Source organism: Neltuma alba, unplaced genomic scaffold, assembly GCF_004799145.2.
Source record: "Neltuma alba isolate B1F8T4 unplaced genomic scaffold, ASM479914v2 tig00012505_pilon, whole genome shotgun sequence".
Taxonomy (NCBI): Eukaryota; Viridiplantae; Streptophyta; class Magnoliopsida; order Fabales; family Fabaceae; genus Neltuma; species Neltuma alba.
The window spans coordinates 604,174-748,352 of NW_021636973.1; the positions used below are offsets into that span (position 1 = coordinate 604,174).

The 144,179-nt window shown below is 31.7% G+C and overlaps 9 protein-coding genes across 12 annotated transcripts; 4 read left to right on the forward strand and 5 right to left on the reverse strand.

The window, feature by feature from the left end:
• Positions 1 to 9,522: 9,522 nt before the first annotated feature.
• Positions 9,523 to 11,206, reverse strand: LOC114727715 (1-aminocyclopropane-1-carboxylate synthase 7-like). The gene is made up of 3 exons (XM_028914427.1): positions 11,036 to 11,206; positions 10,658 to 10,938; positions 9,523 to 10,557 (listed from the first exon to the last, which is right to left on the reverse strand). The coding sequence occupies exons 1-3, from the start codon at positions 11,204 to 11,206 to the stop codon at positions 9,687 to 9,689; spliced, it is 1,323 nt and encodes a 440-aa protein (XP_028770260.1). The 3' UTR covers positions 9,523 to 9,686.
• Positions 11,207 to 31,773: 20,567 nt separating this feature from the next.
• On the forward strand, positions 31,774 to 42,886 carry LOC114727711 (xaa-Pro dipeptidase). The gene is made up of 16 exons (XM_028914424.1): positions 31,774 to 31,973; positions 32,076 to 32,125; positions 32,530 to 32,590; positions 33,676 to 33,771; positions 33,861 to 34,010; positions 34,240 to 34,371; positions 35,394 to 35,521; positions 35,968 to 36,010; positions 36,966 to 37,049; positions 39,425 to 39,466; positions 39,733 to 39,803; positions 40,232 to 40,285; positions 40,393 to 40,498; positions 40,636 to 40,704; positions 41,349 to 41,492; positions 42,585 to 42,886. The coding sequence occupies exons 1-16, from the start codon at positions 31,836 to 31,838 to the stop codon at positions 42,717 to 42,719; spliced, it is 1,503 nt and encodes a 500-aa protein (XP_028770257.1). The 5' UTR covers positions 31,774 to 31,835; the 3' UTR covers positions 42,720 to 42,886.
• A 1,980-nt stretch (positions 42,887 to 44,866) lies between these two features.
• Positions 44,867 to 50,011, reverse strand: LOC114727662 (uncharacterized). Its single transcript, XM_028914350.1, is given in 9 exon segments — positions 44,867 to 45,055; positions 45,126 to 45,251; positions 47,127 to 47,205; positions 47,466 to 47,605; positions 47,772 to 47,849; positions 48,116 to 48,228; positions 48,766 to 48,803; positions 49,496 to 49,593; positions 49,931 to 50,011. Coding segments are annotated over 9 exon segments (942 nt in total).
• Positions 50,012 to 50,794: 783 nt separating this feature from the next.
• Positions 50,795 to 55,582, reverse strand: LOC114727633 (protein NDL1). The gene is made up of 11 exons (XM_028914321.1): positions 55,363 to 55,582; positions 53,680 to 53,779; positions 53,481 to 53,578; positions 53,291 to 53,379; positions 52,935 to 52,995; positions 52,752 to 52,838; positions 52,585 to 52,662; positions 52,423 to 52,479; positions 52,230 to 52,285; positions 51,975 to 52,110; positions 50,795 to 51,404 (listed from the first exon to the last, which is right to left on the reverse strand). Exons 1-11 carry the CDS (start codon positions 55,420 to 55,422, stop codon positions 51,183 to 51,185), a joined length of 1,044 nt encoding a protein of 347 aa, XP_028770154.1. The 5' UTR covers positions 55,423 to 55,582; the 3' UTR covers positions 50,795 to 51,182.
• A 10,811-nt stretch (positions 55,583 to 66,393) lies between these two features.
• Positions 66,394 to 72,652, forward strand: LOC114727701 (beta-glucosidase 12-like). Its single transcript, XM_028914408.1, has 13 exons — positions 66,394 to 66,480; positions 67,322 to 67,391; positions 68,003 to 68,061; positions 68,474 to 68,549; positions 68,643 to 68,720; positions 68,884 to 68,971; positions 69,171 to 69,426; positions 69,895 to 70,010; positions 70,432 to 70,649; positions 71,315 to 71,346; positions 71,440 to 71,542; positions 71,633 to 71,741; positions 72,487 to 72,652. Exons 4-13 carry the CDS (start codon positions 68,489 to 68,491, stop codon positions 72,650 to 72,652), a joined length of 1,227 nt encoding a protein of 408 aa, XP_028770241.1. The 5' UTR covers positions 66,394 to 66,480; positions 67,322 to 67,391; positions 68,003 to 68,061; positions 68,474 to 68,488.
• Positions 72,653 to 88,598: 15,946 nt separating this feature from the next.
• LOC114727646 (protein EFFECTOR OF TRANSCRIPTION 2-like) lies at positions 88,599 to 93,560 on the reverse strand. 3 transcript variants are annotated; one of them, XM_028914336.1, is made up of 5 exons: positions 93,425 to 93,560; positions 92,378 to 92,746; positions 90,372 to 91,483; positions 89,819 to 90,199; positions 88,599 to 88,962 (listed from the first exon to the last, which is right to left on the reverse strand). In XM_028914336.1, the coding sequence occupies exons 1-3, from the start codon at positions 93,515 to 93,517 to the stop codon at positions 90,548 to 90,550; spliced, it is 1,398 nt and encodes a 465-aa protein (XP_028770169.1). In that variant the 5' UTR covers positions 93,518 to 93,560; the 3' UTR covers positions 88,599 to 88,962; positions 89,819 to 90,199; positions 90,372 to 90,547. The 3 variants fall into 3 exon arrangements, with proteins under 3 accessions (XP_028770169.1, XP_028770171.1, XP_028770168.1); XM_028914338.1 differs by lacking the exon at positions 88,599 to 88,962 and having other exon boundaries at positions 89,625 to 90,180; XM_028914335.1 differs by lacking the exon at positions 88,599 to 88,962 and having other exon boundaries at positions 89,625 to 90,199.
• Positions 93,561 to 100,778: 7,218 nt separating this feature from the next.
• LOC114727636 (probable acyl-[acyl-carrier-protein]--UDP-N-acetylglucosamine O-acyltransferase, mitochondrial) lies at positions 100,779 to 104,423 on the forward strand. Its single transcript, XM_028914324.1, has 10 exons — positions 100,779 to 101,190; positions 101,296 to 101,393; positions 101,948 to 102,072; positions 102,183 to 102,291; positions 102,986 to 103,078; positions 103,153 to 103,269; positions 103,376 to 103,459; positions 103,742 to 103,846; positions 103,935 to 104,021; positions 104,117 to 104,423. Exons 1-10 carry the CDS (start codon positions 101,109 to 101,111, stop codon positions 104,234 to 104,236), a joined length of 1,020 nt encoding a protein of 339 aa, XP_028770157.1. The 5' UTR covers positions 100,779 to 101,108; the 3' UTR covers positions 104,237 to 104,423.
• A 9,016-nt stretch (positions 104,424 to 113,439) lies between these two features.
• LOC114727638 (transcription factor MYBS3) lies at positions 113,440 to 114,822 on the forward strand. The gene is made up of 3 exons (XM_028914325.1): positions 113,440 to 113,824; positions 113,911 to 114,107; positions 114,387 to 114,822. Exons 1-3 carry the CDS (start codon positions 113,500 to 113,502, stop codon positions 114,675 to 114,677), a joined length of 813 nt encoding a protein of 270 aa, XP_028770158.1. The 5' UTR covers positions 113,440 to 113,499; the 3' UTR covers positions 114,678 to 114,822.
• Positions 114,823 to 125,173: 10,351 nt separating this feature from the next.
• LOC114727707 (K(+) efflux antiporter 4) lies at positions 125,174 to 138,701 on the reverse strand. Of its 2 annotated transcripts, XM_028914419.1 has the most exons (20): positions 138,207 to 138,701; positions 137,662 to 137,705; positions 137,099 to 137,157; positions 136,850 to 136,928; positions 136,613 to 136,674; positions 136,420 to 136,495; positions 136,252 to 136,326; positions 132,275 to 132,346; positions 132,092 to 132,175; positions 131,124 to 131,192; positions 130,451 to 130,528; positions 130,196 to 130,284; positions 130,001 to 130,097; positions 129,868 to 129,921; positions 129,472 to 129,567; positions 127,420 to 127,608; positions 127,246 to 127,323; positions 126,857 to 126,901; positions 126,458 to 126,547; positions 125,174 to 125,766 (listed from the first exon to the last, which is right to left on the reverse strand). In XM_028914419.1, exons 1-20 carry the CDS (start codon positions 138,445 to 138,447, stop codon positions 125,686 to 125,688), a joined length of 1,758 nt encoding a protein of 585 aa, XP_028770252.1. In that variant the 5' UTR covers positions 138,448 to 138,701; the 3' UTR covers positions 125,174 to 125,685. The 2 variants fall into 2 exon arrangements, with proteins under 2 accessions (XP_028770252.1, XP_028770253.1); XM_028914420.1 differs by lacking the exons at positions 125,174 to 125,766; positions 126,458 to 126,547; positions 126,857 to 126,901 and having other exon boundaries at positions 127,259 to 127,341.
• Positions 138,702 to 144,179: the final 5,478 nt, after the last annotated feature.

Consider the following 144,179-nt stretch of genomic DNA (forward strand, 5'->3'; position numbering starts at 1 on the left):
TCTATATGAAACAGCTGAGAGCTTCATACAGAAAGGGAACGAACAAATGGTTTGTAAACTCTTGAGATCCATTTATGGACCTAAGCAACCATCTAGGTAGTGGTACTTAAGGTTTCACAAAGCTATAAGCTCCTATGACTTCGAAATGATTGAGGAAGATCACTGTATTTATATCAAGCAGTTTGGAGACAACTTTATTATTTTACCCCTCTATATCGATGACATACTCCTAGCTGGTACCAATCTTAAACTAATAAAGATGATCAAAGAGTGGTTATCCTTGAACTTTGAGATGAAAGACATATGTGAAGCAGAATATAACTTAGGCGTTAAGATAAGAAGAGATCATTCTAGAAAATTGCTGTCATTGTCACAAGAGGCATACATAGCAAAGATTCTTAAGTATTTCAATATGAAAGACTGTAAGCCTATAGATACCCCTGTGGTTAAGGGACATAACCTAAGCGAGGAAATGCGTACTATAAAACAATACGATATAGAACGCATGAAGAGAGTCCTATACTCGGCTACTATTGGCAGCTTAATATATGCTATGTTGTGTACCAGGTTGGACATATGCTTCACAGTTGGACTTGTGAGCAGATTCCAATCCGATCCAGGAGTAAAACACTGAGAAGTCATAAAGAGGATAATGAAATGTCTCCAGGGAACCATGGACTATGAGTTCTGCTATCAAGAAAACAGCCTTTGTGCGGAGGGTTATTCTGATGCTAGACGAGCGACACTCAATGTCAGGTTATGTTTTCCTACTAAACAATAGAGCAATCTCCTGGAGCAGTAAGAAACAAACCTGTGTGTCTCTTTCATCCATGGAAGTAGAATACATAGCATGTTCTATAGCTGTCCAAAAAGCTGTATGGCTCGAAAGATTTTTAGTACGATTGGGAATCCATGGTGGTAGTGTGGGACCCACTCTATTTCACTGTGATAGTCAAGCAGCAATAGCCTATGCAAAAGACCCTAAGTACCATAATCGTACTAAGCATATAGACATAAAATATCACTTTGTAAGGGATATGATCACTAAGAAAGAAGTGATAATTCAATACTTGTCTACTTATAAGATGTTGGCAGATCCCCTAACCAAGCCTATAGCTAGAGATCCTTTTGTCAAGCATGTAAAGGCTTTAGGCATGCGTAAAGCATGATGTATTGAACTCTTTTTTTCTTTTTGATCATTTTCTTGTTCAAATGCATAAGCACAAGGCATGTTGTATTGAACTTTCTTTTTCCTTTTACTTAGTAATTAAATGCATTTTATCCAGTTAAAAAGAAATTTCTTGTATATACATTTGTGTATTTATGCATGCATAGGCACGAGGTATGCAACACCAATATGTTGTACAAGTCAGAAGGTTGGCTCACTCACACGGGCAATTGCCTCACTATGTTCTTATGGGACATGGAAGATTTGACAGCAGATGATTACCATGAGATGGTAGAAAAGAATCATTGCACAGGTGTCGCCTCAGCTAGACTGAGATGAGACCCATAAAAGTCTGGACCGAATCATGGATGATGTGTAATCCATGAGATTTGTATCCAGACAAAGAACTCTTTACTTATAAGACGTCATATATAATTGTGATAGAAGAGATCCTAGTTCAAATGTTGAAGTGCATTTGAAACTTAAGTCTGTATGGTGCTACTAAAACCAAAAGCGACATACTCCACTTAGTGGATCGAGCATCGTAGCATGCAATTCATACTGCATGAGCTTACTCAAATCCACAACATGGGATGTAGATGGAAGATCAATGATCCATTACGGTGTGAGTCCCAAAAAGGAAATAAGCCTTTCATAATGCTGTTAAGACTTAGACAGCATCACAAGAGTTTGGTTTTGTGACAGCTACTCTGGCCTAAACCCCAGAGTCAAGAATGATACGATCTAACGGGTCAAGACTGAGAAAGCAACTAAGCCAAATCTAAATGATGAATAGTCAAAAGGAAGATTTATCTTGAAGTACACATCTACATTGGTATCTGTGACTTATCCTTTACAGGTTAAACAGAATAACTAAGTAAGTGTGGATACCATATGTATGGGAAGGCAATCTGAGTAAACAAAATAACTTGAGAGGGGTTAGAAATGTCATAAGTAAAGTATATGGATAAAACTAGAGCATTCGAGGCAACAAGCATACACTTTGCAGGTACACCCAATGGTGGCCTTGTGTGCTGATCTTGTATAAAAAATTCCTAGTGCACAAGCACCAAATCAATGATGTCATGCTCATGTGGTCACGGCAGACGCCTAGTATGAAGCAATGAAAGATGTAGTTATTGCACGATGGACAACCCATTAAGTACGAGTGAGAGATGTTGGATTTTGGGCTTGGATATGTCCTTGATGGGCCAAACTATTTGACTAGATATTAAGAGAATATAATGGTCAAATATCCAAGCAAGATTATGATATGTTTGACTTGGTCAAACATCCTGAATCAAATCCAATCGATTACGATATAAATTTAATTAATTTATATTGTATAGATTAAATATATATTAAGTATATATGTTTAGAATTAATTGTGATTGATTCTGGATTTGAATTCAAATATCATGATATTATGAGATAAAGATGTATTTATATATCCTAACTTAGATTTAATCTAATGGGCTCAATGAATATTTTGGCTTCCCAAAATACCCCTAACAAAAACTATAAATAGAGGCCTTCACCCATCAGTCCAACTCACTTTAGTAGTTGAGCTTTCCTACTATCTCTCTCTCTTATTCTTTCTTGCAAAGAGATGCTCTGCTATGCACTCAAAGCTAAGATTTTTATAGTCTAGCTTATAGCATGAGTTTAAAGGATCTGACCGACCTGACTCGAGGTCCAACCCGGTATGTTTCCTTGTCAATTCTCTATTTATTTTGACAGGGACAATACATATATCAATTATAATTAAAAATTAGGAAAGTACATGAAAATATTATATTTATATATCTCGATCCATTTAAGACGAGGTGTTAATATATCGATTATTTATTTTTTAATAAAATCTGAAAGTCTATCCAAATTTCTTGTTCAAATTATTAATATACAATAACATTTGAGAATATGAAAACATTTATATCTTCTTTATAATTTTTCTTAAAACTGATAGGTCAGATATATTGTTTCGATCACTTCATACTTTTTAAATTATATATAATTTCTGCTCTAATAATTTTTAACGTTGCAAAGTTTTTCATAAAAATCAATTATGACAAGCATTCAAACATCTAAATTAACAATATATTTTGCATGTATATATTTCATTTTCTAAAAATTTGGTTTCCCCACAGTTTTCCACTAGGCTCCGCCCCCGGCATCAATCAACACTGGCCATTTAAATCAAAGCAGTGGTTGGGATCTTCTCATGGGATACACGGAGTGTTGAATATATAATTATAACTAATAAGAGTTGGTTTAATTATTAAACAATCATCTCATAACACGAAGTTTTGAAGTCAAATCTTGCTACTGATATGAAAATTTTGCTGATGGGCTGTAAATACCTATCTAAGGGCTTTTTTAGTCTAGAGATACAGTCTTGGTGAGTTTTTAGGACCAGCTTAAACTTTTTCGTGTCAAAAAAATAAAAACATAATTCCATGCACATGCCTCCTCATGGTGGCTGATCTGGACGGCTCTGATTGGTTGTTTGTCGTGTGGTATGATGCCGTCAGGAAGTATGTCATCTGTATGACCCCTGACTTTTTCCACATCAAGATGCTTCTGGTCAAAACTTAGTGCTACTGCTAAACGTGTTGTCTTTCAACAAACAATAAATCCTTTTTTTTTTCCTATTCTTTTAGCTAATAATAAATCCTAGGTATTGAGAGGGAAAAATAATTTAGTGCCCTCGCTGGGTGGAGAAAAAATGGAAAGAAAATAAGGGATAATGTAATGAACAACAACTTTTAAATATAATAAAAAATTTCAACATTATATTCCCACCTCAAGTGAGTTAGCTCGGTTTAGATTGATTTTAAATATAAAAACTTAATCCTTTTTTTTCCCTCACATTTATATCTTTTTTAAACTTATTTATTTATTTTTTAATCTACCCAAATCAATTAAGGTTCGTTTGGAATGACCAAATGAGGAAAATGAAGAGAAGGAGGGAGGGAGAAAATTTTAATGAGCTTAGTTTTATAATGTGAATAAATAGGATTTTAAAATTTTAATAGAAAGAAGATGTAAGACAAAAGAGTAATAAAAATTAATTTAAAATTTTTAACCTTATTTTTTTAATTTGTTAAATCGAGCTTATTAAAATGTCCTCTCCATAGTCCTCTCCTTTTTTCTTATTTCCATTTTCCTTGTACCAAAAATGTGGGGTTAAAGTAGCTCTTGTATTCCGAGCTATGAGAGTACTATTTGTTTCTCCCAATTTTGTTTCTTCTCTAATTTTTTTTTTCCAATCTACAAACTAAGGAATAGGGTTAGTTTTCAAAAAATACTTCATATGATCCCATCATTTTTTAAAAGAATCTTTTGTGACAATTTTTTCCTATATATAGGAAATAATAACTCCTTATTGGCTATATTTATTGAATTATTTTTTATATTCTCATTTATGACATATATTAGATTAGTATTATTAAATACTAAGTAAATAGCAGATCAAACGTTTATGAATGTAGCACTTAATTAAAAAAAAAAAAGAAAATTAAATCTACAACATATTTATAAATCATAACTAATTTTAACTATACTTAATTACTTGTTGATTTTAATGAATTGATTATTATCTTTTTTTAAGAAATCGAATGAAGCTTTTTTTTTAAAAATAAAATGATCAGTTTTATAAAATGAAGAAAATAATACAATTAAAGTTGGAATAGCAGAGGGAAGCGTTGAGACAACATCAATTTTAAAAAGGGAGTGTGGCTAGAAAAAACTTAAAGCAGTGAATTTCACACCTGAAATTTGAATGGATGAGTAGACAATGAAACAAATTTTTTTGCATGTGCAGTCTAAGGATATCAAAAAAGTTGACACAACTTGAGTAACTCAATGTAATAGGAAAAGCCAAACAGATTAGTAAAGCTTCAATTTAAAGTCTTTTTTTCTTAAGTTTACTTCTGGGTCTGTTGTAGGATCGTTTTATCCATCCACGGAAATATAACTTTGACTTTCAGTCAAAAACTTTTTGAAATTTTATTGGACATTTTCTTGTTGACGCTATTTTGCCTGGTAATATAACTTTTTGAAAGTGTTAAAATGGAGTAATTTTGCCCATTATCATTACAAATGTTAACGGTTGACGTCAATTTTTAATATCAATTTTTTAACAAGGCAGGGTTATATTGCTTTATTTTAAACCTTTCATATCGACATTAAATCCAAAATATTTTTCAGGACAACATTGTTTTTGACTAAAAATTTTCAACAAATTTATATCTTAGAAAAGATACTCCTCTGGTCCTATTTATGGGGCAGAGAGAGAAGATATTTTTTAATCCTATTTACAGTGTATTGACAGAAATTTTTTGTATGGATGTACAATTTTACCCCTCATTTATTATTTGTTAATTTTGTTTACATGAGGTATAATGTATATTAAATAGGAATAAAGTTGAAAAGTTATTAAATTTTAAATGAGAGTTAATAAAGTTTAAGATTTTTTTTTTATGAAACATGCTGCAAGTGCCTTATAAATAAGATGAGAGAAGTATAAACTGCTGACTTGGGTCCAAAACACCTCATTTCTTTGTTTTAGCCTTTTAGGGATCCCACCCCATTCGGGACCGGACGTTTTGCCACTATTAACATTTTGATAGATGATCATTCTTTGTTGGAATGATATTTTATTGTGTGTGTACTTTCTAAAATTTGATGTTCACCCGTATGTTATACAAAATTTGAGAACAGTATTGTTCATAATTTATGATAATACAGTTATTTAGTAATTTAATACTGTCTACAATTCTAATTATAAGACGTTATTTATAGTTTATAAATGATGTTTTATAATTAGGACATGAGATAGTATTATCCTGATAATATTGATTTATATTTATAATTTTTGCTATTTGGGAGATAACATCCACTAGCTCACATGATAATAATGAGGTAGGTGTAAGATATGGGCAACACATTAAGGTCCCATTTGGAACAAAACATTAAGAATGAGAGGTAAAGATTTAAATTGGGATTGAGAAAAATTATTCAAGAGTATTTAATATGAATAATTTCTTGTTAAATGAGATTAGGCAATCCTATATAAATGGGATTGGGGAATACCGCATCTCCCTGGTATTTCCTAATATCACATATATGAGTTTTTCCAATCTCAAATAATAAACAATTATTTATACTAAATGTTTTTTTAACATATTTTTTCAATCTCAGTTACGATTCTTATCCTTCATTTTCAATGAAACTAAGAGTTTAATTTCTTCTAATGTAGTATAACAAAACACTTGAATGGTATTCAAAAATGATTTTTCGGCGAAAGAATACATTTGCGTTTGATTGGATGTCATGCGATCTTTATTTATAAAACATGTGCAATTATGAGAAGTTTAATTGATTGATAAATTAAATCTAAGGGGATAAAAACCAGTGTATACTCCCTAAGTACGACTTGTTAAATGGGATATATTTAGTTGAAAATTGATTATATATTATCAAAGCCAATTAAGGGTATTCATGAGACAGCACAGAATTTTCAGTCAAGACAAGATTGGGACAACTCTCAAATATGGTTCTTCATGAGACAGAATGAGATCGGGATAATTTAGTCCTGATAACTGGGATAGAATGAGATGGGATGACCTTTTCATCCTATGTCCTGCCCTCTCCCAATAATGTCCCGTCTCATTCAAAAGGGGACACACAGAATGGGGGCGCCTTTTTTTAAAAATATATATTTTTTAATTTCAAAACTAAGTGTACTTAATTGGAGCATAAGAATTCATGATTAAAATTATATAAAAGTATATAAAAATTGTCCAAAAAATTGGCCATAATAAAAAATTGACAGACAAAAGTTTGTTTTGAAAGGTAAAAAACATATAAATTTATAATATCTACTAAAAAAAATCATTTAGCCCATATGAAAAAACTTGTTAACAACAATACAACATAATCATAAAATTTTAACAATAAGAGTATAATTTTAAGTAAAATAAATTTATAAAATTAAAAAATTAGAGGTAATATCCAGTCCCATGCAAAGACATTTTTGTCTCATCCCAAACACAACTGAAGACCCGCAAAGCCAATCATGCTGACTTAATTTAAATATTAAAACAATTAATAACGATGATATACATCCTTAAATATTCAGAGGAATCATTGAACAAGTAAACAGAACCAGTGAGTTATGAGCTGTATAGTTATATGAATACATATACTTCTTCTTTTTTTTATTAAATTTCACAAATTCATGTGGCTAACATTTATTGATTTAATATATCTACGTGTCTTAAGTTTAACTCAATTGCGTTTGGTTTTAGTTAATCACTTTTTATTTAAAAAAAGGAAAAGAATCTTGCTGTCCAGCATATACATACATACAGTCGGACACACATATTAATAATTATGTATAAATAATTAAGACCAAAATAATAATTAAAACCAAAATAACTTTTCTCTAATAACGTATAGTAATGACGACAATTAAGACGCATTTAAAATTAAAATATCTCTACCGTAGTTCTTTTAAGTACATGTCCTAATGCTTGTTTGGAACAGTTTATAAGTAGTTTTTCAGTCATGATTTACAGAATACGAGATAAGTAAATAAGAAGAATTTTATCCAACTTACGTGAAATGTTCTAATAAGGGATTTTTACCACTATGCCAAATAGGCTGTTAAGCTTAACTCAATTCCGTTTGGTTTTAGTTCATCCCTTTTTAATATAAAAATGGTTCTGATTGCACGTCTTGCATACACACACGTGCACCGATAATAATGGACCCCCCCGTCCCTATTATTACAAGACACTTTCTATAAAATGCTTTTAGTTATTTTATAATAAGGAGAGCTCATTTAAATGTAGCTAATAATAATAATATTGAAAAATCACTTAAATTTTATGATAAATTTGATACTTGTAATTATTTTTATTGACATACCTGAATTAATTAGAAATGACTGATATTGCAGAATATACTCCTCCCATCTACAGGGTTAAATTATTAATTTTAATTTGTCTAAAAATAAAATAAAATTTTGATTCCGCCCGTATTTAAATAGAAACTTTTCATATTTGTATTAAATTTTTACTTATAACTAAAACTTCTTCCTGTACGACGTACAGGGTGGTGTGTAATTACGTATGATTAGATGTGAAATAAATGAAACATCTTTATAAGGTGTATTACATATTTAACTCAATTAGAATGTGTTATTCTATTTGTATTCTTCACCACTTCTTATTGAAGCAATTAGGATGTGTTTTTCTTGAAAATTCATACTTTTCTATGTATTTTTAAAAATATAACGTTTCTTTTATAAAATAAAATAATAATAAAAAGATATATATATATATATATATATATATGGATTGTATTCATGACCCTTTTTATTCCAAGAAATTCTCATTTCTCTCCACCCCAAAATATTCTTCTTTTGCTTTGTATTTTTAAAAAATATGACTTTTTATATAAAATAAAATAATAACAATGAGGCACATATAGATGGAGAGAGAGCATATATACATACAAATTTAGGTTATTCAGCCATAAAAAATATTAGATCTGTATAAAGTTAAATGGATTGAATTGTTATTGATAACCCGCTGTAATAACGTGAGAAAATAATGCAAGAAACGAAGGGAGGTATGAAGCTAAAATAAATTTAGATAACAAGCAAAGTATGGATCTCCAAACCAACCCATTTTAGCATTAGTGGATATTAGGAGATTATATTAGAAGATTAATGACTTTAAATCAGGGTAATATTAAAAAACTCAATTGATGATACTCCATCAAATCAAATTATTTATAACAAGTATAAGCCATATCTCTTAGAAAGTGTCTATGAGGAAGTAATTATGTAGAGTATGTATTGATATAAGACCGTAAGTAACAAAGACTTTGATTATTTCACTAATATTGCTATATCTTCGAGTAGGTATCACGTGTTGACCAATTTAATACGTATCATCATGCGCGCTCAACAAACACACGTAGAAAGCTAATTAATGATACTAAATCTAATTAATTATGGTTTAATGAAGTCAAATATCCATAAATGGAACGAAAAAGACCGTGACACTGACATCCACTGCGGAATGCAAGTCAAGTAAGAAAGCTGTTTCATTTATTTGTTTTGATTCCAACGTATATAGAATAATATATTCCAATTCATAAATTATTTAAACTAGCTAGTTACTCCTCCGGTCCTCAATGTAAGACCCTTATACTAGTGTGTATAAGAGTCTTACATTTATAAGGGTCTTACATTTAGGACCAGAGGAGTATTAATTATAATACAACAGGGAATTTCTAGTAATAAACTTGCCCTATATTCCAAGCAAGCAAACAGCCCAACTCTTGAACACAGAATCTACTTCACAGCATCTTCTTCCTATTTCCTTAAAGGATGTTGAATCTTATGGTCACACCCATTTAAGTATTTATTCACCAAAATGGCAAGAACCATTTGAAAAAATATATAATAATTTAAAACAAATTGTATACTTATTGGGGTTTCTCTCTATATCCTCTGCGAGCTAGGTTTCTCTCTTTGATCCATGAAGCTACGTATTCTCTTCAGTGCCACTTCCAACGTTTGCTCGCTCATATTTGCGAAACAAACTCTGAACCAACCCGGTTCAGAACAATGGCAGGACGAACCAGGTGATATATTCAGCTTCACTTCATGCACAATTGAATTCCAGAGTTCTAACTCGGCTTGTTTCGTAGGTTTCTGCAACATCGGACTCAGATCCATCCAACAAAACAACCCTGCGTTTCCTTTCAAACACTCAATCCCAGAACTTCTCAGACCTTCGATGATCATTTCGTACCTCTTTCTGAGTCTGTCCCTGTTGGTTTTAATGTAGTTCTTCGTGAACTTCTTGTCGGATAAAATGGAAGCCAACATTTGCTGTGTCTGAGAAGATATAAGTGTGAAGCTGGACATCCTTCTTGCAGTCGTCACGACCTTGTCGTTGTAAGAATAAATGGTTCCGACTCTGAAGCCAGGAAGGCCGAGGTCTTTGGAGAGACTATAAACGACATGAACTCTTTCTGCGTTTTTGTATCCTCGAGATTCCAGGATTTCTGCTACGCTTACGAACTCCGAGGAAGAGAAGACGGAGCCGGAGTAGATTTCGTCGGAGACCAGGTGGATGTTCTTACGACTCACGAAGTCCAAAAGATGTTCTAGAACTTCTCGTTGAATTGCTGCACCTAATGGGTTTGATGGGTTTGTGATTAGAACAGCTCTCACTTTAGTGTTCATGGACCTTGCTTCTTCATATGCAGCCTCTAATGCTTGAGGAGTAATCTGGAAATTGTTTGAGCTATCACAATGAATTGGAACTATCTTCACCCCAGTTCTCCACCTCAAGTCCCTATCGAATCTGTAAACAAAAGTACTAATTAGTACGATTCATTCGTACTTTACACACTACTTGAATCTAACTTGAATCTTAAAGTTTTGAGTTAAGATGTGGTGCTCACCCAGGATAGTAGGGGGTGGGAACAAGAAGAGCGTCTCCTGGGTTAGCGAGGATGAAGGTTAAGAGCTCATTGGCAGCAGTGGCGCCTGCAGTGAGGACAATTCTGCGAGGGTCGAATTTGGCTCTGCCTCCTCGTATTTCTTCCATGAAACTAGCCATTGCAGTTCTGAAAGATTGAAGGCCATGATAGTCTTGAAACAAAGCATTCTCTCTAAACCCTGAAACTGTAATTCCTTTCTCCCGCTGGGACTCCAGGTACTTCTCCAACATATCAAAAGAAACCTGTTTGAAACGCAATAATAAATATCAGACATATACACGTATATATTACTGATATTGAAGTTATGTGTCTTCTTTTAATGAAGCTCTATATACTTACTTGATTCTCAGCTAAACCCATTTGTATAACACCAGAGGGGTTAGTGAGTTCGTCATAGGGGTTCTCGTCATAAGCTTTCCACCCTGCAAAATATGGAGAGTCTTCCCCATGAGCATCAGAAATGGCGATATTTGAAAGCTCAACATCACATTGATGTGTCTCGATCCCCATAATATGCAATTTGCAGAAAGCTTGGGGGAGAGAGAGAGAGAGAGAAAGAGACAGAGACAGAAAGTAAGGGGAATTAGCGTGTTAGGTAGAGAGAGCTGAACTGTGTTGAATGAGAAATTTAGCTGCAACCCGAGGTATATTTATAGGAGGGTTTAGGCAGAGAAGAGTCTTCTTCAACTCGTCTCTGGCTCTCTGCTAAAGAAAAATAAATAAATATATCAATGATTGATTCTGTAGTGTACGTAAGGAAGATATTGGGTCCAGTTCGTGCCTTGTGTTGAAATATTAATTATAATATAGTTAATTTATATGTGGTGATTGACAACTGTACAGGTAAGCTTTCTATCATATCCACACGAAAAATACAGAAAAGATTTTCCATTAATTCATTTAGTCTTGATGGTGTGTAGAAGGTTTATAACTAATAAATATGGTACTTGCCATTGTTTATAATCGGGAGGGCGGTTGGTTGAGATGCGCCAATATTTCAACTTCTGAACTTATGACTAATCAAATCCTCATTATAATTACCCACTAAACCCTAAAATTCCCTTAATTCATCAAACCTAATCGTGCATTAAAATCTTCATGCTGGTTTTCCATATTAAGCCCAAATTAATTTTATCTAGCTGGGTGAGAGTGAGACCACATAAGTGAGAAGGCATCTACCCAGAAGAATTTTTTTCATACATACGATTGGAACTTAATTAAAAGCTTTGCTTGAAAAGTAAAAGCAATTAAACCCCTCAAATTAATTGTCATTAATTTCATCACATAATAGGTAGTATTAAGTGTTCACGATCTGACAAAGATACCCACTGCCCCAGGATCGATTAAGATTCTGATTTTGAACAAAAAGATAGCTTTTGGAAGATCTTAATTAGGACCCACATATGCGCTCCGGCACCTAATCAACAGAAGTTATGTGCAAGGCAGCAAGGCTTTTAGATTTCAAAAAATTTACAGTGTGCTTGCATATTACAACATTGTTTCGGCTCACAGTAACAAGAGGTTATGTCCCAAGAAATTGGAGTCCATTTTGATTTTGGATTTTCAAATTTTAAATCAGTGATTTTAGTTTATAAAATTTAGTTCATCATAAAATATTAGTTTCTTAAGCTGCAAAGATGTCAAAATCTGTTGAAATATGTCATAAATTACATTAAAATGGTGATCTAGGCTTATTAGGTGACACTTAGCTAGATCTTTTATAGATAATAAGAGGGGGAAAAAAAAGAACATGCATGTCTTCAAAACGCAACGCAGAGAATGTTTTTACAGAGAGGGATGAATTTTCAAAACATGACGTAGTAAATGATTCCTCAAATAAACAGCAAGAAATAAAAAAGAGGCTAAACAGCTGTAATTTAAGAATCTGTTCCTTCTTTTCCTTTCTTTAAGATCTAACTAGATGCTACTTGATGAGTCAGAATTGCTAACATTTTTTATAACATTATTTCAGTAAATTTTAATACTGTTACACTTGAAGAACTAAATTCTAGGAACTAAAACTGAGTTCAAAATTTGAAAAATTAAAATCAGAATAAGTTCAAATTTGAGCAATAAAAAGCATATTAACCCAAAAAAGTATTGTCACGGTAAAAAATTGTTGCCTATGCCTATACAATTAATAATTAGTAATTACTGTATACGAATCATGAAATTCACGTTGCTCATTAGTGATTTATGATTTATAAGCTAAGCCAAGACATCAATTATATTTTTACATCAATCCCAATTATATTCATTTATATTTCCATTAAATCAATTCTAGCATACCCTAATGCATGGCAATGATGAAGAAAAAGTAATTAGATTAAATGATTTGATAGTTTCTTTAAATAATATTAATTTGTCTATTGACTTTTTCATTTTATTGATTGGTTTCTTGTATATTTTTAAAATTTTACAGATAAAATTACTTCTAATAAATTAAAAATTACAATAAGGCTCCAAATTAAATGGGATCTTTGAAGTGACAGCTTAACCAACTGTTGTATTTATCGAAAGTTAGGGTATGTGACTTGCACATTCCCATTTTTATTTTTGCCAAAATTCAGATTTACTTTTCAAACCAAAGGAAAAAGTCAATTTTATCAGTATTTTTTTATTAGGAAAATTGACATTTAAATCATATGTAAGATAATCAATGTTCCAGTAAGCAACCGTCGCGAACGCCGGTGACTAATATTAAAATATTATCATTTTAATAATATTTTTGTTATTAAATTTTAATACACTCAATTTGCAATTTATGTGATCAACATGTGCGACAAATTACATAAATTTTACATACTCAGTCATCTAAAATTTTCGCCCACTTCTAAAAGTTATTGTATGAAATTTTACAATTTTTTATTCTCCATTTTTCAGCTAAAAACTGAATTGTGCAAAGTTTCACAATTCTTTAAAACACATGGGTAGTCAAATTGTGAAATTTGTACCTCATCTATCTTATGTTTTTGTTTTCAATAGACGTTCCAAAGTTAGCAGCTAAGCATGCAGAGAGATAGTATACTTTACACACATTTTTATTTGTTTTACTATTTTTCTAAATACAGATGAGCACATGACATTGTACAAAACATCTACTTTAAATAATGGTTGAATATAATATAAATCATCAAAATCGTACTGCCTCAATGCCTCTTATCCATGATACAAGAGATTGATTAAAAGAAAATTGTGGTTGAAAATATAAGATATTGTTAAGATAATTAATGTGATTTTTTTACCTTTGCTCCTGTTAAATATAGGAGAGAGATAAGAGATAATAAAAGTATAATATTAAAAACAATTTTATTATTTTTTAGGGGTAAAATGGAAAATTTATCATTTTGACGCCGGACTGAGTAGCTATATGTATAAATGGGTGTGTATATATGACAGTTATTAATTGGTTCATGCATGTTTCCTCTGAATAAGGTCTTGAAATTGAGCATTGTCCATATGAATAAAAGGCATAACCCTGAAAAAGCTCTACATTACTCGTCCGACCATATTGGATCCGGATTCTTCCAATGGAGATTCTGGAAGACGCCAAAATAAAGATAAGGTAGGTAAGTGTAAATTTCAAAAAGTATCTATATAATATCTGGCACGAGATGTATTTGGAGAAGTGATTTTGCCAAAAAAAAATATATGTGTGTGTAGACACACACACACACACGGGCACCAACATTTAGGAGTTAGGAATTTAAGATATTTGTCCAGATTGAGTTGCTGTGGAGATCTTCAACTACCTCACTAGGTAGGTCAATGATTGAGGATAATAAATCTAGAGATACAGGAAAAATTACAAAAGGGATGATAAATTATCGTTGATATCATATTTATAAGCTTTAAATTTAGTTAGAGACATAGTTCATTTTATAAGATTTAAATCAAATTAATTTAAATATTTAATGAGTTTCTTTTTAATTTTGTCTTTAATCGTTTCTTTTTCTCTCCTCTACCCTATGCTCCTATAATCCTCTTTAGAGGGTACTTCTAACATATTTTATGCATATAAAAAAAACTTTAAATTGTATTAACTTTATTTTATAATATAATAACTTTCAAATTTTACTCCTATTTAATATATACACTTTTTAAAAAAATAACCACAATAAATAAAGGACAAAATAATATATTCACACAAAAAATTTAACGATAACCAACATAAACCTTCTATCAGAGGGTATTTTCTTATTACATCTTTATACATCTTCTTTTGTTTTTGCCTACTTATTATAAGAGCATATATATATATATATGTATGTATATATAGGAATAGATGTATACTTTTGACTCATCCTTCTTAACTATTTTTATCTAATTCTTTTATATGCAAATAATCAGTTGTTTGAAGCATATAATAAAGAGAGAGTAATTAATAAGATAAGATAAACAATCAATGATGAGAGGAACATATGAGATGATGGGCATGATATCTATGTGGTACAGAAGATCAGGTTTAGATTTGGAGTTAATATGATGAATGAAGTTGATGAACGTGGTAGATGTGATCGAAGAGATATCGTATGACGACTGTGCGGCGACTTCAGCCTGTAGGCAGCAGACAAGTATCAATCACCAGACCTGTTCATTTTTTAATATTCTCGGTCTTATAAATATGATCAATGGAGTATTCTAATCGTAGCTATACGTGGACAAATATTCTGACACATACAAATACATACATGTGTTTATTTGTTTTTTGTTCTTCGAAGTATTCAGTACTCACTCCACTCCCATACATATATAATAATATGGTCGTATATTCTAGAAGGCACCATTGATTTGTTTTAATGAGGTGTTATACTTTCCTTTTATCCTATTTGCAACTTCCTTTTCAATATATCTTATTGGAATCAACCGGAAAACCTTAAATTTCATCAACCTTGTCTAAAATTTAACAATTTTTTAATTTTATTTCCATTTAACATATATACTTTTTAAGAAGATAACACTATAGACAATAATAAATAAATAAATAAATAAATAATAAAACAGTACTCATCTGATCCTATTCATAGGGTATTTTAAGCATACTTCACAGGAATTAAAAAAAAAATCTTAGACTGTATTAACTTTGTCTTAAAATATAAAAATTTTCAATTTGACCCTTATTTAAAAATACCTCCTGTCCTAATTATAAGAACTCGTTTGTACTCCATAAATGAGGTCTTATAATTAGGATTTGAGGCAGTATATACTGAAGTTTGTTCCTATTTACATGCAAGTCATATGTAAGTAAAAAGTTTATTCTTAAATATAAGTCACTTATAAGATAGTTAATGAGCTTTTTTTCAATTTTATCTCTTTTGACTTAATAAATACATAGAGATAAAATAAATAGGTGAGAGAAAATATAAAATATATTTTTAATGCCCTTTATTTAATAAGAGAAAATGTGAGAAAAAAATCATCAATTTAATGTATTTCTTGGTTTGTGGGCTTAAAACATAAGTGATTTATAAATAGAAACAAAATGGTACACTATAATAAACAAAAGACAAGTTAGTAGATTCATGCTAAAAATTTAATGATTGACTTATATAGGATATGATTGGAACAAAAAGAACCTCTATTTACCACATAAATAGCACCAAAAGAGTATATTCATGTTAAAAATTTAATAATGTGACTGTAAATAGGAAACAAAATCTTCTTCTTCTTCCCCCCCCCCTATAAATAGATCCAATTGAGTATATATGTAGTAGTTTAATTTAAAGGAATAAGGAGTTAAGGACTATTAAATTGTTTTTTTCCACATATGCCTATGGTGGTGAAAGAGAAAATAGAAATTAATATGATGTTAGAGTTTAATGTAATTAAAAATAATAATATTAAAAATTACTTAAATTTTATGACAAATTTAATATTTTTAAATGTTTTATTAATACATTTGAATTAATTAGAATAATTGACTTGTATTTAGAATGAGAGAGTTAGAATAGTGTAATTTTTCAAGATGGGAAGAGGGAGGGAGAATTAAGTAGAGAGATCCTCATAAAAAGATGATTATTTTAGGTTAAAAATGTGTTTGGTATAGGTTGGAAGAAATTATGACTCTTTTTTTGGCATGAGAAGTATACATGGAGCAATACTAAGAAGGCAATGAAGGATTCAAAATACCATCATTAAAATGCCTTAATTGAGTCTTTAAAAAACGATATTTAAATATTTATATGAAATAAATTATTTTTGAAAATTAAAAAATTAAAAATATTTATAGATTAAGAAGGGACAAAATAATTATATAAAGCTCAATCATGGACCAATATTAATAATTGAATTCAAAATAAAAGGAACATGCCAAGTAATAATACATTCCTTTTCTATCCTCCTCATGGAAAACCTACATGATTGGTTTTTAAAGCGTGCAAAATGATTACTTTGTTGGATATTCCTACAGGGCTACATGTGCATTCAGAGAACTCCCTCAATGTCTTCCTGAAAGTAGTTTTATAAAATCCTTGATTAGTAAATGTATATTTTCTAACATACTCTTAATTTATTTTAGTAATTAATGTTGCATTAGAACTTCTAAAGCTAGTGAAGATAAATATTGGAAAAAAATAATTTAAATGATCTTCAAATTTTGAAACAACATATAAATAAAAATATTTTTTTAATCAAAATATCAAAAATCTAAATGACAGATGAAAGAGTACAAAATAATTAAACATATTTCTCTGCATAAATTAAAACAAGGCAATGCAACGAGAGCTGAATATCATTCAAGCATCGTTATCCATGAGAAAAAAAAAAAGTCATCTGTCTTCAAAAAATACTAAATGATTATTTTTTAGTAAACTCGTGCTCAATTATTATATAAATCGAAACAACATTTTATTTAACTAAGTCAAATGAATGCTACGTACATCGTCTGGGGCCGCAAAATTATTCTAAATAATTACGTATATATGAAAATTGAAGCTCATTGCTGAGAAAGTGCATAGGACATTGGATTACAACTCAGATCTTAGCACGCAAGAATGGAACTAAGGAAGCAACCCAGAAATATATATCAAGGAGAGATTGAAACAAATAAAGGACGTACGTGTTCTGAAAATGACTAGGGCTTCATATTATACGTGCAAAAGGACGACTATGTTTGATTTTGGTTTCTTAGTGTCTTCCCTCCGACATTATGAATTAAGACTTGCATTAAATTATAAAACCAGAACATATATATAACGTATCAATCATTACGTAAGAATATTGGTGGGGTGTTCTTTAATTCTCATGCTTACAGCTTATAACCTAATTGAGTGCCACTGATGACATAGTCAAAAGAGTCAATATTATATTGTAAATCTCAATTTGTTGTTTAATACTGTACAAGAAATTGCATCAAGATTATTTGGCCTCACAATTGCGATTCGTTGATGGATCTTCTAGATTTTTGACAATTTTAAATTATATACTGCTGATTTGGATTTAAAATTTGTGAAAATTATTGTTCTCTTGAAAATCAAACTAGACTGATCGGTTTCAAGGTGAAACCAGAAACTCGGGTGTAACTTCCCTTCCTATGTGAAAAAATGCCCAATATTTAAAGCATATTTATGTTTCATTAGCTAAAGTGGAGAGGGTCCAATAAGGATAAGAATGTGAGGTTTTATTAAAGGTGAAAGAGTAGCCAATTGAGAGAAAAGGAGAGAAAATACTATTTTCTCATAGTCGCATAAGGGTCTCAGTAATTAGTGTTTGCACATTGACTGTTGGGTCAAATTAACACTTGGTAACGAGTTCAGACCACCTTATTTGTCATTTCCAATGGTTAGACGATTATTACTCATTGCCTCCTGCGGGAATTATTTAATTCGTCTTATAACCTAGTTAAGACCCTCTTATATCTTATTTTGATCATAATGGAGTTAGTTTTCATTGATCTGGATAACTTATGGTGTTTACCTTTTACATTGAATAATCTTTCACATGTTAATAATTTTGGCGTAGATTGTGCTATTTAATTTATACTCTATATTTGTTTGATTATTTTTAAAAGATTCTCGCAAGTGATGATAATTTATTTCCATTCGTATAAACCATTAGATTCTCACAAGTTTTAGAATTATAATTAATGTATACATTTGTGCTAGAATTGTCAAAAATAAAAGAAAACATTGTACTACAATGGATGATAAAAAATGAATATTACTAACATTGAGTACTTAAATCAACTCATAGGAGTTGTTCTAGTTTAACTAAAGGTCACGGGTTCAATCTATTGAAAATGCAGCAATGTAGAGTCGCCAATCATATGAGTCCCACAATGACTTGATCTGGATTAGTCTGATTTATAATTCCTTGAGAGGTTAGTTAGGATGCCGAGTACTTATAGGGGGAAAAAACCAATTATTACATTGTACTATAGATATTGCATATTGTCCAACTTGTAAGTCTGTTTTCCCCCACTTGTATATTTTTATCATACATATAGAGACATTTGTATAAATGGAGAAGTATATTACGCATTCACTCAATCAAATTAGCTTCATAGAGGGGTGGGTATGGCACCTTCTTGTCTTTCTTCCATCAGCCATTGGTACAATGGGGAATCGGAGTTAAGCCTAAGAAGATGAATTTGGTGATATTTAGATGTAACATTTTGAATAAACATAAGTTACAGATATTTATCTAAATGGTTATGAATGCGAGTCTTAGTTGTATACAAAATTTATTCCTAAAGTAATCTTTTATCTAATAAATTCATCTCCTTCTTCTTCTTCTTTTTACTGTAAATTCATCTCTTTCTTAAAGTGTGAATTTATTACTAAAGTAATTTTAATTTTCAAAAACACTAGTCCCTTATCATAAATTTAAGGACCTTAATTGGTATTAATTTTTTTTTAAGACACTCATTTGTGATTTTCACAAAACTTATTTAGAATTTCTCCTGTCTAGTTTAATTTCTTCAAAGGTGATATTGCATCACCTTCCACTTTATCATGACTAGTGCGTTTGAAAAAAAAAAAATTTAAAGGCAAATTCTCATAACCTTCTTTTAATGCAAACTCTTCAAAAGCATATCACAGTTAAAACTCTGAAAAGAAATTCAAATATAACACTATTAACCGTTCTTTGACAAGTCAATGTTGATTAGAATTTGGCATTTGCACACACACGTATATAAAATGTTAGACAAGCCAAGGCCATGATCATGTATTCAATTAGTGAAGCATGAATATCTTGTCATAATATATTCTAATGTTGCTCTAAGCAGGTTAAATGAGAACACGCCACGTGGGAATCTTTTGGCTAAATTTCTAATCTTGCTCGAATATAATGTTTGAGAGATACTCCATTACTTAATATATAAACTAGATAACTAATTTAGTTGAAAGAACTAAAAAATTAGTTAAATTAGTTAATTATAACAAATATATGTTGATTTTCTTAAACTACTATATCTGATCATGTGCTTTGAAACTACCCATTGATAACAATTAAAAAATAATATTTTAAAGAAAAAAACCATAAATTTAGGAGATAAAATTAATTAAAGTCTTATATCTATGATCAAACCCCACTTTCCAACTAGTTCTTATATTAAGAATAAAATGTAGTAATTATTAAGTTTAAAATATAAATGAGATGGTAGAATTAATGTTATATATATGTATACGTATAGAGCCGACTGTGCAAGCTAGCATAAACACAAATATTAATTAATATTCCAACTTTGTGTTTTATTCTCCGTCCTGATCCCCTCCCTTAATTTATCAACTTCTTTATTTAAGTGTTGGAAGTGGCAATGATACACACACATATATATTTATATATATGATCCCAATTCCGTGTTCGTACATAGACATTTTTTTTAAAATAATATAATAATTTGAGTTTGAATAGCCATTTAAACGGTCCAAGTAGCATTCCAATTCTCTGCCCAAACACGCCAACACCGATGTCTCTGACTTTCTAGGTATGCATGTAGTAATTTAATTAGGAAGGAATCTTTTTATCGATTAATTTTCTGTGACTATTATTTAACTATATGTTATAGAAGTAGAAATAGGTTAGGCAGCCTGTCGGCAACCTATGGTCTAGCCTGTAAATAACCTGGCTATTTAAATATAAGAGCAGCCTTAGGTTTGTAAAAAGACCTATTTATCTTACCAAGTTAAGCTCAAGCCTGATAATAAACCTATTAGACCTGTCAGGGGCTTGGGCCTGTTATTTTTTTTGGGGGTTAAAATTGTAAATTTATAAGTGCTAAAATTTAACCTAGGTCAATTAAGCTGTTGCCATTCAGCTATTCCTATTCCTAATTATTTCATATTTTTTGTTTGTATTTTGGATAATTTGGATTGAGTTATTGTAATTTTAAATTGATTTATATATGTTTAAAATTTGTTAAAAATATAGGTTTTTTAACAAGCTACAAGCCAGATCAGGCTTAAGCCAAAAAAAAAAAAAACCATTTCACAGGTTGCAAGCTAGGCTTAGGCCAACAGGCCTTACCACAAACCTAGCCTATTATGGGTGAGACCCGACACAGTCTGACCTGTTTCCATCCCTGTATGTTACGCAATTAAAGAGGTATGGATACAACAATATATAATAGATATAAAATTATGGATAGAGGCAGACCCGAGTCGATTCACTTTTCTCCCTTACTTCATTCTCCTCTTAATTTTCTATATTTCTCTACTTGGTTATGTTATACACAATCAATCTTGACTACAGAATATTCAAATTTATAGTTTGAATTATAGACATCCTTCCTTTGGGCGAGGGAATTGATAGTTTCTAGTCAAAACCCTTTAAACCTTTTTTCAAAAAATAACATGGATCAAAATTGTTCAAGAGAAAATGGAAATACTCCCTGTAGACCACAATGTAAGTCACTTTTGCAAAAATTCTCTAATCCACAATATAAGTCATTTGGAGAGTAACTAACATTTATGTGTTAATTTTGTCCCTACAATTAATGCTTAACTCTATGTTTGATATGAGGGAATTGGAGGAAAGGAGAGGGGAGGAGAGAAAATATTTTAACGAGTTCAATTTAAAAAATTGAAAAAACGGGGTTATGAAATTTTGATCAAGATAAAATGTAAGATAAATAGTAAGAAAAATTAATGAAAAGTTTTTAACTCCACTTTTTAAAATTTTTAAATTTAACTTATTAAAATTTTTCTTCCTCTCCCTTTCACTTTCCTCATCAAGTAGACCCTAAATGTGACTCCTAATATTTTTCTCTCTTCTTCACAATATTATTTACGAGTAAAGTTGGAAAAAAATTTTAATTTGAGACATATTTAATGAGTTAAATTAGTTAAAGTAGCTTATAGTGTAAATCAGAGGAAGTATGTAAAAAAGAAAGTTAAAAAAAAAAAAAGGATCCCTATGCTTTAATGTGGACTGTTAAGAATTTTAATATCTAGACTATCATGGTTTACTTGATGAACAAGCTAATACTGCTTACATTTATTTGCTTTTTTTGAAAGTGCGATCAAGAGAGACAAGCTAATACGACGTGATAAGATTCCTAAATATTCTTTTGATAGAATTGATAAGATTGATAGCTTCAAAAGAATTGCAGTAAATGTTGACTTGGGAGAACTTTTCATCCTAACATAAATTTAAGGCCTTTTAAAATACCCAAAAATTCTGCCTATTGTTGACTTGCTCCCAGTTTAAGATTGTTAACTATATATATACACACACACTACTTCCGATGGACCGATTCTTAAAATAAAACCTAATTAACTAATTTAGAGAAATTAAAAAATGTACTAAATTATTTTAAGCTATTTATATTTATCATTTTTTCTTTAAACTAATTTGTCTTATTTATAAATTTATATATAATCTAATGATCTACGTAAGTATTTTAGAGAGATTATGTTATAATTAAGTAATTTAATAATTTTTTTTAATCTTTCTAAATTAGCTAACTAGGTCTTATCATAGGTAGTATTAAGTTCTAATGAAATTGATAACTTCTTCAAGGAATCCTCGTCAAAATATAAATTTCTGCACTTAGTTTACTATATGTTCTAGCAAACTTTTGCATATCCTAAGCCATTTCAATCACCGTTGGAAATGATCAAGACCACATTTTGTTATAAGAAACCTAAATGCTGCTTCTACCAGAACACATGGTTTAATAGTTTTGCTGGTTTCTAGCAAAAAACCAAACACACGTGATCTGTAGCCAAATTTTCACCATCAGGTTTATAATCCAAATTAGTCAATTAGTTGGCAATCCACTAATAATTTTTTTTTAAAAAAGTTGTTTTATGCCCTAGAATGATAATAGTCAACCAGTATATTGTACCGGTGTCATTTCCTCAATTGTCTCTAGATCAAAGAAAGTGCGTCGATTCTTTCTCGTAGCATTCAATTAATCTTTTTTTCACTTAGCTTAGAATTAGTGGGCAATTGTAATACTCCCTCCCATTTAAAATATAAGTATCAAATATCTAAATTATGCAGCTCAAAAAGTTGATTAACATTGGTTAAAAACAATAAATATGTAAAAATTTCCAAAGAAGGTAAGCGAGAGAGAATAAGTGTAAAAAGAGATTACAAAGAATAAGTGAAAAAATGAGAGAGATATAAAACTAATTAGAAGTTAAAATAAAAAAATGCATTAAATTATCAGACAAATTCAAATTGCATCTTATAAAAATCAGGCCTCTTTAGAAATTTGATGTTTATATTTTGAAATGGAGGGTGTACCATATGATTTTTTTGGGTTAAGCACATGTATTTTCTTATTGTAGGCAATTTTATTTAAAACATTGTCAGGTACTAAATATGGATACCTCTCCTAATAGAGATTCAAATCTTTGGTTTATTACATTAGGTGGACTAATCCCTTTTATTACACCCAACTTGTTGGTAGTGTACCATATAATTTTAAACTATGGTTCTAGCATGATATGAGCCAAGATGGTATAATGTAAAGGTGGCATACAAGTCGTCACCCTGTAGGGTTGAATTGGGTCAAATAGAACCTAACTATAGAGGCAACTGTGTATACACAACAAAATTCAATGGTTGGTCCTCTTTGGCTATATATGTTGAAATATCTGAGTTTCTCGGTGTAATGAACTTTTTGATCCTAGAGTAGCTGGTAATGTGGTCAATGCGCACGACAGCTTATTTCGTGCTTATCAAGATAGAGACTTAATGACTAACTACAACTTCTATTCCAACACTTATTGCGGAAAAGATTACACCAACCAACTTCAACATGACTTTATCAAATTGGAAGTGGATGGAACCAGTCTTACCAAATGGTAGAAGTAGTTGTGGTGGTGTTGCTTGGAACAATCATGGCCAATGGATGGGGGGTTTCAGCTATAAGCTTATCTTCATATGGCCAATTGTTGTAGAGTTTATTGGCATGATTCATGGATTGCAACTCTATTGGAGCAGAGGCTATAGGAAGATAGTGATATATACTGACTGTGTAGAGGCTATGTCTCTATTTTGTAGAGGCTATGATGAAAATGACCTATTTAAAAATATTATTGATGATACCAGATTATTATTTCATAGGAATTGGACTGTTATCCCGGTACATGCTACTAGGGAACATATCCCTACACCTGATCATTTAGCCAAACTCTCATTTCATAAAGAGCAATTGTTTTATCATAGATCAACCACTTTCTACGAGTGAGGGGAAGGTTGGGCGATAAAACTAGGTTTTGTTAAACCTTATTGTAATGTTTGGACTTCCAGTATTGATGGGAAAAAAAAAAAAGCTGGCGTCCAAGTTGGTTAGCCAAATCCTATATGGGTGGTTGCTAGGTCCTCCAAGATGCCTAAACATTCCCTTGATCCATTACAATGAAGAAAGGCCGATGGAAATTCAAGGTCTATTTGGAGGCCTAGTTCGATGAGGGTAATCTCTAGGCTTCCATAAGGGGGTTTGGAGGTTTGGTGGTTTGGGGGCGTGAAGACTCATTGGAAGAGGTTAAGAGGCTTTTCTCAAGTGGGCTAGGCGGCACCAGGATCAATTACTACTGGATGAAGATGACGCTAGGGAAGCTCTTAATAGGCTTTTAGAAGACTAAGGGGTAAGGCTTTTAGATCTTAAAAAAGAAAAAAAGTTCAGATGTAATATCTTATAAAATATTATTAAAAGATAGATAAATAAATTTAAATTATTAAACCTTAATCTGGACGATTTATGTGGATAGTACAAAAAAAATAATTCATAAAATATTTTAATAATAGTTTTATAAAATATTACATCTACAGCATCTATTATTTTGATCTAAGGGCGGAAAAAGGTTTTTGAAAAGAAAAGGAGAAAGAATCTAAATCCTATAAAATTGGAGAGCTATAGGCGGATAATCTAACTGAAGCGGATGACTTCCTAGTATCTAACACCTTACTTAAGTATTTTTATCAAATATCCTAGTGGTAAAATCGTTTGGGGTCTCAAATCAATTTAAAACCACACCAGTTAATGGGCTTAGGCACCTTAAAACCCAAGACAACAATTCGGCCGTGTGTTTTTTCAGTGTATCTCCATGCTCTTTTTCCCCCTCTTCTCATTTAATTGAAGATAAGGGGATGGGTGAAAATATGTCCATATAGATGAAACGAAAGAGGAATAGAAGAAGCCCAGGTACCATTAAACAATCATTTAATCAGTGTTTATATAGTGACCATGACAAGCTCATTACTATCAGAACTCCATTTAGAAACTTGGAAGATAAAGTACCATAGAGTTGTTGGCTAAAAAAGGCATCATGTGACATCTTTCATCCAAATTTTAATGAAAATAATTAACGAATAATGTTTGAATAATGTAACTTTAATTGTAAAATGTTTGTTTTATTCATAGATTGAATCATTGAATTTTTTTTTGGATTGCCCACCCAGTTTACCGGAGCTTTGCTCCAACTACATCTGGATCCGACCTGCATCGTGCACCTGGCTATGATGGGTGAATCTCCCAACGGGAATTTCTGCATACGCTGAGGCTCAAACTCGAGACCTCACTTAAACGATACCAAACCGCTTACCACTTGGACCAACTCCCGTTGGTGAATCATTGAATATTTTAAATTTATTTTACATGATACTCAGACTTATTTTGCCCTAGTGGATCAAATTCTTCGCTTCATGAGTGGAAAATTGTTTTGTTAAAAGGTGTTTGGCCGATATTTTATGTGTACCTCCAATTTTTTGAAATATGAAATCTTTTGTGTAAGCACATGTATCTTTTTATTGAAGACAATCTTATTAGAGGTACTGTCATATATTAAATATGAACACCTCTCTCAATAGGGATTTGAACTTGATTCATCACGTTGTGAAAGGCTAACTGTTTTTGCTAGATTCAACTTTGTTGATTTGTGAAATATGTAATTGAGTGTAAAGAATGGGTTATATATATATATATATATATATATATATATTCTGCCAACAAAATAATGGGACACGTGTATAAAGGTAGATTTGGGAAAGGCCCAAAACAACTTTTTTATAATATAAAAGGACCTTTTTTTAGTTTTGTCAAGGACAATACTTACATCAAGTTTGTTACATCTATCATGTTTAGTTTTCTAATTACATGTAATTATAAGTTCTACTTTTTAAAATATTAGCATTTAATTAGAAAATCCATATGAAATAAAAAAGGACACGTGATCATATGTGATTGGAGAATTTTATATAATAGATACAACAAACTTGACTTAAGTTCTTGTTTTCGTTTTGTTAATTTATAATATGCACTCACTTATGCCAAGAACTCAAACCACCTCGCATGAGCAACGCTTTTCCAGAGTGTCATGTAGTTCTGCAAAGTTGTTTATTGTTGGGTTAATGGTTATTATTTTCGCTTCATCATAATTATAATTGATATACTCTGAATTGTAAAGACTAGAAAATTTATAACCACAAATAAAATACAAGAATTTACAACTAAAATAAATTGATTCATAAAAAAATAATGCCATTTATAATTGGAGTAAGTCAATAATATTTTTTTTCACCTATCGTGAGGGTACAGGGTTCAATAATAGGTCCGTTTGGATTAGCGATCAGAAAAGTAGCTTATTGTCAATTTGATTTTTGAATAAGTGAAGTTGGATAAATTTTAAATTAGATGATGTGAATTGTGTTTGGATTGAATTTTGTAAAAGTTAATTTATAAAAGTTAGATTGGATAAAAAGTTGTTTAGATTATGATTGAATAAAAGTAAGTTTAGTTTGTATAATTACCAAACTAAGTATGAGTTTTATTAGATAATGAAAAATAATTAAAAAAATGAATTTTACATAATACAATAAATTTAAATTAGTAAGTTTGATTTGTACAATTACCCAAATTAGTATGAGTGTTATAAAATAATGATAAATTATTAAAAAAATGAATTTACATAATACAATAAACTAAATTATTTAAATATGAAGAAATGAAATTTCATAACTAAAATATATTTTAAAACATTAGATATATCATAAAAAATTATTACAAATATAAACTGAAACATAATTTGAATGGATAAAATAAATTAAAATTAAAATTCATGGTATTGTAACAAAGTTAAACAAAATAATATTACATAATTAATTAATTGATAAGTTATGGACAATCTGGTCCCTAATTGTGTCATGAACGCAATTCATATGTGATGAAGATTGTGATGTTACATTTGAAGATTATGCTTGACTAGCTTCAGTGTGATCATCTTCCCCAATTATAGTATCATTTTCAGCTTCTCGGAAATAGTTGTCAGATCTAGAATGTCTCTTGATAAGGTTATGAATGGTCATTGTTGCACAAACCAAATACACTTGTGTTTGGAAGTTGTAACTATGCATATTTCGCAAGATTTGAAATTTATTCTTCTAAACCCCAAATGTTCTTTCTATTGTGCACCTCAGATTGAAATGATGATAATTGAAGGCTTTATTACTATTTCGAAACCCTACTTGTCGACGGAAGTCTTGGAGGTGGTAGCGGTCGGATATGTATGAATCAAGATATCCATTTGGTGATCCTGCATCAACCAATTAATATTTCCCTAACGATACATGAAACTATGGTGATGTTGTGAAATAAATAAAATATAAAATAATTAAAACTAGCTTAATTGAAGGTTATATATATGTACTTGGAGGTGGATGATGGAAATTGAGAGATAGAGCTCTAATAGCGATATCAAATAGACGAGTATCATGTGCAGATCCCTCCCATCTTGTAAAAGTGAAACACATATCCTAGTCACATACAGCCATACCATTTTGTGTTGGAATTCTGTTTCTACCAATGAATTTGTCTCACTTTGCAACTGAGACCACACATTGTATAAGTGTACCATCAATTGCTCCTATTGCATCTTTAAAAAATGGATAATACCCTGAATCTTGCATAATCTTTCTATGTTATTCACGAAATATAAGATCTCTAGGTCGAATAATTTCCCTTGATGGATTTAGGGAAGCTTGTAATGCATTGTGAAACTGCCTACTTACAGTTTCCCCTGAATGTTGAAATCGTTTTTAGATCATCCCATTGCATTGTCCATGTGCAACTGTGTTTAAAAACATAGTGACTATTTCTTCAATGCCTACGTATTTAGACTTGTATAGCCATGTTCAACCAATTTAGCACATAAGCGGTTGAAAACATGTTTATTTACTCTGAATATTTCATGACACCAGTGATCATTTAGAGTCGCCAAAATGCCTTGCACCCATAAATTCTCTGTCTGCTCACTAGTTCTATAGGGCTATCTGCACGTGTATATTTGATAATAATGACCCGCCAATGCACCTATTGCTTCATACAGTGTTAATTCATTATTTATAAGGGACAACCATGTAGAATGATCATTTTGATCTCCTTCATTCCACCATGAATCATTATTCTAATTGACTAATGTATTTTCATTCCACGGTGACTCATCATTCCAATTGGCCGTTGTATGATGTTTCTTGTGATTAGAGTGAGAAGAAAATATAAGCATTGTAAGGAGCATATAAATATATTTCCATACTATAAACAAAGAAACAAAACACATAAATTATAAATCGAAATTATTATATTCATATTACATATTCTTTACTTAAGTTCCTAGAACATATTCAGTAATTAAGTTCCTACAATATACAACATTAGTCCTTGTTAAAAAAGTACAATAGCAAAGATGAATTGATCAAGTCCCAAACTGCGGGTTCCTTGCGTATGTCTAGATCTTGCGCTGCCGATATCAACCACCTCAACAACTTGCGTTTATCATTCATAAATGATATATAAGCATCCCTAGCCCACTTCAACTTGGTAAGCATTTTAGCATATGCATAATATAGTTGATTGTCATCATTGGGCTCCTCAAGATCAGCCAGGTGTGTCAAAACCTTGTTTATGGAATGGGAATTGTCGTTCAATATTGCTACTTGCTACTCAAAAACAGATGCTATAACACTAAGGCTATTAGCAATTTGTCGAGAGGGAGCAACTTTTTTATTCTTGTTCCTATCAGAAGTTTCACCCCTCTTCTTCTTTCCATAGCTTCCTAAGCTACTTGGTTTACTTGTTGTGGGGCTGTTTAAGTTACAACCAGCCAAGTGATCTGTTAGTCCGGGATTGGTTGTTGGCCTAACACCAAAATTTTTGTCTTCGCTGTCCCCTAACCCTTCCTCTTTGGTCTACCATGACTCTATAAACATGATCATCATCATCATCTATGTCATGGGTGGTGTAGGTGTCGGCTCAAGCTGTGAGGTTGATGGTGCATGCATCTAATCCTCGAAGCCAAAACATCCTTAAATATTTTCATTAAGTCGGATGCAAACATCAAGCCCTAATGTCTAAACTTTTTGAAATTTGGGTTGACCTATATTATAGAATTAGCCACAATCAAGCTATGTCTGAACTAATATTTCAAATTAAAACTTAAGAAACACAAATAGTTACTAGTAATTTTCGCTGCCACCACTCATCAAAGGCCAACACAGTATTTGTGGTTGCATCATACCCTATGCCACTCTCTTTGGACATTAATGATTCCCATAATTTTCAATCTTTCTTTAACATATCAAATCTATTCTTTAGCTGTTTCTTGTCATAAGATTTCCCATCCTTTTATTAAATATCTTTACAATGTTATTCTACCCAGGCTTTGTGAATGATGTGCCTTATTGTTCTTTTTTCAATATTTGGTCAACACAAGCATTGATAAAAAATTTTGTGGTATAAGCATCCCATGTAGCCTTTCTTTTATCATGATCCATTTTTCTATCGAAAGTAATAAAGATAAGACTACCTTAAGCAACCAAACAACAAAAAATATTCACAAAAAATTTACACATCAAAGCACAAGCGGTCAAACATGATATTGCAAGAAATCAGAGGAAATTTGATCCAAATATATAAACTAGCAAGCAGTATTCATCTCAGTATTGAAAGATGATAAGCATACATCTTTCTACTTGCTAGAATTACAATCACTTAATAGTAACATTCACAAAAAGGCATATACTCACATTTGCGCATGCCCAAATTTAACCAACTTCATTCTATGATTTCTTTAACTTCCACAACCATTGACAAAGAAAGACAGAGGTCTTTATAATATAAATGAAAGATTTGCCTTCCCTATCACAATTTATGAAATTAACTCATATTATAATATCAATTAAATAATAGAGTTTAGTGATAGCAGATAGCTAGATATATAGGTGGTTGTATGATATATATATTTTCATGGATAGATGGATCAAACTGTGAAGGGAATGGTTCATGCATATACAAAAGTACTTGGGAGTGATGAGAACAAAAATACAAACAAGAACAGACAGCCAAACAGATTTGGAGCAAAATAAGATAACAAAAGTTACTGATGATTGTGATCGAATCATGCCAAAATATGTGTTTATATATATATATATTAGTTAGGCCGAATCAATACATACTGATTTTAAGGTTGAGAATTTATCAATAAAAAAACTTCAGCTATTGCCCTCTCATGCTCGTTGCTCTCAGTCAGCCTCATACACTCCTCCTATCATTTAGTTCTTTTTTTTTTAAAAAAAAAAATTCCTCTTCTCATGTATTCTGGCCAAAATAGGCTATAGAAGAAAAAAGACAGGGGAGAACACATAGCTGTTTAGAGACAAAACCAACCTTAAATAAAATCCCAACAAGTACAGTTTCTAACAAGAAAATCATACTTAAACCGATTACATGCAATCAGATTAACTAGCTTAACCATACAAAACCAAGCTCGGATGAAATCCCAACAAGTACATCAGCTCAACTCCACATAACCAATAAAAATCAACAGCCAAATCGACCATTACGTGCAATCAACAATAGAGCCTAAGAAAGGTAGATCGGAGAGTGTATTGTACTAGGAGGCCAAGATATACACGGACAACTCACGTGCATTGCACAGACGCCGGCCACCACTGCTTCCAAGGGGAGACTGCAGATTCGATGTGCAAAGAGGTTTGGACAAGCGATGAAGGAGGCAGAGATGCTTGACTCACCAAACCCCACACAAGACTCACCTCATGCCAGCAAACAGACAGAAACGATGGTAGAGGAGCGATGGAGCTACAACGGTAGAGCTAACGGCACAAGCTTTGTCCAGCGGCGAAGTTTGAGCGTATGGGGAATGAGTGAAGTATGTGAAGGAGTGAGGAGGATACAACAGGAATAAATGAGGAGGAGTGAGGAAAAACTAATAATCTGACATGTAATTATTTTTCTAACGGTCCATGAGCACGATTTTGATTTGAAAAAACTCTCTCTCTTCAACTTATCAAAACGCACGATTTAATCTGGCTTTTGGTCTTGAAATGAAATGGCCCAAAAGCTCTCCCAAAGAGAATCTCATTGTCCAAACGGGCTTATGCTCAAATTAAGTTACTTTTGGCCCCATAAACACTGATCCAAACAGGCAGAATGTTACTTGTGTGATGAAATTCTCCCTTTTAAGAAGATCAAATTTTTTTCATTTAATTTTGTTTTCCAGAAATTAATTGATTTGCCAGCCACGACAAAAATAAGCTGAGGTGTTGTGTTTTTGATTGGGTAAACACTATTTTATTTTTCTCCCTAGCTGCTTTTGAAGCTTCAGGCTGCACTGCTGCCGCTCCAATCCGATATCTTATCACAGGGCGAGCTAAAAGGCATCGGAAGCCAAATATGGCGCCGTCTTCCGGCCTGTCGCCACCTCAAGTCCCGATGGAGCTCCACGTCAATAATCGAGATAAGCTCCTGAAATCACTTCGGCAGCACCTTTCTGAGTCTTCCCGTCCTCTTCATGGCTTCGTCCTTCTTCAGGTTTCTTCTTTCCTTAAGTGCATTTGTGGTAAACAGAAATGTCTAGTGCATACTCTCATATAGATGTAATTCTCTAACAAGTTCTATATATTTTTCGGCCAGGGTGGCGATGAGCAAACACGTTACGATACGGATCACCTCGAACTCTTCAGGTAGCTGATATATGATTTGGATTATGATTTTTCTCCTTGGAATTTTTAATTTCAAAGATAAATATTTAAATTCTAAGTTGAAGAGAATCGTCCGTGTTGTTCGATGCTATGTGCGTTAATTTAGTTATCTACTTAAATTTAATCTAAATCAAGTCAAAGCTTCGTTTTTTTGCCTATCTACTCTGTCGTGATCCATCTATATTTTCATTTACCCGGGGGAGACTGGAGCTGCCTGTAACAATGATAGGACCGGCAATTATACCATTATAATAAATCACCTTTAAACTTGTATATTTTTCTCGTGATCTTCTGCTACTGTTGTATGCATACCTCTTTCAGAATTATTGTGAGAAGTGCATAACTCTGTTTTAATAACCGTAAATTGATGGCTGCTTGGTTTGCAGGCAGGAGAGTTACTTTGCCTACTTGTTTGGAGTAAAGGAACCGGGGTTTTATGGAGCTATTGTTCGTTCCTTTCATTTCAATGATTGAGTTGTCTTTTAAATTGTTTCTCATCTTTCTCTTTCATGCATGCTTTCTTTTCTTTATTATGTCCTATATCATTTGAAGTTATCCTAAAATTTGTTCTTAGGTAACCCTACCTTGATCAATTTGCATTGAATACTTCACTTCACTTGTTTAGAAGCCGAAACTGCTCTTATGATTTAATATTCAATGGCATTTTCTTTGATAGGTTTATATCATGAGCACATGAATAGAGCAAAACTATGTTCCTAAACAATTCATGATTGTTTTATGTTAGCCCTTTTACAGATTTGGCAATTCAGTTGTTTCATATATGTTTACTGGCTAAAATCCAGGCTATATAATGTTTGGTGAGTTGTGGTCCACTGACTAAATGCTAAAAACATTAATGTGGAGGCAACGATTTCTTAAAGGCTATTCTAGCAGGTTGCTTGCTCTTCAAGTAGTACTGCTACCACCCTACTTAGACAACATACAAAATTAATTATATGATTCCATATTAGCTTCTAAAATCTGCTTTATTATCGTGTAACTAACTAAAATTTTGTTTGCGTGGGACCGAATTATTAAACTTGAATCTGGGTATAACTAAAAGTGGAATGGTAGAAATGGCCTCAGTTAAATTAGATAGTCAATTTAGTATCTCTGCTTGGGTCCTTGATTCCTTTCCAATTTTATAGGGGACGAAATCAATTCGCAACTTTCTGGTGAATCTTTCTTGTTTTTCTCCCCTTCAATTGGTAGCAATAATATTTATCTATGATTTAAGTTTGTATACTATCATTTCAATTTAAAGAAAACCATGAGTTACGGAATCTATTGTAGATGGTTATTGAGCATAAATTTAAAAAGGAACAGTATTCTGAGTATCGGTTTGATTTTACATCTGTGTGATTTTATATGCTCTGAATTCAAAGCAGTCTAGGAAAAATAGAGAGCAAAAGGGTCAGAAATCCATCAGTATTGTCCTGTCTGTAAATGTGTGCTGTTTGAATGCTTGGTTGTTAGTTCAAATTATATATCACTAACAAATCCTCAAATTTTATTTTCTTTATTTTATGAAGGATATTTCAACTGGAAAATCTATCCTGTTTGCTCCAAGGTTGCCTCAAGAATATGCTGTGTGGTTAGGAAAGATAAAGCCACTAAGTTATTTTAAGGTATTTGATTGAATAATTTGTTTGTAAGGGCTGACAAGATTCACATGTAAAGAATGTTTAGTGGCTAACATCTTTACATCCCTTTGCAGGAAAACTACATGGTTAGCATGGTATACTTTGTGGATGAAATTGCAAGAGTTTTGCAAGACCATTACCAGGGTTCGGGAAAGCCCCTACTGTTTCTCTTGCATGGGCTCAACACAGATAGCAATAACTTTTCTAAACCTGCAGAATTTGAGGTTGGTAAACTTGATTATAGTGATTGCTTTGGTCCATCCCTGAATGTACTTACATGTCTAACTGATTAGGACAGTGAATAGAATAGTTTTTGTATCTAGCATGTGTATTATTTCTGATTTGCAGTACCTTTTCTCATGTATTACATGTAATGGATCAATAATAACACTATCTTCTTTAGGAATCTCTTTCTTATAGGATTAATATATTTGTCATCTTGTTTCCTTTTAGGGTTTGGATGAATTTGAAAGGGATTTGGAAACCTTGCATCCTATATTGACTGAATGCCGTGTTATCAAGTCAGAGTTGGAGATTGCTCTAATTCAGTATGCCAATGATATCAGCTCTGAAGCTCATGTTGAGGTTACTTTTCCTAACATGTGTCATTATTGCTTATTACATGGATATATGTTCCATGAATTTATCTGCATGTGTTTTGCAGGCATTTAAGGGATTATTACAATAAAAATTGATCTTGCAAGTAGTTTCTGAAAGTTTAATTACCCTGGAGTTTTTCCGTGCTGGTTGTTTGTTTGTGAAGAATCTTATAGGTTCATGATAATGAATCTTATAGGTTCATGAATAAGGAGTTAATTTAAAATAACTAGAGGAAATAAGATTGTTTATCTCAATTTAAAAATGAATAACTTTTTTTTTTTCTTTGGGTATCTTCCCAATCTGAGGTAGCTGGTGTTGTCTATTAAAGGAAAATAAAACTTTGTTATGTACTTTCAGGCTTTCACAAAATATCTTAGTCGTAGAATAAGAGTTGTTAATACTAAATCTACTGAAATACTCTATTGAGTTGGGAGAACCAACTTACTTAAATACTCCATTAAACATCTTTTATTACTCAATATGGGACTTAGTATCCCATAATATCAAGTTTCCATTGATTTACCTCCCATGCAAACACAGCAATACGCTAGATCTCCTATTGGTTACAACCCTCCATGGGGAGCCCTCTTTGAAACTGCTAACAATTTAGCTCTAGTACCAATTGATGGGTACCTAGTGGGAGGGGGTACCTTAAACCAACCCACTTAAATAGCCCATTTAGCACCCCATAATACTCAATGTAGGACTTAATATCTCATACTACCAACTTTCCATCAAAGACATTCTTTGCTGCAGAAAAGCAAATTATTTTTTTTCCTTATAATTTTTTCATAATTATTCCCCAAAGGACTATTTTCTGTTTCTTGCCTCCATTCATCTTTCTTTTCTTTTGCACTATGTATTTTATTGCATTAAATTAGTTAAATTTTAATTTTGCTTGGGAATATGTTCAATTTCTAGATCTGTAATCACAATATGGAAGTGGGTTTTGCTGTAGTTATGCATTCTTTGAAAATTCTTGTGTACTTTTTGCTTTAATAAACCAGGTTATGAGAAATACTAAAGTGGACATGAAGGAGTATCAGCTGGAAAGCATGTTTCTTCATCATACGTACATGTATGGTGGGTGTAGGCATTGCTCCTACACATGTATTTGTGCTACTGGTGACAATAGGTACGCTAGTTCGAAACTTTAAACATCATATGAATAATTCTGTGGAACCACTGTATTCTAGTAATCCTACTCAAGGTCCATCTATTATGGACTGTTGGTTGAAGATGCATAATCTAAATGGTCAACAATGTGGGTGTGCCAGAAAAATTGGTACCATGGGATCTTCTATTTGTCACAATAATATGGCCCTCAGGATATCTTGTCCAATTATAATTTAATATTTACGAATCTGTAAGACATTTCTTGGTGTCTTGCATCTGATATGTTGGTGCCATTTCATGATTGTCTGTTTGGCTTAAGCATGTTGAAAGATTCCATTTTTTTAATGAACATGTTTTTAATTCTGTACTACTAGGAATTATGCTATTATATTGCTTGTTCCTTTTAAATAGTTATAACATTTATCACGAGGATGGTTAGCTAACATTGATGTTGTATCAACACAGTGCTGTTCTTCATTATGGGCATGCAGCAGCTCCTAATGACAGGGTATGGTAGATTAGCTTTTCATTCGCCTTGAAGTTCATTATAATTTGTTTATTACGTCTACTGAAACTTGTATAGCATGATGTTGTGCTGGTCCTGCTGGTGTATGTTCCTCGTTCTTCCTCGATTTGTTGCTTGATGGAAATCCAAAACTGGGTTTGTATCGAATGCAAATATTCTGCTTTTTAGTGGGAGGAAAGGGGTGTTACAATGTTTAAACACTAGCACACAATGATAAGGGAAATAGCAGCTGAGAAAATAACACACACACTGAACTGCAATAACAGCAACAAAACACTCAAAAGCAAGAAAACAATGGAAGGAAAGAACCGCTCTAATAAAGGCTGGTGTTAGGGAGAGTATGAACCATCTCCTCCAATGCCACACTCTAGCTGTCATCCTTTATACGTCCCTTTTGCCTCAAATACTATCCCAGCATCCCCACTACCCAACAACGCTCATAACGCTGGGATTCTCATCTTTGCATTTCTTGCTAAGTTACAGGGTCCATTCAGTGATAAGGAAATTGAATTAATCAGCTATTCTCTTATGACTGGAGTTAATCTACGTTATAGGGTCCACCCTAAGTCTTGTCTTCATTTCATTCTTCACTAGGAAATGAGAATTTAATTCAGGAAGATGGGGAAAATTTTTTAAAAAGGGGATGAACATTTCTCATGAAAAAACAGAATACGCAAATGAATTATTTGGTGACTTTCCTAATCAACAGATTAAGCTTTGAAGGATGACTTCTTTTTCCCCTGGGTAGACATTGACGCATGGCTTTATTATTGTAAATGAGAGACAAAAATGAGATGAAGTTAGCTTCTGAATTGTCTGATTAATGTCGTTTACTATTAGAGATTGAATTTTTTAAGGTATCTTCTGAATTGTCTGATTACTGTCGTTTACTATCAAAGATTGAATTTTTTAAGTGAATTGTTTTTATTTTTTGTAGACTTTGAAAGACGGAGATATGGCACTTCTTGATATGGGAGCTGAATATCACTTTTACGGGTCTGACATAACATGTTCGTTTCCTGTGAGTATACCCATTGACAATCACATCTCGTCTTTCTTCTTAGTTCCCCCACCTTGCATGCAGTCACATTTGAAATCGAGGAGTTGAATCATTAGATTAGTACCTACCAAATTGTATCAGGCTTTACACATATTCTTGCTGCTCTTGGATGTACGGTTTAATCAACATTATTTTAACACCAACCTGGACTTGAATTCATTTTGAAAACAGAGATGATGAAAACGTGAGTAAAGGATGATTGTTCTGTGTAATGAACTTCACAGAGATTACATGACTATGGGTCCGTTTGGAATAGCTTATAAGTAGCTTATAAGCTACTTTTTAATAGTGATTTACGGAATACGAGGCAAGTATGTGAAATGAGTTTTGTTTCGGCTTATATGAAATGTGCTTATAGGAGATTTCTACCGCTCTACCAAACGGGGCCTATATATGCACAACTTGCGGGGTCAATCCCTGATCTATCTCCTACATATCAGTAAATATCATCTAACGGTCAACTAATAAAGATAAATAATTACCTTTCCTTTTTAATGCCTTCCATTCTAGGGATTCTATAGGTTCTTGTATATTATTTGGAATCTTAACCCTTCCAGGTTAGTGGTGAAAGTACAATATCTAGATGGTAGGGCATTGCAAGACAGAAATCTCTTATTTGTGATGGAGGATAGAACGAGTGGGATCTCAGAAAGCAATAGGTAAATCTAAATACGAAGGCTCACCATCAGAATCAAAAGGCTCATCAATAGTGTCAGTTTCCTGTTCTTTACTAGGATAGATGTCAAGCTCCACAGCTGGTTTGGACTTTTCTAGTGCTTTGGTGTCATGATGCTCATTCATTGATTTCTACTTTTGTGAGTAAAATTGAGCCCCTTTTCCAAATGTTTCATCTGCTTCTCCCCCTGAATTTGAATTTGCTTTTGTTCCTGGCATAAGAGATGGTGAATGAATGATAGGAAGTCAAGAAAAGTGGACTTGGCAAGTCAATTTTCAATGAACCAAATTAGAGATTCTCTATCCTAAATTGAAGAGTTGGGATATAAAGGAGTATTTTCAAGGTGATATCCATAGTGACAAATAATCATTCAGAAATAGGGTCATAACATTTATACCCCTTTTGTATCAGAGAGTAGCCAATGTAGTCACGTTTGGTGGCATGGGGTTCCATCTTGCTTCTTTGAGTTGAGTGGATTTGAACGAATCAGATACACCAGGATTTTGAGAGACACAGCAGATGCTAGGTGTGAATATGGAAAGATCTCTTGAAATTTGTGTAGATGAGTAACAAAAGATAATGCATGGCTTAGCAATCTGTTGATGAGATACATAACCGTAAGAATAACATCCCCCTGGTGGAAGTTGAGTAAATTAATATTGAACATCAAGGCTCTTGCAACTTTAAGAGTATGTCTATTTTTTTTTGCTTTACAGCACCATTTCGTTGAGGAGTGTGCCTGTAAGAGCTTTGATGTACAATGCCCTCCTCATTGAGAAAATCATTCGATTCACTGTTATAGAATTCAATACCATTTTTCACTTCTGCGTGCACCATGGAATTCATCAGCCACGACATAAGCACAGGATTTTCGGATTGCCACCATGCCCAAGCAGTAAACGTCATTTGACCTAGGTCTGTTGGCTTTTCTGGTGATGTACGCCATTTCCCCCTTTGCTTTGATGTTGAGCTGGGCAGCTCTAGCCCATTCGCGATAATTTTTGCCATTTAATTCCTCTGCTGTGAGTTGGAAGGAATTCTCCAGATTGGAACCAAATGGGTTTTGGTCTGGCCTGAACTAAATTTGTTGGTTACAATTGAATGATTTTTTGAGCTGTCTTCCGTGGATCAATATGCCAGTCCCTACTTGGAGCTAGGCTTTGATGCCATGAAAATAGAGATGGCGCATGAATTCTCAGCTCTATACATGTGGCTAGCATAAATTACAAATTCAATCCCTAATCTATCTCCTACAAATCAGCTAATATCCTCAAATGATAAACTAATAAAGATAAATAATTACAAGCGGTTCCATCACAATATAATCATCTGAATCTTCATCTCTTCATCACATTTGATTTGAGCATTCTAGATGTAAATAGGATTTGCATTTTTCTGGTATCTAGATAACAAGATATATATGCGCTATTACATGAGAAATGTATGATTGACTTGCCAGTTTGTACCAGATTCTGATGTGAAATAAAAGTGATATTATTGCCTTTTATCTGCAGTTAGTGTCTAAAATTAGTTGAAACTTGAAAGGTCAGAGAAAATCATGGTAGGGAAAGTGAAGTTGAATATTGCCCTTGTGATGATGGAGAGACCATTACTCCAGGGGAATGATCAAATTATGCTAAATTTTCAATTCTCCTTGCAGGTAAATGGAAAGTTTACAAGTGATCAATCCCTTATATATAATGTAAGTTCCTTTTACTGAAACTTCCTTTATCAAGTGTAATTCAAGGAGTGTTTTTACTCGAAGCGAACAGATAAGCAACTAAAAGGACGTTCAGCCTTTGAGTGCATTTCTCCAGTGCAAATCACTCAAATACTGTTTCCCATGCGGCCCCAACTAAATCCTGGGATGCACACGAATGTTGGGATGGCTCAGCTCAAATACCTTTTGTTTATCTTTTATAGCATTGGTTTCAACGCCTCTTATTTTTCACTTACTTTGTTCTTCAGGCTGTCCTTGATGCTCATAATGCTGTCATATCCGCAATGAAACCTGGAGTAAGCTGGGTTGATATGCACAAGTAGGAGTGTGAACTAATATTGTTTCCTTTGAGTAACTATAATTGTTTTCTGTTGACCAGAGAGTAGCTATACTTGTGCCTCGTGCTTTTTGTCAAGTTCTTAATAGTAGTCATAAAAATTGTTTATATTTGTTGATTTATTGGATATAAAAATATCATGTGGCTTAGCTGATGAGTTCGAATTTAATAGAATCATAACCTAGATGGTTTTGGCATGTGCATTAACATTTCTTTGATTAATTTTCGCCAGTATATATTGGTACACTAAAAATAACAATCCTGCGTGAGTTGATGAATTAACCTATATCAAATGGTCAGTTATTATTATATTTATAGGAAAATATCTAGATTATTTTTAATGATTTATTTCCATCTTCTGCCTAGTGATTTGCATTGACACTCATTCATTTCCTCTCTAAAATTTGTAGATTAGCAGAAAAAGTTATTCTGGAGTCACTGAAGAGAGGCGGCATTGTTATTGGGTAACATCTATTTTGTCCCTATCGTTTTCTTGTTGCAATTGCAATGTGTCAAAAACACAGCGATGATTTTCTGTGGTATAATAATTTGTGTCTGGTTTCCGGGATAGCAATGTTGATGATATGATGACCAAACGCTTGGGTGCTGTTTTTATGCCACATGGCCTGGGGCATTTCCTTGGTATTGACACACATGATCCTGGAGGCTATTTGAAGGTCTTAACAACATTTATGTGCAATTAAATTTAAAGCTCCCTCCTCCCTCTTTTTGTGTTTTATAAACGGCCATTTAATTATACGATGCTGCAAAATGGTTTTCACGTGATGTCTTAGAAAATTTGGCATATTTGCAGGGGTTGCAAAGGCCAAAGGAACCTGGATTGAAGTCCTTGCGTACAGTCCGACATCTCCAAGAAAGAATGGTTAGTTATGACTTTTTCAGTACAGAAATTCGAGTTCTCTTTCTTTGTGATGTCAGATCTCAGATGTCACATTCTACACTTCTCTGCCATTATCCCCCCGGGGCGGCAGCGGGGAATGGCACCAGTATGATGCATCTAAAACTCTGAATCCCTTCATGAGAGTGGAGCTTACTTTTGTATTGAATAATCCAGTTGTGTCTCTCATCTGAATGTCATCGTAAGATGATTATGTCCATGTCATGTTTGGTATGGTGGAGCCATTTTTAAGAGAAATGGAAAGGGAGAGGGAGAGATAAAATGTTTCATACTTCCCTTATTGGAGAGAAGCACTAATTCCTTAAAATTTCAATCATTGTGTATCAAACAATTGAGATGGAGACTACTCTCTGGCTTCTCTTCTTGAATCTTACTTTACTCATACGAAGCATGACTTTTATAGGAGTCATATCATAAACTTCCATGGCTGTGGTGAAAGTTAAAATCAAAATAATTATTGCTATTTGTAAACCATTGGTTGTTTTGGTTAGCCTTGGTTCTTTTCATGTGATGCTCTGATGCTTCTTATTTCCTTAGTACTATTTACTATTGCAATGAAGAAATAAGAAAATGTTGACCGTAACCTTTCCCATCTTTTACACTTTCAGGTTATCACCGTGGAGCCTGGATGCTACTTCATTGATGCTTTGTTGCTTCCAGCCATGAGTAGCTCAGAAACTTCGAAGTTCTTCAACCAGCAAGCGATTGACAGATTTAAAGGTTTTGGTGGAGTTCGAATCGAAAGCGATGTGGTATTTTCATTTTCTTAACTTTCCTGAGGACTTTTTGCGTAGTTTTCATACTTTCTTACTCTGGCAAAAAAATAAAAATAAAAAATAAAAAATTCTAACGATCAGATCACATATCACATTCTAACCTAATTTAGAAAACTATCTACACGGAATTTTTCATTTAAAAGAAAATATAAACACATAGTTTGGAAAACATTACAATTTTCTTACGTTTAAAATTTTTTCATTTCAACAAGTAATAGTTAAATAGGGACATTATATTTTCTTTTTATATATTGATTATTTGTGAGACCTATATCATGTTATTTTCCTCATTGTCATTGATATTTGTCTTGGCATATTTATCTTTGAAGAGAAAACTTGGAACTTAAATATACATACATAATGTAATTTTGGCAATCAAATGAAAATGAGAGTATTTTAGTTCTGTTCTTGTAATTAACTGTTGTTATTAACACCATCGTTTCAAATTTAATGTTCACTTATTTTGAATTGATTGGGAAAAAAGGTTCATCAAACATGAGTTTCAATACCCAAATCTTTTCTTATCCTTTTTGTTTCTTTGGGAAAAAAAAGTTTTATCATCTTCTATGCAGTAATTTCACCCATTAAAATAGTTTAATGGTCGAGACGTTTGAAATTTTTTATTAAAAAAATCGGTGGTTAAAATTTTTTGTGTCAACAGTGGTTAAGTAATTGAAATACTTCTTCTGGTCTTAAATATAAGAGCTTAATAATTAAGCTACAGGGATTTTAAAAATAATCATTTTACCTAATTGTTAAAAAAAATGTGTTGGTTTTCTTAAAATACTTTTTGTAGCCAATTTTTATTGGAAATTACTCCATTAATGGAAAACCTTCTTACTATGCATGAGCAATAGAGTTTAGCAAAAAGAAATTATAAATTTTAAAGACAAAATAAATTGATTTCTTGCATTTATAACCAAAACAGACTTTTTTTTTATTAGCTTTTCTATCTAAGACAGTAGGAAGTAATATGGTAGTGCTCCATTTTTTTTTTTTCTGTTTTTTTCTCAGTGATACCTTGCTGTTATATATTCTCACTTACCATTTGATACATGGTTTTCTCAGCTTGTTACTGCCGATGGTTGCAAAAATATGACCAATTGTCCTCGAGAAATACCTGAAATTGAGGCGGTGATGTCGGGGGCACCATGGCCACTCAAGGACGCCTCTGCCAATGTGGGCAATGGTTTAAAGAGCTAATCTGTTGAGCTTCCTTCTGATAGATAACAGAATAAGTGGCCCTCTGTTTCCGAGTTCTGATTTGGAACCCATGTACTAAAATACTCCCCACAAACTTTATCAGTAATTATGATGTAGATCAGTTGATATTTAGCAGCAGTGATGTCAGAACGTAGCTGCATTTTTCATGCTGAGTGGCTGAATGGTTATAGGCTTGTAGTAGTTGGCACCTAAAAAAAAGAAAAAACACTTAATTAAATTAAAACATTATAAAAATCTATAGGTAGCAAGTTTTTAGGACTTGGAGTGAGATTAACCCCATAAAATAAAAAATAAAAATAGGCCAAGGACATTTAAATGTGTGATAAAAGACAGAAATTGATTTCAACCCAAAAAAAAAAAAAGAAATTGATTTTCCGCAAAATTACTTAATGTGGATGTGTATGTGATACAAAGGAGTAATTTAAAGAAATATAAAGGTATGTTTGGCTCAATAAGAGGAAGGGGACGGGAGGGATTTTAATGGAGGAAAGGGAATGCAAGGAGAGTGGAAAGATTTTAATAGTATTTTGTTTGGATTTATAAAAAAAGAGGGGGAGGGGAGGAGAAAATATTTTAATATGGATAATTTTGCTCTTATTTTATTTAAGATATGTGTATAATGGTCACAACATGACAAAATATGGACATAATGGTCACAACATGGTAAAATATGGGCATAATGATCACAACATGGCAAAATATTGCCCTTTCCCTCTAAATTCTCTTAATTTTGGAAGGAAGGTTGAGGAGAGGAGGGAAGAGAAAATTTTAAAAAATTTTCCTTCCCCTCCTAAAATTTGTGTGTTGCCAAACAAGGAGAAATGATTAAAATCTCTCCCCTTTCCTCCCCTCCCTCCCAAATCCCTCATACCAAAAAGTATTTTAAAAAGAAGGGAAAAATACATAAGAGTAGAATTTATTCATCTAAGGTTTTTGAAAATGGTTAAATTATTTCCAAGTTTTAAGGGGCTTGAGGGCAAAATGTTACAATTGTAAGAAAATTATCTTGTCCTCATATATGGGAATGGGACTTATTTCGCGTGTTTTTTGTCACTGCATGGGAGAGGGAAAATTGATAAAGAAGAAAAGGAGCTTTATAACCATTTCCATCATCTCCGTTATTACAGGCAATCTTTTTGTTTTATTTTCTTTGTAGGTCTTATCATTAGTAATATTGGCTTGTTTGAATTCACAGTCCTTGAAAGTATAATATTGGTTTGAAAGCTAATTGAGTGTGAGTGTGTGGGTATTTATAGTATATGATTCAACTCCCTTCCACCATTAAAGGTGGACCATTTTAACCATATGTTATTAGAGGTGGTAATATAGACCAACCTAGGTTAGGGTTAAGTGGTGTGAGTTGAAAAAAGCTCGTGTAATGGGAGGTTAGCTTTTAGCCAACCCTAACCCATTTATGATGGGTTGATGGGTTGGTCCGCTAACTATTATTTGCTTTTTTTTTTTTTACAAAATATTTTTTCTTATACAATATAAAGAAAGTATAATGAAATTTTTACTTTTCTTTCAAATATTTGATTGAAAACACCAAATAAATGATATTGGTATTTTTTTAAAACTTTTTTAGATAGGATATAAAATATAATAATATAATTATAACAATTAATAAAATTTCGTTTGCTGACGGTGGGCTGTGAGTTATGCAGTGCGAGTTAAAAAGTTTCGTTTACTGACGAGTTGACTTTTAGCAAACTTTAACCTGTCATGTTTTATGGGTTGACGAGTTAGACTTATGAATGTAACCCATATTACTAGCTCTATATGTGGTCTTAACTATTTTAACTATAACTTGAGAGAAACTTGAGCAACAAACTACCAAAAAACACATAAACACCCCATAATAGAATATAAAGAGGGGTAGGGATTTTAATTTTTCAAGATGAAGTGAGATATTGAAACTAAAGAGGGCCTTGATGGCACACATGACACACCTACACAGGTCCTTAACTGGACTAAGAATGAAGTTGTGAAACTCTAATTAGTTTGATTACCTTTCAATATTTTCCACCTGACAATCTTAGGGAACAAAGGCCTGTAATCAGATTTGTCATCTTAAAATCAAAGAAAAGTCTTCAGAGGTTCAGCAATCAGCTAATGCAGTGTTGGCATTAGAGTTCGGACTTGCCCTTCTTGGGGTCCTTCTTTGAAGTACTTGTCTTCTTTGCCTTCCATCATTGTCGTATACGATTGGAGACCTTAGCATGTTGCTTCCGTGTCATTTTTGCCTCTGCAGATCCTTTTCTTAGCCTCCGTCTTTGTTCACTGTTTCTGCCATTTTTATCCGTCAAAACTTTACCCTGTACGATATGGGTTTCTTTGCTGATCATTCCAACCAAAATGGGAAAGTCGGATATATATATTTAGTACCAATTTTGAAGGGAAATCTGCTTCATCATCATCCTCATTTTCATCACCATCTTCATCGCCAAAGTTCTGCATGTTCATCGAATCATCCCTTGAGTACATTTTCATAAGGGGTGCTCCTGGCATGCCCTGAATCATAATGAAATATACAAGAATAACATCACAGCTATAGCTAACAATCAAGGGTGTGTTCGGATCATAGTGGTGACTTCCAAACTGACTTCTCCATTGGAAAAAACTGAAAAAAAGTAACTTTTTGTTTAAAACATATGTTTGGATTGGCTGTGGAGGTAAACAGACTTATGTTTAACACGAACTTTTTTCCAAAAACTCCAACTTATTGTTTTCAACTTCGCCACTGCATGTTTGGATAGGTGGGGTCATGAGTGAGGGAGGAGAGAGAATGTTTTATACATGATGTGAGTTTTTTTTTTTTTTAACCCAACCACTTGAGTTGGTTTTTAATATTAAAGAAATTATTTTTTGAATAATGAAACCATTTTTTAAAAAATAAATTTATTATTCTTTATTATTTACTATCATATTTATAAAATCTATGGATAATTGAGAAAAATGTTCTGTTAAAAATTTAATTGGTAAGAAGTAATTGATAAATTTTTATATACTAAGTGTAAATATTATAGATATAGAATGCTTGTATTATGATTTAGATCCTTCTCACTAATTATATTTTTAATAGGAGGATTTTTTCTCAATTTTTCCTAAAATTTAAATATATTATTTTAGTTTTAATTATTCTTAAAAATAAGTATTTTTATTTTTATAATTCTAGGTCTCATTATTCTCTGACAATTATCATATTATAAACATATAATATAAATATGTACCATTCAATAAAGTTTATATTTTTTTCAGTCATCTTACATCTAAACTTTTTTTTTATTAATCATTCAAACAAATTTCAGCTTCTCAAACTGATTTTTTCACAAAAGCTAATCCAAACATAAATCACATTTACTACTTGACTTTGACCTAATTTAACTTTTGCAAAATTCATATTGAAAAAAAAAAAAATTTTCCCACCGCTAATCCAAACACACCCTAAGAGTGTGTTTAGATTAGTGGTAGCAAAAGTGACTTTTGACCTTTACAAATATGGTTTAGGATGAAATTATGTTTAGGTTAACATTTGTTAAAAAGTTAGTTTGAAAATTTGAAATTTGTTTGGATGAGAAGTAGAAAAATAAGTTTATATATAAAATGACTACAAAAAGATGATTTTTTTTAAAAAATATATATTATAGATATATAATTTGATAAATTTAAAAATATTATAATTATAATTATAAAAAAAAGGAATTAATATATTATTGAGAAAAATATGTAAATGCTCACGCATATTTAATTAGATATATTTAATAAATAAATATATAAAAAATACAAACAATAAAAAGTAATTAAAAATCAAAGGTAGCAAAAAAAAATCTAATAAAAAATCTCATTTAATAAAAGATCATCTATAACACGCCAATTGGCCAAAAAAAACCATACAACGCACCCATGCAATGCAACAACAGGGAGGAGAGGGGGGGGGGAGAGAGAGAGAAAGGAGAGGGGACTTGTTAGCAGAAAAAAGAGGGTAAATCTAGAAAGTGGTGTAATAATGGGTTGTAAAAAATATAATGACATAAGCCAAAAGCCAACCAGCCAACACAACTAATGTGGAAGTAAAAAAAAAAAAAAAGGTTTTAGCTCACATTAAGAAGCAAAGTAACTTTTTAACTGCCACAAATCCAAACAATGAATTATCTCCAAATGATCCACTAACGCACGTTGTTTGATTTCTTAGGCACATTTTGTCTTGATTTGCATAAAAATATTTTTTAAAATGTCTTCTGAATATACTAAACATTCCCTAAGGCGTTATACAGGTTAGAGAGAAAGTATTGTCTGTTGGCTCACTTTTGTTAAGTTTAATTTGCACGTAACTTTTCTTCAAATAAATATTTGTGTGTGTGAGAGAGATGAAAGTAAGAAGAAAACCTCCATAGATTTTAATAGATTTTCCATTTCAGCCTCCTTTGATGATTTTGGAATGAAGGGTTCTCCAGCAGCCCTGCCCCTGCATCACAGAACATCTGATTAAAACTGCATCATATAGTTGTTCCAATTTCCAACAATAATGTGAAGGGCAAACAAATTTCCAGTCCCCATGTAAGTGGCATATGTTCGGACAATCAAGTACAATACTGTAATAGCAGAGGCCAGATTCAATATAATTAAAAAAGGTTCCAGGTTCAGATGAATCACAGATCAATGTGAATACATTAATCATAGCTCACAACAAAATCATAAAATGCTACTCCTTTCCATCTTCAGAGCTTAGTTACCTTAGGAACAGGGGGTGGCTTGGTACTGCATGCTTTAGTAAGGTCTTTACAGAGAAAATTGAACAGTGAATCAATATCAGGCATGGACTTGTAAAGATATTCAGCAATATCTGTATCATAATATCCAATTACCTGTAAACCCCAACTAAGCAATTCCGCGATAGTAGATATTTTGTACAGTAAAATTACATGAGCATATAGAACAAGCAGAGGATGTAAAATTTCTATAATCAGTGATCAGCCAAGTTTTAAAAGTGTTATAAGCCAATAGAAAATAAGATCATAATAAGTGTCATACCTCCTGACAAGCGCGTTCAGTTGTTTTACATTCAGAATTACATTGTCCCTCAGACTCTTGCTCCATTAATCAAATATTCTCTGGCCAAAAAAAATTAAAAAAAAATCAAATATTCAATACGAAATATAGGATTTACAACAAGTTATATTGTTCACAAAGCTTCTAATTTCCCCCCCCCCCCAAATTTGCATGGGTTGAACTTAAAATGACTTTAATCAACAACTGTATCTTATCTGTTATTTAATCAAGATCCAATGGAAACACCAAGAGAAGCTTAGGAGTACCAACTTATAACACAATTCAGAGAGGCATTTATCAAGTAAAAACTTGGAAAGTTCTCATACCTCTACCCTATCTTCTCTTTCTACAATATACATATGCAAAATCCATTCTGCTTCTGCCTTTTTCAGATTGCAAACATTTTCTGTTATCGCAGTGATCTGGAACTCCGATATCTAAAAGCGAAAATCTTACAAAATTGAGTCAAAAACTATAAAACCCCGCATGCTACCTGTCTGATAGACACAGTGAGGCAACTGAGAAGTAAGGCCAAATGGTAAAATAATACTCTATCTTAATGTAAAAGCTATTTAACTCTAGTGAGCACGAGTCCTCAACCCTTGACTCTCAATGAAAACACCTTGTAACAAACACAAGTTTTTGGGAGAACCACATCTCAAAAGCTAGCTATTGGAGTCAGGAAACCAAGGCCATATAAGACCCCTCATTCAAGGAAATCCATCTACTGTGGACTCATAACATTAATTTCAGTAGATAGATAAAGGAAACTAAATAAATATTCTAATAAATGTAACATGATCTCACTGAAATATCCCCATGTAACATTAGATTATAAATCAACTTATAAGTTAGGTGAATTATTTTGAGGGAAAAATGACAAATATAAGATATAAAGTAAATTAAAATCTTATATTTAGAACCAAAACTAACTTCCTAACTAGCTCCCATGTTTAATACAGGAGCAGTAGTAGCTTCTTTGGGGTGATCTTTGCTTGCTTTTTTTGGAACATGCTAATTGATAGGAACCAGAACAAGAATAGATGATAAAATGCTGAATCTGAATAACATTGATCAGTTCTTCCTTCTCAATGGGACAAGGAAGACGTTACAAACTGAAATACTCCTCCGGTCCTTATTATAAGACCCAATTTGACTTTTTATTTGGTCCTAATTATAAGACCCAATCCATTTTGTCTCTTATATTTATGCATTTTTTTTCCAAAATAATCCTTCTAATAATGATAGTTTTAGCCAATATACTTAATTAGTAAGGATATTTTAGGAATGACAACACTTATTTATTATAAATAACCAACTTAACTTACTTTCTTAATCTCCTCAAATAAGTCAATTGGGTCTTATAATTAGGACCGGAGGAGTACATCAATATCTCACAAAATAATCCCTTGACCTGGCATTCTAGAGGCTAGCACTCTCCTCACCAAAACAATCTTCAAAATATGACCCAGGAGCCTCCCCGGACAAAACCAACGACTATATGCTCAACGAAATTGGTCAACAAAGTCCCCCAAAATACCCTAATACAATCACAGGTCTAAGGCACACAAAAGCATACTAGATTACGCACACTTTCTCTAAAAAGGTAGGAATCAGAAAGTCAACTTATAAATCATCCTTTCCATTTACTTGCATCTTCTTAGGTCTTCTCGTGTAAGCATGTTTAGCATGTGTGGCCCTATCACTGATACAATTGCTTGGCGAGCTTTTCACACACTTGACATTTGATGTACGGAATATCTTTTTTTCTAGCGCCTCCCATAGTCTTCTTAAGGCACACAAGCTGAAACCACGAAAGATACAACTATAGTGCTACTTCCAGCCCTTAGTATAAAAATTAGTTGACTACTTTAAGTAGATTAAGAAAATTAGCTAAGTTAGTTATTTGTAATAAATAGGTGTTGTCTTTCCTAAGATATTCTTACTAATCAAGTATATTAGTTAGAACTGTCATTATTACAAGGACTATCTTAAAAAAATAGATAAATATGAGAGTTAAAATAGATTAATCTGAAAATAAAAGTTAAACGAGCTCTTATATTGAGCATTATCTTCATCTTCTACCAAGTAAGTCCAAGTCCCTTCCCTCTATTGAAATTGAAGAACAAGAAACGGGTCACCCAGGAGAAACCCTTGGGACAAACGAGTGTTTTAGCAAAATCGAAGCTTTGCAAAACACGAGGAACTTCATGACGAAGCATTTCAATTTGTAATCAAAATATGGAGGTTTGTTGGAGCCGTAGTAAACTTACCGACGAGAGAACAGTGGGTCCCTTCTTTCAACCAAATAAGGGGCAACAGAACACGTCGTTCAGCCTTTTGATTTGGATTGAAGAGTTTTCCCGGAAAATTATTGCATTAGGTAGCGCATCGTGGTCTTCACTGCACTAAGCAAGCATTCTAGATGGTCGTTTGACCGCGTGTCCGTGAAGTAGTGACTAAAACGCACATGTCCGTCATCAATGATTAGTCTCATTTCATACCGCGTCTTCCTTGTGTTGAATTGTTGACGAGAGAAACCACAAAAGGGGAAGAAAATCTCAGGGCCAATCTCATTATATTTTTTCTCACACATAAATGCAGCTCACAACTCATGAAGTCTAAAAATAACTAGAGAACCAATATAGAACATATATCTGGTGAAACAACTTGCCATAAATTCGATCAAATGATCAATATTATATATTATCATCATAAAAATTTCAGTATTGCTTCACGGCAATATCAATTTTCTTCATATATTGCATAGTACTTGAAACACTACATAACTTCAATTTTTTTTTAATGATACAGTTCGCCATAACTTTCGTATTTTATGTTTTTAATCTTGGCTGAACTAACCTCAAAACCAGTATGGCAACTTCTTTGCTGATACTTATTCCCCCGCTTGTATTAGCTTGCTAGATATTTTTAATAGGTTCTTTTTCAGTTTAAAGGAGCCAACAAAACAACGAAAAACAGAGAGTGGGAGGGAGACGAGTAGGTACCATCATAATAAATTGGGAGTCCTTCATTATTGACCTCTATTGTCACAAAAAAATCAATAAAACAATCCAACATCAATTTACAGATACAGCTTCTCCAACACCTCACTTTTTTCCTCTATCAGTATGACTGAGATATTTAAACTGAGACCGACTGGCTAGCTCCAAATGAATGAATAATGCAAACATCTAATCTACTGTGTGAGAGTGTGTGTGTCTCTTTGTGTTTTCTGTGTGTCCTGGCTTCTTAATTCCCCTTCTTATCTACAAATCCTTCTCCATCTTCCATCGTCTATCCTCATCTTCAACAATTACTAACAAAAAAATAACATAAAAATTAAGAAGCACAACCAGTCAGCTTCAAGTCACAAAAGTCTCCCTGGTAGAATCAAACATCGAGTGAAACACGAGTCTTTATAGGCTTTAGCTTCAACCCCATGCTTTCCGGAGAAAGGAGCTCTGGAGAGATGCAAGATGGGCTGAGCGGGCTCCTTGGGCTCTCGCTGAGCTGACTCGGCCTACAAAGCCCGTAGCCCACAAAGAAGTACTCCATTGGAATCAGCATTGCATGAGGTTGTTCCTCTGTCACCATTGATCCACAAGCCTGGACCTGCAATATCAAAATCAGCCCCAAACTCTCATACCTACACTTGCTGCTTCTTTATAAACACATATTATTAGGTATGCAATGCTTCAAAGAAGTAATCTATTCAGGCCACACTGCTAAGACTTCATTCATACTATTAGAGGACTTGCATGAGATCAACCAACTACATGTCCCCAGTTACCACGTCTCCCCACCCAAAAGGGAGAATGAATCAACTGAACTTAAAACAAGATAAAATCCCGAGTCAGGTCAGACCACTTAGGTGTGACGTTCTCCTAAGGGCAATTTTTTTTTTTTTTTCGTGCACAACTTGAGAACTTAATTAACAAGAACAAGTACCGAACCACTTGAACAAACTTATTTATTACACCTACATTATCATTATTCAATAGTAACAAGCTCTTTTTATCAACTTCTTTTCAATGATATGAAGGGCATTTCTCATAAAAAAATGGTGTCTTTCCGTTTCATTTCTTTTTCTATGCTGTTCTTTCCTATGTACCGCACGGGTGATAAGGAGTCTTGAAAACTTATGAACATATATATCTTCACACATACTTCTGCACTACATACCTCAACCAAGGCACTAAATCTCCTATCGAGTTTTGCTGTCATGTGGAGAGACTCGGAATGAAAGGGAGAATTTTCCCCAACAAATATAAGTGTACGACAATGTAGTCTCTTCAATCCTTCTGTAAGGTCCGGTCTCCTGCAAGTTGACAAAACAAGCTTAATGCACATGATATGACTGCCAATTCACAGACTGAAGAAAAAAGGCACACACAAAAGAAATTAAACATCAGAATCGAATATGTTAGCAGATTTTACCGATTAATTGCTTGAAGAAACCGCAAGACATTTGTGCTCTTCCTCTCATCAAGCAACTGGAAAAGAAGCATACAAGTAACCTGGTGTAAGCCTTACTGAATATATTAAATGAATAAAGAAAACAGAAATAACAATCAGATTTAAGCAACAGGGCAATACAAGTAAGTAGTAATTAAATTAACCCAACACTGACTTTTCTGCAAGCTTGAACTATCTCTGATTCTGGAACTTCTATATTACCACGGACTTCCTGTAATTGGTTTCCCAAAAGACAATTATGGCAAATCAAATAAAAGATGTGAGAGAAAGAGAATGCAAGCTACATTGCCAAAATCCTGGCATTACATTATTATACCTCGCTGAAGTATCGTTTAAGCAAGCACTCTTTCAGCAAACCACACATGCCATAAAAATATAGCAGATTTGACATCACCTAAAAATTAAACACGGCCTCAATAATATGATAAACTTTTAAATTCATGAATTAATTAGTCAGAAGGCCAAAAAAAAAAAAAAACGAACCTTGTTATATAACCATTCAGTCCAAGAAGGTGATTTGCATAAAGGAGATACAAGTATTAAGCCAAGAACACGATCCCTATATTTCATCTGTATCAAAGCGAAAAAAAAATCAACTGAAATAAGATTTCATTCATAGTTCATATAGCCCCAAAGCACAACTCATTAGTCAAGTAGAGAGCGTACAGCGAACAGGGTAAGGATATAAGCACCAGCTGTTACCCCCATACACATCACAGCACCCAGCCTGGATAAAGGTGTTCATACCATTAGGAATAAACTAATTACGGCATAAACATTAGATTTGGCTCTAAAACATAGTATGGAAATGCCATTCTAATCCCGCTTAGTTTCAGAGCCATTACTAAGTTGGATGGTGCTTTTCAAGAGATCAATTTGAAAATATATGTTCTGTACTCCATTGTTTTTTTTTTTTCCGGGGCAAAGTTCGATAGCCTATCTTGAAAGCTCCATCTGAGTGTAAAATGTAATAGAAAATTCCATTTGAAAAGCTATAGCACATTCAATCAAATTGTAGTTACCCGAAATAATTGAGAATTTCAATTATTTGATCTGCTAAATCTTCAACAGAGAGCACAGGATCATCAGGACCAAGCGCAGCAGCTCCCAACTGCAAGAACTCTTGTGAAAGTTTCAGAGGAGAAATTCTGTGAATAATAATTCTAAGACAGAACCAAATCAATATACAATCAAATCAATTAACTTACAGACCTCATGCCCAGGAGGACTGATGTGATATATGCAGAAGTTGTGAAGCAGCAAAGATGCTGCCTCAGGACAGAAAAATAATCCTTGGAAACACGACATGTCTGCATCAAAACAGAGGACAATAATTTCTCAAAAAGATTAAATTAATAGGAAAAAAAAAAAAGAATAATAGATTATTTGAAAGTGAGCTGAACAAACTTACAATTGAGTGCTAAATCTGGATAAGTGATAAGTGCTGGCTTATCTTGATCCCCATACACTATAACAGACACCGAACCACAGCCAGTACGAATACGATGTTCCTAAAACAGCAAACCAAAATAAGCTTGGAGCAGACACAGAAAGAAACCAGAGAGAAAGCGTTCAGATATTAAAAAGAAAAAAGAAAAAGAAGGGGGAAAAAAAAGAAGCTTAAACTTTTGGTAAGAGAAAAAGAACCCTCTCCTTAAGCAACGGATATCATCATCCCCTAACATGGATGCCCATGTGCCCTTACCCCTTTTCTAGAAAAACCTAAGTAACAAGCAACTGCATAGCAATAGCAATGCCAGTTTCAAAAAGGATAAATAAAACAAGAACTCCAGATCACACTCATCGTACGCTCCAGACAAAAATGCAAGGAGAAAACAGTAAAAACAGAAATTCTACGGTGGATTTATCTTCCCAAGACATGCACGTTGAGTTAATGTGAAATAGCTATGCAAACGTGTAAGAGGTGCAGTTGCTGTTCCCATGGCAACAATGTGGTATTTTTAGACTCATGGACCACCTACTTATCTATGTAGACTAAGTCTGGCCCAGTTCTCTTGGTGGTTAAAAGGGGGAAAAAGATCAACTTTTTGAAAAGTAAGAGAAACTTCAGCTGATCTGGAAACCAATAAAACTGATATGTACACCGAAACATAATTATACAGCTAAAGTTATCACCATAAATAGACCGTAACTATGGACTACGCTTCTAAAGAACTAAAGAGATAAATCAAAGCTAAAAGGATTCTATTTTTTATAATGTTGAACCTCATCCAAGAAGCGACGAAAAAGCAAAAGCAAAAAAAAAAAAAAAAAAGAAGTATGATGGGAGAAAAATTCCTTCATCTTCACTCAAAACCCGAAAAATTCATTGATCATCCAAAAAGCAACAAAAGCCGAGAAAACAAATTTCAGTACTTCTGAAACTCACTAATCAATGTTCCACACATGCATAATACAGACTTTAAAAATCCATCTGCGAGACATTGGTAAAGGAAGATCGCAAACAAGATAAACAGAAGACGTCACGAACAAAATTCCAAAATAACCAGGGGAACAAGGAATTTGAAGCCAGAAAAGATAAGAAGGATGAATATGGAAAGAATCAACATCAATATTTTAACAATTGGATGATGGAAGGGCAAAAGAATATTTAGCAAATAAGGATCCGTTATCCCTCCCTTTATCTTCAAAATCCCTAAAACTTGGCGAAGGGAAATATATTACCAAAAAGAGGATCATCAAGAAAACAAAGGGGAAAATAACCCAACGCCATCCTATTTTAGAATGAAACGTTTCTTGCTCTTCCTGACTTCGGAAACCAGATAGCAAAGCAAAATACTTGAGCAATCAATATTCAGTTACATTAAGAAAAACTGCCCCAAGTGACGTCGAAAATTGACTTCCCTTAATTTCTGCCACAAATTTTCTCCGGCGAACTAAAATGGCCTAACCATAAAACGAAATGCAACATGATATACTCTCCACAATCATCCCAGAAGATACTACGAACAAGAATAAAGACCCAATTAAAAGAACAGTTCGAATTAATCGATCCATTTCAAAGCTTCAACCATTAAACCCAAGACAACAAAAGAGATCATACTAGGAGGAAGGGAGAGGGGGAAGAGCGGACCTTTCCACCGAGATAGATCTTCTCTGTGTGAGAAGGAATAGAATCATTTGAGTCAGCCATGGCCGAAGCCAATTAGAGTTGTCTAGAAGCCCAGGAACTGGAAAAAGGCTCCTGAGACAAGCTGTGCGTGTGTGGGGGGTGTCTCGGCCAGGATCGAGAAATAGTGAAATGGATATGGAGGAGGGTGAGTGGTGGAATTCAAATGGCTTATGTAGGAAGCGATTCTTTATCTCACAACACAGGAATTAGAACTTCCCCTTTCCTTCCTTCCTTCCCTCCCCGTCTCTCTCTCTCTAGAAACTCATTGTTTTTACGTCCTTATGCGGTTAACCACCACCGACGGTTCCATGGACACCAACAACTACAGATCTTGTCAATTTAACCGCATTATTATTATCATTGTTGTTGTTGTTATTGTTAAAATTGAATATACGTTTCTCGTAGTAAGATGCGAGAGATGTAATAATTTTAAATACAAAAAGATGTATTATTTTCTAACTTTAATATAGCTTTTATAAAATAAATAAAGAGATGGCGAAAAATTAAATAAATAAAGAGAATTTAAAAATAAATAAAGAGAAATTAAAGATAAAAAATATGCATAATTTAATATTCATGGTTTGTAAATGATATTGCTCTTTATAAATTTTAAATTCTATATTAGTTATAATGATATTTAATATTCATTTTTATACATGATGCACCTAATTAGGCTAAAATACACTTGACCTAAAACATTGGGGAAGTGCCTTATAACCCAACAGCTTTAAAAGTTTGAAATTAACATTCAATTTTGAGCCAAAACTTAGGTAAATTAAGTTTAATGTAATGGTGTATGTATATCGTACTAAGTAAAACACTTAGCTGATATAACATTGAATTTTGAGTAGCTGATGTTATGTATTGTTGGAAGATTTATAAGGAAATGGAGAGTGGAATTCCGATGGCTAAGAAATACCACTGAAAATGAAAATTATATGTGTTTCTAAAACAGAACAAAAAAAGAAATAGAGGTGGGAGGTGGATTTAAAAAAAAACGAAAGGGAATATTTCTTCCAATACGAGAAATAATGTGGATTTAAAAAGAAAAAAAAAGAGTTTAAGGTGCAAATTTACCCACAAAATATTTCCTTATATATACCAAACACCGTAATAGGAGTAAAAGTAAACATGAACACTTCTACCTGGCGTGAAAATGTCACAACTTTGATTGTTAGTAAGCATATCAATAAAAAAAAAAATGGTGTTAAAAAAAACACATAAAGGCTTCGAAATTGTGTTAAAATGTCGTAGTCATTAAGTCAATCAATATTTATTATTTAGGAAATATTCCCACATGCATTACATAGTACTATCTCCGGTCCTAACTATAAAATATAGTTGACTAATTTGAGGAGATTAAATAAAGAAGTTAAGTTAGTTATTTATAATAAATAGGTGTTGTCTTTCTCAAAATATCCTTACTAATCAACTATATCGGCTAAAACTACAATTATTAGAAGGACTACCTTAAAAAAATACATAAATATAAGAGACAAATTGGATTAAGCTCTTATATTTAGAACCAAAATAAAAGTCAAACAGAGTCTTATATTAAGGACTGGAGATTTTTTTTTTTCTTTGATTGTTGGTGGTTTTGGCTTAGAGATGAAGAGAAAAATAACTCGTCTATATATTGTCACAAAAATCAATATATTTAAATCCTCTAATAATATTATTACTGTGTCATAATTCTTAACATCCCCTTCGACATCCTTCTCTATCTCCTTCCAAATAAAAGGATAGTGGATGAAGCTGTTGAGGGAAGGGCAACTCTAGCAACACATGTGGAGTTGTTTGCTAAATGGTTAACGTTGGTTGATTTAACAATCGTAGTATTTTTATACTATTTGAGAATTTTCATTTGTATTTTTAAATTATTTTCTCGATTGAGGAATGTTCAAGTGTGCTTTTACACGTGGAAAAATATCATGGTGTTTAACATGAATTGGGTTATATTTTATGGGTAAACTCGCACCGTGATTAAAAAGAAAGGGAACAATAGAAGTGGATTGGACCTAAAATGAAATGGACTAGAACGTCCATCGCAAGGAAAAGCAACGGAGCAAAAACTCATTGGGGGCAATTTTGAAACTTTACATTGGTTTCTGTAGTGAATAGTAACATTCTCTCAAAATATTAAAAAGAGTGAATGTGTAAATTTACTCATAAAATATAACTCCATGAATATTAGGCATCATTAACTTTTCTTGGGGCCGTAAAAGTGCTTCTAATGTTTTCAAAATGTTACAAAAATATCATGATCATTAGGTCAACTGATGTTTGTTTAACAAACATGTTCTTAGCCAAAAAAAAAAAACAAACAAAAATACACGTGAAGTTTTTAATAACCATGGTATTGTTGCACCATTTTGAAAAGCTGTGTTTTTGTACCATTTTCTTAGTCTACATATTTATCGAACAGTCAACGTTAGTTGATAATCATGACATTTTTCAATTATTTTAAAACTTTAGATATACTTTAACACCTAAAGAAAATTTAATAAAAACGTTTATGGCTTTGGGTTGTGATAGGAATGGGAGAAATAATGTTATCATTTGGGTTTTATGATCTCCTAGCACTAGAAAAAATCCTTGGGTTTTTTTTTAAAAGTGTAAAATTACAAATTCGAATCTCTATAAGTATAGCATAGCATGTAAATTCCTTCCATTCGGTCAACGATAGCCAAAAAACAAACAAACAAACAAAGTTACAAATTTGACTCTCTATAAGTATGTTGTGTAAATAAATTCCTTCCATTAATTTATAAAAAAAGGGAAATAATGTTATGTTTATGTACCAAACACAATAATTTTGTTACCTAAGAGATGGAAGCCTACCGAATTTGAGGCCAGTCATTTACAAAATATAATTTGGTGGTGTAGAGAATGCATAATTGTTACCGTATATGAAACTCACATTCTTATATATAATTAGGCCAGGTATGGGCTCATTACGCCACTTTCCTAAGAAAGTGTGATCTCATATGCCACTTACATTCGGATAAATGTATTTTGATTAGTTAAGTCTTTAGGGGATTTAAGTATAGCATGTTCTAAGCATTTATACATCACCCCAAAGTTACATATAAAGACATTCAACTCTAAAATATTATAATATTCTTGTATGCAAAGTTATACATAAGAAATGTGAACCACTTATGCACAAGAAATATGAACCGACTTTGGTGATTATCACCATGATGAACATTATAATACTCATCAAATTTGAATTATTTAGATTTAATATGAATAGTCGAGATTTAATTTTTTATAATTTTTTTTAAAAAATTCTTTCAATAGGTACAAAATTCAAAATAAAAATAATCTCCTAACCGTTTTTTTTAAAAAATAATTTTTATTTAAAAATCATCAGTTGGAAAATTTAAATTTAGATAATCAAAACTATATTTGGATAATGTAGATCTCATTATTGTAATAAATATTATGGTGATCATCATTGTGATAAGCACTATGTTTTCTTTTCTTTCAAAAAAAGTAAGAAATCTCCACATTACCTAATCACTTAATGTATATACACGACCCCAAAAAAAAAAAAAAAATTTACAGTGGATTTAGAGGTAGATTTGCAATAAATTATACATTTGTGAAGAACTAATTTAGGACAAATATTGTGGTCACAACATATTTTGTGAAAGATTTGTGACAAAAATGTATCAACTTCTAATGAAACCATATTAGTTGGAAAACAAATTTGGTGCATGTTGATAAAATATTAATAGTTTACTAACAATAGTACATTCAATCTCGTCGAAATTATCCAAATCAAGATCCTCAAATTTAGCAATATTTGAAGAGAGAGCCGTTGGTTAATTGCTAGTTAAGTCTAGTCCTCAAAAGTTGGCAAACATTTGACTTTCTTCGCAGGTTAAGCAGATTTAGTTCATCATGCAAAATAATGTCTCCCTTCTATTTGGCAGAAATGGGTCTAGAAGTCCTAAAAAGGTGCCAGTATTTTTGGGTTATTTCAGAACCTCATTATCCTTGATGATGGTGTTGGACCAGCATTTTGACTTCTGGACGCTAAATGGTTAACAAGAATACTTATTAATAATTAAAAAGATGTGGATACTTTATGGGCCAAAAAAGGAATAATTGATATTAGAAAGAAGCTTTCTATGCTGATTAAGATGACAACTGGTGTAAAAAATAATACTCCTCCGGTCCTAATTACAAGACCCAATTGATTTATTTGAGGAGATTAAGGAAGTAAGTTAAGTTGGTTATTTATAATAAATAAGTGTTGTCATTCCTAAAATATCCTTGCTAATTAAGTATATTGGCTAAAACTATCATTATTAGAAGGATTATCTTGGAAAAAAATACATAAATATAAGAGACAAAATGAATTGGGGTCTTATAATTAGGACCAAATAAAAAGTCAAATGGGGTCTTATAATAAGGACCGAAGGAGTAATTCATTTTTTTTCAAAAGTCTGACATCACTTTTCCTTCCTTACCACTTATCTTTGCCATCAGTATAGAAAGTTAATAGTCTCACTGTTTTATTTATAAAAAGGTCGTTGCTCACACTTTCTACATTGTATTCACAGTAGCTGGTTTAAAAATCCTGCTTTAGACATGCTGAGATCCATTTTGTAGTTTTCATCATGATTTTCGGATTTAGGGGGGTGTTTGGAATTAAACAAAAGTGTTTTTATGAAGTACTTTTTTACAAATCGAGATAAACTCCTCTATATAATTACTTTGTATATCGTAAAATCATTTTTAAAATTATGATTTGGTTTCCATCTAAACATTAAACGCTCTTTCTTATGTTTGGCTTTTGCTTTTTGATGGTTAGCCAAGTTACTAGCCTTGGATATGCTGATGAAGGCTTGATTGTGTTCTCTATCATTTCGTGGGCTGCCATTCCATTTGCTCTTGGTTGGCCGTTTTGTGGCAAAGAAAAGAAAACTTGAATTCATTTCTTATTGATTTCTTAATGATTAATTGAGACAAAAGAAAATAATTATTAATAAGTCTTAATGACAAGTAAACAATTGTTATTTATTGTCATAAAACTTATCATTGCAGACTGTTATGTTGTGATTAGAATTTTTCAGCAATTATGTTTTTTTTGGGATTTCATAAAGATTCTTGCTAATTTATTTTGTTCTGCTGTCGTAATGTCAAAAATGGCATATATTAGCTTTTGGAGGTCAACTTGGTCGGTGAATTTGCCCTATTGTTAAGAGGTCTGGGTGGCTTTTAACCTGTGGTGTTTGACTAGGCTAATCGCTTGTATGGGCAATGTTGGATTGAAAATGTTGAGGTTAATGTGATTTTTCCTGACTTATTTAGAATTAACCCAATTTTTAAAATATTTTTTGATAGTATTTAGCATCTTAAACTAATTTAAGATTTATTTGACACCTTAAAATATTTTTTCAATAACACCTTATATTCTAGGTACTTTTGGTGCAATTTATGTTTTAAAACATAGTATTTTTTAGTAACAATGAACATCATATACTTAGGGTATTGAACATATTTTAGGATGTTAAATATACAAAAAGCTAATAAAAATACTTTAGAATTTCGAGTGCTATTGAGAAAATATTCTAGGAAAATCACAAATTAGTTTAGAATACTAAATGCTACAGAAAAAATATAATTTAAGATGTTCAAAAGGCCAAACCAATATAATTAAGATGATGTCAACCAACAAGAATGATAAAAAACGGATTAATGGGAATGCTCTAAAGATAAGGGCCGCCCCTAAATTTTACCCTGGGGCATCCTATTTATTTAATATTTCCCTAATTATCATTTATAAGATATCAAGAAGACTAATTTTAATTTATAAAATTCCATTCTCATTTTTTATTTTATATTAAATAAATATTTGAGAAACCCTTCTCTTTCAAAGGGCATTGATGTGTTTTGTGCTTTTTTTAGATTACTCAGAATAGAATGAAAGAGTATTTGGATAAAAACTAAACAATAATTTTCAAAATAATTTTAATGGGGTTCGAGATAATTATGTAAGAAAAATATTATCTTAATTTGCATAAAAATATTTTTAAAAAGAAATGCTAATGATTGTTTTTGTTTTTTGTTTGACTCAAAAACTTTGTACACCTGTCAATATATGCCGGGCCCCACAGCTGTCACTTTTCCAAAATTTGGCAATTAATTAATAATTATATAATTTGTGTTTTATTATACATAAACTTCCAAGACCACGGCGTTGGTGGGTTGCTTTGCTTGCCGTTCATTTGACTCCATTCGCTCATCACATTCGCGCCTTCCTTATTTATCAATTCTCTTCTCACCATTTTTAAAACTTCATAATATATTATATATTAATGTGGAGGTTAGAATGATGTGATATTCGTCTTAGCGTTTCATTTTTGTTTCTTGTGTCGGTAGTTGAACAAAGTTTAGTTGAGATTAGATTTCTATGTCCTATAAAATGTAAAATAATTAAATAACTAATACCAATTATTTTAAGTGAAAAAAGATTTATGTCTGTCAAATAAAGTCCTTAATTAAAATCTTAAAACAAATTATATTGGAATAATTTTAATATTAAAAATTTAAAGATTAATATGATTTTTAGTTTCTGAAATTTTAATTTAAAATATTGATTATTGGAATAATTTTAATATTAATAATTTAAAATACTGATTTTAATTAAAATCTTAAAAAAAATTATATTGGAATAATTTTAATATTAAAAATTTAAAGATTAATATGATTTTTAGTTTCTGAAATCTTAAAATATTGATTATTAATTTAAAAAACCGAAAACACTGTTTCGGGGAACAAAATGTCTAAGGAGATCAAAATAAAGTCAAATTTTAACAACGAAAACTAATGATTTTAAATTTTAAGAATTTAAAAAAAATACTTTAAATTTCAACAATTAAAAATGATGTTGACCCAAATATAATTGTATTCAGATCCAAATTAATAATCAATATTAGGTTGTTTTAAATTACAAATTGGACACAAAAAATAATCATTACTAATGGCCAAAGGTGAATTCTCATGATAGGTAAAGGATGTGACAATGATTGGGACATACTTGCTCACATTATTATGTATGATACATTTCTTTTCCAAAGTTGAATGCTTGTAATTAATTAAAGTGACCAACAATATTTAATTTGGCCCCTTTTCTACTTAAAGTGGTTGAGAGAGACATTGAATTGAACCTACTTCCCTATCACAAAATTGCATTCATTGGGTGGGATGTACGCATGCCATGTGCCATTTCTCTTTTAAAAATATTCACCCACAAAGGTAATGTTTACTATCTTTTTGAATTGTATTATTAGTCCATTTATTTGTAAATATAAGAATCTGATAATTAATTTATAAAAATTAAAAAAATTAAATTAATTTTTTTAAAAAAATTGTTTATTTTTATCAAATTAAATTTTCTAATCACACTTGTTGTTTGCTGTTGTTACTTGTTAAAATATGGATGTGTACTTGTAAATTCACCTATGAATACTTGTAGATGTTTGTATAGTTCTTATAATGTAAATTAGGATCAGAATTTTAAATTTTTATATGTATAGTTATTGTAATTATTATTTTACTATTGTAAATAGTTAAAATGTGTATGTGTACTTATATTCATCTATGAAATATGACACATTATTTTGTTATTGATAGTTGTTGAAATACGTATTATGCACTTGCAGTAGGCAAAAAACGTTTATACACTTACAAACTCATCCATGAACTTTGCCCAATGGACATGAACAACTTAGTCGAAATTCTATCCTTTTCTAAAATGCGTGTGGGGCCCATTTGACTTGCTAACACCATTTGGTATTTTCGTCAGTCAATTGCACAAAACATTTTTATTGGGTTGTAAATTACTCCCAAAAATCCTATGGTTTGCAACTGTATAGAAATTTTAGTAGTTGGATGCTTTTAGGTTTGGAAAAATTGCAACAACAAAAAATTGAAAGAAAAAAAATTACAAATAAAGACCTGTTACAATATTAGTATTGGTTTTGACAATGACAACAACTTTCGTGAACGAGTTTTTGTATATAATTTTTTAATTTCCAAGTTTTTTTTAATGATTTTCCCGTTAGGTTTTAACCCTTATTTTAATAATGTTTTACTTTTATTTTTAGCCCATTCTATGTACAAAAGTTACTTTGTGTTGTGTAATAAGTAACTTCATTAATGCAACTCTTTGCACAACAATTTTATATTTTTTTCATTTAAACCATTGGTATCCAACATAATATTTGGATGCTAGGCCCAATTTAGTCAGAACCCAAAATCGTTGGAGAGATGTAACATACAAACTGTTTTTGGGCTTTCGGCCCAATTTAATGCTCATCAATCTCTCAAGTTTGCTTAAAAGTAAGTTCAAAAGACTAAAATATGGCTTGAGTTTAGTGAATGAGATTATTTATATTTAGTATCTAACAGTGTTTCAAATAGAAATACTTCTGATAGAAAGATGCTTTTACTTAGATAATTTTTTTTTTGAAAAGTTAACAAAAATAATAAAAGTAAGTTCGGGAACATTTTTTTTATATTGGAATCTTATCCAAACTTTAGTTTTGACTAGTCTAAAAGCAAACACATCTTTTACATAGACACACGCACCCCCAAAAAAAATTAAATTAAAACAATGTAATATAAAACCATTGCAAGTTTCTTATAGTAAAATTTGTGCGATATGTTGATGTCCGTACTAATTTATTATGTAGAATGAGAAAGCTAAAACAATCAAAATTTTATTGAAAAAATACAATTCATTCCATTCCATAGTTAATATAATATCTATTAACTAATAATAAAAGAAATATTTTATTTTAAAAATAAATCTCTTAAAAAAAATATAGGACGACGTTCAATTCCAATCCACTCCATCCTATTCATGAGGCTAGCTTCATTACCATGGGGGCCAAGATTAAAATATATATTATCAAAATAAATTAAAGATGGCATTAATTCTTAGGTTGTACTTCGAAAACTCCCATGTTGCTAGTTTTAATTTTCCTTTGATACATTTCACACTCTATGAATACGAAGAAAACATTAAAGAAAGAATAATCAAAACAATTTGAAAATGAATCCTCTATATTGAGCCATGCTTTAGTTAGATATCTCAATCGTAAAATTCAGCCGAACTTGAGGGTCTTTTTTAAATTCTATAATTATTTTAAATGTATATTTATTTATTTATTTGTCTGTGTATATCTTAGTCAAGAATAAAATATACTAATCACCTCTCTGTTTTATTTAAATTATAAAAATCTTCCATCTGTTTTGAAAATATATATAAATCTCTTTTGAAAGTGAACTGTATGTTATACAAGCCTTCTTGTATATTTGACATTTCATTTTCATCCATCTAACTGTTAGTTAATTATTATGTTCGACTTTTAAACTTTTATTTTGACTAAAATACCCCTTATTAACATAAAAATTTGTTAAACATTTATAATTGTAATAAAATAATAATTGTTGATACAACAAAAATTAATTTTAATACATGTATTTTCAAAATTTCTAATATATAATAAAATTTATTAATTTTGATTTTTCATCACAAATATTAAAACTTATTTACTTAGGTTTCTTTTAAATGGTTACAAAATATATTAAATACATTTTTTCTCATCATATAATATAAATTATCTATGAGAGTTGTAGAAATTATTTAAATTCATAATTTAAAATTTTTAGATAACACTTTTGTTAAAAACATTTACAACTTATTTAGTCAATTATATATTTATTTAAAAAATTAATTAAATTGTAATTCAATTTTTTTATGTCTACATCAGCTAAATCATTGAATTTTCTATCCTGATATGATAAAAATATTAAACAATTATTTTGAAAAATGAAAAGAATTGAGGAAACAGAAAATTTTAAATTCTTCAAAACTTTTTTAACCAAAATTTAGGGATCTACTATCATTAAGGGTGAATTAGTCATTAAAAATATTTTTAATATAAGTTTTAATTAAAAAAAGCAACCTTTTAGAATATTCTTAATGGAATTAATAGTTTGAATTTAAATGTATGTTTTCAAAATAAAAAGGAGGTTTGTGTAATTAAAGCAAAACGTAAGGAAGGTCAAAGTGTTTTACTTTTTATTCAATAGTTAAATTTTTATTATTACTATCATTTTAGTCAATAATTCAAGATATTTAGAAACCGAAAAAACTATGAGAGTTATATACGTGGCATGATATCTAGATTTAAGATATTTGGAATTGAGATTTAAAATTTTAAAATCAAACAAAAAATTTTACTTTTAGAATTAAGATATTTAGAATTCATACAATTAATATTATCTCATGGCTGCTTGTGATTATATTTTTATAAATAGGGGATAAAACTCTATCATATTTTGTCTTCTTGCTATTAAATTAATCAGTTAATTAAGAAAAAAATGCTTCTAATACTCAGCTTCAAACTTCTATAAATAGGAGATGCCATAAAACACAAAAGAGCGAAGAGATTAAAGTGAAAGTTTAGATTGTCTCCGAGTAACTTGCGGATTTTTAGGTAAGTTCGTTATCTTACATGATTTTTTTTTTTGGGCACTAATATATGGTTTATCTCTTGTAATATGGTTGAAGAAATTAATTATAAATTGATTGATATTTTAAATTTATTTTGCTAATATTACAAAAAAAAGAGGGCAAGAAATAAAGGTAATACCACTTTGAAGTTATCTTAAACTAATTGAGTGGAGTTTTGACCCAACTTTTTAGCATAGCATATGGTGATCGGATTATCCTTACCCAACAAATTCATCTGATGACTGAAATTTAAAAATATATAAATTACATATAACTCATTTGTTATCTGATGATTGTGAAGCAGGATGAACAATATGAACATGAGATTCAGAGAGTTTCAAGTGGCTGCAACATTATTCTGGGCTCTTGTTGCAATAACATCATCGTTTTCTTCGATCGAAGCCGTTGCACTAAAATCCGAATACAAAATTCTTGAAGTTGCACCAAAATTGGAATCCAAAATTCTTAAAGTTTCCTTTCTTAATCGGAGTAGCTTCCCTGCTGGTTTTGTTTTTGGAACGGCATCCTCTGCATATCAGGTTGATTTTTCATACACACATAGATTGAGTGTTTTGTGAATGTGTTGAGAAATTACAGCTACAAGTAGTGGTTTAGAATTTAATGGCATCGAGTTTGAACCTTGAGTAAATAATTTTATTAAATTTTTGTTGGGAGAATTTCTTCTCTCAATGTAATTCTATCAGGTTTCGACCTAGATATGATTTTTTTGAATATTTTGTGGTTCGATGAATGCTTTTTGTTGAAAAATTTGGTTAAAAGTCTTTGTTTGAAAACTTAATTAGCTCAAAGAATATCAATTTGAGCGAGTACAATTATGATATGTAAGTGCAACATATTTTCTACGCTGTACAATACGGTAAAATATATGTTACACTTACGAATCACAGTTGTACGCACTTAAATTTAGGTTTATTTTATCTAATTGAATTTTTGTATAGAAAATTTCTCTTTTTTGTTTATGTATTTTACTAGAAATTTATGTTTAATACTCCCTCCGTTCCTTATTATAAGAGACATTTGATGCTTATGGCATGTTTCCATATATAAGAGACACTTAAAGTTGTCTCTAGTTTTTTGTATTGATTTCCTATTTTACCTCTATTTATTTTGTCTCCTACTCATACTCTCTCTCCCTCCCACTTCTCTTTCTTTTAATAATTTAATTGTTCTCTCTCATACTCTCTCTCTTTATTAATAGGGGTATTGTTGGAAAAAATATTATACTTTTTACACATTAATTGTTCTCAACTAATTTTAACTGTTTTTTTTATCAACGTAATTTAGTTATTTGTCTCTTATAATAAGGAACGGAGAGAGTATAATTTAAGCTATGAATTAATACATTTCTTTTAATTACAGTACGAAGGTGGGGGTAGAGATGATGGTAAAGGACCAAGCATATGGGATACTTTTACCCAAAAACACCCAGGTATACATATAAAAATAGTATACATTATTTTTAGCCCTGTATTTTAATATATAAAGTGGAGTGGCAAATTTATTTATTGTAATATTAAAAAGAAGCATCAGACGCTACCATAATAAAATATTGGGTACAAAAATACCCAAACTTTTTAAAATGAGACAAAAATATCAAGTGCATTAAATCCAACAAACGTTTGTTACTTTTTCTATGGAGACCCACTTTAACATGTGTTAGCTTCTGGTCTTTCCTCATAATCAACTCTCTCATCCTCCTTCTCTCTTCTTTTGTAGAATCATGTGATATTTATCTTTTTATTGCATGAGAAAACATGTAATATTTATTACCACTGATTAGTCCAATTGGTAATTGTATTAGATTCTAAATAGGAGATTAAGATTTCGTCACGGGATTTCTTTTTCATTCACAAATATCGAAGTCAAGATAATGTTTTGAGAGAACTGAGTTCCTTTTATTCTGCCTAATTATTATAATTAATTGTTATATACTTTCTAATATAATTTTTTGGTAAATTTTTTTATATTTCATATAGTTTATAGATGTTTATATATATGTAACGGGTAAAAAAACTTATTTATTGGTGAAATATAATGCAGAAAAAATAAAAGATAGGAGCAATGGAGATGTAGCAGTTGACGAATATCATCACCACAAGGTATGGAAAACGAATGAATGATTTTAATAATAATAACCAAAAAAACTTCTCTGAATATTTGAAGAATTTTCAAAAGAAAATCCCTGTTTCTTTCATTATTTTTTGAATGAATGTTGCAGTTTATTGTTATTTTTTAAAAAAATGAATGAGAAAAATTTGATGCTTAACAATATAGCAACATAGTAATATATTTTTTCCCTATGATTATTAAAAAAAAAAAAAGAAGAATTTTCCCCCCCCGGAAAAATAAGTTATTCATAAATCTATTACAATGTCAATCGCAAAAATTTGTGACAAAAATTTGTTTTAAAAGATCAACACACATCTATTCTTATTTTTCTTTATTTGAATTTTATTTTTGGCTGTCATAGCATTAAAATAATAGCTGTATATATCTCTACACATATTTCAGGAAGATGTAAGGATTATGAAGGATATGAATTTAGATGCCTACAGATTTTCAATCTCTTGGTCAAGAATACTACCAAGTGAGTTTACTCTTTAACATCTTTTTTTTTTGTGGTAACGAATTTTTATTCTTAAATTTTAATTAATAAGCTTTATATGTAAATTTTATACAGAGGGGAATCTAAGTGGAGGGATAAACCAAGAAGGGATCAAGTATTACAACAAGCTCATCAACGAATTATTGGCTAATGGTAACATCATATCCCAGCCTTTTTAATAATTTAAAATATATTATTGATTATTATATTATTATATATTAAAAGATAGTATTTTTACTAAAAATATTTGTAATTAGATTCAACCTAATAATTAAGAAATTTTAATAATAGCGATGAAAATTGATGGGACTTGCAGGGATGACGCCGTTTGTGACACTTTTTCACTTTGATCTTCCTCAAGGGTTGGATGATGAGTATGGTGGCTTCTTAAGTCCTCGCATTGTGTAAGTTTCTCTATTAAAATTTTAAAATTTAAGAAAATTATCTGTATACATAACATAAAGTTTGGAAAAATGATTTTTTTATTGCCTTTCCCAATAAATCTATTACGTGTGCAAGTGATATTCTCATGCATAATGCTTAATTATTATGGATTTGTTTTTGTGAATACTTTGACGATCAAATATGTGGAACTAAATGCAGGAAAGACTACGTGGATTACGTGGAAGTATGCTTCAAGGAGTTTGGGGATAGAGTGAAGCATTGGATCACATTGAATGAACCATCGGGTTATAGTACGGGTGGCTATGGTGACGGAACTGAGGCTCCCGGCCGCTGCTCTTCTTGGCTAAACCCTAATTGCTCCGATGGCGACTCCGGTACCGAGCCCTACTTGGTTTCTCACTATCAGATTCTTGCTCATGCTTCTGCCGTTCGACTCTACAAGACCAAATATCAGGTTTTCCATCTTTTTCTCTTTCAATTTTTATAATTTCAGCTCAATTATTTCTTCTTTTTTTTTTTTAGATTTCTTTTTAATTAGTGGGTATATATTATTTTTCACCTACATTTTTCAAAAATGAATATAAAATTAAAGAAAAATTTAGAAAAAAAAACCAGTACGATGTCACAAAGGAAGAGATGTAATCACTGAAAAGCCACACAACAATTAGGTAGCATAGAATTATTGGTTTTGATGAAGGAAATAACAACAGATCCATCCTACTGATTTGTTATAAGATTTTTTTTTTTGGGGGATTTCATTCCTTCCTTACTGCTTCGTCGTGATTGTTTCAAAAATTTATATGGATTGGTGCAATGAAATTAAGTAAAAATTTATACTAGTATAATTTGCTGATGATGAAAACTGGTTACTAATTAAATTAAAACAAAAGCAAATTATAATTGGGATGCATGCACTGTGTAGGAATCTCAAAAGGGCTTGATAGGCATAACATTGGCGGCCCATTGGTTCGTACCTTATTCGCAACAGCAATCCGACCGACATGCCACGTCACGAGCCCTTGATTTTATGTTAGGATGGTCAGTATGCAACTTCAAAGTTAAATCGCAGGAATACTACTTTTAATTCTTAATATAAGAATTAATTTATTTTTTAATTTGATCTTAAATATAAAACTACAATCTATTTTGTGGATCATATTTATCTTTTTTTTTAAGTAGTCTTTTTACTTATAGTAATTGTATATGTTAAAAGTTCCTTCAAATGATAGTTTTAGTTAATACATATAATTAGTAAGGGTATTCTAAGAAATTCAATGATTATTTGTTATAAATAACTAACTTAACAAACTTTTTTAATCTAATTTAAATTAGTCAAGTAGTTTTTATATTAAATACAAGAGGTAGTAATAATTATAAAACAAACAAATCATTAATTAATTAATGGTGAATCATCATTAATTCTTGCTAATTGGTGCATTGTATGGGATTATATATGCAGGTTTATGGAGCCGATAACAATAGGGAAATACCCAAAAAACATGCAAAGTCTGGTGGGAAGAAGATTGCCAAAGTTCACAAAAGAAGAAAGAAGAATTGTGAGAGGCTCTTTTGATTTTGTGGGCATAAATTACTACACTTCTTATTATGCCTTCCATGCTCCCAAACCCAACGCCTCTCAACCTAACTACTTCACTGATTCTCGTGTCAACCATACTGGTAATTCAAATTACTACTTCCACTTTCATTACCTTAATTATTCCCTTTATTATTTACAAACACATTTTACTTCAATGTACTACTCATTTTGTATATATATTGATTAAAAATGTTTTCCAAGTGTTTTATACTAAGTTTGGAGTGAGCAATGCTATTTATGAATTATGAATAGTAAGTCTTATTATATATATGTGTGTGTGTGAGAAAATTGGTGAAAAGTTCTTGTTTTGAAAATTTTATTGATTAAAAGGTCTTGATATGCTTCTATACTCAGAAAATATCAGTACTCTACAGGATTTCATATATAGAAAATATTGATACTCTAACTTAGATCCTCCCATGACAAATAGAATTCTCAAACAAGAGTTTTTCACTAATTTTCCCTATATATATATATATATATAAATTTTTAATTAGTATTGTATATTTTTCTTTTAGAAAATATATAAATCACAACTATAAGCATTAATAATAGTAATACTGGTCCTTTAAAAGGGAATTTTAATATTTAAAATTTTAGGGACACTTTTACGATTTTTTGGGTCTTTAAGTTGAATTTGTTATAAACTTATTAACATTATTTCAATTTTCTATTATTGATTTTTTTCTCATTGTGTCAATTTATTTTATTGATCTGTTACTATGTTGTGTGATATAAATGGTAGGTGTGCGCAACGGTATCCCCATTGGTCCAAGGGTAAGTAGGTAATTGCACCCATTTATTTTGAAATAATAGTTAATAATAATAACTCATTTGATGAAAAATTGCATTGATTTGTTGTGAATGCAGGCTGCTTCAGAATGGTTGTATGTTTATCCAAGAGGAATTAAGAACTTGTTGCTCTACATCAAGGCTAAGTATAACAATCCCTTGATTTACATTACTGAAAATGGTAAATAAATATTATTATTATTATTATTATTATTATATATGTTTCTTCGAACTTATAATTATTTATTATTAATTTTTAACCTACTTGTAGGTGTGGATGAGTTAAATAATCCAAAACTGCCACTTGAGGAAGCCTTGATAGATACTTTCAGAATTGATTACCATTACCGACATCTTCATTATCTTCGATCTGCAATCAAGTAATTAATGAACCACCTCTCTGTTGCCCACATATGCAAACATATTTTAGCTCTAAATTAATTAATTAATATCCTCTTAAACTTTATATACTACTTCATGTCCTTAATATAGGAGTAAAATAACTAATTTTGGGTTATTAAAAACAATGAGTTAAGTTAGTTATTTGTCACAAATATGTGTTGGTGTCTTTAAAATATTCTCTTCAATCATGTTTATTAGATGTATGGAATTATCTCTTGGTGAGAATCCTTTATAATCAATAGGAATATTTTGAGAGAAAAAAAATAAATTCAGGTATTATATTTAAGACTAAATCTAACTTTCAAACTAGTTTTTATATTAAAAACCGGATGTAGTAATATGTAAATAACTTCTCCAACTTTTGAAACTTTACAATAATCCTCCTGAACTTTTATATTGTTTATATAGATAACTATCATACTATTAAATTTATCCACTAATAATCTACAAATAGCTTAAAACTTAAGGAGTTTATCTGCATATGACTCAAAATTTTAAGAAGGTTATATGAATACAAAAATAAAGATTAAGAGGTATACAATTGATCGTTTAAAGTTATCTACATATAGACTTGAAAGTTTAGAAGATTTATTATTAAGTTTTAAATGTTGAGCAGCTTATTTATACATATGATTCTGAGTTCAAAGAAGTTTTAAGTAATTTAGTCTATATTTTAATATTTTTACATGCATTAATTCGAATTTTTGTTTTTGTATTTAATAGGGATGGCGTCAATGTAAAGGGATACTTCGTATGGTCGTTGTTGGACAATTTTGAATGGTCTACTGGCTACACGGTTCGTCTTGGGATCAACTTTGTTGATTATAAGAACCACTTGAAAAGATACCACAAACTCTCCGCTCTGTGGTTCAAGAATTTCCTTCAATAATATACTTCGAATCAAAACAATATTTTCTACTAGCTCTTATAATTAGTATCGGATGCAGAAAAAACTGAAGTAAATGTAGTTTTAAATAGAAGAACTGAACTACAGGATAAACTATTGTCTTTGATCTCTCTTACTTTCGTCTCTTTTAATATTATATTCGACTTCTACTCATTTTATACTCTCTTTTTTTTTTTGTAATCACTATTCTATCATTTTGTTTTGTTGATTTTTTCAAAAAATTTTAAATGTCCAATTCACCTCTGTTACACAACTAGCTTCTTTCAATTGATATTATAGCGATGTCACTCGACGAAGGATCAAATAATCTCAAATGCAAATATCATAATTGATTATGAGTTTCTTTTACAGCATGCTATAAGAGGGACAGTTCATTTACAAGTTACTATGTCTTGAAGATACAAGCTCTGATTACTCGAAAATTAAAATGAGATTCTATTGTGAATTTCTTGACGCCTATATATAGTGTCATTAAAAATGACATCACGTTCAAAATTGGATCATCTTATGATGAACATGTGAAGAAGTTGATAAAACCAGATTCCAGAGCAATGCAAATTCTGCATAATGCTCTAGGTGAAGGAGACTATGAGAAGGTTGGCGAGAAAAAAAAGAAAAAGAAAAAAAAAGGAAATAGACCATGAGAAGATCAAAGGATACTCTTATGCCAAGCAATCTGGGAGTCTCTTGATCGTCTCTATGGATCAAAGGGTGTCACGTGCGATGCACAAGCGCATAAAAAAAAATTAATGGTAACTAAATATCAAGAATATACTCATTTAATATAGGGATTGATATTAGTCAATTATCGATTAATTATTTAATAATACTATAAGAGAATAAACTATAGAATTAATTTATTGTTAAGTGACAATAATTATTAATTCACCCAGTGTGATGACATTAATTTATTGTCAATAACATTATTAATCGCACAGAGGATTTGTAGATGATAGTAATTAATATTGCAGAGAATTAAAATAAAAATAAAGAGTGTGCAATGGTGCAATATGGATAAAAGTTTATAAAGATTGAAAAAAAATTATAATATCAATTATTAAAATCTCATTTGTTTGACTTGACAAATTTCAATAATATAGTGCATTATTCACAAGGAAGCAAATACATTGAGCAAATGTGACTAAATACTAAGATGATGATATGATTTTCTTCCTTTGAAAATGTATCATGTTGTATTGATAAGGGTGATTCAATGTGAATTTTTCGGTGCCTTAACGCGGTACAATGAAAGTCAAGCATGGACCTGCTTATGAATTAATGTGATTCCCACTGTACTATTTAGGGCCTGTTTGGTTTGAGGGGAGGGGAGGGGAGGGGAGGTTTCATCCTTATCTTGTTTGGTTTGATTAAAAAGGAGGGGAGGGGAGGGTATTTAATAATCCCTTGTTTGGTTCAAGGAGGGGAGGGGAGGGATAGTAATAATCAATTTACCATTTTACCCTTACATATTAGTTTATGTTTTTTATTGATATATTATATAAATTAATTTACATCTTAATTTAAATCATATAATTTAATAAAAATTCAGTCTTATCATGTTAATATGTGTATTAAAAAATTGGTACAGTAATTTTTTGTTCTAATTAATATAATAATATATTTAAAATAATCAAATTAACAAATTTTATATGCTCTAAGAAAAATGAAATTTTATTTTCTTTAGGCTATCTTTTTTTCCAGCTTTAAAATATATTTATTAAATAATATATTTATAAAAAAATTAATTTTATAATATTATAATTTTTTATTTAAATAATTTTTTATTTTAAATAATTTTTATAATATATTTTTAATTATAATAATGTATTTATTTTTTATTTTTTACTTAGGATAATATATTTTTATTTGAAATAAATATTATAATAATATATTTTATGGGTAAAAGTGGAATATTAAAAAACTATAAGGGCATAATGGTCCAAAATTTGGCTCCCCTATAAAAACACCCAATTTGAAGGGGAGCCAAAATGGGGGAGGGAGGGGAGGGGAGGGAGGGACATTTTAGCTCCCCTCCCCTCCAAAATTTTTAATCAAATGAGAGGAGGGGCTCATTTCCCCTCCCCTCCTCTCCCCTCCAACCAAACAAACCCTTACCAACAAAAAAAAAAAGGATTAAATTGTTTCCCATTAAACTTACACCCTGATATTAAAACTCAATACGGATCGTCTATTTTTACCAGTGAACCAATGAATCATTTTCTTGACTAATTTGATTAAGAGTTTTGAGCAAGTAAAATAAGTTAGATTTGAGTTGAAAAAAATAGCAGTTTGTCATATTTATGCTTTAATAACTTTATTTAGTTAAATTATGTGATTTATACATAACTGTTCAATTTGCTTATGAATTAATATCCCTTTATTTAAATATTACTCTCTTTAGGGTTAAATATATGAGTATTTTTTTATATATATTTTAGTTAAATTATATTAATGATGATTGGATCAGATTCTTAAACTATTGTTTTTACTAGTTCAATAATCAAGCAGTTTTTAGCCTACACCTTCTGTCTCATTAAGATACCAACAAATTAAATGAAAGCAACTCAATGTTCCTCTTACTTCATTATAAATTAAGCTTACCATAGTGAATTATAAAATTTGGTATGAACTAATTATAAAAATAAAAGAAATATTCCAAGATGAATTCAGGTTATTAAGGTGATCAAATTTTGGGAAATACAAATCTGCATTCACCACACAATGACAAGATATCCTTTATATGGAGTTAATTGCCATTAGGTTCCAATGTCCTTGAACTTATCAATTTTTTTTCCTGATAACCCTTTTGGCCACCTTTTTTGTGGACCTTAGTATCATGTATCTAAACAACTGACTAATCCGAATTGAGTTTTGTAAGACCACTTTGTGTAGCAGGATCTCCCAACAAGTTTTAACAGCTGTATCTCCATGGCTTAAATAGGAGATCTCACTAGTTAAGCTGAATGAACCCCTTACCAGTTCAATCACGCGCTTATTGGTCCTTGAACTTGTCAATATTCTCATGAACAAATAATTTTACTCCTTCAGTCCTTAATTTAGGAATTAATTGTTAAGTTGATATTAGTCCTAAATGTAAGATCTATTTTTCTTATTTATCAATTTTTTTTTTCTAAATTATCCTTATTGATATTCTTTCAACCATAATCCAGTAGAAGAGGAATGAAGAATATTAAAGAAGATGATTATGGTATTTAAAAAAAATATGTCATTTTTTTATAATTAACTAATTTACCTAACTTTCTTAATCCAATCAAATTAGTTAAATAGATTGTAAATTAAAAATCAGAGCAATATTAATTGATGATACGTGCGAAACGTTATAGTTTCAAGGGACCAAAACCACCGAGATAGGGGGGGGGACCAAAGTCTACATTACATGATGCTTCTCAAAAAATTGTTGTCAAGGAAACTAAATTAAAATCTACGCAATGTCCAACAGTAGCAAATGATTTAAGAAAATGAAGAAGAGTGCTCTAAAAAGTATAACTAAATTCATAAAACCACCAAGGAACATTTGAAAAAATTACATATTCAAAATGATGGATAGAATTTAAAAAACTGGAGCCTTGGGTATTCAAAAGTTGTTTTTGAAGCTAATTTGCCCTGGAAGTACAAAATCATAGCAATATTACTCCTACTGTTAAAAATATTAATACTCAACATTATTATTTTAACAGTCAACACAAGTTTTTTTTAATGGTGGGTGCAATATTGTTATGATTGTAAACTTTCAGAACAAAGTTACTTCCAAAAAAACTTTTAAGTACCAAGTACTCTTGAATAAAAACTTTCAGGACAAATTTGTATTTTAATATAAAAAAAAAGACAACATTAATAAATAGAACGAAATTACAATCAAGCCTCATCTTTCTTGTCCCTGATAAAAGAAGGTGCTCGTAATAACAAACATTCACTCTTCTAATGTTTCAAAAATCTCCAATCGCGATGAACAATATCAGGACCAAAGTTGTTGAAGCTAATAACGAAGGGAAAATAGGCAATCAGAATTTAATCGGGAGAATTACAATGAGGTTCTAAAAAAAGAAAAAAATTACAAAATAAGTTTCAGTTGTCATTTTTTACTCTAGAACTAGTTATTCAGGCTGTTTAGGTTATTAGTGAGACCTTTTAGTAATTACTTCTTTTTTTTTGGACTTGATTGTAATTCTTCCAATTTAATTAGTACAAGTAGAATGAATATAAATGAGAACCTATTAAACTATGTAGGCAATCAAGTGCCGCTTCATGGAGTCCTTTTTCCAGACACCCTCTCTAATGGCTCCTACACAAGGAAAAAATTAATTTAAACCCTCCAGGCCTCACACAAATCATATTAGGACCTCAACCTATAATACTTTGAACTAAAGACTCTTCAACTAAAATAGATCATTTACATAGGATTCTCAAATGAGACAAGTGTAAAGCATACTTGAATCTTGGAGACAGATAAAATTAGGGGTGCGTATTCGGTTATTCGGTTCGGTTAATGCAAATAACCAAAATAACTGAATAACTGAATAACCGAATGTGGTGTAAAAAGAACATCGAACCGAAATCGAATGCAGAGAAATAACTGAACTGAAATAATCAAAAAAATTTCAATTCAGTTAGTAGAGTAATTTGGTTATTGAGCCTTTTTAAGATTATTATGGCCCAACAAAACTAGACCCATTATTTTTTTTTTTTTGGTGAATTCCTTTAACATAGCTGCCTCTACTGATTCGGTTTTGCCTCCTGATGACACCAAATGACCCAATCTATAATAATAATCCAAGACGCTCATTCATGATTGCAACTCTTGATTCGGTAAGCCAAATGCACGTTGATGACATCAAATTTAAAATATAAATACATAATAGTAGAATAAATAATAATCAATCTCTTTCAAGCATCAATTTATAAAAACATACAAACCAACAACAAAAAAAATCCAAATATAATTAAAATTACAACAAAATCCAGCCAATCCTAACAACATAACATGTGAAATTTAAAATTACATCAAAATCCAGCCAATCCTTATGTCCAAATTCCTTGCATGCAACTGCCACCAACACCAAGTCATCAACAACTGCAATTAAACAAGAAAATAAGAAAATTAGAGAGTGCACAACTTTAGAGCTAAAAAAAAAAAAACAAATTAAGCACAAGATTTGTTTACTAAGTATTTTTCCCTGGCATCTACAATATATCAATAGTTGCCTCTAATGCAATTTTTTGCAAATCTACACACACAAAAAAAGAAATTAGACTTTATATATTACAACAAATCAAGCATTATATTATTCTTATAATGTTAAGTAAAATATTACCAAGTTCTATCTTTTGAATATCATCATTCTCTTCTTTTACAATATATTGAATTGAGTGTCTAAGCCAATCTTAAGCACAAATTAGAGATTGCACAGCTTTAGGAGTTAAAGAGCTCCTAAATGAATCTAGAACTTGTCTTCCAATGCTAAATGTAAACTCTGATGCAACTGTGGAAATTGGAATAGCCAAAACATCTCTAGCCAGTAGAGAAAGAATAGGAAACCTAGGACCATTTAGCTTCCACCAACCTAAAATATCAAAATCTTCTTTATTAACCTCAATTTCTTCATTCAAATATCTATCAACCTCAGTTCTGCTAGTTCCTCCACCAAGACACTCATTCATGAACTCTTGTTCCTCAATATCAAGCAATTTTCTCACTTTTACAATAGGGTCATAATTTTCATGACAATCCCCTTGTGTGGTATGCACTGACTCCCTTTCAAATTGGGTTGAGGGAGAAAAAGTGTTTGTATTCATTATATAAAGAAATCAAAAGTTCTTTAATATGTATCCCCAAACTTGTACCAATTGCACTTGTGTGCATTTTATATAAGACAAATTGCACCCAATCTAATTTATATCGGGGATCAAGAACAGCAGCAATATAAAGAAGTTAGTTCATCTTCATAGGATTTCCCCAATACTTATCAAAATTCTCTTTCATTCTGTTTGCCATAGAAGCCAATTCCCAAACATCACATTTCGTCCACTCATTCAAAAAACGATATAGCTTATAAATTTCACGAGAAAAAAGTATTAGATGTTACAAATAAAGAGCCAGAAATCTGCACAGTAAGCTCATAAAAATGACCCAACATCATGATCATCCTCCTAACATTCTTCCAATTTTCAGACTCAGGCACCCCCTCTCCATCTTCAAGATCAAATCGAAAATAAGGATCTTTATCCTCAAACCTTTTAAAGGCTGCCTCAAATTTTTAAGCAGCCTCTAACATCAAGTAGGTAGAGTTCCACCTAGTTAGGACATCTAAGCATCAAATCTATTTACTTTGAATCTTTTTATCCTCACAACTCTCTTTGAACTTTTTCATTCGAAGGGGTGATTGCCTAATAAAGCAGACATCTTCTCTAACCTTTTTCACTGAGCTTCCTATTTCCTTCAACCCATCAGTAACAATCAAATTAATTATGTGCGCAACACATCTCATATGTAAGAATTGACATTTCATAATTGAGTGACCCCAGTTCATAATTTTTCCTTCTAAGTATTGAACCATAATGTCATTAGAACCGGCATTGTCCACAGTAATTGTGAGCACCCTTTCAATTCCCTATTCAAGTAAACATTTTTCCATTTCTATTCCAATATCTTTTCCTTTATGACTAGAAATTGGAATAAAATTCAAAATCATCTTTCTCAATGTCTATACATCATCTATGAAATGAGCAGTAATGCACATGTAATTAATTCTTTCAGAAAGAGAGAAAGTTTAGAGAGATGTTATTAAAAACATGCTTTCATTCATAAGAGGTTATTACAATATTTGATGCCCCTTCAAAAGACCAAAGGCTCATTTATATAGACTTTTAGATTGACTAGAAGACAACCTTGAATTATTACACCAATAATACAACTCTACTTTATAAAAGTAAAAATTTTTGATAAAAGCATACAAAGTAACAACTGGATAAAAGCAAAAGCATGCTTCACACTCATACTTAAAGCAAACCTAATATGACATAAAGCAGATGGCATGGCAAACATGATGAAGAAGGAATCTTTGCTATATTCAGAGTGATCACTTTTGTATTCCTCATCAATCTTGTAGTCTTCTTCTGATGAGATCATGTCTGCCATACCATTTGGTTTATGTCATATTAGGTTTACTTTAAGTATGAGTATGAGGTGTGCTTTTGTTTTTGTCCATTTGTCATTTTGTATGCTTTTATCAGGAATCTCTACTTTATAAAGTAGGATTGTATTAGTAGGTGTAATGATTCAAGATTGCCTTCTAGTTAGTCTGAAAGTCTATATAAATGAGCCTCTGTTTTTCTAAAGGGGCATCGAATGTTGTGATCACCTCTTATGAATAAAAGCATATTTTTCATAACATATCTCTAAACTCTTTCTCTTTCTGAAAGCTTATTCTATCTATCTCTAAGATTCAAGTATACTCTACACTTACCTTATATAAGTATCCTGTGTATCAGAAAGAATCTAACTATGATCCTGTAAAATGACCTCTTTTAGTTGAGGAGTCTTTAGGACAGAGTATTACAGATTGAGATCCTAATGTGGTCTGTGTGAGGCCTGGAGAGCTGTTTGATAAGACCTTGATATAGTAAGATCTATAATTTTTCTAGACTAAGTCTCATATGCTCTAAGAGACTTACTTAAAAGAATTTCACACATATAGAAAAAAGGTTTGAAACAACAGTCCCAATGACAATATTAGTCCCATATTCCTCCACCCATAGAAACATCATTTTCCCCATATCTATATCTTCCACCACCACCTACTCTGTAACCTCTAGAAACAAATTATGATAATGTCTTTAGAACTACTTACTAATATATCCAACACTTTAGAGAATCGAAGAAACCATCAAAGAAAAAGATTGTTTACCTTTCTAGTACTCAGCTCCATCCTTTGAGTTCTTAACCCCTCTTTAGCCATTACATCTACTCCAACATATACAGCTTCTGCATATACTGGTCCTACCTTATCATATATTAGACCTCAAAGACCTTTGAAAATAAGAACTCCTCATTCCTCTTTGTAAAAAATATCTACTCAAATTTCTAATCCACAAGATAGAGGAAAAGTCGCAGTTATTACCCCCAATTCTTCAAAGTCTATCTCATTCCACAATAAAAATCAATTTGACTCTCTTTCATCTGATGAGAAGACCAAAGATACTTCCGCAAAAGTAGTGACAAAAGAAACTTTGTTTTAAATAGAAGTTAAAAGATGCTCTACAAAATAATATCTTGTTGATTTGTCAAAAATCGCTATGGTTGAACAGCTAAAAGAAGCACCTCCTGAATCATCTCATACTAATCCTATTGTTGAGGATCCTTCTTTTGAAGATGAAGTCCAAGGGGAAATTGCCCAAACTAATCAGCATAACCATACACCATCTTCAGGTTCCTGGTTCACTTTTGATGACCTTCCTTCCTATAAATGGAGAGATGGTTTACATGAGTTTAGAGCATGGCTAGATCTTTAGATGACATGACCAGGGATAACTCTTAGACAAGTTATTGCAGAATTTGTTTCTCATAGGACTGGTTCTTTAAGAGAATGGTTTACTCGGATGAATCCTTATATCCATATGAAATTTATTGGATCTGAAAGCCTTGGATTATTTCTTGGTGTTATTCATAGAGAATTCCTAGGTGACTTCAATGTCATCTTAAGAAGACATTACAAGGAATATGTTTCTGTTCGTGAAGAGCAAGAACAAGACATACCGCACCTATATATAGATGCATATATCTTTGTTCAGCCTGCAGGAAGACCACACTAGTTAAGACGAGAGCTTTGGACAAGTTCTTTGACAGAAGAAGAAGATTTGGTGACAAGAGATCAAATAGATCTAGTGAAAGATCTTTACCGATGATATAGAGAATAAGGGCTAATAAGGGGTAATTATGTGGCTTGGATGTGAGCATCTTGTGGGATATGGGTGATTTCAACAAGATTACCAACCTTATTTCTTAGGGTGTTGCGAAGAGATGAAGGAATGCGGTTAAGGGAGAGAGGGGGGATAAACGAATAGGTTCTACAGAAGTAGATTCACTCATGGTTAAATGTTCTTTCCTTACTTAGTTGATCTATACTGTCTAAAAAATATTATGGCTCTAACATCATGCAAATGAGTCTTCTAAAGCATTTGAGACTCAGTCTAGAGAATTAGCCCTCTTATCATGTCAAGGTCTTATCAAACGGCTCTACGAGCCTCATACAAACCACATTAGGACCTTAACTTGTAATATTCCGGACTAAAGACTCTTTAACTAAAAGAGATCCTTTCATCGGACTATGGTTGGATTCTTTATAATACACAAGATCCTCATATGTGGCCAGTGTAGAGAATACTTGAATCTTAGAGACAGATAGAACAAGCTTTTAGAAAAAGAGAAGGTTTAGAGAGATGTTATGGAAAACATGCTTTCATTCATAAGAGGTGATTACAACACTCTATGTTCCTTTAGAAGACCAGATGCTTGTTTATATAGACTTTCAGATTGACTAAAAGACAATCTTAAATTATTACACCTAATAATACAACCCTACTCTATAAAAGTAGAGATTCCTAAGAAAATCATACAAAGTGACAACTAGACAAAAGCAAAAGCACACTCACACTCACACTTAAAGCAAACCTAATATTACATAAAGCAGATGGCATGGCAGACTTGATGATGAAGGAATCTTTACTGTGTCAGTAGCGTTTACAGATAGGCTTGTGATATGTGTTGAGATCAGTGTAATCTTCATCATAACCAATGTATTCAAAGTGATCACTTTTGTACTCCTCATCAGTCTTGTATCTTCTTATAGAACTTGATCAAGTGGTAATTCTAGGTGAGAAAATTAGAGATCTTATAGTTGGGTAAGTTGCAAGATGTCTTGGCTTGGTTGGGACTGTGAACTTATTTGATTTGGATCTTAAGATTTTCCTACAAGAACATGGGGTGTGATGGCCTATAAAACAAAGTTTCTTTAGAATTCTTATAATGTGAGAGTTGATGAACTTGCAGCAAACTGTGAAGAACTGAGAGGATTAGACAAAAAAGGTCTAAGAGGGAGATCTGTAGAATCTTTACCAGTATTTAGTTCATTAAGTTCAGTTAAAGTTTGCCCTAATTTTTTTCACTATCTGACACTTATATTTAGGCCACAGAGCAAAAATGTTTCAGAAATTCAAATGGTTTTCTGTGCAAAGACTTTTATCAATGTCTTTTTCATAATGCCTGAAAATTGTGAAAAAACAGAAAAAATTTTATTGCTTTGATGATGGTGCATTCCACACATTATACTCATCAAGGACATTTTAAAATTTTCCTCTCCAGTAAGGTAGAAGAGCAAACATTTGAAAAAGAATAATGAGATAGGAATTTTGGTTCCTAAAGTCACAGAGGTAATAGTAGATGGGCAAGGCTAGAAAAGCTATGGCACAAGTATAGATGGCTTAAAGAGCCTAGAGATACCATAACAATTTTTTTGGAATAGGTCCTTTAATAATAAGGATAGTAAGGTAAGGAGTATCTAGGTCAAAGTGCTGGCAATAAGGATGGATTTGGGTGTTAACAAACAAAAGATAGAGTCAATAGAACAAAGTTTCTTTCACGATGTTGTGAACATCAATAAGTGTTTCAAGTCAAGATCCTAGAGGGAAAATGGTGGTTTTGACTCTAAGGCATTTTTAAATGATGTTTAGGGATGGTTATGAGGAGAATACTGAGGATTTTTTTGGGTGTGAGAAATTGGACTCTGGGTGGTCTAGAAAGATAGCTAGCAATTGTATTATGGTGCCCTTTAATGTATCCCACTATGAATTTATAGTGGGAGAACTAATCTTTCCGCCTAAGCAGTTGTGCATCTGGAAGTGTCTTCTTTTTTGCTTCAAGCATTGAGGGAAATGAAGTATTATTCATTTTAATAATAAAGTTGAAAGGACTAAAATGAAAATTGAATTTCTCAATTCCTTTTTTTACTGCCAAAATTTTTTCAAACCATATTTGTGAGAAAGCCAACCCTCAAGCATAAACAAACTACAACATATTCTTCATTCAATCTAACATGATATTAATTAATCACTTTTCCTCTAGCATTAAATGTAGATTTTGATGCCATAGTGAGAGAGGGAAAACTAATATATCAAATGCTATCCTCTTTACATTATTGTTTTTCTACCACTTCAAAGCATAGAAAGATGAACAATCAAGAGAAGGAATATAAGGATTAGCCAAGATAAGTTTCCAACTTTAATTTGATAAGAGGAAATCAAATGTCTTTCACAGACAATGTTCAATGTTCATTGCAATCCTTTATCTTTTTGTTGTGCACTAATAACTACCAAGGCAGTGCTATCAATATTCATTTCATTAAATGCAGAAGGTGTGTTTTTCTTTCTCTTTATAACTCCAAATATTTAATACTCAAGATATAATTCCTCGTATATCTTTTTCACCTTTTCCACGTTTCGCTGCCTTACTTTTTGATTTATAAATCAAGAAAAAAAACTTATCTCAATAGCATCTAATTTGATCTTAAGATTCAAAGCACTTGCAATAGCTATTAACAAGTTTTATTCTCCTAATGTTTATCAAAATTTTCTCCATAGGTATATTGTCATCTCATTCATAAATAAGTCATAATACCCTATTACCTTATCCATCAATTGTTTCACCCTGTGAACTTTAGTAAGATAAAAGTTAAGTTAAAAATGCACGGTTGAATATCATTACAATCGTCAAGACCAAGAATATAGAAATACATCTTGTACGACAAGCAAAAATAAGTTTCCTTTCTTTCAAATCCAAAACTGCACAACCTCAAAAAGATTTTAGTCTTGTATTTGAAGGATTTATAAACTAGACACTTTTACAAACTTTGTGAATGATATCTCTAATGATACTAAGGCCATCTTACACCAAAAAATTCAAAATATTTGCATAACATGTAACATAAAATAGTTACCCCCAAACACCAACTTATTATTTAATGACAAGTTCTCCTCCAAAATTCTTAAACAACAGGCATTATAACAAACTAAAAATATTTTGTTTTCAATACCCCATGATTTCAAACACTTGAAAATCATATTTGTTATATCTACTTGTTTCCTTGGAATAGGCAATTTGACATAATTCAAAACTCTTTTATAAAAGATTCCTCATAATATCAACAAAATGACCAGTCACAATCCAGTTACATGATAACTTTCACATATTAGTTTTAATAATAATATTACGTACATTTTCCAATATATTTTTAAAGCATTTTTTTCAACCTCATGATATTTGAAACAACCACTTCTTGCTGTCTTATGAATGACTTTCTAAAATCTGAATTTGCATATTTGAAGAGCCATATCAAAACTTCATCTTTTATCATGCTAAAAGGACACTCATGCACCATAATAATAGCAGTTAAGACTCTTCTCATTTTATTGGAATATTTAGTGCCAACGATGAGTGAAATTGTATGATGATTTGCTTAATTTACTAAGAGACAAACAACTTCTGTTACAAATAAATGAGTGCCGTCTAAGATGGATAATGCTAGATGTTATTTCACCCATAGCTAGTTTTTCTTTACAATATAAGCACATTGTTTTATTAGCATCATGGACAAGTTGAGCTTGTGGTTGTAATAGAAAGAAAGGCTAGCTAGGGGTGGAATGGGAATAAGCACTAGCCTTCTTAAACGGCAATTAGAGATATCCTTGCAGTGTAAGTTATTTGTCTATTAGTAAAACAAGTAAACCACGATACAATTTTGCTCATCATCAATTGAGTTAGAAATTAATCTTTTTATTGTTCTTGGCCCCAAATACTCCAATGAAAAGATGACAAAAATCTTAGTTACTCCTATTATGGCGCACAGGTGTTCTTTTAGCATGGAAGAATATGAAATTTTAATGTGAATTTTTGAACATACAAATTCATATTTTAAAAAAGTCAATTGTAAGACAACAAGAAGTGATTGTCTCTAATATTATGAAGCTAAAAAAAAATGCTTTGAAAGATGTATTGAGGAATGTGAGCAATGTTAGTATTACAATTAACATGTGAAAATCAAATCATCAAGTAGTTGATTACGTGGTTATCGCCGGCCATTTTGTCAATGCTAGGTAAAATTTTTATAAGAGAGTTGAGTCTTGTCAAAATGCTTGCTCTAAGACAAGGAGTATTTTACAGCAAATGTGATTTTCAAGTATTTAATATCATAGGGTATTGAAAATAAATATTTTGTTTGATAATACTTGTTATAATGACTTAATAAATTTGAATGAGAACTTGTCATTGAGCAATAAGTTGGTGTTTAGTGGACAACCATTTCATGTTAGATGAAACATGCATTATGAACTTGTTCACACACGATGGTCTTGGCACTATTAAAAGTATTATTCACAGAATTCGTGAAAGTGTCAAGTTTATAAATTTCTCAAATGCACAGCTAAAATCTTTAGGCTAAGTTATGGAATTAAATGATTTGGAATAAAGAAGCTTATTCTTAATTGTTCTATAAGATGGAACTCTACATTCTTTATGTTGACAACTACAATGAAATTCAAGCATATGTTTTCAACTTATAAAGAAAAAGATCCACAATCTCTTTATGCATCAAATGCCAAGTATTTGAAGAAGAATGAAAAGGTTTTTTAATCTCTTAAAATTTTATAATGATGCTACTCATGTCATCTCAAATTGTGATTATCTTATTACGAACCTATATCTTATTGAAATTCATAAGATGAAACAAGTGACCGATGAAACAATAAGTCTTTTGACTTATTTATGAATGAGATAACAATACCTATGAAAGAAAAATTTAATAAATAATAAGGGAAATCTAGCTTGTTAATGGCTATTGCAAATGTTTCGGATTCAAAGATCAAATTAGATGTCATCGAGATAAGTTTTCCCTCAATATATAAACCAAAAAGTGAGGCTGATTGAAATGCAGAAAAAGGTAAAAAAGTTATTGAATAAATTATATCTTAAGCATATGGAGTTGCAAAGAAAAGACTTATCTTTTGCATATAGTAAAGTAAATATTAATGGCATTGCCAAGGCGAATGCTAGCACACAGCAAAAAAAGTAAAGAAATGCAATGAATGTTAAACATGATTTATCAAAGGCATTTAGTTCTTCCTACCAAATCAAAGTTGGAAACTGATAGGACGCTTTCCTAAACAAACTTACAACAAGACTCAAAACCAGAAATAAACACAGAATGGCAAAACTCGAGATTCACAACATTTTTACTGCATAAAAGATTATTAGAACACAACAAATGACAAACAAAACTTATAAAAAACTCAAACACAACTCTCATAACTCACAAGACATAGCACACATGATAGGAATTCTAGAACACAAACACGAGTTTGTCAATTATTTGAGAGGATTGGCTCTCTCCCTCCAAATGCCTAAGCCACACTTCTCAAAATTCTTCTCTACCTCTCCTCTTCGACCAAAGGGAATATAGGTCTCGTTTGGTACGAAGTATTGAAGATGAGGAATAGGGATTGGGATTGCAATTGAAAAAAATCATTAAAAAAGTCTTTAGCACGAGTAGTTACTTGTTACATGGGATTAGGCAAGCCTATGGAGGTGGGATTAGGGAATACCACTTCCCCTCATGGTATTTCCCAATCCCATATACATGGGTTTGTCTAATCCCATGTAATAAGTAATTTCTTAGCTAAATACTATTTTGTCAATCTCAATCCACATTCTCGTCCCCTATTTTCAATGTTTCGTACCAAACACTACTATAAAGACCCAAAAAAGTGACAATCACAGCCCCTCTCATAGACTTTGACTGTAACAACCCTCTAGCTATCCCTACTTCTCTATTTGTTTCTCTACAATAGTATTAGTAGGAGTCTCTGACTGTAGCAACCCTCTAGCTATTCTGCTTCTCTATTTGTTTCTCTACAATAGTAGGAGTCTCTGACTGTAGCAACCCTCTAGCTATCCCTGCTTCTCTATTTGTTTCTCTACAATAGTAGGAGTCTCCCGGTCGAAGCTCTGACTAACAAAAGCATCTTTCCCTTTTCATGTATTTTTCCAAGTTTGCAAAAGTGAACCTAATAGAAACTTATCTTCATGATGATCCTTATATTCCTTCTCCTGATTCTTCATCATCTTTATGTGACTCAAAGTCGTGGATGAACAGTCGTGCAAATTTTAAAGTTTTATCTAGGGTGGCATCTAATATGGCAACAAAATTTACATTTAGTGCTGGAGAAAGGTGATTGATGAATATTATGCTAGATTGACTAAAGAATTTATTAAACTTCTTTTATGCGGTGGGGACTACCTCCGTCACAAGTTTTTTGAAAGAGAAAACTAAAAGTATGAATATGATATTACATATTTGTCTATTTTTATATCTGTTGCATGTTGATTGAACTTATATTGGACTAGTTATTTATTTTAATTTTTTTTTATTTTATAGGAGCCACCAAAACAAGAGGAGATTATATTGAAGCCTTTATTGGTGTTTTGTTTTTATCTATTGGTGTTACCATTATGTTATTGTGTTGTTTAGTTTTCATTTGATAATGGTGATGATGTCGTTGAATGTCATCATGTGTTATTGTTGTCCTGTACTCTATAGATTGTTGCTAGTATTGTACTCTAATGGGCTTATTGTTTGGAGACTAAAATTTCTCATCCCATGTAAAAGCTCTATGGAATAATTTGGAGTAAAAATTAGGTTTTATTTCAATTACATGTCGGCTTCACATAGGCTTCTACAATTTGTAAATATGCAGGCCTTGAAGCCTCACAAATTAGTAAGCTCAAAGCACTTCAAGGCCTGGTATATGAAGCTTTTTTAAAGGCCTACTAACATGCAGGTTTAGGCCTAAACTTTAGACTTTACTACAGTGGGACTAAGTCCTATTTGGGCAAAGCTTGACCTATCCTGGCTTGTTCCTACCCTGACTCAACCCTTGAGCATTGTGGCACATGCTTCAATTTGTGTGCTTCCAGGGTCACGTCAGACATAATGAAAACTGAAGTCATAGCAATCAGTGCATGCACTCCTTCAGAAATAGTGACTGCGCCAAACGAATTCAAACCATTTACAACTACTGCAGGTACCTCATCAAATTCAACTCCACCCTCAGTGGCAATTTTTCAGATTAAATCAGACGCATTGATACCAGCTGCAACTATCAAATCAAGGCAAGGCCAGAATCAACAAAACCCAAAACAGCAGCTACATCAATGGATCCTCCAAAAACTGCATAGTTGTAACTTGTAAAAAGGTTGCAATTATCAGCAAAATGAGCGCAAGTTTCCCCAAATGAGTCTAAATATTTTCTCATATTTCACCAAAGGTAAAAATATCTTTTCACATTTAAAAGATTGTTACAAGTCTCCCGAAATGAGTCCAAGTTTACCCTTTACCCCAATCCATTCTATATAAATCAAACTGTCAAAAGATATTACTGATAGTAAAACTGGAATTAGCATATGACAAGCATGCCATTAAATAGTAACATAATTCATTCATCTTTCATCTTCTTTAAGAGAACCTGAACAAACCTTTTGAAAATATTATAATTATGCTAAGCTAAAGCACATATAGCCACATAAAAGGAATTTGAATTGCATGTGTCTGCCCAGTTCTCTTCATTGGCTACGTAAACGCAAAGAAAGTTCATTTCAAATTTGGCGGAAAGATTTTATTATCGAAGCTCCGCAAGAAAATCATCAACAGCAATTAATAAAATAAATTATGACAAACATTAAGAAAACAAAGAAATAACACGAGCAATGTTACGGAATGAAGGATAAAGGGATTTCATCCAATAACTACGGCCTGCATAGCCTTAGATATCAGAAAATGACCTTGGATTTTTTATTTGGACGTTAAGGATAAAGGAATGAAGAAACATATGATTTCATCAAGTGACGGTCAAAATAATTTGATTTCATCGAATCCAAATCAGTTTGACATAGAAATTGCTGCTACGAGTGACGGTACACAGAACAATTCAGGGACACTTGCAAGAAACACCCAGAACAAAAGAACATTTTATTTAATTCTACAAACAACAGAGAATTATTTATACCAGCAAGCACCATCTACTTACTCGAAAATTCTACTTCTTAGCAATTGCAGCTCTTTGCGATATGAAGGAATTTGGAAAGCCATATCAATTTATTAGTTTCAGGTATAAGGCCCCTCTGCAGCAGAAACAAGTGAAATCTGACAGCCCATTTTACCAAAAAGTAGCTTTTGCTTAAACGATAAACTTTCCTCCTTACAAAGTTTCTATAACACTGAGTCAGCCCAGGGTGCTTCCAGAAGCAATGTCAAGGAATCCAATCTGGTCTCCACCCAAAAAAGGTTTTCCTTTGCTGCATTTCCCAAACACATCCAAGCTTCCCAACAACTTTTTCCGTTGTCTCCAAGCATGGCTTTCTTGCTTCCTCTTCTTCAACACCTAAAATGCTTTCATCGAGGGAAACCACTGCCACAATTAGAGAAACAACTCCAATTCAGAAGGAATGACCGAGAAAGAAAAAAACTCATGAACCCACAAAAGCATAATAAAAAATAAAAAAAAGACCAAAAATGGACAAATTTTTCTTCGAAAGTTATATTTTTACGACCAAATTCTGTATTGTTGGCTAAGAAATTACCTTGTCATCAATGTAAGCTGCCTAAATTGAACGATGGAGCAATCATAAGCATTGGAGGGGAGGAAGGAGGGACAAGTGATCAGGTCTTGTCAATGCATTTGACTGTGATACAAGACTCCTCGATGGGTTTGCTCATCCCGTCATCTTGTGTTCCGTCCTCCTAGATCGCAATGGGCCTAATTAAAATGATTGATTCTCTTCCCTTTATGCTCATGACATCTTTTTCTCCCGTTAACAGGTTGCCTCCTACAAGGAGTGCCATCATTTAAAATGATTCCACATATATTAATAATTCTACCATCAAGGGGATTCTCAAGTTTCAAATCTTGGCTAACAATCTCTTCACCATGACCTTGGCTCTTCAGATGGCAGGGCACGTTGAATTCTAAGTCTAGATTGTTCTCTGATTTCATTGTCCTGTTCGAAGTGAACCCATTTATTCTCATTCCTTTGTGTTCCACGCACCTCATTCTTCTTTCAGCTGGTGATCTTGTACAAACAGAACCATCACCCAAGACCACTCCACAGAATCTTGCAGTATTGTCCTGAATGGCAAAAGGGTCATGTTCCTCACCATAGCCTTCGCTCTTCTGATGACAGGGCACATTGAGTTCTATGTCCGGATTGTTCTCTGATTTCATTCCCCCTTTCGAAGTGGGCCCATTTACTCTCATTCCTTCGTGTTCCACACACCTCATTCTTCTTTCAACTGGTGGTCTTCTACAAACAGAACCATCACCCAAGACCACTCCACAAAATCTTGTCGTAGTGTCCTGAATGACGGCCGGGACATCTTGAACTAACCTTGGATTTGATCTGCCAATTTTAAATACTCGAGATAAGAAATTATAGCTGCCTCTGTCTATTTCTTGTAATTTGTTATCGGGGGAAGGCATGCTACTTGATTTGATTTGGATACCCACTCGCTTCTGGGTGGAAGGTTGAAGCGCCTTGACAATGTTTGAAAATGTTGTATGACCTGAAGCAACTTTGTTAATCTTCTTCAAAATATCATCTGGGCGTCGGGTACCATTATTACTGGTGTTCCATGCATAATCAAATACATTGAGCAACTGACTTTCGGTTTTCCTGGCATCTTCCTTGTTTTGCATCTGCTCAGCAAGCATTCCCAGAGAAGATAAAAAGATAAAATGTTAAACACTTGCACTTCAATAAATATTCATCTAAGCCAGCAGATAACCTAAGTTTTCCACAGTATTCTCCTTGCCAGAAACATCATTCAGTACTAACGCGTAATATGAAGGCAGGTGCATATATGCATTTTTTAAATCTTCCCTAATGGATTTAACAAATATGAAATACTTCTCAGCAAAACCAAGGCTTCTTTGGAAGTATTTCTTCAATATATTACATCACACTAACAAATATATACCCCTGGATATTACGGAGAAAAAGAGCTTAGACCCTTAAAATGGCCAGAATAAATGCTAAGTTAAACAACATTCTTACCATATCCCAAGTAACATAAAGGAAAATCACTATTTGGTCCCAAGGAAGGAATGCAATTATTAAAAAGTCCCATAACAAGTAAAGACAAGGTTAAGTGCAAGAAATGCCAACAAGGTCTATGCTGCTCACTAGTTTTTGGAATTTTTTAGTGATTATATTTTTTTTTTTTTGTGGAACTCATAGTGATTTTCCCAAAAACTAAACACTAACGTTACAATTAATTTTGTAAAGAAGATGTGTGTGTGTGTGTGTGTGAAAGAAAAATAAGCATAGAGACAAAACAGTCATCAAAAGTCAAAATTTTCCAGTGCTCTTTGAAAGCTTGTTGTTTTGGCTGATAAAATGATCTATACGGCAGAGTAATTCTGAGTTCAACACACGCAGAAAGAAATTTATTGATCAATGTCTCTACCGATGAGCAAAACTGATATTTATGGTGAAAAAGACATTTTTGTACTTGCAGGAAAGATGTCAGTGGTATTTATAAATTAAGCAGTGCACATGAAAAGAAAGGTGTTACTGGCATATGCACTTACAGGAGCCCATCTATAAATAATTGGATAGCCTTGTGAAAATATTTCCTCAAAAAATCCCTTCCCCTTATGGGTACAAGCAGGATTACTATCATCTGGATCAAAAGTTAAGCAGTTATTGCTCAAATGAGCTCCAGTTCGACCATATTGTTGGAGTCTTGCTCTCACATCGTCAGCTTTTCCAAGGTAAACCACAACAATACGGTCTGGATCAAGCTTGTAAACCTTACGCCCCAATCCAATGCGAGACACAGCAATACCAAGCTCATAAACTCCTGGGTTCAATTTGTCTGGGAGGTTATGAATTCTATACCTAGCTGAACCTTCCTTCCCCCTGGAATAGTCCTCCCAATCTGAAGGGCCAATGAGAATCTGAGTGAAACTTGTAACATTAGCAATAAACTATGTAAAACAGATAAGCGTCACAAAAGATCATTATTTAACATGAAAATCCACTCCCCCCCCCCCCCAAAAAAAAAAAGAGTAAGAGTTAAGAGTTAACTGCATCCTTAATTTCAGGGGGAGATCAAATCAGACTTGGTTACCCTGTAAGTCTACCTTTTTTTGCCACAATTCAGGAAAACGAAATCGCAAATACCACCAAGATCAAAAAGACAAACCATACAATCACCCCATCAGGAAGACACTCCTCATCAGTAACAGCCAAAGTCAAACCCCGCAATCAGATTCTATAAATTTTTCCGACACAAAACCTATCAGCAGGCACTTCACTAAGGCATATCCTTCACCCAAATTCATTCCTAGAAGTGTATTTTTGAGACTGATATTTCAGAATCTGAACCAGAAATCTTCAATTTTCAATAATAAAAGAAGTTTCCGCAAAAATCATATTTGCCAAAACGAACTAATTAAATACGGATCTCGCATATATCGTAGCCTTCGCAATTTAAAATCCAGGAAATCCACGTTTGTATGAGGTAACACCTATTAAATCGCAAATTACTGATTTGTCGGGGAAAATAGATAAGGAAACCACAATCGCATAAATCACAAGGCAAGAGACACAAAATAAGTGAAGTATTTTCGAACCTTCCAATCAGAGAAGTTGGAATCGTGTTTTGTTCGTTTACATTCTTCTCTCTTCAACCTGGGAATGGCTGACGAGAAACCTCTCGCTTCCATCACTGACTTGTGTTTTGGTCAGGGATATGACCGTTGTGATCGCATTTCAGCTTTTAAAAGACGCAGCTCCGTCGCTTAGATACCTTTCCTTATTTGAATTTAAAGTTTAAACAAATAAATTATCCAAGTTGGGGGAAAATAAAGAACAGAAAAGGAACTTAAAAATCTTTATCCATTCGTCAATAAATATGTTACCTTCCACAAACTAGTTACTAATTTAAATAGATTAAAAAAAATAAATTAAATCAGTTATTTATAATAAATATATGTTATATTTTTTAAAATATTATTGCTAATCAAATTTATTTGTTAGAACTACTATTGCTAGAAGAACTATTTTTTAAAAAAAGATAAATATGAGAGATAAAATAAATGAAGGTTTTATATTTAGAATCAAAATAAAAGTCAAACAAAATCTTATATTAAGGATCAGAAGTAGCATAATATAAAATCTATTAAATCATATATGCATATATATATATATATATGGGGAAAAAAAACCCTTTGGGGGTGTTTGGTATATACAAAGAACATTTTTAAAAAGTACTTTTACATAAATTGAGATAAAACTTCACTCACATATCTACTTCGTATATCATAAAATCACTTTTAGGAATATATCGTAAAATCACTTTTAGGACTACAGTTTCTAAACACCAACCTTGTTTCATTTTTTTTAGTGGTACAATTTTACTTATATTTTTTCTATGTAATTTTGCTCATGATATTTTTTTTAGGGGTAAAATTACACAAAAAGATATGAATAAAATTGCGCTAAAATAATTGAGTTATTGGGTTTGTATGAAAAATAAAATTAAGAGTAAAATTCTACCTTCACATGACCATTAGGGTTTAAAGGAATCTTCAAAAGAAAACCCTTTAGTAGGGTTTTACTTTTTCTTTAAGGTTTTGTTTGGTCAGAAGGTTGTTAAGGGGAGGGGAGGGGAGCGGAGCGGAGCGGAGGGGAGGGCATTAGTTTGTTTGGTTGAGAAAAATATAAGGGAGGGGAGGAAAGAAATTTGTCTTTTAGTGCTCTCTTCCTTTTCTTTTGCTCCTTTCCAAATTTGAGGTTTTTTGGAGGAGAGAGAAATATTATATATAATATTGACTATACTACCCATACTAGCTTTTTTATATTTCAAGTTTGCCTCTCTTATTAGAAACCCTTTTCTCACTTCTCTCTTTTTAGCCACTAATGATGTTTGATAATATAATATTTTTATCATGGCAGTAATTTTTTTCAGAATATAATATGATCGTATATATTAATAGAGGGTGGTGTATTATAATTATATAATATATACATATCATATATATTAATATATACATATCATAATGTGTGTATTATAATTATATATCATGTGTGTATTATAATATCATATGGGCGGCAAACATGCATATATATTAATCAGATAAGTTACACACATGCATATATATTAATATATACATATCATAACGTGCATGCATTATAATTATATAATATATATACATATCATATATATTAATACACATGTGTGTGTATTATAGTTATAAAATTAATAAGATAGAATGCTAAATTTTTTATCATATTTCCTAATTTTTTTAGTTTATCATAATTTTTTTATCACATGTAATTGAGGTAATTAGTTTTTTGAAATTAATAAATTAAGAAATAATAATTTTGATATGAATATTGTAATTAAAAAATAAAGTAGTCTAAATATAAAGATAAGGGTATATTTGTCAATTTATAATTACCTCTCATCCCCTCTTCTTATAAACCAAATAAGAAATCTCCTCTCTCTTTCTCTCCCCTCAAACCAAACAAAACTTATGACCTCCCTTCCTTTCCTCTCTCCTCTTTTAATTAACCTTCTCTCCGTTCCCCTCCGCTGTACCAAACAAAACCTAAACCTTTTTGGTGGAACGAGGAAAAGGTGGATTTGCTTGGTTCTGGACACGTTAAAGCCGCATAAGTTCACTAGGTGAATAAAGCTAACATATTTTTAAATTAAAATTAAATAATTTACATTTAGTTCATTATTACAATATTAATTCATTTTTACTTTAATAAAAGAATAATTTGAAATAAAAATAATTTTCTATATATTAATATTTAAGTAATAATGTTTCAATTTTAAATTATTAAATTTTACAACTTGCAAGGAAATATGACAAACAAAATACATGTTGAATTTTAAAATTAAAAAATATATAATTTTGACAGATTTTGATATGTCAAAGCTATTACAAGAGAGAAGAAAAAAAGAGGAAGCGCTGATTAACTTCAAAGTTAACAAGCAACCTGTAAAGCCCTTTTATATGACGAAGGTCTAACTAAAGCATACAGGAAAGTAAAAGCTTAGGATTACAGACAACAGAAATCAAAACTGTCCGGATCCAGTCAGTAATTGTGAGACATCCCAAACCATACACCTCTCCCCGCACCAACCATTCCACCTCCATGGGCAACTTCTTTGTAAGCTCCAACACATTTTGGAAGTCATTCAGCATTAACGTAACCCAACGTCTCATGACATCTGAACTCATGCAAGTAATGAAACAGAGCCCAGAATCACATAGTGGGGATTGAAAGATGAAGTCACTTACAGCGTGTTTGGATCTCGGATGAGGATTGCAAACGTGCCTGGTAAAACGGGAACTATGGCGTTTTGGATAATAAGGTAATATGCGTATGTTTGGCATAGCGTTTTTTTCAAAAGAACTTCTGAGCCTCAACGCATGTTGGGTCTGAAGCTAAATTTTTGTGCGTTATGAAAAAAAGTTGGTTCATAATGTGGAGAGAAAAACAAGCAGTGATAAAAAGACAAAATAGGACCTACTTTGCATTATTTATTTAAAGAGTTATGGTATATATTCAGCATCCCGAAGTTGTTTTTAAAATATATTCGGCATCTTAAAATATCTAGTGGTATATCTAATACTCTAAATATTTTAGGTACATCTAATACCCTAAAATATTGTTTAGTGTAGTTTTACCTTTACTAATTTAAGGTACTGGATGCATCAAAAAATAATTTAGAGTATTGAATGCATCTAAAAAAATATTTTAGGATGTTGGATATACCTGAATATAACTTAACTAGGATGTTGAATGTATTTAAAAAAATATTTTATGATGTGTACTACTAAATACTTTAAGTTACATTAACCCTTTATCTGGATCAGAAGAAAAGTTAAGGAGAAAGAAAATGAGAGGAGAAAAAATGGAGAGAAGAGAAAAGTGAACAAAAAATATTATCACTTCTCATGTTTGGATAGACAAGAAAAAACAGAAAGGAAAGAAAATGAGTAAATATATGAATGACTAAAATACCCTTTCTGTTATATCAAAATATATCTTGATTAAAATCAAATTAAATATCATAATTAAAAACCATATTTACATTAACATAATCATATAATTTAAAATCAAATTATTAGATAAAGATATATTATCATGTTATTATATTTTAATATCAAATAATTTTGTAAAAAAAGAAAAAAACATTTTGTGTAATATAATGCTTAAAAAACCAAAACAACAACTCTACTTGTTTTTCCTTTCAGTTCATTTTAGAAGGATTTTTGCAATTTTAGTTATTTTATTTTTCAATCAAGAAAACACAGAAGAGAGACTTAATAATAATAAATAAAGTGAAAAAATGAAAAAAATAAATAGGTATTATTTTGCTAAAAAAATGTAAGGGTAAAGAGGAAAAATATGATTTCTTCTCATTTTCTCTTCATATATGAGAGAAAAATTGGGAGGAAAATAGGCTATGAGACCCACCTCACTATGAGACCCACCTCATTTTCTTCCTAACTTTTCTTCCCTCCCACTTTTCTTCCCTCGTCCAAACAAGGAAAAAACCACTTCTCCTACCATTTTCCTTCTTAGTTTTCCTTCCTCCTTCATTTTCTCTCCATCCAAACATGGCATAAATATATCTAATGAAATGTTTTTCTTTGTTAAATTTATCAAATTATATACATTATTTATATGTATAATAAAGTTTGTGTCTTTTTTAATTATTTCATATTTATTTTTTTTACTCATCCAAATAAGTTTCAATTTGTTAAATTGACTTTTTTTATAAAAGTCAATATAAATATAAATCACATCATGTTAACTAACTTTTACCCTAACTAATTTTTTTAATACTCAAATAAAATAAAAATAAGTTTTACTACTGCTAATCCACATACATGCTTATAAGTTGAGTTGAGCAGTCAGGTTGCAACTGGCGTGATTAACTTACCAGAACTAAAACGTCTGCTGCAAACTAAAAAGCAAGTAGTAATAAAAAGAGGGGGGGAAAAAGTAATTATAGACCAAAGACAAAAAAACAAAGGTCAACTAACATGGGTGATTTCTAAATCCTCAAAGCCACCACAATACCACCAAACTATAGTGACTTCTTTGTTCACAGGGCGAGATTTTCAGTGTCTCGTCCCGTTTCGAGGCCATCCTGGTCCTGTTAGGATCAAGATGGGACAGGATGTCCCATTTTAATTTTGTTTTTTTAAAAATTAATATAATTCGGGCCTGTATTTTTTTTAATGTTGTAATACTTGTTTTTCATTGGGTTTTCTAAAGACAAAAATACTAAAAAAAAACTATATAGAAAGCCGAATTATATAATTAAAAAAGAAATAAAAACAATACTATATAAAAAAAAGAACTACCATAAAAGAAATAATATATAATAGCATCTATTATAAATTATTTTATTGAGGAAGGAAATTTTATTAAGATAATATTACAACTCAAAAGCTGAAAATCACTATAAAAATAGTTATTCTTAAAAAAAATTGAATAATTTAATAAAAACTATTAACAAATAATTTTTTTAAGAAAAAACCTGAGATGGGATGGGACGACCCTGTCCCATCCCAGTTATTGTTTTATCTTGTCACATACTTGATCTGTTTCAAAATTTTGATTTTGTCTTATCCCAAATTGATTAGAATTAGATTGGGACAAATTGAATACTCTTACTATTCAAAATTATGTTACAATCTGGTGGGTTTACTTATACATAACTAGGGGTGGAAACAGGCCAGGCCAGGCCAGGCCTCACCCTTAACAGGCCTGGCCTGTGGTGAGGCCTGTTGGCCTGAGCCTGGCCTGTGGCCTGTGAAAGGCCTTTTAATCGGCCTGAGCCTGGCCTGTAATCAGGCCTGGCCTAGCCTGTGGCCTGTTAAGAGGCCTGTTTTTTTATCAAATTTTAAACACACATAAATCAATTCAAAATTACAATAATTCAACCTAATTAATCTAAAATACAAACAAAAAATATGAAATTATCGAATTAACACAATTTGTAAAACATGTCCCCTTAGGCCCAAAAAAAAAAATCTAATATGAAAAATTATTAGAAAACATAATTTCACTCTAATATAAAAATATCATTTCATCTCATCTCTAGCATAAACATTAGTTGATGACTAGATCTAGTTTAAAATATGAAACATCCTTAATCCCTTTTATATTTTAAATTTATCATTTATTCAAACTAATTTACTAACAAAATAATATTTGATCCTGTTGGTACACATAGTTGTTTTTAAAAATTTTTTTACAGTTATTATAATTTATTTATTTATTTAAATTAATTAAGTAACTATTATAATAAAAATTAGATTGAGCACACATATATACGGTCTAAAACATAATAGGTCAATTCTATATATATATATATATATATATATTCTATATAAGATTAATATGAAAAGCATGGATCAAATAAATGAATGATACTTTTATTTTTTTTTTAATGCACTTATGTTTTCTTTCTCTGTTTAAATATGTGTCATTATACATACATTAATTATTTTTATTATAGAGAATGGAAATGAAATGAAGCATGCAACGGGCTCTAGATAACATGTTTATGTGGATGGAGTTTTCTCAATTAACTAATTAGAATAGCAGATTCTCTCCTATCAATTTACAATTTTAACCTTAAAAAAAAAAAAGATAACAGGCCCAGGCCGCCTGACAGGCCTAACAGGCTTACTATCAGGCCTGAGCCTGGCCTGATAACGTAAACAGGCCTTTTTACAGGCCTGAGCCTGGTCTGATATCTAAACAGGCCAGATCAGGCCAGGCCATTTACAGGCCAGGCCACAGGCCCCTGACAGGCCGCCTGGCCTATTTCCACCCCTATACATAACCCACCAAAAATTATTAGGTGACTAGTAACTTTGCAAAAGGATATCAATATATATGGCACAGAATGGCTATCATCTTTTTTTTTTTTTAATAAAATGATCAATTATACATTAAAAAACAAAAGATACAAGAAGTTCAAAATAAACACACTCATACATTTAAAGACAAGACTACTTCTTGCGTGGATTCCCGTTGCGAAACTAGAAAGAAACCCACATAACAAAAACTCACGAAAATCTCTTCCATTATAGCAAACAAGGCACTAAGGTATGACATGGAATTTAATTCCATGTATTTTTGGTGAAAATAGAATTGGAAAATTTTCCAACTTCATGCTTCCAAACACACATTTCTCCCATTTCTATTTTCATTTTCATTTCCATGCTCCTAAATTCAATCATACCAAACGGACTCCTATGCAATTGTTCATATTCTGAATGCTAAGTTGTATTTAAATAGGGTCGGCGCCATTGCCATTGCGAGCAAATATACTCGTTCTGGTAAAAACCAAAAAAAAAAAAACACAAAAAAAGGGTGTGCAGTACGGTGCACACCTAAATATTCGTTCGTACGATGTCATGGGCGCTTCAGATATATAAATCCTAAATATTAGGACTTAAAAAATTAATTTGATATTTAATTTAGTTTTAAATATTTATTTTATTTTTTATATTTATTGTTTTTAAAATAATTTATAAAATAATAATTTAACTAATATATATGATTAGTAAAAATATTTTAATACAAATCATAACTACTCTTCCGGTCCTTAATATAAGATCCAATTCTTGAGTTGGTTTTGGTCCTAAATATAAGACCAATTTCTCATATTTATCAATTTCTCTAAATTACCCCTATGGATACTCCCTCAACCATAATCAAGTAGGAGAGAGAGGGGTATTAAGAAAGATGATTATGGTGTTTTAAGAAAAACGTGTCACTTTTCTTATAATTAACTAACTTACCTAACTTCTTTAATCTAATCAAATTACTTAAATGGATCTTATATGAAGGACAGGAGCAGTATTTATTATAAACCACTGTTATAATAAACTTTTTTGTGCTAAGCACAAGAGCTTGTGCGTCGCTCCCAAACTGCTTTCTAATTGCTGCCCCGGTAATCGTTGTCAAGTGTTAACCCCTCAGCAAAACCTGATTCTATCTGGAACCTGCGTGAATTCAAATTTTCAATCCAATGTCTTGCTTGTATCGACTCAAACACTAGAATCCCTTCTGCGAGTATATATGGCATAGATCAAAGTGCTGTCTAAGAGCAATTCCCTTTTGTGAGTTGTGAGGTAAATCGCATTTGTACTTTTGCTGGGTAGTTTCAGGCATATGACATTTGTATTCGGGTGAGTTTGGTTTTGAAGATAGATTGCATTTTGTGAGTTGTGAGGTGGAAGCTCAGGGAAGACGAGGCCGCACACGAACATGTTTGAATATCTTCTCAAACTTCGCGGGCCCTATTTATCAACCCGCCAAAGCTCGCTCTTATACTGTCGCTGCTTCTCATGTAATCTTCTCTCTATCTCCTTTCTTGTTTGAATTTGTACATTCTTTTCCTTTCTAATTTTCTTTTGACCGATCTTGACTGTAAGTTTTGTCTATCATCCCTTAGATGCTGCCCAGAATAAGAGGATGGAAGCTTCAGATAGAGGGACTTCAAGCTTAATTCACCCCAGTTCGATTGTTCATCCCGATGCCATCATTGGCGAGGTAATTTCTTCAAGCTGAATTCTTCACTTCACATATTCACTATCTCGGTTTTTCTTCCTGTCGGTATTCTTTGTTTCACTAGGATTGCATAGGGTCTTGTGAGGTAGCTCTAGGCTGAGAACATACGTCTACATATCGTGTCTCTTTCTGTTTCTGTTTTGAGTGGATAATGTACGGTGCTGGTGGGACTGTGATTGTGGCTGGAACTCAGAACTCTTCTATAGATAACACTCTTATTGTTGCTCGTTTCAGTGAGAATTAGTGTTGAGTTTACTGTTCCTTTAAGAGCTGTCAACTCGGGTAATTTTGGCTTGCTTGATATGCAGCAAAGATTTTGCAATTTGAGGAAGAAAAAAGAAGAGGGACATTTATGTACATAATGTGGTGTGGAATACTGTACATGTAATGGAGTCTTCGAGTATTAATGCAGCCTTTTGTCCTTTTGAGCTCATCAAACATATTTTGCACTGCTTAGTCTTTTCTAGTGATTGATCTCCTGCTATTATGCCTAATGTTTTCTAGTGATTGGTCTCCTGCTGTGCTGTTATGCTTAGGGGGTTTCCGTAGGACCTTTTTGTTCTGTGAGTTCCTCCGCAAAGCTTGGCAATTTTTGTAAGCTATATCCAGGAAGCCATATTTTTGGAAGTACTGAATTGGGAAACAACTGTACTTTGATGACGTGAGTTCAGACCTAGGACTTTCATACTTTCCAAATTTTCTGCTTTCTGCTTGGAATAATTTCTATTGGACCATCATTTGATCACATATTTGGGGAAATATATTTGGCAGCGGTGCAGTTGTTGGTGACGATCTTCCTGGATGTACCATCATCGGAAGAAATAATATAATAGGGTATCATGCTGTAATTGGTGTGAAATGTCAAGACTTGAAATATAAGGTACCTTATCAGTTGCTATTCACATTAAGGGACTCTGTCTGTGTGTCGTGATTTATCTTATTGACAGCACTCACTCTATGTCAATTTACCCTTTGGGTTCTGATTGTTGAAATAGAAATCATGTTATCATAGTTATATTCATGCCGTTGGGAGTTGGGACTAAATTAATGCATAACATGAAATGACTAGTAGAGTGGCATTCTCATCATGAATGTTATAACCTCTATTATTCTAGGCTTTTTGGATATTTTCTTAAAGTATATAGACAACTAATCACTTGGCATACCCTAGTTAGTTCTAACTGAGAGTAAAGACATAAACCACCATGGAAGACTCATGCAACAGGAGATTGTGTCTAAGAACCTCACAAGGCACGGTAGACCTGTAACGGAAAACTATGAAGTAGAGATCCTAACAAACAGATGTCTAAAATAGTGATTTTTTGTGGATGCTTATTTTCGATGTCACATGCCTAAAGACCACTTGCTAACCCGCAAATGTACTTAGCAATTAGAATGTCCTGCTATATGCTGTAACTCTTTAAGCCAGATAGCTAATGACCTCTTTATCAAACTATGAACGGGCTGAATTATATTACATGTACATATTTCATGTGTAGCATGGTCATGTAATTCATCTCTCTTTGTTGTTCTTTTGGGTCATAATTAATGCTCCTAATTATACTGCTATTTAGCCAGAGGATGAATGTTTCCTGGAAGTTGGTGACAACAATGATATTAGGGAACATACTTCAATCCACCGATCTTCAAAGTCAACTGATAGGACCGTAAGAAGATTGCCCATTTGTTTATGTGTGTGTGTATGTAGTTTTTAATACTCTAACTGGGGCAGTATGATCAGGTTATTGGGAATAACAATCTCATCATGGGATCTTGTCATATTGCTCATGATTGCATAATTGGTAACGACAATATTTTTGCAAATAATACTCTTCTAGCTGGGCATGTCGTAGTTGAGGTATGCCCTTTTCAAACAAATGATTTTTGTTTTAAGGAAGAGAAATTCATGCAATTTTTTTTAGCATGTATGATTGTAAAATTAATCTGAACTTTTCAAAATGTAGGACTATATTCACACTGCAGGTGCTGTCGTCGTTCACCAATTCTGCCATGTTGGCTCCTACTCTTTTCTTGGTGGTGGTTCTGTGGTAAGGTCATCCCCTCGGTCTGCTGGCTTTGAGTCACTATTATGCTAAAAAGGGTTTTTTCCTTAGTTTTGGAATGTAATATGCCATTATAATAGCTGAAATTTATAGTAGTGCCAGTCTCTGTAGACGGAGTCTTGCACATAAGGATTATGTCCACTTTGCATTAAATTGCTAATACTAGGAGGCCTTTATTGAATAACTTGTTGAGCAACAAACTTCTACAGTTAGTTTATGCCAAACGAGTTGCCGCAGCTATAATGTCTTGTAGTTGCATAAATGAAGGTTTCACAAGATGTCCCCAGATACATGATGGTGTCTGGAGAAAGAGCTGAACTTCGTGGTCTAAATGTAGTGGGCCTTACTCGACGTGGATTCAGCAATGCAGAGGTCCTTTCTGATAAAATGTTAAATTCATTTAATTTCAATTTAAATTAGATCTTATTTTGCAACTAATAATTCTCACGCAACATTCTAGATCAGAGGCCTTAGAACAGCTTATCGAAAGATATTCATGCCCTCGTATGCAAATGCTAGGTCCTTTGAAGAAAGGCTTACTGATGTGGTATTCTCTTTTGCTTTTATGCTGCTTTGAGTAATTAGGTTATGGATCTGGAGGCCTCCTTCTGGGGTCAAATCTTAATTGAACTACTTTTGCAGGAGAAGCGTGAAGAATTGACTCACTTTCCTGCTGTGCGTACAATGTTGAAATCTATCCGTGATTCTTTTGTAGAAGATCGACGCGGAATATGCAAGTTCAGAGACTTGATTAGCTCTTGAAGCATGATAGAGGGAGCATACACATACACAGATATACCAAGGGGTTCTGCGCCACTCTTCCTGTTTCATTACATGCTTTACTTATAAATACTCTGCTTGCCATCCCCATTTAACAAGGACTTCTTGTGTCAAGGAAATCAACTTGTGATTAGAATACTATATTACATAATTGTGTTTAGTGTAAAGAGTCGATAGTTTTGCAGATATATCATGCAGTTTTTAGCTTAAATTACAAGTTCATGTGCGTTCTATGGGGTAAACCATGACAGGTGGTCTGGCAGCTGTGTAAAATCCGTGGACACTGAAGCGATTTTGGCATGACGAGCAGTTATTATGATATAAAAGAAATTTTTTTGGAACAATTAATTCTTGTATGTTTCCAAATATTGATTTCTGAAACGGAGATTTCAAGAGGTATAGTAGTGCCAGTACAGTTTTGCATTAATGGCATAGCTACTTTTGTTCTGCGTAATCTTTAGACCATAAGAACTTCAAATTATGGCATGAAACGAGTTGCTTCCTTCTTACTTACCAGTTGTAATTTTGGATTCAGGTAATTGACTTCAGCAGTTATGTGGGAAATGTGTAAGAGATTCTAAAGCTAGATAATGAAGGATCATTTAGCAGCCTGTTTTTCCCCCTGTTATGACAATCATTTCTGGTTTCAACGGCTGATTGATTTTGGACTCCAAGTTTTCCCCTTCTTGATTTGTTTATTCAGGATCTAAAGAGCTCATTTAATGTTAATTTAATCTATATTGATTAGTGCCTTAAATTGTTTATAGTCTACTCCTTCTGATAGCTCTGATTGGAATTATTGGGGAGATGAGATATAGTATACTGTGATATTGACTCATAATTATGAATCATTATCTGCAAATGTGTCGTCAAGCAATTATAAAATAATACTACCTCTGGTTCTAATATAAGAGTTAGATACGGGTAACTGATTTAAAAATATTAAGAAAATTAGTTAAGTTGGTTATATAAAATAAATGGGTGTTTACTTTCCTATAATAACCTAATCATATATATTAGAATTACCTCTTGATAGAATCACTTAACATGTGCAATCAATAGAAATATTTTAGTAAGAAATTTATAAATTTAGCAATCCATAAGAATTACCTCTTGTTTAGTTTTTATATTAAGGTCAGGAGGTAGTATTCATTGTAATAGTATTTTTTATGGTAAAAGAATGAAAGGTATCTAGTTATCTACTAATATCAACATCAAAGAATTCAACCAACCAAAATGTAATCCTTTTTCCATTGTAGAAATACAACATATGACACAGTTATTTGTATCAGGATTATATATGATTCTCTTTCCTAGAATCGAACCAAACATGTTGTAAGGCATTGGTCCTTATCACCTATATCAACCCTCATTGGTTGTTATATTTGTAACTTTTGACTTAAAGAAAGTGATTACTCTGGATTACAACTCTTTGCAAAATTAGAAAGCCACATCAAAGTGTATTAGAAAATTGCAAGATTTACTTCAACTTAATTAACAAAACTCAAAGTGCTCATCTCTTTGATCCTTCACCACCACCAAGTGGAGTTCCACTGAAACAGACAAAATATCTCAGTTATCAAAGTGCATGTACATTGGACATTTAGTGATACCCATACTTTCTACTGTTGTTCTTTCTTTCTTTCTTTAGTATATAATATGATAATAAGAATGAATGATACGATCAAAAAGCAAATGGGAGACTAACTACCAATGATTTTTCATGGTTTGTACATTATTGATTGATTGTGACCTATGAACTAACCTCATCCGTTCTTTACTTTTTCTCCTCTTCTTAAGTTTGAAATTAGTGCTCTTTTTCTCCTTAATAGACCAATGATATGGGTTTGCTGTGAATTGTGACAAAGTTCATGCCTCAATTTGGCAAGGTAAATAAAAATGCAGAAATAGGCGTGCATGGTGGGTGTTCTTATCCATATTAATAATAATATTAAATTCCAGGTGATCTAATTTATCCACAAATCACATATAGCGTGGTATTTTGATGGTATTTACATTGAAAAAATATCAATGACAATTTGTATTAAGTGGTTTTGAACTTGTTCTTTCAAGTGGGTATCCAATTCAAGTTTTGTATATGGAGAAAATTGTGGTTTTTTCTTTTTTATACAGTTATCTTAATCAGATCATATTTGAGCATTGTTGAACTCAATTGGAGGTAGCTCTTTCAAAGGTTTTTGTTTTTTGCATTTTCACAAACTTGAATTGAGACGTAATACTTAAGCATTCAAAACCCTTTTGACTAGGGTCAAAGCCTATTAGTAAAGTTGTAACTGAATTGAATTTTTCCTTGATGATACTCGACCTTATTGTCAAGAGGTGGGGGAATTAGGTGCCTACAAGGGTTTTTGTTTGTAATTCTCTTTTGAATTAATGGAATACAGTTTTCTACTTAAAAAAAATTTACACTCATATGGTCTAATCAGACTCAATTTAATTAGTTAGAATCCAATGTGTATTTTAAAAGCTTGTGGATATCATTAAAAAAATATTGGAAAAATAACTAAAATTCTTAAAAGAAATTAATATAATATAATATATGTAATTTGTTGAACTTTTTGTCTTGGATTTTTGGAATATATTTTCTCCTTTAAAAATTGAAAAAAAAAATCAGTCTGTAATATCTGTGCTCCGGGGAAAAAGATATCTATCAACAATATAATTATAATGGGATTGGTAAATGTTGATGGCGATGGTTAATAATATTTTTAGACAAGTTAAAGGCAAAAAGATAAATTAGTACCGTACTTTCACTAATATGATATTATTTTTTACTTGGCAAGTGGATTGTAAAAGATTTCCAAATAAATGCTGAAAGTTGATTGAATATTTATAAGAATACATATATATATATATGTAATTATTATTCTATTCACCCGGCACTTGATGCTTCAGAGAGCTTCAAAAACTTAATAGCTTTTGCGTTTAGAATACGAGTAAATTAATAGTGGAGATAAATGTTCTAGAAGGACACATCATATATATATATATATATATATATATATAGAGTATATTGAACAAGAAAATGGATAATCGTATCAGGCCGAAAAAAGAAAAGAAAAGAAAAGAAGATATGATTTCAAAAATACCTGATGTGTGTGTGTGTGTGATTTATTGGTGCGCACAACGTCTTCCTTTTAATTCAACAAACCAATTAGAGGAATTTTTGATATAAAATTCATAGACGGCACTATTGGTTAATTGAGCTATCAGCGCTGTGATAGTCGGGTTTTGACCGTTTAAACGCGAGATTTTAAGTTTGAATTCGTCAATCTTTTTGAAAAATTTATCCTCGGATGGACTTAATAATATCCGAATTAGACCCCGTCAGATAACCATATAAAAAAAGTTTCAATTTTCACACCATAAATAATTTCTCTAAATCATTAGTATTTATAACCTATAGTTTATCTCCCAAATTTATAATTTTATTTCAAATTATACTTATTGATTGCATATACTAAAGGAGGTTTTCATCAATGTAATGAGGATAGTGATTAAAAAGTTATATTAGGAAAATAAGTATACATTTATTACAAATAACTAATTTAATTAATTTATATATATGTACAGGACAATACTTCAATCAAGATTTTTATATCCATCATATTCTCCAATCATGACTATGTGTGATTATAAAACTTAATATAACGAATGTAAGAAATTTGACCTGATAAGTCTTCTTCGTAGGTAAAACCAACTATTTCATCGATACATTTAAGATCAGAGTAAGTAATAAGTTATGTTATTCGTAACTTTATAAGTCATAAACAAAAATATTCACTCTCGACTTCCTAGCTTTGAAGGAAAACGAGTATTAATAAGAGTCTTATGCTAATTTAATAGTGACCAAATTAAAGATATGGAAAGGGCAAGTGCATGAGTTAATTATAGTTAGGTCACAAAGCAATCCCTAGCTGCAATTTGTGGTTATGGCAAAGTAATTGTAAATTATATTCTATAAAGTTACAAATAAAAAATCTTTGTTGTAAAAAATTATTTTGAGACCAAATTGTAGTTAAATTAATTATTTGGAACCTAACTATTATTTCCCTATCATATAATAATAATAATAAAATCATGTTTACAGCAAGAACAGTATCTTGTGATGAAGAAGATTCTTTGAGGGATAATTCCAAATGAGTGTCAATTGCCTGACGAATGAATGTGTTTGGACTACAGAAACAAAAAGTACTAAAGAATGCTCCCACTTGGCTTTCATTCAACTTGCATCATTATTGTTATTAAACTAATCCGAACTCAAAATCTCCAGCATCATTCATAATATGATATATTTTGTTTAAATCATTAATTTTTTTCGCTTAGTATTAATTAATTGTAAAACATCCTAACTAATTAACCACACTTCTCTAATTAATGATTTTTGTCGAGGATAATTTTGATACTACCTCTAGTCCTTAATATAAGACCTCGTTTGACTTTTATTTTGGTCCTAATTATAAGACCCTAATCCACTTTGTCTCCTGTATTTGTGTATTTTTTTTTTCCAAAGTAGTCCCTCTAATAATAGTAGTTCTAGCCAATAAATTTGATTAATAAGGATATTTTAGAAAAGACAACACCTATTTATTACAAATAACTAACTTAACTTATTTTCTTAATCTCCTCAAATTAGTCAACTAGCTCTTATAATTAGAACCAAAGGTAGTATTTGACAAGAAATAACTAATTTTATTCAACTTCATTAATTTATATAAAGTTATTATTAGGCACTTATAATAATCATTGGAGACAATAACTTTTTTCACTTAATATCGCTAATTAACTATAAAACTTCCTAATAATTAAGTAAACAATTTCTTCTAATTAACCAGTTAATTTGATCAATGGGTAATTTTGAGGTTTTATAGAAATAAAATAATTAATTTTAACTAGTTTTCTTAACTCGTGTGAAATAATTAATTAGTTTGAGATTCAGATTCTAAACATGCAAGAGGCTCAGTTTTAGGTCTAATATTATTAAGAAGATTTTCAAGGTTTGCTTTGATCTGCCATCTACAATGTCTCAAGTTGTTTAAGCTTGATAATGGTAAGTTGCCCCATCTGCACTACCACGTGTCATGTTTTTTTTCCCACTGAAACAGAATATAATTACCAAAACACACACAAATCCAAAAATATTACTCTAATATATTCTCTTCTTAATATAAGAGTTAGTTGATTAATTTAATTAGATTAAGAAAGTTTGTTAAATAAATTATTTATAATAATTAGGTATTGTCTTTCTAAGAATACCCTTGCTAATTATGTATTACCTCCAGTTTTTAATAATTAATATAAGAGTAAGTTTGATATTTAATTTGATTCTAAATATAACACTTCAATCCATTTTGACTTTTATATTTATTTATCTCTCCCCAAAATAATCCTTATATTAGTTGCATATATTAAAGGTTTTTATAAAAGGCAATTCTAATACACATTATTAGTAAGGATATTTTAAGAAAAACAATACTTATTTATTATATATAACTAAGTTAACTAACTTCCTTAATCTCTCCAAATAGGTCAACTAGCTCTTATACTACCTCTAGTTTTTAATATAAGAGCTCATTTAACTTTTATTTTAGTCCTAAATATAAGACCACAATCCACTTTGTTTATCATATTTATTCTTTTTTTTTTCAAGATAGTCCTTATAATAATGGTAGTTCTAACCAATACACTTGATTAGTAAAGATATTTTAGAAAAGACAATACTTATTTATAATCAATAATTAACCTTGAAAAAACAATACTTATTTATTATCAATAACTAATCTAACTAATTTCCTTAATCTGCTCAAATTAGTTAACTAGTTCTTCTACTACCTCCGGTCTTAAATATAAGAACTAGTTGACTAATTTGAATAGATTAAGAAAAGAAGTTAAGTTAGTTATTTGTAATAAACAGGTGCTATCTTTCCTAAAATATCCTTGCTAATTAAGTGTATTGGCTAAAACTACTATTATTAAAAGGATTACCTTAGGAAAAATGCATAAATATAAGAGACAAATTAGATTGGAGTCTTGTATTTAGAATTAAAATAAAAGTCAAACAAGGTCTTATATTAAAGACCGAAGGTAGTATTAAAAACCGGAGGAAGTATTAAGGATGGAAGGTAGTGTATGTATATTAGATAAAACTATAATTTGATAGAATATTTAATATGTACAGCTATTATAAAGACTATTTTAGAAAATAAATAAATATAAGAGATAAGTTATTTTAAGAACAGGAGGCAGTATTTCATATCTCAAATTCTCACCATAGTTGAGGCCAAGTTTGGGGGCAAGACAGTTTAGTGTAGTTTTTTGAGTTTCCAATCTTTTTTTTTTTTTAAATGTTCATTTATCCCAAGTTTTGAAATGACGATATTTCACTTAGTGTAGTGAATAACGCAGCACTCAAATAAATAAATCATCACATGGGGCATTGGAAATAACTTCAGTTTCATGTATACATAATAAATATCATGAGTACTTCACGAATGATGAGAAGTACACGCACTTTGGGCTGCATGAATTGCAATTGCAGCATATAGTTAAATTATGGTATTAAAATACAATTCGAGTTGCCCAATTAGATCATTAAAATAGTAAATTAGTTTCTTACTTGATCCAGTCGAGTTTTGAATAAATTGATCATGTTAGATTTTTTTTATTTTTTTTTCTTTTTACTAAACATGAAACGACGCTGTTTTGAAATAAAAAAAACAATTCCTTATATTTTTATTTTGATATCTCTATTTTATTGAATTTTCTGTGATTTATATATGAATGTACTTGCAAATTAATGTTTTTTATTTAGATACTTCACATTTCATAATTATAGATATGGATATTTTACATATTTTAATTAAATTGTATTATTTTAATCATGATTGAGTTAATAATATCTGTCCAACCATTATTAAACTATTTATCCTTAAATGTTTTTTATTAGTTCAATGACCGGTCCCATTTTTCAATATTTTATTAAATTTAAAAAGCCTATGGATTACATTAAATATATGTTTTGTTTTGGAAAAGTCATCTGCCGATATAGTACTTTAACAGCTTGATGGGATTTGTCTAGTGGTACTTAACTTTTGTGTTCTTTTTTTTATTTTAATAATAATCGAAATTGAAAAGGTCATCAATGTCAATAATAATAATAATAATAATAATAATCATAATAATAATAATAGTGAGAAACTGGGACTCAATTTCCTACCTTTCACAAAGAAAGGATATGTTCTGACTTTGAACACACAATCCTGAGGAATAATACTTACTAGAATGTTATGAAAGGACGACTAATTTTCCATCTTTTCATTTTCTGTAGAAACTTGAAAATTTGAAATTTGAAATTTGAGCATTCAAATCAAAGTTGGGAAATTTTATTCTTCTCGTCCTCTTCACGCTTTTGTTTTAAATAATTAAATAATATATACACAAACGCGTAGTAATTCCAATTGAAAGCAATGTTGATTAATGGACATAACTTTCAAAGTTTCAGATATTCTACGATATTTCTTTTACTTAAAGTCACAAACCTACCTCCCAAAGATATTGTAATATTATGAAGTGAAACTTCTGGTTCAATGTTTCTACATATTGTACCACGTTTTGAACAAGAATCATGCCCTTGGAAGAAATTTTTTAATTATTTTCTTATATTTAAAAATTATTACAAAGAGTATATCCCAAATTCCCAATGGAACTAATTTAGAAGACTATATAATAATTACCCGTAAATGAAATGAAAATTTCTCACCTGAATTGAATTCTTGACCATTTTGATACAAAAATCAATCAATAATTTATTACCATAATAAAAAATTTTAGAATAAGTTTAAAGATAAATTATTGGTCAGGCAAATTATATTGAAGTACCGAGAAAAATATAATGCTATAATGGGCACAAGTCAAAAGAAAACTTCATTTCAAAATGAAAAATTTGCTGGAATTTATAATTACCCTTCACTTGTGAGATTCTTATGCAAAACTCATAACATATACTATTTCTTTAGTTCTTAAAATAAAAGTTAGATAACTAATTTATAAAAATTAAAAAATTAATGAAATTAGTTAGCTATAAAAAAATACATGTTTTCCCACTAAGATATCATATTTGATAATTTATATTGTAATTACTCTTTGGTTTGATGAAACCTAGAGGTGGTAAAATGAGTTGGCTCGCTAGTTACAAGCTAACCCACCGCAGGCTCAAGACCATAGGGGCCGATCCTAAAAGGATTGCCTCCTGGAAGGCTCACATTTTGCTAGCCTTCCCCGCTAAGAACCCGCCAACCTCCATCTTTTTTTTAAAAAATTTTTTACACATATATTTAAAGTTTTTTAAATTAAATTATAAATTTTTATAGGTCAAATTCTTCTTATTCTTATATTATTTATTAGTATAAAAATAGTAAAACAATAAAGAAAATGAGAAATCAAATTCAAAATCAAAGTCTCTAACAAAATTCAAAGTTATATGTAAATTAAATGAAAATAATAAAACTTTTTTTTATTAAAATTAAAAAAATTAAAAAAATAATGAAAAAAGGGTTGGCGGCAGCAGGCTGCGGGTTGGCGAGTGAAGGGTGGAAAGCACCGCATCAAAATGATCCCTATTTTTTTCAACCCAACCCGCCACCTTATGACCGGAGCTCAACTCATATTACCGGCTCTAATAGAACCCTATAACATAGCCAACCAATAAAGAGTCTAGGAAAAAAATATAACATAGCCAACCAATAGAGAGTCTAGAAAAAAATTATATATATATATATATATATATATATGTAAGAACCAAAATGAATTAAGACTTTATATTTAGAACCAAATATAGTTTTTCAACTAAATTTATATTAATAATCAGAGATAGTAGTTAACTATTTGCATTATATGGCTACATAAATAGTGTATCAGCCATAAATTGAAGAACAATTATTAATACCCCATATAATCTCCTAGTGATTTCTTTTTGTGTGCCACAGAAAAAGATATTCAAGAAAAAAACTGCAAAAATAAATTATATATGGAGTAATCAGCTTTGTGTGCGTTCAACTTAACCCCACCATCAGCCTCTTCACCATAATATATACCTCTAAACATATCTAAATTCTCTGTTCTCCCTTCCTTCTTCTCTCCCTCTCCCTCCCTCCCCCCCCCCCTCTCTCTCTCTCTCTCTCTCTGTCTCTGCCTGTGTGTGTGTGTGTGTGTGTGTGAAAGTAAGAATGGCGAGGAAGTGCTCGCATTGTGGGAAAACAGGACATAATTCTAGGACTTGCACATCTCCTAGAGGCACTTATGTAGGGCTTCGTCTCTTTGGTGTTCAGCTAGAAACTTCTTCTGCTTCTGCTCCTTCTTCTTGTGTTTTTTCCATGAAGAAAAGCTTGAGCGTGGATTCTTTACCAGCTTCTTCATCTTCATCTTCTCCATCTTCCTCATTCTCTAATAATTCATCATCCAGAATCACCATTGATGAAAACTCTGAGAGATCCTCTATTGAGTATCTGTCAGATGGCCTAATAGATGCTGCAGCACAAGACAGAAGAAAAGGTACACACACACACATCTATATTTCTCTCCTTGGAGGTTTAATAATCTTTCGTTTGTTTCAATTAACATCACAAACTTATATATAGGAATAGGTTGGACAGAAGATGAACACAGAAGATTTCTGGTTGGGCTCGAGAAGCTTGGGAAAGGAGATTGGAGAGGAATCTCCAGAAATTATGTCACAACAAGAACACCTACTCAAGTAGCTAGTCATGCTCAGAAATATTTTCTTCGACTCGCTGCTGTCAATAAGAAGAAGAGACGATCAAGCCTCTTTGACATGGTATAATACTACATCACAAGTACTTATATAGAGACCATGTTGATGCCTGATATATATAATACCTTCTGGTACCAAAACAAATATACGCGCCACACCTGGTTCCGATCTATTTTGATAAGAAGGTCACTTACAATTTTCCCAATAGTTTATTAGATTAAATTGTCGGATTATATATGAACTTGAACTTCTTCCTGATCCCGTTATTATCTGATCTTAAGCTTTGGTATTTTGCTCAAGATTAATTAATTTTCTTTTCTGTTAAACCTAATACTATCATAGGCGGGTATAGAGGAGGATGTTAAATCTGCTATTGGAAGCTCGAAGAGTGAAGATAATGATCAGAAGGATCCTAGCTTGACATTGACGATGGGCCTAAGCTTGTTTGAAAAGAGAGATAAATCTGAAGTAACAGTGCCGACGTGGCAGCATAATAATTCCCTGCAGATGAAATCTTCTTCTTCATCATCATCACCCACATCATCTCCTGATGATCTGGAGCTCACACTTGCAGGACCCAGCAAGTCATCATCATCTTCTTCTTTTCTTCTAAGCTCTATTTGTGTCACATAAAGTCTGTACTTTTTTATGTTGTTGCAGAAATATATATCAGATCCAAAAGCTGCACTTTTCTTTGTATTAATGGTAGTCACAGGACCAAATCTATATGAATATCAATGAAACACTCGGATATTCCTAAAATGGGATATTACTAAAATAAGTTTTTATATACATGTATAAATTAGGGGGTGTTTGTGAATGCTTAAGGGAGTATTTGGCAACTCTTAAAAGTGCTTCTCAAAAGCACTTTTCTGCAAAACGAGACAAACTCCTTCACATATTTACTTCGTAAACCGTAAAAGCACTTCTGAAACCACGGTTTGGTTTCCATCCAAACACCTCCTAAAAGTGCTTCTAAGAAGCACTTTTTTACAAAACGAAACAAACTCCTCCACATATTTACTTCGTAAACCGTAAAAGCACTTCTGAAACCATGGTTTGGTTTCCATCCAAACACCCCCTAAAAGTGTTTCTAAGAAGCACTTTTCCGTAAAATGAGGCAAACTTCTTTACATATTTACTTCGTAAACCGTAAAAACACTTTTAAAACTATGGTTTGGTTTACATCCAAACACCTCCTAAAGCTATTTGGTTTTGGGATGATGATGTGAATACCAAAAACAAGCAAGGTCTAAGGTTAATATTTGTTTTTGAAAAAATAAAAGGGTTTGTCTCACAGACATAATTAATAAAATACCTAGCTACTTGAAACTTTGCTTTTGAAATCTCTGTTTCTTCATGATACATTTATTGTTTGGTCCCTACTCAATGTTTGACACGCGGAATAGAATGGAATTTCAGAGGGAAAGGATTAAGGCATGAGGGTGGGGGGATAATAAAGTGATTTTATTGATGTAAAATGTCATCTTACTGATAACAATGGAATAGACTTTTTTTTTGGGGTGCTTTTCTTTGCTTTTTGTTCCCCCCCCCCCTTTTGGGTGGCAGCTGAATGAATGATAACGATATAAATTATGGAAGACTGGTAGAACTCTACTTAGAACATTAATTTGTTTTGGTTATATTAATAAGAGAAATTGAGCATTTGATCTCTACTCACATACTAACCTACTCTTTGCTGTCTATGCAAGCTTCGAATGACTTATTTAAAGGATTACTACACATGACAAAATAGACAACAACAACAACAGTAAATTAGCAACAAAATTTCATCACTAATCTATTAATAATGATAACATTTTTTGCGACAAAATTTGCAAATTTTGTTATTAAATTCCATTGCTAACCTACTGTTTTTTTTAATAAGTCTATTTATTAAGATGACGCTTTTCAAATAGTCTTAAATGTTAAGAATCTCTTCAAAAAGGGATGTTTACCAAGTTAGAATTCTGATTTTTTTCAAAAGTATTTGAACCAATTCCTTTAGATGAGGTAGAGTTATTCTTATCTATATAAATTAACCACTTGTCCCAAATCCAACTTTTCCAAAATACTTTTCAAAAAGTATTTGAACCAATTCCTTTAGATGGGATGTTTGGGTAATCCCAAAAATATTTTTTAAAAGTACTTTTTCACAAATCAAAACAAATTTATTCACATACTTATTTCGTATACCGTAAAAACACTTTTAAAATCATGGTTTTGTTTTTACCCAAACACCCTCTTAGTGAATGAAACCTTGATTAGTGTTCTCAAAGCTTGACCATGTGCCTATCAATAAATCTGCAAGTTGAACAAGTTGTTTAACTTGTTCCATTTGTAGTGCTTTCTATGAAAGTGGAGACATACATGAATAGATAAAGTTTGTTTCAGTTCCTAGCTTTTGGCATTATAAATCAAACTTTATTATTTTCAAGGGATTAATCGAAAACAAGAAAAAAGAAAAAGCTACTTTACTCATCTGGTTGTGATTGAAAGACGTGTATGTTTTTTATCCTTCAAATATTGGCTTTCCTAGCCATGTTAGCGCCAGTTTGGATCCTGTGCTTATCCTTCACTTCAATTATGAAGATCAAAATTAAATCATTCATAATTTAAATTTATTTGATTTCTAATTTTCATATTTTTAAAATTTTAATAGATATATAAAATATGGAATTAGAATAATTATATAATTGTTAAATTTAAAAATAATTAAGGAATTAAAATTTACACTGTTCAAAAAATCGTGGATGACTCAGAATGGGGGGAGGACACTGTGTTTGTTCTTGAATTTAGCACCAAATTCAAACTTGATATTATATTTTAACCTGGATTCGTGGTATGAATAGTTATTCCACCTAATTCAATTATATAAAAAGATGTGAAAGGCAGAATTGTTTGGCTTTTTCTGCGGGAAAACAAAATCGTCTTCCCTCCGATCCTAAATCCTAAATGTAAAAATTAATTGAGAAGTTTGTTTACATTGTATATGTAAGATGTTAATTCATTTCCTCTTATAAAATTATAATTATTTTATAAAATAATTTTATTGATTGCACAAAAGTTTTTATCAATAAGAATAATTTTTAATACAAATAATTAAATGGGTATTTTTAGAAAACTAATAAAATTTAGAAACCCGTAAGGAGTAATAGTTTGAGAGAATTGTTATGAAATTTGAAGGAAGAATAATTACTAACAAGTTATAATAATAACATAAATGACCTGTAATGACAAGTTTTATAGTAAGAAATGATAATCACTCACTTATCATTTAGATTACTGATAGTTATTTTTTTTCTTTACCACCTCATTGTAATGCTTCCTAGTTTAAATGATCTCATCAGAACTGATATAGAAGGACCTCAATGAGAAATATGCTAGAAGTTATACGGTTAGAGGCTCATGTTTTTAATCATGTTAATAAGAAGTCAATGAATGTGGTAATTAATTGAATTGTTAGAATGACTTAGAATTATATTGCTCACTCGTATCTTACTAATTCTCTTTTAACTTGTATTATATCTTTATATAGTATTAGATTATCAGTTTATAAGTTAATATTTTATATTTAAGTACAAAACTAGTTCCCTAATTAACTCCAATCTTTGTTGGCAAACAAATAACTGATAAAATTTGTGTTACAAAAAAAAAATTGATAAAAATTTCCAAACCTACTGTCACTAAAGCGCACTCTCTCTCTGTGTATCATTTACAAATTGGTTGCATCTCTTTCTATTTTTGTTCTCTCCTCGACGAGAATTAACTAAAATAAAATTAAAAATTAATAGTTAAATATCTCACAAATGACTTATATTTAGGATAAAAAAATTTTTATCTACGCACATGGTAGGTATTAGGGAGGAGGGAGTATTACAATGCAATTCACGACAACACAGATTCAAATTTTATTATTATTGATGTGAGAATATGTTTTGTAAGTTAACTTTATTAATTACTAACTCACCTAAACTGCCTAATTAAAAAAAAATACTCGTGACTTTCAAAATGGCTTTTGAAGAATTTGAAAGTCTATGTATAATATAATTAGTTTTCGGCCCAATATTTGTGTGTATAAATATACATACATATATATATATATATATATAATATAAGTAGACAACTTGTTAGGATTGTGTTGGTGAATAAGTTTGACTTGTCTAAGGCTATCCCTCTTTGATACTTTATCTACAAAACACTTCATTCTTAAAGAACATCGGAATTCTCAAAAGCAAACAAACAAGAATCACATAGCTGGATATAGCTAGCTCCCAACATGCATAAATTATATTGTCCTTCCTTCTGCTTTTTCAGTGTTCCTACATTTGATTTCTTCGAAGACTTTTTGAAAACAAAGAATCAAACAAAGACCATAACTACTATCCCAATTAACAAAGCAGAGAAAGCAGAAATTTTGAGAAGGAGGAAATTGTAGAAAAATGAGCTAGTAGAATGGTTAAGTCAATTGTGTCAGTTTTTATCCTTATTTTATTATTATTATTATTATTGAATTGACTTGACTCAACTCGTGTTTCATGATTTTATGTATGTGCTTTTCTTCTTGTTATTTTCAATGATGTGATTTAAAAAATTTAACAAGTTCCAATGAACTTGATAATTTATTCGAAAACTAAACTACCCTTTTCTCACTTCATATTATATTATTATTTGCAGCTTCTTACCAAACAGCCTCAATATCTAAATCATTAAAATTTCAGAAACATTAAAGTAAAAAAAAAAAAACCCTGTATAATGCCCATTCTCCTATTTACAAGGTAGAGATAAAAAGTTGTATTTGATCTTATTTATAAATCATATTATTAAATTTTTAATATAATATACCATTTTATTTTTTATTTTTTATTGTATAGATTGTTATTTTATATATATATACACACACACTAAATAGAGATAAATTTGGAACGTTATTAAAATTTAAAACAGAATTAGTAAGCTTTAAGATTTTTCTTAATTCAAGTGGAACATGTTGAAAATGATTTATAAATAAGATCAAACAGGTATTAATATTTTAAACAACAAATCTTGTTGAAATTTGGATGCATGGCTTATACAAATAATTCCATAAAACATTACTAAAATATTAAAAAGATGAGTAAACAAATAAATCCAAATCATTAAAATTTGAGAAACCTCGGAGCAGGAAAGTTACCCTATTATGATAATGAGTTTGAATTCAAATCATTCGGGGAATCTAAGGATATGAGATATGCAGGGGTAAAATCTGACTCATGTATACGTGTAAATGTGTGAACATTTTTTGGAAAATAAGGATAGGGCCAAGATGAAGCTTATCCACTGCATTTTGAAGGGACTATGACAAAGGTGCTTATCTGTTACCGTACACTGTTTGGGACCTATTCATAGAAATATATTACAAAAGAAAATAACCTTGATTGATTCAGATTAATCTTATCCTAAATTTTTATTATCTATTATTATATTTGTTGATCCAATCTTACTAGCAACTTGCCCCAGCTTTTTCTTCCAATCTATCACTTTGGGGAATGAATTTATATGTTTAGAATTCAACTCGTAACTTCTTACTTAAACTAAGATTCAAAGAGATACTTGGTGTAAATTGAGTCAAAGAGCTTCAATCTTTTCCCAGCTTTTACTTTTGATTAATTAAAATTATCCATATGATATATCACTAAACAAAGCTGATGGAGCGTCATTTTCATATTTGTCTTTGATTGAATCATATAAAACCCTTTTAATTGCGTTATAATTATTTTTGAAATAGTTATAATTAGTTGATATTATTGATTTCACTGAAAATTGTCATAATATTATGAAATTACATTTCATTAAAGTTTATTACCTCCATGTCTCAGAGTCAAATATATTTTTCTAATTAAGATGACATTATAACAATGAACAGTCCACTTAAAATAAAATACTCAATAAATAATTCATATATTTTTGTGAAAAGGTCTTACATGAAGAACGACACAATTTTTTTAGAAAGTCATGTAATAAATAACACAAGAAGTAGTATTTTACTCCCTTCTGTCTTGTTTCAAAAGACCATATGTTAACTAATTTTATAATAATAATGAAATTATTTAGATATGCAAAATTTTTACAATTTTCAAAAGGTATAAAAAATATTTTGGTAGTAGTTCATGTGAATATTTTATTAAATTATGTCAAAAGTATCATTTCCTCATGACTTATTTATAAGAAATTATATGTTTTTGCGTGAATTTAGAAAAATTATTGTATTACGAATCAATGAGTCGATGGGCAGCATATGTATAATTGAACTCGGTTGTCGTATAATGTCCTGTTTTCGAAGCTGGAAAGAAAGTAAAAGGAAAATGATGCTTTTTGGGCATGCATGTTTCTTGTGTACGAATAAGTGAAAGCCGACGCCGCCTTGTTGATGAGATTTTTGAACCATTCTCCCCATGCTCCTCTCTCTCTACATATATATATGTATGTGATTATATATATATATATATATATATATATCCCATATCATTTAATTTTCAATAATATTTTTATTTTCCAAAAATATCATCTTGTATTTTTACGCTTACCTGGTGGTTGCCAAAGTATTCAAGCATCATAGACTTAGTGATTTTTAATCGTCAAATAATATAATATAATAAAAGGTGATTTATTTGATGGTTAAATATTTAAAGCGTCAAATAATAAGATACAAATGTTGGCAGGGATTGATACTGTATTGGCCTCACCGTCAAGTATGTTGATCTGCTTGATTTTTTTTTTGTATAATCATATGTCTGATTTTTTAACTTTATATAATGTTTCGGTTTAGTCTTTTAATCTTGAAATAATTTATGTCTTTATTATTGTAATAATCATGGTTGTTTTGAAAATTAAACTTTATATGTCGGTATTTAAAAATATTTTATTAATATTCAAGATTTCAATGTCATTATTTCTTGCTCATGGTTTTAGAGTTAAAGAACTAGAAATATAATTTTTACAATTAAGCAACTAAATTGAAACATTGTATAAAAGATTAAAAATATATTTCAGCCTTTTTTTTAGGTCAGAATTTCCTTGATGGTCAAATAAGAAAAATATCAAATAATAAGGTTCTAATTTAAGTGAGGCATTTGTGCTCCTTTGAATAATTTAACATTTTTAATATCAAATAATGCATATATGCCTTTTTTTAAAAAAAGAATATAGGAGGGCTGCTTGGCAGGAAATCAAAGCTAACAATTTTAGCAGCTAAACTAGAACCACAATTACAATTACATAAAAAATTGATATAACACTAAGCCAAATCCAAATTCTTACAATGTACAATATCATTTTCAAATTATATATCCAATCCAAAACCTAAAGGATCTAAGTACCTAAACTAAGTGGCCAAAATAAAACCAAATACTAAAATTGGTCAACTATCTCTAAAAGGCCAGAGCTATAATCCTAAACAACTTAACTGCCTAATTACATTAGTAGTAACTCATTAATGTGTTTATGTATTTTGCATCACCCAATACTGGATAACACTCATAGCAAATTTTTTTCAAGGACTTATATGTCTCCTCAAAATACTACGTGCAAAAGCACACAGCACAACAAACTAATAGGTGTCGATCTAGCGGAAATGACTAGTTTTTCACAACAACGTGAACTAAAGTTTGAATATTCACTGGAGAGATGCTCATATCTAATGCCTGACAATGTCTTAAATAAAATTGCCTCTAATAAAACAATACCCATGCATAGTAGAAAAGAAAAAGCACCACAACAAAATCAAGTCAAATATCTCTTTTTTAAAGATGCAAAAATCAAGTCAGATATTTAAATTTAGTTAAAATATATAAGTGAAGCTTGGAGACATATATACATTGTCAGGAAACAGGAATTATGTGGGGCTTTGTATAATTATGTCCTTCAAAAATTTCATCATGCAGTACCCAAAATCTACGTTGTTAGCTAGTTGTAGAGGGCACTATAAATACACTAATGAAAATATAGGAATAAATGATATAATAATTATATTTGCTTCAATAATTAATGATGTATATACCTTTATTTTCTAGCATATGTACAGGTTGTCACGAGATTTTAATGTGGGGCAGGGGCAGACTTTAGTCAGTGCAGAAACATCACCAAAACTCTAACAAGAAAGCCACAAACTTGATAGGAGGAATTACATAGAATCAACAAATTAAATATATGCACAAAACTTATCTAACTCTTTTTTTTTATACCTTTAACGAGTTTTGATTTTAGTCTCTACACTTTTAATCAACTTAAAGTTAACATTATTAAATTCAAGTCAAGTTCTTATAAGATTATAGGATTCAAAAACCAAAATTTTAAAATATAAGGATTAAAATCAAAATTAAATCAAATTATAAGAACTAATAATAATATTAACTCTATGATAAATTAATAATTTCAATAGAACAAAAGATTTGAACAACTTTATTTATGGTTGTTACAGTGGCTCTAGAATTGCAGGATTGATTGCCTTTGTTTGCGGAGTAACACACCATGATTAGCGTGTCATCACTTAATATTATTATCAACACTTCCAAGATATGGTGAAGTTTCAACCAACCAAGTGTCCTGCAAAAAAGAAAAAAGAGCTATAAATAAAGGAGTGGTCCAATTAATGTTTTGGACTTTTTTACAACACTAAGATTCACATGAATTTCGTGGAAGATTACATTTTGTTTTCTTGAGGCAGACTTAATCTGGTCCCATATCTTCAATTTACAAATTTGATTGTCTTGTTGCAATCATCTGATCAAACACCCTCTATCATCATATTCCTGCCAAATAGTCTTTTTCTCTTTTTCTTTTCTCCTTTCGCTTTTCTTTTCTTATATATTTCTTGGCAGCATGTGGCTTTTTTGTGTATGTGGGGGAGTCATATGGTATCATTCTATACAGACAACAACATTCTAATGCATATAATCAGTACAGAGAGTGCTGTGGTAACAATATTTCATATCAATCATTAAAATAAATGGCTTTGAAGGAGGGGATCAAGCGCATTGTCGCTCTAAATCTGGTTAAAACCTACTAGCAAGATTCTAAGTAAGTTCTTGACTTGTTGTGAAAGCAAGTTACTAAAAATCAGGCTGGACCATGAACTGATGTAGGTTAGACCGTTAGGATCAACTTGGGATTAGATCGATTATATTAAAATAATATAATTTAATTGATAATAACAAAATACAATAATATTAATAATTACAGATAACAAAATATAAGAAAATACAATAATAGTTTGCTTATAACAATAACAAAATATAACAATATTAAAAGATATTCATTTTTACAATTTTTCAATTGCTAAAATTAATAGTAAAAGGGCATCATTTTGCCCCATCTACACTAGGGGAAAAAACCAACCAACCCAGCCAACCCAACGGATTGACTGACTTATAATTGCATTGGTTTATGCACTAAACCAAATAAGGCTAAAGGCTTGTTCACTAGTTTCTGATCTGAACCAACAGGTCCTATTTGTTTTCTGTTTTAAACCGTGAAAGAAAATTAATTCTCATAGTTTTTTTATACATGAAATGAGAACAAATAAAATGATAAAAAAATTTTGTTTATATAAAATCATGTGTCTTTTTTGTTATTTTTTAGAATAAAGGAACGTAAGAATAATCAATTATCGTCAAACATCACATATTTGTTGTAAGAAACCAGTGACTTAGTAATTTGTTAAAATATTTATTCAGAAAAGGCCATGGGTCTAAGGCACGATATGCAAAGCACATGTGAAGACGATAAATTTGGTGCAATAACATGACATTATTTGTACCAAATGGGGCCTTTGACGCAGAGGACATGTGGAGACCATGGCATTGCAGGGGAGCTAATAAAGAACCCTCAGACGCCTTTATTCTGGTTGGTTCGCCTGTCAATGTCATCTAGAACCAGGTAATGAACAGTCCATTGAACACTTCATTATGTCCTTTTAATGGCATGTACGAGAATTTCAAAGGAAAAAAAAAAAGAAAAGAACTGTTTTTGGTCAAAAAAATTTCAATAAAACCTGCATCTAATGGATATTCGGAAGATAAGAAAAGGATAGCTAGCTAATGTGTGGTAACAATGGTTTTAAAGTTATCCATATACTCATCATGTCCTTATTATAGGACAAAAAGAGAAGGTTTTATTGTGTATAAAACATGAGAAAGTTTTGGAAAAATTACAAATAAAAACCCCAACATGTAAAATTATGATTTGGGATCCTGAATTTGAAAAATAACAAATAAAGACCCGGTTCTACTTTTACAAATATGAAATCATGATAAAATGTCTGAAATGCCCATCAGCCAAATGATAAGTTGAATATGGGAAATGACAAGTTCATTATAACAAATGACAACTTTAATAGACCAAATCAAAACTTGGCTGAGAGTATACTAAATGACGAGTTGGCTATAGAAAATGACAAGTTCAATTTAGAGAATGACAACTTCAGTAGATCAAATCACAATTTGACTGAAGAACATTTTAAATATTTTACCCATATTTCATATTTGCAAAAGTGAGACCCGATCTTTATTTGTTATTTTTCAAATTTAGAGTTCCAAATTACAATTTTACATATTGAGGGGTCTTTATTTGTAATTTTTTTCAAAGTTTTACTTGGTCTTATTTATGAGTGACATCATTAAATTTTCAACAAGAATATTATGGTATCCTTCATTTATTATTGTATAAATTGTTAGAGCATTATCTTGAAAAGTGTAATATCTTAATTAAATTGGAGTAAAATTAGAAAATTATTACATTCGAAGGCAAAGTTACCTGAAGTTGAAAATTTTTTTAGTTCAAGTGAAACAAACAACATATAAACAGACATAGAAAAGTATTTCATTTCAATTTAAAACCTCTGTATAAGATGACCATTCATTCAAGTGAAGATGGTATATCATTCTAGCAACACCAAATCCATCGAAAGCAAATGATGAATTGTATGATATGATAATGCATAAGACGAGTCAAAGTTAACCCACCAACTCGGAAAAACAAATCACCCTGTCACAATGGTTGAAGAGAATCGTTTTCAAAATCATTATTGGTATTAGACAATTCTTGATAGTTTTTCAACCACAGCACATCATTCTACACTGTGAATCAATAAAGACAATCAAATTTCTTTCTACCGGTTAATCGCTAATGAATATTATACTTGAAAAGAGTTTGATGGCCAACTTGATTGGGATTTTTTTTTTCCTTTTCTTGGCCTGATTGGATTGAGACTTATACAGTTGCAATTTATATTACATAGAAACCAAAAAACCGAAATGAAAAGAATGCATATATATTGGAATGAATTACATTACAAAAAGCATATTACTTTACAAAAAAATTAGGCCGTTCTGGCTAATAATAAGACGGCCCAAATTTGGTTAGGTATGGGGAATATCAACGCTCAAGCGCCTGGCCACTCCATCTGAGTTTTGTATTTTTGAATATTTGCCGTTTCCATTACAGAGTGTGGTTTCGGACGCAGGCAAGCATGGGAAGTGCTTTAGCAATTTGAATACGTATAAACGTTATATACTCAACTTTCTCTGCACTTTCTGGGCCTTTCACTCCATTAGGTAAATGCCACGTATCGAATATTCTTCTGGGGTTGTATTTCTTTCAACTATCATGAATCATGAGCGCCTTGAACTATCAGAGTAATGCGCTTACCGCTGTCTGAACGAAAGCTATCCCCTTTATATGCAATCTGGGAGGCCAGTCATAATGAAAATGAAGACTATGAAGAAAAATATACAGATACATGCATGTGTGTGTGTAGGACAAAACTTAAGTCATATTGCTTATAAGTTTATATCGTAAACTCATAAAAGCTTATGTATATTAATAAATTAGTATTAAAGTATATAATTAAATAATTAGAATATAAAAAATGACAACAATTTCATTTAAATATCTTTTAAATCCAAATAATTGAAATTAAATCCATTAACATTCATAATTCACCACATTTAACAAATAAATTTTTATGAAATTTATATAAAAAGTCACTAAATATAATTAAATCAAAAAATTTAGTACAAGTTTAAAAGCGAGTTGACATGGTTTCACAAGTTAAAAATATAAAAACGGTAAACTTGGTAAGTAAACTCGCAAATTCAACCAAGTTTATAGCTTACGAGAGTTTAAGAACGAATCAACACATTTTGCAAACTAAAAACGTAAAAACATTAAATTTGGAAAATTAACTCGCGAGTTTGACAATAATACTTATATTCATTAGGTCAAGCTCATAGGTAAATTTAAAAAAAAAGCACATATGCATTTTAACAATTAACAATAACAAAATAACAACTGTGATTAAACAACTTGATCTAATGAATATAAGCAACTTAACCTAAATTGTCATGCATTCAAAAAATCTTTTTAAGATAAGTTACCTCAATTGGACCATCAGGAGGGAACCATCGTAACAACACTCCAAGATGCACAACAGCAGGAATGAGCTTGAAAAGCAATGGTGTTGTCACCTGCGCCATTTTTATGTTTGCATGAGCTTCGAATATCCACAAATCATCATGTAGGCATGCCATATGTGTTGAACTTTCACAATCAAAATGATAAATGCACAAGAACTTTGAATACTACCTTCAGTTCTAATTATAAGACCTCATTTATAGTTAAAAAATGAGGTCTTATAATTAGGAATAGAGGTAAAATATATTAAGACCCAGAGTTTAACCGGCAATAGTTTGCATAGAGGTAAAAATAATGTGCCAAGACTGTAAATCGTATCATATAGGTGAAACCATTGATGCATATATTGCAAGCAACAATACCAGACTGAGAGCTGTTGTTCCAAGGAGCAATAGATATAATTTTCCCTGCAGTATAATTCAGTACATCAACTTTGGTTTAAGTAGGCAGAAGGTAACGCAGAAAGCAAACAATATTTTCAGATTTCAAATCCATTGTAAGAAATAGCAATTAAATTTTATGGTGACAAAAATATGCTATCTACTTGAGTAGCAATTGTACGCAGCAACATGAATAAATTTTATTGACTCTCCACAACAAAAATATACATCTAGCTGACCCAGAATTGAGGTAAGTAATTGGAGGGGGGGGGGGTGGAATAAAAGCTGATAAATTATTGGGAAGACAGCCTTATATTCTCAAACCGGTGCATCCAATCCAAAATATCCATGTCTAAATGAAGCGAACTCACCTCAACTAAATGAAGGTTTGAGGCACGACTGAGAAGAACAAAAGCAAATTCCCCAATTTGTGCCAATGACATCCCAACCTACGAATGTGGAATAACCTAAGGTTCCTCTGTCAATGAAATGTATGGCGTAATCAAGAAGATATTACCGAGGGAACAGTTTTTGTTGAATCTTACAAGAATTGAAGTCTTGTTGCCATATCCAAATCCTTTAACAACAGAAGCAGCTACTATAGTTTTTACAATGATCACCAATATAACAGCTGCCAGTAAAATATCAACATGATTCCAAAGGAAATGGACATGTATAAGCATTCCAATGCTGGCCAAGAACAGAGCAGCAAAAAAGTTGCGAATTGGCTCAACCTAAAAATCAACAAACTCACAAAGTTTTCAAACAAGCATATAAAATATACACTCAAGTTTCTTCCTGAGCTTCATAATAAATTCAACTTGAGATTGTTGTGCATCATTATACATTATTGTCAACCGAAATAACTAGCATATTTCAAGTTCAATATAGAAAAGGAAGAACATGGCCTTAAGACAGCGAGAAACCTGCATCAGATCACCTCGGCTAAGACTGACATAGTGGCACATATGGTCAACACAAGGCAGTGTTAAGAAAATAATCTATACCTGAACATCCATAAAATATACACTCAAGTTTCTCTCTGAGCTTTATAATAAAATTTCAAACTTTTATGCCGGAAGATCCACAACAAAAGCAATTTATTTACTAAAAAAGTTAATGGAAAGATATAGAAGTAAAGGAAAGAATTTACATATGGTTTTTATTGACTTGGAAAAAGTTTATGATCGGGTGCCATACTTTGGAAGGCTTTGGAAAAGAAAGGTGTACGGATGACTTATATCAAAGCCATACAAAATATGTATGAGGGGGTAACTACTAGTGTAAAAATGCGTGAAGGTAAGACAAAGGACTTTCCCATTAAGACTGGCCTACATCAGGGATCTTCTTTGAGTCCTTACTTGTTTGATTCTGTTCTAGACGTTCTAACTGAGCCTAATTAAAAAAAATCCCCAAGTACATGCTTTTTACGGATGACATAGTCTTCGTAGTTGAATCAAAAAAAGAGATTAACTTTAGATTGGAGTTATGAAGAAGGATCTTGGAGTCAAAAGGTTTTTATTTAAGCAGGAGCAAAATAGAATATATGCATTGCAATTTTTGGGGGAGACAAGGCAATGGTGATTTAAAGGTAATGATAGGAAATCAAATCATTTCTCAAGTGTCAAAGTTCAAATATCTAAGATCCATTATACATGAGAAGGGGGAAATTGATAGAGACGTTTCTCATAGAATTCAAGCTGGTTGGTTAAAATGAAGGAAGGCTACCGAAGTTATTTGCGATAAGAAGATACCTGAGAAAGCTAAGGGAAAATTTTATTGGACTGTTATAAGACAAGCTATGTTGTATAATAGTGAATATTAGGCGATAAAGAGAAAATAAAAGCATAGAGTTAGGGTAGCAGAAATGAGGATGTTAAGATAGATTTGTGGCCATACAAGAAAAGATAAGGTTCAAAATGAAAATATCAGAACAAGAGTAGATGTGGTGCCTATCAAAGAGAAAATGGTTGAACATCGCTTGAGGTGATTCGGACATATGCAGAGAAGGCCATTAAAAGCCCCAGTGAGAAGGGTAGATCAGACAGTTTGAAGTTCTATAAAAAGAGACCAAGGAAGACCGAGAAGAACGCTCAATGAGGTCCTTGAACGAGATCTTTTGGTTAACAATATATCTAGAGACTTGGTTGATAGAGCACAATGGTGTCGTGCGATTTATATAACCGACCCCACCTAGTAGAATAAGACTTGTTGTTGTTGTCGTTAGATCATTCTGCATCATTACACATTATTGTTAACCAAAATAGCTAATTTCAAGTTCAATATAGAAAAGGAAGAACATGGCCTTAAGCCAGTGAGAAACCTCCATCAGATCACCTCGGCTAAGACTGACACAGTGGCATATATGGTCAAATATAGACAAGGCAGTGTAAAATAAACTATCCCTGAACATCCGTCACATGCTCAGGACAACCACTGTGCAACTGATATCCCCCCGAACCCAACTTAAAAGCTATAAATATTATGATCATCAAGAGGAAAAGGCAGAATTTAAATTAAATTAAGATAAACTAGTTTCTTCAAGATCTCCGGGAAACATCCAATCCAGAGATTAAAACAAGCTAGATAAATGTTACCTGTTCAAGAGTGTGTTGACCGAGATCTGTTGTTGATATCATCACTCCCGCAGCAAAGGAACCCAATTCAAGACTTAACCCCAACTTATCGCTACACTGAAATGAGACAACAAATTATACGACATAAGTTGTTGGGTGTTCATAAATGCGTGTACTTATATGTGATGGCATGGGTTGCATTTAAGTAATCTCTCAGATGTAAACAGTAAATAGGGAAAGCAGACGGCAGCCTTCATACACCAAAAAGGAAAAGCACAAAATGTCCTCTTCACCATGACTAAGGAAACTTTCCAACGCAAAAAATAGGACAGAAAATCACTACTATGTAATGAGAATCTGAACTGGTACCAATACCAAGTAATTGGGAAAAAAGAGAAAAGTTGGGAGTAGACAAACCCAGGCAACAAGAAGGCAGAATGCCACTGATGCCAGTTGATAGAGTTCATTGGTCTGCGCATAGAAAGAGCAAGTTAAAAAATACATAACCAAAACCCGACATGTTACAACAAAGCACAAGGCCTATCTTCACCTGAGATGATAACCTTATCATAAGCTTCAGGAACCATGGTACACAAGTGCGTGACAATACTGATAAAAGGGCCAAAAATAGCATTAAAACCACCAACCTGAAACAACATCAGTTAGTAACAAGAAATAAAGGACAGAAGCAAGTGGATGGATGGAATTCCTATATATGGGACACTTCACTGTATTAGTTACTTACGATTTAGTCATGGATATTACTCCCTGAAGAATGCCTGATGTACCACCCAAGACTGGAAGCAATGCAAAGAGCAAACCAACAGCGCAATCCTGGAGGAGCCAAAAGATTTGAATATGCATTATAAGATATATAGGAAAGAAAATCCAAATACGGAATATCTTTGCTATGATTAATTAGTCTTTACACTTTTCTACACAAGAGTTGATAGCAACAATTCATTCTTTACACTTGATTTATCCTAATAATAGCACATACCTGCAGAATCAGAGTTCCAATTGTAACCTGGCCATGAAGGGCATTGACACTACTTCTTTCCATTAAGAATTTCAAGACCTATAGGTCAAACCAGAAAACACAAGCTATAATATTACATTTTCGTAACATGTCATTAATGTAATTAAAAAAATAAATATAAATTAGAAGAAATAATAACAAGCATAAATGCGATCAAAGAAACATTATCAAATTGCCAAGGAGAATTTTGCCATCAAACACACCACTTTCTCTCATTATCTTTTTCTCCCGTAATATTTATTTTTCTCTCCCTCTTTCACCTTTTCCCTCCCCTTATTCATCCCTCAACTTACAACAAATAGTATGCCAAAATTCTTCGGACTTGAATTGTCTCAATCTTATTTTATGCCTCATTTCTCAAGTATTCCATTGTCCACCCAACTAAGCCAAGACAAGGAGACGGCTCAATAGAAAATCCAAAGATGAATCACCATCATCTCTATTTCAGGCACCGTTAGCAACGATTCAGGTAGTATATCAAAATTATTATTGGCATAGGTTACAATGCTTGCATGTGTGGAGTAATATTGCAAAAAGAATTCCGTACAATAAATTGTACAAGTATACTTCACATTTATAATCTTGAAAGAAAAAAGCAGAAACTATGCAGTAATGTCTGGACTCTGATAGTTACCACTGCTGTTGAAGACATAGAGAGAAATGCACCAACAAATATTCCCTCAGAAGATTTACCACCGCATAACTGCAGGAAGGTAGCCGCATATGTCAGAAATTCACTTCTGCTAAAGTGGAGAAGATTTGTAATGAACTAATGAATAAATTTATGCATTGTTTCATTCAATTTTCAGTCTCAGCTGCAACAGATAACCAACTATTGTAAAAACCAGAACCATAAAATGCCTAAAATATCCAAGCTTGTCCTAAAGGTCATGTATCTTTGATAATCAGATCTACCACAGCATGAAACTCTGTAGATACTGCAGAACTCTAATATTTAATCAGAAAAATACAACACAGGCTAGTGTAAATGCTTTCACGTAAATATAGTAATCCAATCACATAAAACAATTTCCAAGGATGAAAAGAAAAAATTTAGGGTAGGATAAAGTTGACATAGACAGTGAAATGACGCACATCAACATTGAGGTGTCAGGCGCTCAGCATGATATCAATCAATCATTCTTTACTGAACACTCATAATTGATGCAAGGAAAAGTAGCGTAAGAAATTGCTATGAAGCAATTGTTATCTTCACCATAGGCTTTATACGGAGAGGCTTGAGAATCATCAACCCAAGAATTATTGGCATGCCAGGATTTAGCTTAGTATTGGCAACATATTCACATGGGCTTAGTAACCAGATTCATTTTTCTCACATGCAAAAAATGCTTTAAGTCATCTGCTCCATAGAGATAATAGTAACTTTTCAGAACTTTAAAAGCACAAAAGGGGGAAGCGAAAAAGGAAATAAAACAAAAACTCAAAGTTAATGTGCTGCCATAATATACAAACAAGAAAAAAGAAGAAGATAAATCATATGATTATGATTATAAAGAAATTGAAATCCATGGCAGACCAGCAATGCAGATGTAATGATAAGTTATACTTTCTGAATAATATTCATCAAAATGTCAATCATACCAGGGCTGTTATTCCACACAAACACATAAATAAGAAAATTTGGATAAGACCTCCAAGAATAGCCACTGCTCGTACAATTCTAAGCTGCAAACATGAAAAAGACATGTTTATAAACAAATCAAAGATGTTATAAAAAAAAAAAAAAAAATTCAGACTAAAAGCAAGAGGAGCATGCAAACGAACCTTTGTGGTGGAAAACTCTAGGCCCAATGCAAAAAGCAAAAATATGACTCCAAATTGAGCCACAGTCTCAACCTGCGTGGAATGGGTTTAGTATTTTAGATACTCAGTGATATATTTGATTCTTTTTCAGTCCATCACTTAATAAATATATCATAGATCAAGATATTATATTTTCACATTGTAAGAATAGAAGAAAGTAAAAGAGAACAATTTGATGACATCATGATCTCATCAGCAATTTGCAAACAACTGTCTTTAAAGCCAGACTAGTCGTAAACCAATATGGAAATTGGTTTAAGGTTCACTAACCTGACCGTGGTCAACCTGTGATTAAAATGGCCGTAATCAAACTAATGTATTTTGATGTTATATTGATAATTTTGGATTAAAAAAAAGAACGAAAACAAAAAATAAAAACACAAGAAATAAATTTTGATCATACAATTCTTAACTACAAATTGTGTATATGTTTTTGCAAGATTTATATATGATGTTTGAAAATGCTCAATTAAGTCATTAAATGGGACCTTTTGATTAACAACTTACCAAAGGATTTGATTATTGATAGAGCACAATGGCATCATTAATCCGTGTAACCAACCTCACTTAGTGAGATAAGGCTCATTGTTACAGTTGTTGTTATACAAGATGTTTATTGAAAAATAAAAAAGTTCTACCCCTTTCGCTTTTTATTTTATCACTATTATTTATAATAAAAACTGTGTGTGGAGATCCGAATAGTTCACGTGATGAAGATTGAATGCATACACAATATACATTAATCATTGATGTGCAGTGCGGGCTAGAAATCAGAGCATAGAAAATCGAATCCTAGGTCTGGCTATTTACATAAAGGCATATTGATAATAATTAATATATTGATTTCCACCCAAAAAACAACAACAATCCTTATACCACTAGAAGAGGTAGGCTGCATGGATCATACAATGCTTGTGCTCTATCAACAACTAAATCTTTAAATACTCATCCGGTCCTTAATATAAGACCCAATTGTTGAGTTGGTTTTAGTCCTAAATATAATACCCATTTCTCATATTAATCAATTTTCTCTAAATTACCCCTATGGATACTCTCTCAACCATAATCAAGTAGAAGAGGAAGATGGGGTATTAAGAAAGATAATTATGTATTTTAGGAAAAACTTATAAATTAACTAACTTACCTAACTTCCTTAATCTAATCAAATTAGTTAAATGGGTTTTATATTAAGGACCAAAGGAGTATATCATTAATCATAAAGTCCTATTCAATAAATGCTTGAGTATTATTTTTGGCCTTCCTCTACCCTTTCCAAATAACTCCATATTTATTAATTTACCTTCCTCACTAATGCCTCTAATAACCTTCTTTGTCCATTTCTGAACCACCTCAAAATATTTTCTAACATTTTCTCTCCAATAGATGCCATGCCGACTCTTCCTTATATATATTCATTATGAATCTTACCTTTTCTTGTATAACGACATACCCATCTTAACATGCTCATTGCTGCTACTCCAAATTTACGCCTTTATTGTCCTTTCAAAACTCAACATTTATTACCATATAACATTGTTGGTCTTATAGTCAATAGTTAAAGAACCAAACAGGGCTGGACGATCAGACGGCTTGAACCATCATCCGGACTCGTCAACGGGTTGGTTTGGATCAAAAAAACGTTCACATGGTTGAGCCAGATTGGACCAGAGTTGAGCCATCATTAAGCTGGAACCCAGAGTTGGACCGAAAACCGGAACGGTTTTCAGAAAAATGGACGGTTTTTTAGCTTAACTGAAAAAATGCTAAAAAATTAAAAAAAAAAAAAGAAGAAGAAAAATAAAAAAAATGGACCCCCTCAAATGTCCTAATATATTTTTAGACTATTTATACCCATATAGTATTATTTCGTTGAAAATTTCATATATTGTGGTATTAAAACCGTGAATCCTTAGCTTTTTTGTTTCGATGTCTGGTCTATCTTTTAAAACAATGTTTTGATTTGAATGAATTAATAATTTTTAATATTATTAAATATTTTAAACATACATAAATTTCAATATATAAGGTTTTAGTCCATTTTCAATGATTTCATTATAATTTTAGATTATTTAAATGCATTTCTAAATTATTTAATAATTTGATATTTTTCATATATATTAATTATATTATATACTATTGTTTTAAATTAATTATTGTGTCATCAATCCGACCAATTAAACCATGACACGTTGATCTTTTCGGTTCGACTTCCGGTCCGACTTTTAAAACATTGCTCATAGTAGTTCAATAAAACTTTCCTTTAAGCTTATTAAGTACTTTCTGATCATAAACAACTCTGATAGCCTTTCTCTATTTGAACCATCTAGCTTGTAGTCTATGTATAACATCTCCATCAATTTCACTATTCTTTTGTATGATTAATCCTAAATATCTGAATTTTGTCACTTGCTAAATAATTTGATCTCCCATTTTAATCTCAAATCACTTCTAACTTGTCTCTTATGAAAGTTGCAATGCATATGTTCTATCTTACCCTTAATCAAGACCCTTCAACTTCAAGGTCCTTCTCCATAGCACAAATTTAAAGTTTATATTTGTTAGCAGTTGGCTCATTCTCATTGGGCCTAATCCATAGATAACCCTAATTCATTATGACTGTTTATACTCTCTTAATTAGGATTATTTTCAGCCTTTTATTTAGGGATTTCAGATAAGATTATTTCCAGATTTGTTGTGATTAGATTTGATGTATTATTTGAGAGAGATTTTATGCGATCTGATCAATCACTCTCCTCCTATATGTATCAGCTTCTATAGTGGAATAAACTCAGATTTTAGTGTCCAAACATCATCAATATCTTCTCTTGACTCAATCATAAGAACTATATCATCAACAAAAAGCATGCATTTAGAGGTTTCTTCTTGTATAAGCTCAGTTAAAATATCTAAAACTAGGTTAAACAAGTCAAGTCTCACAGATAATCCCTAATTTTTGCCAATCCTCACATGAAAGTCCTTTATCTCATCTCCAGTCCTTCTTAGACTAGCTGTCACCTCCTCATACATATCTTGTATAGATTTATGTGACACACACCTTTCTTTTCCAAGGCTTTACAAAGTGCATCTCTTGGTCTATGATTATAAGCTTTTTCTAAGTCAATAAAAACTACATGTAGGTCTCTTCCTATGCTTTAGTACTTTTTCCATTAATCCCCTTATATAAATCGTTTTTGTTGTAGACATTACTAACATGAATCCAAATCGATTATCAAAAATGTAAGTTTTCAATCTCAACTTGTGTTCAATCGCTCCTACCACCTCCATAGATTTAAATGTAAACATTACATAAAGCACCTCATAGGCATGTGATGTGGGTCTTGGTATCCCAACCTAAAATGTTTCACAAGAGATATGTGGAAATACTATGGAGGAAGCAAAGCAAGTCTTTCACTATAACCATCTACAATGTGATCAAAAAATGTGCCAAATCTGGCTATGAATGTCCATTTCGATCAAAAGGCCAGCACATTGCATGAAAGAAAGAGAAACGTTGAGGTTCTAAAAATAAAGGGAGGGGGAAGGGAGTATCTCAGTACATTCAATGGACTAATGAAATAGGGTATAATTTGTAGAAAGCGAAGGCTACTTAGTTTCTTCTGTGGCTTGACCAGGTCCACCTAGTTGATAGTTGCAAACAAACTTTTATGGAAACCATCCTATTTTAACCCAATTTGTTGGGATTCAGTTAGTTTGGCCAGCCTTTGACTCATTCTTCATAAAGCCAATTTTATGTCTAAAAGGGACCAAGACCAAGGTCGATTTATCGGATTTTCAATTCAACAAGCCATTCCCTATGGCTTTTATAACATTTTGAATTTCTCCATAGCAAAATAAGAAACATCAAAGGTAGCTACAAAGGGAATAAGGAAATCCTTTAGACTTAGACATTCAGCAAAAGAACTATAATGGTAACATACTTGGACCATTTCACTGACAAAACTCAGGCCTCCGGGTCCAATGATTGATCCAGCTAGTAGATATCCAGTCATGACCTGAAAAATAATTAGTGTGGATAACACAACTCATAAGCGAGATATAGTAGACATAACTTAAGAAAAGCAATCAAGCAAGGATTAGGATCAAACCGGCTGTCCTGCACAAGCAAAGGCAATACCACCACAGGTTGCAGATACAATGACAACCACAAGATCTGATATTAATCTGCAAATATAGCAGATCAAACAAAGTGAGCAACTTAACTAGCTGTATCCGCTCGTACAGTTGATATATGCAATGGCTCTGGGAGAAGAAGTAAAGGACAGGAAATTGTAAGTAAACCTCAAGTCTACTTGAAGAACAGGATACTTGGACTTGCGATTGGACATAATGAAGACATTATCCTGGAGATGAGTAATTTAATAAACAAAAAGTTAAATTCACTTAAAAGAGGATTACATATAACATTTGTTGTGGTATAATGATAAGACAATGGTACCAAATGGTCACTATTAAGTATTAACCCTTCATGTTTGAATCATGAACAAAATAAACCCCAAGAGTATGAACAAGGCATACCTTCCGATCTATTAATGTTGGCATGTCCTCTGCTCCATTCTCGTTATCCAAATTGAAAACATCATGGAACTGAAATGACCTGATACACAACAAACCAAACGTCATAAAGAAATAAACTTTAGGTTGTTCCAGGCAAAAAAAATAACAATAATCATTAGGATTGCAATAAAATTTTGTGATCAAATCCACTTCCGCCTCCAAGAAAAGCGGAAAATTCATTTTACTGTAGATATTGAAGATGGCACATACTTTTCCTCTTTGCTCTCATTTTTCTTGGACTTAACTCTAGCAACAGTTTCCAACACAGCCTGATGCATCAGATACATGAGTAGAAGGAATCAGATAATGGAATAATAACATATATAACCTTCAAAACAGAGAACGTTGTCACAATTTTACCCTATTACAAAGATCTGTGCACCAAACATAAAGTACCATATCAATTCTCACCACGCAGTATTTGTCAGTCAAGATGCAATCTCAAATGGGTTTTGAAACCTCATTAAAATATACATTATCATCTAATGCAGCTTCTGTCAGAAATCAGCCCAAGGCTCTTCTAACCAGTATGGATATTTTTTTCCTGATATAACTTAAGAAATGAAATTATAGGACCTAGTCTTGCTGAACTAGTCACAAAAGTAAACTGGGGCATTAGGCTATCAACATTAGCAGTAATAACTGAAAGTACACCACTAAAGCCAGACTGAATTGCACTCAGGCAGTTTTACTTTAAATATAATCCAGTACATCAGAAAGCAATAAAAGTAACTTGAATTAAATATATTAAATAAACTCATAGCATTACATACCTGCTGTCCAGCAACACTATTATTGAAACTGCCAGCATCAGCATCTGTAAAAGACAGTCACAGTAACACACCCAAATGACTTTTAAAGCAAATTATACCAATAAGCAATGAACGGGTTTTACACAGAGAAGACGAGTAATTTCAAAACTGGGGAATGATTCATTAGTATTCCATCCAAGGCAACGAATCTAATTTTAGAAAACCACTATAAACTGGTTCCAAATCACCTAATTATGTTTATTGAAGGTTACACACAAATTGCTAATGAAACCATCAGATCATTCTCCACACTTTGTAACAAGACTGGTTAACGAAAGAGGACAAGGTTAAACAGCGCAACTCATTCGTTCAAACTCTACTAAGAAAACATCATAACACAAGCATTCAAAACAGAAGTGAAACTCCAATTATTGAACTGCATTTTCGGAAATACAAAAGCCTAGCTCAAACATCGACACCATAAGTCTCCACGACCAAAACATAAAAGAGAAAAGATTAATGCACAAGCATTTGAACCTAAAGTGACGGAAGATAGATCTACGAACCTTCATTCTGCTCATTCTCGGGGAACTCCCTCTCCAAAGCCCGATCAATCATGTTAGCGAAACTATCCTCATTGGATCTCGCAAGGGACGCATTGGCGGTTGCATTAATTACCTCTAAGACAACGACCGGCTCCGACTCGACCGCAAGGAGAGACAAAGAGTGCGATGTACGAGTAGAGAAACAGAGAAGAACAATGCAGAGAAGAATCAATCTGAGAATTGTGGATGATATTAACCACATATCTCCCACTCAGAAAGAGAGGAACGAAGGATTGGTGAAAACGACACCGGCGGAAGCTACCACCTCCGACCACCGTCTTCTGAAGCGCGCGCTCTCTCACTCTCTCTCTCTCTCTCTATCTTTCAATTAACTTACACAAACGTTAACGCGCAGACAGAAAGATACAGAGAGAGAATGTGGGCTATGCAAAAAGGAAAGCTAGAGGCTGTTAGCTTGGCAACAAGGCGAGGGAGGGAGCACTAGCAGGGAGGTGCTGTGGAGCGGTGAAATGACGCAACGGCCCTCCAAATTTGGAATGAGGACGAAGCTTGCAATGGGTGAAGTGAAGTACCGCACCATTTGGTGCGTGCACTTCACCGCAGGATGCTTGCCTGTGTCGGAAAGCGTATGAAAGTATTGCTACTATCCACGTGTGATCTATCAGATTGTGACACGTAAATATTTTTGTCCTTTTAGCCATGAGTAATTTTGTTTTTCCAATTTTTTTAGAAAATAAATTATTTGGTAACCATTTAATTCCCAAATTTTAATTCATTGGAACTCATCCTCTATAATTTTTGCTTCATTAATGGTGGCCAAAAAAATTTGCTTCATTAAAAGTCAGTTGTTGAACCATGAATTTATTTCAGGCTAAGAAAAAAAAAATCATGAATTTATAGCTGATTCTTTATAGTTTTAATAGTCATTCAAAATATTGATCTTTATATTTTTTTGCCTGAATTCATCCTTATATTTCACAAAATAAAAGTATATAAATTAAAGTTACTTTCTAAATTTAGAGGGACTAGTGTTTTAAATAATCAAACAATAGTTCTATTAAATTGAAGTTCAAGAACTAAATTTTAATTGATTCAAAATTATAGAAACCAAGTTTTAATAAGTTAAAATTTAATGATATGATATTAATAACGAGTGCTTGGATCTACTGGCCGTGAATTGTTCCAACTTAATCAATGAGCCAGCACTTTAAATGAAACCTTTTAGAATAAATTTACACATTAACTCATTAATAAACCTTATAATACATAATAATATTACTTTTTACATTAAAAATATTAACTGTCAACGCCGCTATTTTAATAACTAACATTAATTTTTTAATGGTGAGGAATTAATATTGTTATGATTTTAAACTTTCAAGACAAATTTACATCAAAAAAACTTCGTAATACCTAAAGCTTCTAAATAAAAATTTTCAGGAAAAATTTGTATAAACCCTTTATTATTTTTATATTACAGTTTTTAGCTGTGATAAACCTATAATGCCTGTAGATATACTGAACAATTATTATGTTTGAGAAAAATTGGAAAAACAAACAAAAGAGCCTTATTTAAATTTTTTTTTTTTGGGTAAAATATTTAAGATTTTAATGTAACCAACAAAAATATTTTTATTTTATTTTATTTTTTATTTATGCCAATGATTACAAGGGAGGCCCAAACCTAATGGCTAAGGAAAAAAAACTATTTTTGAACCAGACGTAAGAGATTTGTTTGTTTATTTATTTTTTGGCCAAAAGACTTCAACTTGAGAGCTAGAAATCGATTTCCATTATAACCAAAATTCTTATTCAAAACCTAACAACAATATGAGGAACAGAACCTAACAATAATAAGTACCGATCTAAAGTATACAATTGTTTTTTTTAACTATGTACAGTGTTTTAATTTGATCTTGTAATTTTTAAAAGCATATATTTAGTTCTTTAATCTTAAAATTGTTAGGTTTAAATGATGATTTTTTATAACAATCATTATTGTTTTAAAAATTAAATAATATGTTAGCATTTGAGAATGTTTTATCAACAATAAAGATCTTAATATCATTATTTTTTGTTAACAATTTCAGGATTCAAGGACTAAATGTATGTTTTTTAAAGTTAAGGGACCATATTAAATTCTTCATAAAAGTAAAGGACTAAATGTAATCTTTAACCTGAATACTAAGTTATCACCAAACATTAAAAAAAAAAAAAAGTTACCCTTAAAAAAACACTTGTTTAGAGTGCCAATTATCCATGATTCTTTTCAACTTTGCTCTAGCTTGCCATTGAGTAGTGTTATTCCAGATCTTGTATTATCATAAGGAATGGCTGGGTTTCTCGTTAGAGCAAAATGGTGCACATAAAATAGAGAAAAAAAATGATAATTACATACCTTGTGAAGATATTAATGATAATTAAAGACATCTAATTATTTAAATACCATGAAAGAATTATGGGTTTTATTTGCAATTAAAAAATGGCCCTTTTTAGTTATTACCAAATCTAGAAAATTACCACTATAATGAAGGTCACTTCTGAATTTAAGAAAAGTTAACTGTGAATGCATGGCAAATCAATTGTGAATAGATAGATGGTCTCATGAATTTATCCATCATCACTTGTGAATTTTAGAAAAGTTAATTGTGAATTTATAGAAAGTCAATTGTAAGTAGATATTCAGAAATAGGAGATGGTCCCCATCCCAAATCATAAATTTGCAATTAAGACTAAATATTCATTTACAAGTGACTTGTTAGCATATTTAATTTTGATGATTCCAAACCTTAAAAATTGTTTTGCAAGTTATCATCATAGAAGAAGCTTGAGGAAGTCAAGAATTCAAGTGAAGACAGTAAGCTATAAGTCGGGTTTAAATTTAATCTTTCCAAATTGTAATCTACGTGTGAGCTCTTTACTTAAATGTGAACTTGATTTTATCTCATAAGTTTAGAATGTTTTAGTAATGGGCTAATATAATATTTAGTCCCTCAAATTTACTTTTATTTTAGTTTTGGTTTCTTAAGTTTTAAATCATGGGTTTTAGTCTCTTAAGTTTCTTTTTATTTAAATCACTTGTTCCTATAGTTTAATAAAAACCTGCATCATTTTGCCTTTTGAAAAACCAAAACCTATTATTTAAAATTTGACAGATCAAAACTAAAATGAAAATAAACTTGAAGACCAAAGATTATATTAATTCTTTAGTAATCATTTAAAGGCTTGTTGAAAACATTCTCTCCTCATGTGAGAGTGAAACTCTCTCCTTTGTGAGAGCCTAAATAGCCCCCTAGGTGAGCAATTTTCATTGGTGTCCTCTTCCCGGCACCTACTGGGAGAGAGTAAGTCTTGCATGTATGCATTGGTGCGCGTGAGTTAGAGATGTTGAAGGTAATATGTAATGTGATGCAAACTAGGAATTCGAAGGAGGCAAATTTATGGATGGTGCAACTAAGTGGCTCATCAAGGTTAGCCAAGGTGAAAGGATAATGAATGAGGCCAAGATTTGGATTGGTAAGATCAAAATTAAGGATGGTGAAATTTGAGATCTACTACATCGAGTCCTAATTATAAGACTTTATTTATAGACTATAAACGGGTTCTTATAATTAAGACTGAAGGTAATACTATTGGATTGGGTGAAGGTGAGATATGTCCTTTGGAAGCAAACCAAATGATTCCTCTTAAAGCCTTGATGTGCATTGGAGGTTTGGGGATAAAATCAGCCGGAAGTAAGGAATCCGGTTTTGAAGCACGTCGTACAACACACCTTCTAAGTCCTATGGGTGACGAGTTGAAGAATCTCATATCAAAACCAAATTTGCAATCCCTTGATATGAATTGGTTCCAATGTAATCCTCTGCCTTGTCCTTGTGAGGTTAAATGCTTCAACACTCTTTATCCTAATAGCCTTACGGGGATGTCCTTACGGCCGTATGGTATGGTTGCTTGTTTGGAGTATTCTTTAATGAACTAATGAAGTTTTGGAAGTTTAGTGGCACGTTAAATTTCACTGTAGCAATTAGAAGAGCTATTTAGAAAAATAAGGATGATGATTTTAGAGGGGTGCCACTTGGATGGCTTTGCTGTTTGTTTGTTCTTAAGAAACAAGTGAGGCTAGATGTTGGGAATGATAATTCTAAAATCAGAGGGAGGAATGCATCTGTTGCGGCTTTCAAGACAAATTATTGGTTGACTAGAAATCTAGAGGATAAAAAAGCTCTAGCTTTATGATCTGAAGATGCTCAACTAGGATGTTGTTTGTGGAGCCTCCTTCATGAGAACATATTTCATCTAGAAAACGTTTTCTTTATTTTTTGCCAACATCTAGAAAATGTTGCTGCAACTGAGCTTCTTTGAAAGAGCTAAAGAGTTGTTTAATAGATTTGTAACCTTTATGGTTGGGTTTTAATTTATACTCCCATTCTCAATAGTTTTTTCTTTTGTTTGTGTGTGGCTTCTCTAAATGGACATTTGGCCCGTGCTTATGGCGTCATGGGAAGAGAACTAAAACTTCATTGGCTTTGGAAGATTGTTGTCTTCTGGTTTTTGGTTTTTTCGTTTTTTTTGGCTGTTTCACTTACCTTAAAACTTTGAGACTTACTGATTTACTTTTATGTGGACGAAGTATCCAGCTATCCTCGTGCTTCGGGGTGACATTTTTCAGTGGTTATATTTGGTATAAAGCATTGAAAATAATGGGTAAGGATTATGATTAGAATTAAGAAAAATTATTAAAGAGTGTTTAGTATGAATAATTTTTTGTTACTTATTCCCATGTAAGTGGGATTGGAAAACACCACATCTTTTCATGGTATTTCTAAATCCCACACATATAGATTTGTTTAATCCCAAATAATAAATAACTACTCAAACTAAATACTCTTTTAACATATTTTTTTAAGTCCAATCATAATCTTTACCCTTATTTTCAGTGTTTTATACTAAACGGGAACATTGGGTCTTACATGCTTGGCTTCTTGGTCGGCTTTTGCACCATAAACTTAACTCTTCGGTCCCGTTTGGTATGAAGCATTAAAAATGAGGGATTGTGATTGGGATTGCAATTGAAAAAAATCATTAAAATAGTATTTAGCATGAGTAATTGTTTGTTATATGGGATTAGACAAACTCATAAAGGTAGGATTGGGGAATACCACTTCCCCCATGGTATTCTCCAATCCCACATATATGGCTTTGGCTAATCCCATATATCAAACAATCTCTTATACTAAACACTCTCTTAATAGATTTTTTCAATTGTAATCCCAATCTCAATCTCTCGTTTTCAATGCTCCCTACCAAACGTAACCTTCATGTCAAGGCAAGTCAACTTTTGCATAGTGGAAGACTTCGGGTGTGGCTCTTTTCTCGGCAGCTTACGTTTGTCTGGGCCTTCATTTAGATCCAATTAACATTTTTGTTTCCTATTTCCTTTTTTTGTATGTTCGTGTTTTCTTGGACCTTCTTGCTCTGGCTGTTATTGCGCAACGTTTTGTTGGTTGAATAAAATTGTCATTTTATCAAAAAAAAAAAAAGAAGGGTACTGATTTACTTTTATAATATAATGCGCTTTCGCAAAAGAAAAAACAAAAGAAGTTTGTTTTTAAATAGAAGTGAATGGAAAGTGCATGGCATAAAACCGTATGTAATATATCATGGTTCAACATAATTATTGTTTATAATTATAGACATATTAAGAAAACTAAAAATACAGTCCTCCATTTTTATTTTATGAAAGAATTTGGAGGGGAATTTCTTTTAATTTATAAGACAAATAATAAAATTGATATGTGAAAACTAGGTAATTTTATCCTATAAATAGCCACGTATAGAATATCCTTAACTCTACCAAAATGTAATCACGTTTGATGAAGACATCTCGATGTATATTAAAATATATAAAATGTAATTAGTAATGAACCTCGCACTCCATATATCATTATTCACATGACGAAAAAGAGGGAGTGA

What these genes read in the sequence shown, in the direction of transcription:
- LOC114727715 (XM_028914427.1), bottom strand. Translation starts at nt 11,206, where the DNA reads ATGGGGATCGAGACACATCAATGTGATGTTGAGCTTTCAAATATCGCC. An exon ending in TGGGTTTAGCTGAGAATCAA is followed by an intron (nt 10,939 to 11,035) that starts GTAAGTATATAG and finishes CGTTTCAAACAG; the next exon opens with GTTTCTTTTGATATGTTGGA. An exon ending in CCCACCCCCTACTATCCTGG is followed by an intron (nt 10,558 to 10,657) that starts GTGAGCACCACA and finishes TTTTGTTTACAG; the next exon opens with ATTCGATAGGGACTTGAGGT.
- LOC114727633 (XM_028914321.1), bottom strand. Translation starts at nt 55,422, where the DNA reads ATGGCTGACTCAAATGATTCTATTCCTTCTCACACAGAGAAGATCTAT. An exon ending in TCCAGATTTAGCACTCAATT is followed by an intron (nt 53,579 to 53,679) that starts GTAAGTTTGTTC and finishes GTTTTGATGCAG; the next exon opens with ACATGTCGTGTTTCCAAGGA. An exon ending in TCAGTCCTCCTGGGCATGAG is followed by an intron (nt 53,380 to 53,480) that starts GTCTGTAAGTTA and finishes GAGTTCTTGCAG; the next exon opens with TTGGGAGCTGCTGCGCTTGG.
- LOC114727646 (XM_028914336.1), bottom strand. Translation starts at nt 93,517, where the DNA reads ATGGAAGCGAGAGGTTTCTCGTCAGCCATTCCCAGGTTGAAGAGAGAA. An exon ending in CCAACTTCTCTGATTGGAAG is followed by an intron (nt 92,747 to 93,424) that starts GTTCGAAAATAC and finishes AGTTTCACTCAG; the next exon opens with ATTCTCATTGGCCCTTCAGA. An exon ending in TTATTTATAGATGGGCTCCT is followed by an intron (nt 91,484 to 92,377) that starts GTAAGTGCATAT and finishes CTTGCTGAGCAG; the next exon opens with ATGCAAAACAAGGAAGATGC.
- LOC114727638 (XM_028914325.1), top strand. Translation starts at nt 113,500, where the DNA reads ATGGCGAGGAAGTGCTCGCATTGTGGGAAAACAGGACATAATTCTAGG. An exon ending in AGCACAAGACAGAAGAAAAG is followed by an intron (nt 113,825 to 113,910) that starts GTACACACACAC and finishes ACTTATATATAG; the next exon opens with GAATAGGTTGGACAGAAGAT. An exon ending in GATCAAGCCTCTTTGACATG is followed by an intron (nt 114,108 to 114,386) that starts GTATAATACTAC and finishes ATACTATCATAG; the next exon opens with GCGGGTATAGAGGAGGATGT.
- LOC114727701 (XM_028914408.1), top strand. Translation starts at nt 68,489, where the DNA reads ATGAAGGATATGAATTTAGATGCCTACAGATTTTCAATCTCTTGGTCA. An exon ending in CAACGAATTATTGGCTAATG is followed by an intron (nt 68,721 to 68,883) that starts GTAACATCATAT and finishes TGGGACTTGCAG; the next exon opens with GGATGACGCCGTTTGTGACA. An exon ending in TCTACAAGACCAAATATCAG is followed by an intron (nt 69,427 to 69,894) that starts GTTTTCCATCTT and finishes TGCACTGTGTAG; the next exon opens with GAATCTCAAAAGGGCTTGAT.
- LOC114727707 (XM_028914419.1), bottom strand. Translation starts at nt 138,447, where the DNA reads ATGTGGTTAATATCATCCACAATTCTCAGATTGATTCTTCTCTGCATT. An exon ending in TTGGAACTCTGATTCTGCAG is followed by an intron (nt 130,285 to 130,450) that starts GTATGTGCTATT and finishes TGGCTCCTCCAG; the next exon opens with GATTGCGCTGTTGGTTTGCT. An exon ending in GAACAACAGCTCTCAGTCTG is followed by an intron (nt 126,548 to 126,856) that starts GTATTGTTGCTT and finishes AAAATGGCGCAG; the next exon opens with GTGACAACACCATTGCTTTT.
- LOC114727711 (XM_028914424.1), top strand. Translation starts at nt 31,836, where the DNA reads ATGGCGCCGTCTTCCGGCCTGTCGCCACCTCAAGTCCCGATGGAGCTC. An exon ending in AGAGGCGGCATTGTTATTGG is followed by an intron (nt 40,286 to 40,392) that starts GTAACATCTATT and finishes TTTCCGGGATAG; the next exon opens with CAATGTTGATGATATGATGA. An exon ending in ATCCTGGAGGCTATTTGAAG is followed by an intron (nt 40,499 to 40,635) that starts GTCTTAACAACA and finishes GCATATTTGCAG; the next exon opens with GGGTTGCAAAGGCCAAAGGA.
- LOC114727636 (XM_028914324.1), top strand. Translation starts at nt 101,109, where the DNA reads ATGTTTGAATATCTTCTCAAACTTCGCGGGCCCTATTTATCAACCCGC. An exon ending in ATACTGTCGCTGCTTCTCAT is followed by an intron (nt 101,191 to 101,295) that starts GTAATCTTCTCT and finishes ATCATCCCTTAG; the next exon opens with ATGCTGCCCAGAATAAGAGG. An exon ending in AAGAAAGGCTTACTGATGTG is followed by an intron (nt 104,022 to 104,116) that starts GTATTCTCTTTT and finishes CTACTTTTGCAG; the next exon opens with GAGAAGCGTGAAGAATTGAC.